At 37.1% G+C, this 137,162-nt stretch overlaps 8 protein-coding genes across 9 annotated transcripts in view; 5 read left to right on the top strand and 3 right to left on the bottom strand.

Annotated features, from left to right (window-relative positions):
• Positions 1-8,380, top strand: part of LOC113226816 (condensin-2 complex subunit D3-like) — a 31,003-nt gene extending 22,623 nt beyond the window's left edge. The window contains exons 14-21 of the mRNA XM_026459582.1: positions 1,423-1,557; positions 1,677-1,851; positions 2,270-2,419; positions 2,662-2,798; positions 3,544-3,765; positions 4,974-5,050; positions 5,537-5,674; positions 8,146-8,380. Coding sequence (XP_026315367.1) covers positions 1,423-1,557; positions 1,677-1,851; positions 2,270-2,419; positions 2,662-2,798; positions 3,544-3,765; positions 4,974-5,050; positions 5,537-5,674; positions 8,146-8,352 — 1,241 coding nt within the window. The 3' untranslated portion in view covers positions 8,353-8,380. The remainder of the gene's footprint in view (positions 1-1,422; positions 1,558-1,676; positions 1,852-2,269; positions 2,420-2,661; positions 2,799-3,543; positions 3,766-4,973; positions 5,051-5,536; positions 5,675-8,145) is intronic.
• Positions 8,381-15,497: 7,117 nt separating this feature from the next.
• Positions 15,498-28,886, bottom strand: LOC113226912 (ATP-dependent DNA helicase Q5). 2 transcript variants are annotated; one of them, XM_026459717.1, is made up of 11 exons: positions 28,756-28,886; positions 27,708-28,354; positions 27,527-27,632; positions 27,122-27,282; positions 25,572-25,762; positions 24,943-25,152; positions 18,875-19,076; positions 17,935-18,144; positions 17,675-17,843; positions 15,876-17,588; positions 15,498-15,805 (listed from the first exon to the last, which is right to left on the bottom strand). In XM_026459717.1, the coding sequence occupies exons 1-11, from the start codon at positions 28,847-28,849 to the stop codon at positions 15,699-15,701; spliced, it is 3,810 nt and encodes a 1,269-aa protein (XP_026315502.1). In that variant the 5' UTR covers positions 28,850-28,886; the 3' UTR covers positions 15,498-15,698. The 2 variants fall into 2 exon arrangements, with proteins under 2 accessions (XP_026315502.1, XP_026315503.1); XM_026459718.1 differs by lacking the exon at positions 15,498-15,805 and having other exon boundaries at positions 15,893-16,011; positions 17,075-17,588.
• LOC113226913 (DNA polymerase beta-like) lies at positions 28,854-33,554 on the top strand. The gene is made up of 6 exons (XM_026459719.1): positions 28,854-28,884; positions 29,150-29,771; positions 30,299-30,421; positions 30,645-30,816; positions 32,006-32,195; positions 33,414-33,554. Exons 2-6 carry the CDS (start codon positions 29,344-29,346, stop codon positions 33,506-33,508), a joined length of 1,008 nt encoding a protein of 335 aa, XP_026315504.1. The 5' UTR covers positions 28,854-28,884; positions 29,150-29,343; the 3' UTR covers positions 33,509-33,554.
• A 2,314-nt stretch (positions 33,555-35,868) lies between these two features.
• LOC113226948 (multidrug resistance-associated protein 7) lies at positions 35,869-61,145 on the bottom strand. The gene is made up of 22 exons (XM_026459765.1): positions 60,281-61,145; positions 59,235-59,352; positions 58,236-58,394; positions 57,136-57,385; positions 56,311-56,575; positions 54,435-54,672; positions 53,428-53,576; positions 52,735-52,854; positions 51,467-51,848; positions 50,023-50,145; positions 49,802-49,915; positions 49,493-49,672; positions 48,408-48,547; positions 47,034-47,510; positions 45,219-45,351; positions 44,559-44,732; positions 42,618-42,824; positions 42,165-42,292; positions 39,924-40,015; positions 38,878-39,075; positions 37,163-37,394; positions 35,869-36,185 (listed from the first exon to the last, which is right to left on the bottom strand). The coding sequence occupies exons 1-22, from the start codon at positions 60,890-60,892 to the stop codon at positions 35,928-35,930; spliced, it is 4,749 nt and encodes a 1,582-aa protein (XP_026315550.1). The 5' UTR covers positions 60,893-61,145; the 3' UTR covers positions 35,869-35,927.
• Positions 61,146-73,238: 12,093 nt separating this feature from the next.
• LOC113227000 (coiled-coil domain-containing protein 97) lies at positions 73,239-74,663 on the top strand. The gene has a single exon (XM_026459853.1). It carries the CDS (start codon positions 73,465-73,467, stop codon positions 74,500-74,502), a length of 1,038 nt encoding a protein of 345 aa, XP_026315638.1. The 5' UTR covers positions 73,239-73,464; the 3' UTR covers positions 74,503-74,663.
• Positions 74,664-80,683: 6,020 nt separating this feature from the next.
• Positions 80,684-89,573, top strand: LOC113226893. The gene is made up of 3 exons (XM_026459690.1): positions 80,684-80,828; positions 87,130-87,238; positions 87,323-89,573. Exons 1-3 carry the CDS (start codon positions 80,820-80,822, stop codon positions 89,272-89,274), a joined length of 2,070 nt encoding a protein of 689 aa, XP_026315475.1. The 5' UTR covers positions 80,684-80,819; the 3' UTR covers positions 89,275-89,573.
• Positions 89,574-90,322: 749 nt separating this feature from the next.
• Positions 90,323-97,091, bottom strand: LOC113226943 (mitochondrial import receptor subunit TOM70). The gene is made up of 4 exons (XM_026459759.1): positions 95,569-97,091; positions 92,685-95,056; positions 91,046-91,193; positions 90,323-90,441 (listed from the first exon to the last, which is right to left on the bottom strand). The coding sequence occupies exons 1-2, from the start codon at positions 97,056-97,058 to the stop codon at positions 94,903-94,905; spliced, it is 1,644 nt and encodes a 547-aa protein (XP_026315544.1). The 5' UTR covers positions 97,059-97,091; the 3' UTR covers positions 90,323-90,441; positions 91,046-91,193; positions 92,685-94,902.
• Positions 97,092-103,650: 6,559 nt separating this feature from the next.
• On the top strand, positions 103,651-112,384 carry LOC113226995. Its single transcript, XM_026459846.1, has 5 exons — positions 103,651-103,754; positions 103,837-103,953; positions 105,650-105,783; positions 108,831-108,933; positions 110,538-112,384. Exons 1-5 carry the CDS (start codon positions 103,728-103,730, stop codon positions 110,742-110,744), a joined length of 588 nt encoding a protein of 195 aa, XP_026315631.1. The 5' UTR covers positions 103,651-103,727; the 3' UTR covers positions 110,745-112,384.
• The last annotated feature ends 24,778 nt before the right edge of the window (positions 112,385-137,162 follow it).

Raw genomic sequence — 137,162 nt, 5'->3', positions numbered from 1 at the left:
GTACAAATCGGCAATTTCATACTTTAACCCCTATTATTTAACTAATTGGAAACTAAACAATTTAAAAACTAAATCAAGCGTATATTTGTTTTTTCAAATAATCCAACGTTTGGGGCCCTTGCATTGGTCAGGTACTGTGTAACGTGGTTATTCCGTTTACGGAAAGCCAAATTTTGACCACGACCTGCCTAAACGGTTTCCACTCTCATGAACCCCATTAACATCTCATTATACAAATCGGTTCGAGCCGTTTTGAGTGCGAGAATTTGCACTGTATATATATGGTTTAATATATTTTTTTCCTAAATTTTTTTCGTTCTCGTTTCATTAATTCTTGTTTTAAAAAAGGAGTGATAATCAAAACCCTCGCGCTCTGTTCTCATGCTAGCGACTGGCTGACACAAAAGCTCGAAATACGATTTTTGCTTTCAAGTTCTGTTTACACGGAGACGTTCAATATTCAAAGGCGAGGCGATTATCGCTTACGTGGAAGGGTGATTGCGAATGTTCAGACGAGGAAAGTTTTTTATAATCTTTCGATAATCATATCTTCGAGACAGGGAAACTCTCTCCATCTAACTGGGCCTTTACCTAACCACTGACTTTCATAGTTTTATTGTAAACTAGTACTAGTTTAGTAACACTACATGATCTGTACAATGCTTAAATAATAGTACGTTATGTATTAAGGGCGGTAAATAAGAAATTATTACGGGAGTTTGTTAGGAGCCCGAAGCTGAACGTTGAGGTGGCTTTAATAACTCGAGTTTTGTATTTTTTTAGCGCCCGTGATACATGCAATGTTTTTCATATTCACATTCACATTTGCGAGGACATAAATACAATGTTTATGAATAAATATGGTTCATAACACAACAATTATGGATTTTGCATATGGCGGAGTTTTGTTTTTTTTTATCAACAGATGGCCAGCTAGCTAATTATTCTTCCATAGATAATTTAACTCAACAAAACAACTCGAACTAAAATGTTGCTAAAAGGAAAGACGCATACAGCATTGATGAATTGTAAAAAAATTGATAAATTTGTATATACAAAATAATTAAAATCAATTATAAGAAATTCTTAATAATAGTATTAAAGTACTATGTGGCTGAATTGCAAATAAATTTCTGTTTGGATAACATTTTAAGCGAGTATTTTAGTTTTGAACGTATGTAACCTCTTTGCTTGAACTTGAACCTGACCTATGTAAGGAAGTATGTCGTGTACAAATTAAGAAAAAACTCCTTACCGACCATGGCTGTAAAGAAAAAAGACGCGAGGGTTCTATTTTTATTTATGAGCAAGTGTGATGAAAATTATTATTATTATACAACCCCCTTTTTTTCGGATTGGATTTCTAGAGGTATAGGCCACTTTAATTTAGACTTAATTAAAACGAAGTGTTGTTATTGTCAGCCGAGCGCAGCGCGTTGAACAGCACGGCTGTGGAGGAATGGGTGCGAGCCGCGGACCTGTCGCTGGTAGCACCTGTGCCGCCGTCGCCGGCGTTGCTTCGCCTGTTCGTCGACGCGATCTCCGACCCGCCGCCTGGTACTACGACGCACTACGTACAAGCCTCTTAGCGATACACGACTAACGAGCTAAAACATTATAGCACACGGAAACACAAGAACGAACAATGTCTTAAAAGTTTTTTTGTGGAATGCTAGAATGGACAGACGCGTGTCGCGGCGCGGCTGTGGCGGGGTGCGGCCGGCTGTGCATCCGGTCCCGGTCGGCGGCGGCCGCGACGGCGCCGACGCTGGCGCAGCTGCTGCACGACGCCACGCAGCCGCTCTGCGCGCGCGTCAACGCGCTGCTCGTGCTCACAGACATCTGCACCAGGTCGGTGTCGGCTACTTCAATTAAATGTAAATAGTAGCAGTAGAGTTCCCTGTGAAAGAGTTAGTCCAGGAAAGTACTGCCACCTTACTTATTTTCGTCGCCAAGCAGATCACTGCTGCTGACATCAGTCAGCATTACTGCGTTCCGGTTTTGAAGAGTAAGGGTGCTGGTGAAATGACAGGCACGTGAGACTTACCAAGTTATGTCTCAGGGTAACACACGTAGTGGCAGTGCCCCTCAGATCTTTGCGATTACTATGGACAGGTATATCGCTGAACACCAGAGCCACGACTGGTTCCTCCGGTCACTTGGTATCATAAAAATAATTGCTACAAATGGGATGGCAAATTCCAACGAGCCAATGTCATTCCGTTATACACGCCGTGTATCGTCGGGATGAAATGATATTCCTCGATAGGTACACGTGTATCGTCGAGCCCCTGCTGTTCAGCGTATGCAACTGCCTGGCCTCGACGGCGGCGGTGCCGCTGCGCCGCACCGCGGCGCGCTCACTCACGAGGTTGCTGCTGGCTGGCTACCTGCGCCTACGCACCCCGCTCTACTACCGGTACATCAACATTAGTTATTTCTTACCCACTTAATCGATATTCGTACTTTTATTGTTTTTTCACCCAAACATATCTGAATATATAAAGCTTTTGTTATGATTAAACATGAACATGGTCTGTAATTCCCTGTCAACATATTACATTATTCGTGTGGTCCAGTTGTAAAAAGAATAACGATAAAAAAGTCGAGAGAATGAACGTTTCTTTGTTGAATTATTTCTAAATTTGTTATCCATGATAGGTACTGCGCATTGCTGGCAGACGAGGACCACGACGTACGTGAACCCGCCGAGTATTACGTCACGTGCTGCCTCACCACCGAAGCCATTTACCACCACTTCGTCGACTGCATCATGCATTACAACCAAGATCAGGAAGGTATACAGCCCCATATCCTTCTACATTAGTTTTCATTATAGTGACCCTCCCTACCGACCCTTAAGGCTATACGAGAAAGGCACTATAACCTGTGCGCGCACAGGAACCTTATAAGTTCATGTTCTGACCCCAGATCAGCCAGTGTACAGGGTTGTCACAAACCTCTGCCACTTGACTTCATCCTTTAGGAACTTACTGGGTGGTCCTATAACGTCAACGGTAACGTCTGCACTGTGTCCCTACAATCCGGTTCTTCGAGAGGCTAGTGCCTCGGGTGAGCCGGCCCGGGTGCGTGTACAGTACACTTCCTATTTTCCAGATACGTACCGGAGCTGTAGGCACGCTCACTTCCCGTTGTGCATTGCACAACTAGCGGTTGCCACCTCTAGTCAACTCTAAAGTCCACTACCAAATGTCCTCATTGATGGCGGAGCTGTAAGGCACGCTCACTTCCCGACGCCGAAAAACGACGTCTCTCCAGTTCCAAATAATCTAAGCGGCTGGAGGGACCAGAGAATATCTTACTTATCCTCTACTAGCTCTCCGGGCTAGTGCTGGAGATGCCAGTCTCAGTGTCCTGCGATAAAGTCCGGACATAGCTTAACATAGTACGAAGGTATACCGTATTGCTTCGTAATAGGCGCGGAATGAAGACGCTCAACAGTTATCCCTTTATAGTTAAGTTAAAACAGCCCAAATATAAGCCTGCCATTTGTCAATAATTTCCTCTGATTTATTTTTGCAGAGTGTACGCTATCTTTCGACTCCCGGCAGCTGATTTACGACGTGATGCTGCAGCGATTGTCCTTAGTTCAAAAGCTGAACCTGCAATGCCGCTTGGCGCGGGAAATTTTGGAACACGCGGCCGACGTTACCGATGAAGGCGACGGTGAACTACCAGCATCGCTTAGTGCCGCCTTGATGGACACTATCACTTTACTCTGCGGACCTAGGATGAAGCTGCCAAGTAAATTAACGCGTACTTTTTAAGTCTGACGCATCACACGCAATTTGAGCTTTGTCAACACATGTTTTTATAATAACACACTAGAGCAAAAACAGTTCGTATAATTGACTCAGTAAATTGTTTTTTTTTTTTTTTGGTAACGCTATTTCATAAAACAACAGCCTTTAGGGGTGGCTTCCGGTATCAGGCATCTAAATGCTGGAACAATCTGCCTCCTCCAATTAGGCAGTCAATCTCGATTCTCGCATTTAAAAAGGTTATGAAAAATCTGTTGATGGAAAACTAACTCATGCTCTGATGCCGCGGATGTTCCTGACTCGTTTTCTTACTTTTTTATGTTTATGTATATTTACTACAAGCTTTACGCCATTTTGCTTATATGTGCATCCTACGTGTATCATAAATTTGTAATGTGGCGTACAACAGATTCGATATCCTGAACCAATCACATTAGCCTTGCCGTACAATTATTCCAGATGTCCTATTTCTAAGATCTTGCATTGGTCCTTGTGTAAAACAAATGTAGGCTTTAATTCACCTATCAATAGAATATGTAGAAGCTACAATGATTTGAGAAAAACATATGATGCGGATATGTTTTCTGACCCTTTAACAGTATTTAGGCACAAGCTAACTTCACATATTAAAAAATAATAAAATTAACACTAGTAGTATTATAAAATATAGTATTGTACGAGTATTTAAATTTGTATTAATTAATTGTTTTTTTCGCTTTTGTTTTTAATTTTCAATTTATGTAAAAAATATATTATGAAAGTATTTTTTCTTTTTAAAGCATTGTGTAACTATGTCAGCGTTGTTGTCGTGAAATTGAATATATATAATCCAGTGTGTTTCGAATGTTTTGTACGTCTGTAATTGTCATTTGTATCAGTTCTAGCCTAATGTCTAATTTTTGTTTATTGTCAAATACATGTGATGTTGATATGCCTAATATAATAATAATAACAACAGAGGATGCACACAGCATGTACCATTTTCTTGAAACAGGAATGACTGAAAATCGACGTCTGTCTCGTCCGATTTTGCCAAGTCGTATCCTTATTCTCTTTGCTTTTAGTTTTTAAGTATTAGATTTAAGCGTGTATAGTGACTGAATTTATTGAACAAACGTTTTTTCTTTCTTTCTAAATGGCTAAAATAGACGTTTTTGTTCAGAATATTAATTAAAATACACCATCTTACAGGAAAACCACAACGCGACGGCGATGCGAATGACATAGATGATCTGCAAGAAAGGGTTACTACAAACATAGTATCTCATGTAAGTGATGAATATTGGATAGAAAGAGATAGATATATAGAACTATACTAAGGAATGAGGGAGATAAAATGTAGTGTTTTTATTTACATCATGATGTTCTGTAATGGTGTGCAAATAATCTGTATAGATTTATGCACATTGTTTTGTTAATTATGTTAATTACCAGTAGAGTTTCTTGTGATAGTAATAGTTCGTCCAGGGAAGTACTGCCACCTTACCTATTTCTGTCGCCAAGAAGTAATGTGAGCATTACTGTGTTCCAATTTTGATGGGTCAGGGTGCTGGCGAAATTACATTTAGCACATGGGGCTTGTCAACTTGCTCGTCCCGTCGTTTGATATTATAAAAAGTTCTTGCTTGGACATTGAACGAACGCTCCAAACTAGTTATTTTATTAACTTGAACTACTAGGGATTACTAGTATTATTATTTTATATTAAGAAAAGACTGACCTTGAAATGCTTATTTTACAATATTTCCGCTCAGAAAATGAAAAGCACAGTGGCAGAAGTGGTCGTGCCGGCGGTGCTACGGTTGTACTCACGTTTGGGTCCAAATGGCGGACAAGTCGCCGCCTATCTAGTGCGCATCGCTAACGACCTGCTCAATGACTATCGACAAGAGGTAACAAATACAACTCACGCCTTTACTAACTGCTAAGTTACGAAATAATATAATTATTGTTGGAATTATACTTCGTTTCAATCCATTTTGAACAAAATGTAAACAAACAAGCCACTGACCCGACCGTAGACGGTTTGGTGATAGCCAATTGTAATGCCTGAACTGCCTCCGTGGCCGAACGGTTACCATGCCGGACTGCCACGCAGAGGTCCTAGGTACGATTCCCGGGCGAAATATTTGTATGGCCTACATTTATTTCTCTCGTGAGTTTGGGTGTAATTTGTGTTTGTCTATGTATGTGTCCATGGCACCCGCAACTCAGGGTTTCCCTAGTGCGGGGCTATGTTGAGTGTGTGCGTTATTATTATAAAAAAAAAATGCCATCTACAAATCGATTAATTAATTGAAAGAATCGATTTGTTCAATTGAGTCATACTAGCAGTTTTTCTTACACAACTTATATAAGCATATTTAAAATTTCTGAAATCTTAATTTTAAATGCTCCTTCAAATCCTTACACTTGGATACTCATTCGATTGCGATTGAAATGTTCGATTTACTAATCAATTTCAAAAACTTTTAATTGAATGAATCGAATGTTTTTTTCGTACAGCAATATGCAACTATGATGTGAAAAATAACCAAATATTTAATATACACTTATGAATAGCATCATAAAATCTATTTGAAAAATGGTAGTAATGGTAATCGTATTTGAAAAATGGTAGTCCATTTTTCTAATACGATTTTACGATGCTCTTCAAATGAATATTGTTGGAAAAAGTGATGAGATATCAAATAGAAATCTTTGAAATATACGTGAGTGTTACTTATTCGATTTATTGAATGATTGCTTTAGAATTTTAACCAAACAGTTTTATTTACTTTTTGGTCAAAATGGATTGGAACAGACTAGTATAAATCAAATGTTCTTACTAAGTAGTTCGTTGATGGGAACTCCATCAACGAATTTTCGGTGCACGGGTAAACGTACTATCTTTTTTGCATGTTTTTGTCGCGCTGCCATATTTAAATTAACACGTATTCTTTTTTGTAAAATATTCTTTTTTAAAGTATTCGTTCATAGCTTTCAGCGTCTCTTGTAGCATTCACTCCTTTCCATTACTTCCAACAATTTTATAAAGGAATATAAATAGAAAGCTGATATAGTACATTGTGTATTAAGGGCGGTAAATAAGGAATTATGAACGAGACTCTATTAGAAGCTCAAAGTCGAAGACTGAGGGCTTTCGGAGTCGAGATTTGTAATTCCCATACCGCCCGTGTTTGACATTGTCCTTGTCAACATTTATTTTATCATTTATTTTTCATTAAAGAGGCCACAAGCCCAGAAATTTACTTGTTAAAACTAAGGTCGTTGATTCAACCGTTTAAGTGGGGACATCAATACTTTAAAATCCTACTGGACCCACTAGTGGAGCCTAGAGTGGAACCAACAATCCGAAAGGATGTTACATACAATGGTTTTCATCACTTTTGCGGAGAAATAAATACAAAGATAAATGCAGGAAAAATAAATATCGCTCCACAACCAACGATATCTATGAACAATATATATAACACAACAATTACGGATGTTGCAAATGGCGGGTTTTTGTTTTTTTTTTCTTACAAACAAATAGGCAGCTTTTCTTTCACACAACTCGAACTAAAATGTTGTAAGAGGCAAAAACGCATGCAGACATGATGTATTATATTAGATATAAAATATTTAATTTCAAAATACTAAAAATACTGCAGAATTGAAATTTATAAAATTAACTTAGTAAAATATAATTAAATTGCAAATGTTTACTTTTTTTTCTATACTGTTTCGAGTATATGCGACATATATTCAGATTTTTCAAGCGTAAAAACTTTTTGCTTAATCTTCTTGACTTTGAGAAGTACAATGCTGTTGGATCCCGGCTGAGTCCGTCATGAATTAAACTCGTAATCTTCCGTTTATTGAAGCTTCTTATTCTTAAGAGGACTGTATACATTTCTATTCTTACGAACACCTTATCCTAACAATCGTGATTTATGTCTATCTGACTTAGTTCCGTTATCTCACAAATATGAATGAACTCGAATCAACATATTATTACAAAATTCACTTATATATGTACCGATACGTTGCCTCCCACACCGTACAGGTCCTATCAAGTGCCGCGGACGCCATCCGGCCAATCTGAGCCCCTGAATTATTTACGTAATTCTACTCATATTTGCTCTGACCGACCAGACACGTACGGCCGTCCATAGCAAGTGCAATTAAATAATAAATCCATTATTACCATAAAGGGGTTATGTAATGATATAGCCCGTGGGCGTAATTTAGGATATTACGGTCGACTTTGCCTGCATGTTATGACACTGCTTACGAGCAATTGTGATGAACAAAACACTTACCCACCCTCCAGCGCAGGATATACGTCTGTAAAGCGTGTATAATATGATTGTGTTTACAGATCGAAGAGTTAATAGAAAACGACGAAGAGTTAGTGCAACGCGTGCGTCAGTTCCAAGAGACGATCGGAAAGGAGCCGTCGTTCGGGAACACGCGTAACCTCGTGACTACGTCGACGACGCATGAACCCGAGACGCCGCGAGCACCTCGCCGCCGCGCCACGAGGAACGCGCGATCACCGCCACGCAAGCGGACGCTGCGCATTTGATCCGGGCTCACTAAAGCCACAGGAGCTACACGAGCAGTCGCAAACGCTCCGCCACCGAATACGACACCGGCTACTGCCGGTGCACCAAAACAGCCACATATCAATAAGTCGCGAGTCCGTGTTCTCTCAAACGTTAAAGTACCGTCGAAGGTCAATAGTGTTAGAGTAAGACAGGCTGCACGTGTTACGGGTACACCTCCAAGTGTACTGCTAATCAATTCGAGTGCCAGCAGAGCTTCCAATTCAGAACGTACTGAAACCAACATTGCTGTACAAACGTCCAAGTCTTCAACTAAACCCAATAGAGACATCTTAGTAAACAGTCGAAACGGCGTTGTACTTAATAATAAAAATCAGTCAAATAAAGAGTCCAGTACCGTAAATGAAACCTTTGAAAACATTGCTGTACAAACGCGCAGGTCGCCCACTGCACCCAATATTGACGCATTAGTAGACGTTACACGTACTAACAATGCACTAAATAAGAAGTCCAATTCCATAAATAAAACCAAGAAAACTAAACAAGCGCGCATGACATCAACTGATTCCAATGTTGATTTAGTAGTAAACCATCCAAATGCTATTACAGTTACTAGTAATGAATCAACTAAGAAGTCCAATTCCACAAATGAAAACAACAATACTGAACAAGCGCGCAAGGAATCAACTGAAACCAATATTGATTTACTAATAAACCATCCAAATGAAGTTATAGTTACTAATAATCAATTAACTAAGGAGTTCAATTCCGTGAATGTACCATCTACAATGAAAGAAAATACATTGGTAAGTACCTATTCAACATTGAATTACGATGGACCGTCCACGAGTACTGGATATTATTCGACCATACATAATATACGTTTTATGGCTTATAGGACAAACACTGCATCGAATGGGAGCTCCACAGACAGCGACTAATTTTCCGCATTGTTTTATTATTATAGTTTATTTTTTACGTGTTAGAGGTAATTACATTATTATGAAAGATACTCTTATCTAGCCGTCTAAAAGCAGACTCTGTATATTCGGTGCAGCCTGTATGTAATCTAATTAGTCTCCGCAGACTTCATTTTTACACTACGGCTTGGGTTGGCTGGAAGAGATCTCTTCTAGAGATAAGCTCACCTTTGTATATGTAATTTGTGTTTCAGGCATTGACCTACCAACAAAAGAACATCGAGTCTAATACAAAAACCACAAAAAAATGTCCGAGGTTAACCTATACAAACGTAGTGACATGTAACGAAATATAAGAAACTAAAACATTTAATTTAAATTGCAACGTCATAGCAGTACTGACTAAATTTGCTTACAACAATTTAAGGGTCCAAAAACACCATATTCAGCTTCTACTGGAAACTTAACAAAATGCACCATATTTAGCTTCGACTGAAAATTACTGGAACACAAGAGTAATGGAATAGCCTTCCTCGTAAATATTAATTAATTAATTTTTTTTTATATATTATTATGTCGAATTTTGTACAAATTCACTTAAAGGTATAATAAAGAGTTGGGCAGATACATACATACAATTATTACTACAAATATGAAAATAAGTGTGTACTATAAGAAATGTACCGAAATTCTAACTAAACGTAAACTCAAATATCCGTAATTCCAATTTATAACAAAACCGTTACGCTTTCGAGTAATTTTGATGCTTTTTACATAGACAAAATTAGCTTTTGTTTTGTAATCTTCGTAAAAACACATGAAAATTCGAGGTAATGTTATTTCGGGCAAATGTATTTTCTGACTTCTGATAGGTAATCCCATGCCGTAAAACGAGTACAACAATATTTTGTTAGTTATAGCTAACGTTTAATTATAAAATCATTTTGAAAATAGGATTAAAATCAAAGCAACTCTACAGTTTCTTTATTCTAAATATCTCAATCGCTTGTGGTTCGTACAATTGAAAATGACCAAGAAGTTTATATGAGCTTCTTGAAACTGACGTAATAGGTGTCTTTCCATCTTTTGCGCATGCAATGAGTAGAAAAAGGACAGTTAGCTATTTCACCATTTCGTGTGCTTTTGTAATTTATATTTACGATGCAGTTATATATAAAATAAAAACTATAAAACTGTACAAAATAACACTTTTAAATGACAACTATGATAACACAATATATTTGTTTAATGAAAATATGATACAAAATCCTGTTTTCACACTTTACTGCAGTAATTTTAACAAGTTATTATTTGTACTGCATATATTGGTACTGCATGATTGACAATCGCGCTGTCACTCGAACAAACGAAGACTATTGCGCGATTGACGCTCTGTATGCGATTTTAACGCCCTACAGTTGCGGACACTTTTTAGCGCGAACCCGACGTCCATTTATTGGTAGGTCAATGGTTTCAGGAGTCGTTGTGCAATAATCATAGTAATTTTAAAATAGATTAACCTGGTTACAGGGTATTCAGTTGATAGTTTGTAATAAAATATCATCCATACTGCTTTGACCTAAAAGTTTAGACCGTTAATATAAAAGTTAAAAGCGTGGCTTAAGGGACTTTTCCACAGGCGAGGTGAGACGAGGAATAAAATTGGTATGGCAAAACTTCAACTCTCCTAGCGCATCTTCGGTAGAAATGGTCTGATTTTACCCATTTCCACCCAAAATATACAATACGGAATTTGGCATAATTCCATACTTATTACAAATTTCGATGTAAAAAATCTTTTTTAGACGAAAAAGAGGCAACTCCATACAATAAACCTTGCAATGCTGTGGATTCTCATCACTAAGGATGTACATTATGATTCGATTTTTATGAAGATTGATTCAAGTGCATACAATCAAGATAAAATCTAACGATTTTTTGCATCGATTTATTTCAATGCCATTTTAAAGCGAATCGATTCGTTAGAGAGGCAAATCGAATCGTGTAGAGCAAAAGCAATAAACATTTTGTAATAATAACGTTCCATTTGAACTAAACTCATTTTACAAGAAATATTTAGTAAATAGTTTTTATCTTCGATTTTGGGTTTTAACTCAATTTAAACCGGCGGTAACAAGACGCCGGTTTAAAACCCGGGCGCTTGCCCATCTAAGGCTACATCTGATTCTTCTTTCGTTAACATACGTAATAATAATAATTTACGGGAGATGTTAATTATTAAATGTGTGTATTATTAAATACGAGGATGAGGGAGGCGAGAATTGAAATATTAGTTGATGTAATATTCAACGGTATTGCTGGCTACATAGAATATTACACTGCAATGGAAATGTCTCGGGTCGCGCGAGCTATTAATGGTAATTTTTGGTGGATATAGGCTATTCTCGTCTCGCCTCGCCGGTGGAAAACCACCTTTATTCCAGTGGGACCATGGTTGAGATTTTGAAATTTGACTAGTCAGGTAAAACTCGACTTTTATCGGTTCTAGTTTCAAAAAAACTAGATTGTCATTCCCCCGTTCAAAAGTTTGTTACTGTCTGTGTTTTACTGTCTATGCTGGAATAAGCTTATTTCCTACCTAGCTTAGATCTGATTACACCACAAAAAAGTCGTGATGTAGTCGGTTCTACGCCATATTAAAGTTATTAAGGTGTTTTACTGTCCAATCTGGAATAAGCTCATTCCAGAGACACCATTTTTATGAATTTAAACAAGTAGCTTCATTGTTTAAAGGATTTCTAAAGTTTATTTAAAATTGCGATTCTAAAATTTCTAAACAGAAGATACTACTGATTTATTATTTCACGGCTATACCTGTGTTAGTCCCGGAGATCATATACATATTATGCATAATATACACATACAGCCTTTGTTTTTTTTAAATGCTGGCAATGGTATTCGAAGGTTTTAATGGTATTTAGTTTTCAGTACAAGCAAATTAGCAAAAAATATTCAGTTACTTCTCCATAATGATATTAGGATTTATCGATTTCACATAATTCGAGCCACCTTGCATTTTTATTCTTATAGGACTTGAATAAACATATTACTGTCATCGAAGACAGTTTTCTCCGGATTTACAAATTCAAATTTTCAACAAGGACACATTAAAATGACGTTTATAATAGTATACCAGTTTCAAAATAGCATAACGGCTTTTAATCATAGAAACGTTTTTAAACTTAGAACATTTAGTACTGAAAATGCAAAGTGGCTCGAATTGTGTCCCGGAGTGTATTAGTGTATGGGTGCGGTTCGTAAGATATACCAATAAATGACTTATTTTTGATCGATATAACGCTCAACGGATATTATTAATTTATGGTATACAGACATTTGACATATTATTACATAATATAAAGGTCATTGGGTATAATAATGGTATAAAAGACATTCAATAATTAGGATCGAAAACACATATCGACTCATCCGTAGAACAAAGATCTATGTGCAAGACTAATTCTTCTCAGGACATAGTACATTTCGTTCGTTCTTCTTCGCTGTGGATGTCAGATCGACTGTTGCTCGATTTTATATTTCCGAAATGCAATAAGGTATATAAATTCTCAAAACACCTTTACGTAGGCCTTAGTTTGAATAACGAAATTATTCTCGTAACGTACTTATTCTCTTTTCGCTATATAATCACATCGGACTCTGTTCTTCGGATGAGTCGATATAATAATCTTTTCAAATTCAAATTCAAAATAATCTTTATTTCATAGGTAAGCATTATTACATTTGAAATCGTCACAATAGTTAAACTCTACCGCTCATTTGTAAGGCAGATTCCCTTAAGAAGAATGAGCAAGAAACTCTAGGGGTTACTCTTTGTAAATAACATTTACAATATTTTTTTATTTTATTTGAAACATCAGAGATCGAGATTACCTCCATGAGCTAAACGGGTACTACCACGGATTTTTGACATCCAAGTACGCAGAAGTTTTAGTATAAAGTTTTTGTTTCACTATAGTTTTAAACCTCGTGAAAGGCAAATTTTGTATATCAACCGGAATCTTGTTATAGAAGCGTATACATTGCCCCTTAAATGATTTTTTGACTTTGTGAAGACGACTATCAAGAAAAGCTAGTTTATTTTTATTCCTCGTTATGTCTGTCACTATTTTTCATAAAGAAATTACTGTTTCGTTTTAATATAAATTACATTTTCATAAATGTACTGTGAGGCTAGTGTAAGAATGTTAATTTCCTTAAACTTATCTCTCAAAGATACTTTTTTTAGAAGTGATACTTCCCCTAGGTTAGGTTAAGTTAGAACTGCGACCATAACGATGCGCGAGCCGAGCGAGTGTGTAGCGGCAGCGGCCAGCGAAGCGCCAATACTAAGTTTCGATGCGAAATCAGTAGGTATTTAGATGAGAAATCCTATTTTTTGTATGAAAACGTTATTTTTGATGGACATAAGTTGATGTGTATTTATTGAGACTTTTTGTGAAATAACTCCACTAGTTTTGTTTTATGATTGACGTGTATTGTTTTTTGATATGACATTAAACATTCTTCCATTTGCTAATTTATTCACTAAGGCGCTTCAACTATTTGTAAAATGTAATGTGTTATATTATAGCATGCCATAGTGCCTGACCATAGTCGAGTTTTTGAAATTTAACTAGGCAGAGAAAGGGTCTCTATTTAGTGGGTTCTAGTTGCAAAAAACTAAATTTAGTCGGTCCGCCTGTCAAAAGTTATAAGGGTATTTTCCTGTCCACTCTGGATTAAACTTATTCCAGCGGCACCATTTCTCAATGTCAAGAACCACAACACCTTGCTTAGATCTGATTACACTAAAAAAGTCGTGATTTAGTCGGTTCTAGTTGTAAAAAACTAGATTTAGTCGTTACGCCGTTTTGAAGTTATTAAGGTGTTTTACTGTCCACACTGGTATAAAATTTTTCTGGCGGAACCATTTTTGAATCTTGAGAACCACAGCTCTTAGCTTAGAGATATGATTCCAACAAGAAAAAGTCGTGAATTAGTCGGTTCTACTAGCTAAATTTTAGAATTAGATCGCCCCTTTGTTTAGAAGATACAACCGATTTGTTATTTCAAGATTATACCTATGTTAGGGAGATGCCACACGGGCGTTGCGTCGTCGCAACTGCGTTGATTTCAACGGACTTTCAAATCTAGTTTTTTGCGACTAGAACCGACTAAATAGTAACTTTTTGTCTGGCTAGTCAAATTTCAGAAATTCTTCCATGGTCACGCTGAAATAAGACACGCGCTATATTATTTGATACATTGTACTGGTAATACTTATACCATTACTTCATTATGTTACCTAATCATTATTTATCTAATGTTTGTTATACTGAATGTTTATTATTGCACATTGAAATTATGGCTTCTGTTGTTATATTTCTTATTGATTATATTCAGTGAGTGATTATATCCTTTAAATAAATTAATCAAATTATAAATTAAAATAAATTATATCAAATGTTGTTATACCAAGTGAAAATAGATTATTTGTTGTTATATCTTTCATTACACACCCATTAGTGTATGTATGTCGTGTTGGGCTCCTGGCTTACACGAGCCGAACGACACGCGTGGAACACAGTGGCGTATGGCGTACGACTATTGATTAGAATTCATTGAATAATGAATGAATGACTAAATTGAATAAACGATGACTATTACCTATATAGGATAAAAAAAACAATTTTCGGATCTAAACTCCAAGCCTGACTAGTCAATTTTAAAAAACTCTACCATGGTCACGCTGCGTGGGAATAAGCCACGCGCAATAATCAATAGACACGCTGCAATTATATCGAAATAAACATAGATAATGTAAAAGACACCCCCGTTGGCATAACCGCTCAATGTAGGAAATGGTGCTACGGTGGTGCTAAATACGTTCTATTGTGGTGAAAATCTTTGATAGGTAACCGTTTACGGTTATAAATGAACGAATATTTTGTATACTAATGTGTAATTGTGATTGAATTGTTATTCATGTGATTATTAACAATTAAATATGAAAATATTGTTTTTATACCTCGTATGTATTTGGCGATTACATTTTATATTTTTCTAAATTGCGATTGCTCAGCGATCCTATTTCTTATATTAATTATTATAATAAATTTTACTGTTAATCAAACTTATGGAATCGTAATAACTTTAAACAAATAATAAATGTGAAATCATAAGGTAGTTTTATTAAAACAACTCTTCCAAAAATTAGAGATTTATTGAATTGTATACTTACAACAATAAGTAACAGACATTTAAACTTGCTAAACAATAAATAGGTATTTATTGATGTTATAATAAATATTCTTATTAATTAACACAAACAATTATTATTAAGAAATAATGATAAATCGCAACTTTTTCCTTACCCATTGAGTGATAGAAAAAAATATTGTTGCCATCTTTACAAATGGGATGAGTCAAGCAACATTACTCAGATTCAATTTTACAAGTAAGTCGCTTTCATTTTCTATTTTCAATTCTTTATTGAATGCTTTCTTGAGTAAAACATCGATGGCTGCTTCTTCTGAAATAATAATTTATAGCGAGTCATCATCATTGTCGGCATTAATCGAATGTAATATATGAAATCTTACCTGTGACTTGAATTGCGAGTAATTGGTGAACAATGTGCCTTGCGGTAATCTTGAACAGGTCTCTACTACTAATCTTCTTTTTCTTATAATACGGCATGAGTAACTTTACAACAAGGGACGCAACATCTAACTTTTCCGATTTTTTTGAAGGGTCTTCTTTATCTTGCCTCTTCTCATTGAAATGTTCGTCAGACTTAAGATGTTTTTCTTTTCGGTCCTCTATTTTACTATGTCGTTTATCTTTTCGCTCCTTTACACAGTGTTTATCTTTAGTCTTACTACTTAAGCTTAATTTATGTCTTTTAGATTCTTGTGACTTATGTTTACTTGTCGAATGCGAAATATCCTCCTCTGTCGATTTCACTTTCTGTTCAACTTTTTTCTCCTGTACAATGTCAGGTTCAGGCGGCATTTCAGAGAATTGTTTCAATTCTTGTAAAACTTTGTCAGCTTCTATGCTTAACTTGTGTGCTTTATCGAGCTTATTGTCATCAAGTTCTGTGATTGAGCGGTTTAACTCTTCAGAAATGTTTATTTGTTGTTGTGGCAAATTATTCTCTAAAGTCATAGTGGTACTCGTTCCAGAAGTCTCTTTTTCAAAAACTTCGGTATCCTTAGAATTTGTAGGCTGTTTGTCTTGTGCCTCTTCTTCGTTGTTAATTAGCTGTTCTAAACCTTCATCAATGATTAATTCTTTTTCAGAATCACTACCAGATAAATCACCAATAATGGATGTTACGTCTTTTGAATTTGAAGCATTTTCAGTTTTATGTTTGTCGGGCGTTCTTTTATGGGACTTCTTTCCATCCTTTTCCTTGAGTTTGTTATGTTTACTTTCGCTAGATTTGGCTTTAATTTCATGCTCCCTTTTGTATTTTTTGGAATCTCGATACTCTTCGTTATCTCTCCTTAATTCTTTTCTTGGGGATTTTGTTTCGCCTGACTCACTTTTTATACGTTTGCCTTGTTCTGATGCAAGGTTGTTTTGTTTATTTTCACAGTGGTCTGTTTTTGTCGATTTTGATTTATGTTTTTCTATTTTACCTTTATTATCACGGCCGATTTTTGAAGATTTTGAATTATGTTGCTGCTCTTTAATTGGTTCCGAAAATTTTGGTTCTATTTTTACCTTTTTGTCATCTTTTGATTCTGAATCGCTGCCTGAAGAGTCGCCAAAGAGAGCTTTGATCTTTCTTTTCGCAGTTGGCTTTACTTTTTTGGGAGATGGGGATTCTTTGACTTTGGAGACATTGTCGTTGTGGGGACGTTTGTTACTTTCATGTTTAGTGTTATTATTCTTACTATCGTCAAATCCTTTAGAATCGGAAGGTACTCCTTTGAGGGTTATGTTTATAACAAAAGTTTTTGTTATATTGTTTTGTCCGTCTTCTTTATCGTCATTATCAGATTGTTCTAATTCGTCAATTTTAAGTGTAGTATCTTCATGAATATTTCTTTGTTGATTATCTAAATTTTCTGTTTCTTCTAATTTAAGGGTGGTGTCTTCAGGGTTCACATCTCTTTCATGTGTAACAAGATTATCCCCTGCACTTTCATCAGGCGACGAGCGCGGAGTTTTAACTGAAGCTTTTTGAAAAAAATTTGAAAGTCTTGTTTGTGTCATTGGATCTTTTTTAAATGAATTTCCTTTTCGTTTGGTTTCTTTGTCAGCTTTTGATAGGTGTCGTTCTTCGTGCTTAGACACAGTTTCTCCTAAAAAACGATGACAATGGTTTAAAGTCATACATTCTTCACAAAAAAAACATTCATACACAAACAAAAATAAATATAAAAAAAACCTCGTTCCAATTCAGACGCAGTAATAAAACTGTGATGTTTTTCCGAATTTTCTTGCTGTCTTCGTTCCTCAAATTCTTTGGCAAATTCTCCGAGGGTGTTCCGCTTTTTTGGTTCAAAATTCTTTAACTGCGAATACAAACTGTCCTTGCAGGCTTTTACTGATGATATCTGAAATTGTAGCAATAAATTTATATTCTATTTACTAACAACTTTTGCAACTACGGAGTAAGAAAAAGTAGTACTAGTGAGTGATTTTTACCAATTTGATCATTGCTCGCCTATAAAGGCTGACAACAGTACTTTTAGAGAATTCTTCGTATTCCATTTGTATGGCGCACTGTTCCACGCCATGTACAGAGAGTTGCCGATGAGGTCTGTCAATGTCCTTCATGGCGGCGAGGTTGTTATTAAGAGCGTCTTTCAAGAGAGTTAAGTACCCTTCACGACTGGCTACTGTTAGCCCGTTTACCTGAAAATTGTTTATCCGTAATGACAATCAATAAGTCAAATTATAGAGAGATGATTCCGACTCATCGTGGTGTGCTTTCTTCCAGCGTGACCATCGAGTATTTGAAATTTGACCAGTTAAAAGTCGTCAGTTAGTCGGTTGTAGCCGCAAAAAAACAATATTGGATCAGCATGCTGTTTCAAAGTTATAAGGGTCTTTTATTGTCTACACTGGAATAAGTTTATTTCGGCGGTAACATTTTTCAATGTCGTAAACCACAGCATCTAGCCATTGACTTACAATTATATGGACGTCGGGTCCGCGCTAAAAAGTGTCCGAACTTATAGGGCGTTAAAATCGTATACAGAGCGTCATTCACGCTTTAGTCTTCGTTTGTTCGACTGACAGCGAAACAAGCAAAATTAGACAGTACTGCGATGACATTACAATTTAAATTCAAGGTTTTAGCTTTTTCATATTCCTTTACATGTCACTACGTTTAAATAGGTAGACTTGGGACATTGTTTTCGTGGTTTTTGTATTAGACCCGTCGTCCATTTATTTGTAAGTCAATGCATCTAGCTTAGATTTTCTCGTGTGTATGCGAAATCGGGATGTTTACAAAGTCAATTTTAAATAAACTCGTTACTAAATGTTAAAAGGAAAGTTTGTATATGAGTGTAATAAAGAAAATTATCAGTTGATCAATTTGAGTTGAGAAATTTAACTTTTTTCTACTTTTTTAAGGTACCTTTTTCCCTGTACTTTCAGCTGCTATACACAGCGAGTATTTAGCAGACTCTGAGCTATTGTGTTTTTGTTCCTTCTCAATGACTTTCTTCCTGTTTGCAAATTCTTTGAGAATCAGTGACCTGGTTTCTTGAGCAACTTTTCGCCTGCTATCTTCGCCATCAAACTCACTGCTGTCGTCGTTGTAGTATGGTGCCGACTCCCTGGAGATATTGGACATTGGATTACTTCACTTGTTCTACAATTTTTACTTTAACTAATAATAAAATAAAGTTGATAGTTTAAAAGTTGATATTTAAAACTGCTTCTTGTTCATTTCTATAGCGTAGGCTTCACTTATGCGTCAAGAGGACGAGAGTCCTCATTTATAGTATTCGGTTGGTCTCGTTGTTTCTTGGCGTGTGGTGCCCAGAAGCTGGCAAAGGATTTTTTTTAACTCATAACCCCGCACAAGGAAATCGGCGCGCAGCCGCCGACGCCGCAAATGCAATCGGCGCGCCGTTCAATTTAGTTTATTCAGTATGTTGAGTGTGTGCGTTGTTATTATTATTATTAGTTTGATCAGGCGCTCCGATCTTATACATGCGCACGCTTCTGTATGCGAAAGAAATTGATATTTCTAAGAAAAAACTTAGTGACTTTATGTTATTTATTTTAGTAGCAATAGAGCTCCCTGTGAAAGAGTTCGTCCAGGGAAGTACTGCCACCTCATCTATTTCTGCCGCCAAGCAGTAATGTCAGCATTACTATGTTCCGAGATTGAAGGGTAAGGGTGCTGGTGAAATTACAGGCACATGGGACTTGTCAACTTACGTCTCAGGGTGACGGGCGCAGTGGCAGTGCGCCTCAGATCTTTGGGATTTAAAGAGCTGAGTGGCACTGCAAGTGTTATGGACAGGTGTGTAGCTTACCATCAGGCGCACGAGTTATTCGTCCCGTCACTTGATATTATAAAAAAATAGTCTAAAATGTTTTTGTTTAAAATTTTCATTACGCATACATAATATGGAAGCGTGCGCGTTTCATAAAAACATCTCACAAGTGTTTAAATGCCTAATTATGTACAGTTACATACACTGCTGTATCTACACACATATTATTATTATAACCTCTCTGTGATGTGTTCAGGAACCGCATGTTACGACTGGCGAAATGGCGGCAAATAAATTTTTTTTAACACAATAGCACAAAACGTATTTTTCGTACTACAAATCATGCCGAAAGTTGTATTTTTCGCACTAGTGCTTTTTACTTTTCCATTTTTTATTTAATTTAATGTTTCAAGTCTTAAACATAGAACCAAAGAGGTTATATATTTATTTAATATTTATGTGCTTTTTGACGTAAGTCATTCGTCATTAAAACTCATATTTACTTACAAACATCTTATTTCTTTCAGTTGCATAGGTGTTTTATAAAACAACGGGTTACATTTAAAAATACCAAAACATTTTACATAAAGATGACTGATTGAGTATTAACAATGACCGGAGGTGAATATTACGCGAGACCGCTGCGCGCCGCGGCACTAAAATAGTAATTTTAATGTGGCTGAATACTGGCAACAATTGCCATATTGAAAATAGTCGGCCAAAAAAGTACTAACTTTTTTTCATCTAAATTTCCGCCTTTTTCACTTACTTTTTTTTTAAATAAGGTCAGGTGGGATTAGAGGAACACCGGGGGAAGAGGGACTAAAGTCCATAATATCTAAAGTAAAGCGTTTAGCACTATAGTCTCTCAGTTGTTAAAACAGACAAACAAATTAGTTTTAACGATTGAAAAGAGATGTCTGTACGACGTTCCAAATTTGAGAGAGAGAAAAAAAAATCGACAATTCGGTAGTCTGAAAACACGAGATGGGCGCGTTTTTCTTTGCTAGATCTTGGTGAAAAAAATGGAGATTATTTTTATAGAAAAACACGCAGAGTTTTACTTTCTATTAGTTATTTCAGACCAAAAACAACAAATAATACGAGTTTCATTGGAATCAAAATTCTAACCGCCAAAAACATTGTTCGGGTAAGAGGGTCTAGTATGGGGTAGAGAAACATATGTTCCTCTTCCCCCGTGTCAGGGGTGACAAACTTTTTGATGAATTGTCATATTGGAATATTGTCATATTCGAACAAACACAACTTTATACCCGTATATATTATATATTATTATTTTATACCTAGACATATATACTTTTAAGAAATTAAGTTACATTTGTTCAAATAACGTTTTTGATAGTAATTGTAAATTTTGGTAAAATTTTAGTGACTTCGTCCACATGTTGTTAATTTCTGATGATGTTACAATAATTACACCACTACAATTTTATGTGTAAACACAACTTAAGATGTGTATCTTAAGATAGTTTTTAAAGCCAGCAACAAAATTCTGGTAGTAGATTTTTCCCGTCAGGAATTTTTAGAAAATGTAATATTTTAGTGGAAAACTAAAAAAAAATTACATAAGCTCTAAAATAATGACGTAATCTAAGAACAAACCCAAAAATGCACGCTCATTGCACGTTAGCTACGTGGTCACACTACTTCTATACCAAATTTCAATTGATTTAGTGCAGCAGCATGGAGTACTGTTCGCACCTTTGGGACGGCTCTGCCAAGTACTTGCTCGATGCCCTAGATGGACTGCAGCGCTACGCCTTCCGTGTTGTCAACGATCCTCATGTAACTGAGCATGCGGAGTCGTTACAGCTTCGCAGAGATATAGCGTCTCTTAGCGTATTCTATCGCCTGTACCACGGTGAGTGCTCTGAAGAGTTATTCAACCTTATCCCTTCCTCTCCTTTCCATCAGCGGACCACCCGTGCCGGACTGCGTTGCCACAGTTGGACGGTCAGTTCAATACCGTCCCGCACTAAAAAGTTTGGCAATTCGTTTTTATGCCGAACCATCAAATTGTGGAACCAACTCCCGGCGCATGTATTCCCTCCCCTCTCTAACATCGGGTCCTTCAAACGTAGTGTGAAGAAGCATTTGGCCAGACCGGCAAAATGATAGTGACGGAGTGAAGATATTTGTGTTTTCCATCCGTTACTCTCATCTTTGGACTGTATTCGCACTTTCCATCAGGCGCGGTGCAGTCATTTTGCCGAGTCACAATAAAAAAAAATAAAAAAAAACGGTTTACAAAGTAGAGTGGTTTTGGTGACTAGAGAAGAATAAATTTTGTTAGAAGTATAAATTAATTTTTGGACCAAACGTTGTTTTTCTAGTATGATAATGTTTAAAAAGTACTTAAGTTACGTTATGTGTTTGATTGGTAGATGATTTGTAAACGAGTGGTCTAAAACGTGGCTTTATTATGCTTTGTACATACTAAAAAAATTATAACAGATTAACTTTTTTTTTAATTTGTCACCCCTGACCCTTAACCTGTATGTTCCTTTTGCTCCAAAATTAATTTTTCACCTTTTTTTTTTTATAAGTAAGTAGTAAGTGCGTTATTTCAATGGTTTTAAGATCAAATACGATTGATATAGTTTTACTTAGGAATTAACTACGGATATATTTAAATATACATTGCATTTATATGAAATATGATGACAGTTCCTCGTACCCCATTTTTTGGGGGAAGAGAAACGTTAACACAACCTGAACGTTTTTGTCAGATACATCGTAAGTATTAATTTTAGCGTAATGATTGTTAAAACATGGAAAGCTGATAAACCAGGGCAAGATTGGAGCATTTCAAGATTCGTATAAGACATTATTTATTGCTCCTAGAGCTCATAACATTTGTCTCGAATTAAAATATGTTCCTCTTACCCCACCTGACCTTACCGTTTTATTTTACTTTCAATGTAGTTTTTTCGCAAATGTTTTAAAAAACGTCGTTTGATACACGTGCGGGTTTGTCATTTTCACCTGTGTCGAGTCTTTGAAGCCTCGAGACTCGTGAATAATGACTAACTTTCCGCACTTGTATCAAAAATAACTATTCCTCACGCGTGTCACACAACCATAGATTTAGTATATCACACAACAGTAGTTTTTATTGATTTTATTTATTGATAATTCATAGACAAACTAGAATCGGCCCCAACTATCATATAGTTCGATATCAAGCATAGATTTAGTGTATAGGTAACCATAGATTGGCAATGCAAGTGAAAGATCTTCATTATACGCTATGAGCCTGTATGAACCTAGGGTCACTGATCACACACATCGCTGACAACGAAACAAATTTCGTTTATTTTTGAAAAATAATTTGTTTTAAAATGTGAAATAGTGTTAAACGGACGTTTATTAGTCATGGTAATGTGTGCCCGGATGTAACTCATCTAAAAAGGAATACTCGCAGAATTGTACATTTCACATGTAAGTACTATTTAAATTTTTAGCTGTCTAAAAGCACTACCACAAAAGTTTTTTACATAAAAATATCTGTAATTCAAGTGCATTAATAACCCAAATGTATACGAATTTCTGAAATTCATAACCTCACTTTCATAGAGATTGACGCAATCGATAATATGTTATCGAGATGTCATTAACTGAAAAAAAGAAAGGCAAAGGCGTGGCTTGCATACAGCCGAAATCATCTTCATACTTAATATTATTGAATCAGAAATTTCTGGTTTTAGTACTTTATATTTAATTAATATTGCATTAGTGCATTATTTTTTGTCTACATTAAAACGAAAATTTCTTTTATTAGCGAAGTTGAGGCGCCCATTTTTCTTATGTTAATTATTGTTGTTGAAACAGATTTCCTCAAAACATTGAAGTAGAAATGGCTTATAATGCTAAAGAAAGAAGACTGGTTTCCCAAAAAGTTTTCAAAAATATGCAGCAAACACTTTGAGGAAAAATGCTTTTCCTTTAGAGGCAAGCAAAGAGTAAAGCTACGTTCTGGTTCTGTACCCATATTATTCATGCCGGTATGTATTAAAATTAATGGATTTTTGTGCAGTACTACTCTCAACAAATCAACGATTTGTTGTTGTTAGAGTTCTGTTCTGTTCCGAAATACGATACTCATATAGGATCACTTGTGTGTCCATCTGTCCGCCTGTCAAAGTCAATTTACTTTAAACCTACTGGATTAATTATTTTGAATTTTGGTACACATATGCATTTGTGTGACCAAAACGTGTAACGTAAATATATTAATTCAGAAATTGAAGTCACTATTGGGAGGGACAGTTCTCAAGTATATATTTTTTGTAATTTGTATAGAATCATTAATTAATTAGTTAATTAACGTTTCGGTAAGACATTTTGGTGAACACGACGAAGTGAAATGCCGGTGTAATATGTTAATCGATATTAAAGTTAAATCAGTGGATGGCGCAACACTATTTATCTTACACACATGCACATTATACGCACACAGATGTATTTTAGTTTTGGTCTCGTCTCCAATACTTCAGGGCCAATCTATGTATATACTAAATCTATGATACCAAGTAACGTGTGAAATTGCCTAAATGATTTGCTACTGACATTTCATTTTGAATAAAACTTCATCTCGACTAATATTAGAATTAAGGGTCCAATCAAATTGTTTTGCTTTCAGAGATGTTCGGAATTTGAATGTAATAATAACATCGAATTCAATGCTATTATGAAGCAATAATAATATTTTCACAGATAAATTTGTTCTAACAAAACAGTTTATCTTTATGCTGGTCGTAATTTGCAGTTTTTGAACACATTATAGAGAGTTTATGATATGTGTGTAGATAAAATATGTTATTTTATTTTTTCCTTTGAAAAAGTATTTGTATAACGGTTTTTGTAAAAACAAACACCGTTATACAAATTCGTTCCATAGTCGCGCTCGCGCCGCCGACACTTTATCGTCGGTGCGCCGCCGCCGGTTGGTATATTATCGGCGCTCACATCTAATGGACACATAGACAACCACAAATTACATCCGAATTTACGAGAGAAATAAATGTAAGCCGTACAAACATTTCTTCCGGCCCGGGAATCGAACCCCGGACCTCTACGTGGCAGACCAGCATAGTAACCGTTCGGCTACGGAGGCAGTAATATTTGTTTTGTTTTATAATTGAATCACTCCAGCATGCACACAGCACTAACACACCTTTTCTGCCCATATCGTCCTTCACCATACAAGTCTGAGGGGTCTTCAATGGAGATGAACCCAGCTCGCTCGAGACGGGCGCTCATAGCGCGTCGCATGTGTTGCTCGAGCGCCCGACGCACTGCTCGCTCGTCGGCGCATGCGTCGCAACGATTCGTACATTTCGGGGCTTCGTCACCGAAGTAGTCCGCGAACACTTTGTGACGACACCTGTAAGTAAAGCAGCTTTATAACATTTATTATGTTTCTGTGTAACCCACTTACAAGCGGATTAGTAGCAGTAGAGCTTCTTGTGTAAGAGTTCATCCAGAGAAGTACTGCGACCTTATTTATTTCTGCCGCCAAGCAGTAATGTCAGCATTATTGTGTTCCGGTTTTGAGGGGCAAGGTGAAATTACAGGCACATGGGCCTTGTCAACTTATGCCTCAGGGTGACAGGCACAGTGGCAGTGTAGTTTATTTGGAGAACATTCTAACAGAATCGCTAACAAACAAGAAACGGAGCGGCGCAGATGTTTGCGATTTAAAGCTCTAAGTGGCACTGCAACTGCTATGGGCAGGCGTGTCGAAGCGCACGACTTGTCCTGAAACATGGTATCATAAGAACAAAGAAACATTCAAACACTCACTTGACTTCCTCACAGTATTTAACCATAATTTCAAAGCTCTTATATGCATTTTTGCAGCGCTGTTTCTGCTCGGGAGTGCGCGCAGTTGCGAGTTCTTTCTTGAGAAGGAAGTCGACAGCGTTGCGTTCGTTGCGGCAGTAATAAATACGACAGAATGCCGGCTTGCCATCGCGTCCAGCTCTGCCAGATTCCTGGAAATTTAAACAATAATACATAGTAATTATTTGTTCAGTAAGTTTCCAAGTAGTCCATAGCAGGCTTTACACAGACGCTCTATCGCACATGGATTACGCGTGCAGGCTTTCCCGCGCTTAATCCTGTACATTCCTGATCACGCGCGATAGAATCTGTGTGAAGGGGACTATTGTTTTAATAGTGTAACATGTGACTGTAAAAAATTACTATTTTCTTCTTTTTTATAGATTTTTTGCCTGATTACACACGTTAAGCAGTTATTAACAAGTATTGTACTCTTTTTCTACTTTAGCCATTCTCAACATCTAAGTTGTAGGCCTCCTCCAGTTTATGCCATTCCGGTCTTAAGCAGTTTCTAACCACTTTGTATTGGACTCATACTAATTTATTTTCGTCGTTCCTTTATAATACCACCCTTCTTATCATAAGTAACGTAATCGAAGAAATTGAGTTACTGTGAACTGCCAACTGGTACTACCTCAAATTTGACAACTTTACAAGTGAAGAAAAATCTTGTTTGCGTCATTTATATTTATATAGCATCTGGTTTATAAATAAAAATGCGTAGTTTTTAAACATTTTTATTACTATGCTATTAAAAACAATGGAATTTCTTGAAACGCTGCGGAGTATGAAATAGTATAAAATGGTATTAAAATGTGAAATTTTTTAGAAAAATTATAGTACCGGTTGCCAGTTCACAGTCGATATCTGGGATCAACAATGAGGTCTGCAACACCGTCTAATCGGTTTTTTTATATCTTATTTAGTTTCAGTTTTAATGGTAAGTAAATCAGCGTAATTGACATTTTCTACTAGCAAAAGAACTAGGTGCCAATATAAAAAAATGCTCCGGCCATGTGTTACGCACAGTGCGTAATACCTTGGAGTGCCTAGGTCGCTCCCGAAATCTTCGAGATTGGGTGGTACGAATAGGACCCTGCACCCACCACACGCAAAAAGTGCCTGGACGTCGACAACAGCCCATTACACCATAGGTTCCCAAACCTTTTTTTATCTTGCCCACTTGGCATGATAAAAAAATTTAAACACCCACCACCATAAAAAAATATATATATGTAGGGTAGTTTATATAGCTATACCAGGTTTTTTTTTTCAAATGTGGTAGTACCCCCTAACAGCATCAACACCCCTTGATTGCTTCCATGGGGCTTCCGCCCCCCAAGGACTCTTCAGCGCACACTGCTAGGGACTATTTTACGAACCTATGCATTACACCATATCATACCATCTCAAAATTACTGAACCGCACATGTGCTAGGTACAACAAAGGGCAGAATAGCTACATTTTTTATTTCTCTCTGCTGGATCAGGTGTCATGTTTTAAATTATACCTGGTAATAAGCGGCGACGTTCTGCGGCAGGCCCCAGTGCGCGACGGCGCGTACGCTGGCCTTGTCCACGCCCATGCCGAAAGACACGGTGGCGCACACGCAAGGGCACTCGCCCTGTGACCACTTCTCTTGCGCCTCTATACGTTCTGATGTTTTTAATCCTAAACAATTAAGAATCTGCGTATAGTAGAGGTAAGTGGTAAACGCATTAAGAATAAAATGTGTTTGATGCAACCCAACCGTAATTTTTTGGGATTGTAATGATTTCGTTACCTAGAATAAATAGTTCTATAATTTTAGTTACTACATCCAGATGAGAATAGAGATTTCACCATGAGATAATTTCATATTTGCTGTTAAATTATATTACAGAATTTTAAAGTTCTTTTGTAACATTAGAATTACCTCCATGATATGCCAACGATTTTAAACCTTTTTTGCTGAGCAAGTTTGCAATATCTTCTGTTTGATCCCTGGTACGACAATACACTATAACCACATTTTTATCTTTCTGAAACAGTAAAACATATAAGTAATTATCCTGATACTGATGTTCAAGAATCAATAATAAAATAGAAATACGGACTGGTTTCACATTCTCATCATCCTTCATACTTTTTTGTAAAAACTCCATTAGATGCCCTACTTCATCCTCTATACAGTTTTGATAAGCAACATCATAAAATAAATTCCTTCTGAAACTTGGTGTCTTAAATTGTGCTACCGGCTGTCTCAATTTAAGATTATCCAGAATGTCCTTAGCTACTTCAGCACTGGCTGTGGCAGTTAGAGCTACCCAAGTTATGTTTCTATATTTTTCTCTCAGGTCCCCCAGCTTCAGGTAATCCGGTCGAAAGTCATGCCCCCATTCACTGACACAATGAGCTTCATCAACAACTATGTACGAGATTTTTTTATATTTATCAAGGTGCTCAATAAGTGACCTAAAAGTGCCAGTAGCAGCCTGCTCCGGCGTGACATAAAGGAATCGAGTATTAGGCTTTATACTTTTGATGTCGTTTAACACTCTCTCTCTATCTTTAGAAGACATTTTAGAGTTTATAGACTCTGCTGGTATCTTCAGCTTTGTTAAATGATCAATCTGGTCTTTTATTAGTGCTAGCAATGGTGAGAAAACAATGGCCAATTTATTATCAGCAAGCATAGCTGGCAATTGGAAACACAGCGACTTCCCTGAACCAGTGGGCATTGATACATAAACATCATGGACACCTGAAAAAAATAACTCATTTACATCTTCAACAGCATAATAAGACCTACTGAAAAAATATTTTTAAACAAAATATGGCAAGTTAATTAAGTAATTTATTCTTCACCATTGTCTACACATGAATATAACAACAGGTAAAAATAAGTTCAATGAAAACAATCCTATTTAATTAATTTAGCTACCTAAAGCATGAAATGGATAATAAATACATTTATTTACAAAGTGGGTGAAAGTTATTATCATTATTTTGGCAGCCCTGGGTTAAACGACTATTTTTATTGGACCTCCTGTTGACGTATCATATCGTTTATTCCGTGTCGTCTAAATTTAGTAGCATTAAGTTATTGCGTGTAATTTTTAAGTGCATTTTGCGACAAATTATCTAAAAGAACTGAAAATTTACCTCTGGCTATAGCTCTAACTGCACGTTCTTGCAGTTCACTTTTAAACTTTCGATGACCAAAGCACTCCAACAGTTTTTCTGTTACGTTATCCATATCGGAGGCCTATTTCAAACGCACAAACACAGCAGGTATAGCACTTGTATTGTAGCACAATATCACGTTGAATATATTCAATTTGAAGCTCATATTATAATAATGAAGTGAATAATCTAAAGAAATTCTATCGAAAACAACCTCTAAACATAAATACTCGAATGACAGTTCGCGAATTCATTGTGTTTCAATCAACGCAGAATTTTTATTTATGTTGCCGATTTTACACAGATTTTGTAATTTTATCAGTTTCCTTAACAATAGAGGGTATTTATTCTCCTCATTTGAACATTATTTCAGAAAAATCACAACGATTGAGAAACACTTTCAAATTTAACATGTAAATAAGGTGTAAATGGGAATTGGTCGCTTAAGACAGGGGCACCAATATTAGAAACGAAAGCGCGCCAATTTCGAACTTCGACTCGTCAGTCGTCGATTCGTGGGAATATAGAATTCTGTATTTTACAGATTATTATAATAATAAATTTACAATGAGCAAACGCAAGAATCCTTCAGACACCGATAATCTAAATGGTGATTTCTGTGATTTTCTTATGGAGCTTGCGGAATATGAGAAAAATGTAAGTCGCAACATTCATAAATATAATGCGTATAAAAAAGCGGCTAGCGTTCTAGCTTCGCACCATAAGAGAATTGAATCTGGCGAGGAAGCGAAAAAATTGAATGGCATTGGAGAAAAAATTGCAAAGAAAATTGAGGAGTTTCTCCAGACGGGGAAGCTAAAGAAATTGGAGAACATTCATGAAGATGAAGAAGCTCAAGCTATAAACTTGCTTACGAGAATATCGGGAATTGGTCCGGTGAAAGCAGCAGAACTGGTGAGAGAAGGTATAAAAACCATTGAAGATTTACGCAAGAACCATGAAAAACTGACTCATCATCAAATGGTTGGATTAAAGTAAGTGATCATGTAATTCTATGAAAAAGATCTTGTGCGAGGTGCAGATTGATTAAATGTGGATTAGATACGTCGAAAACCCATTTAAAAAAAATATATTTCAAGACCTTGGATTCAAGTCTTATCAGCGTAGTGCCTCCAACTGAATGGTTTAACCAGAGTATGGACAGTTTTTGAAACACCACCAAGCCAATAAATTCATTACTGAAGGATTATTTTATTTTACGTGCAATATTATTTTTGGAAATGAAATAAATTCTTGTTGATAGGAATATTATTGTGAGGTTTTAGATTTAAAATATTATTATAAGATTTAAAAGTAACCCTATATCAACAGGGTGTGTCAAGCTCAAAAGTTAAAATACCCAGAGCTGTATAATCTATTAATTAAAAAATATTTAATACTGCTATACCTCTCTCTCTCGCTCTATTTAAGCAGTGTACTCTTTGGAGCAGTGTAATTGCGTACCTGCACATGTAGATTATACGCGAATATTCTTTGTTAAGTTGTCAACCTTAATTTTCAGATATTTTGAAGATTTTGAGGCGAAAATTCCCCGAACGGAAATTGAGGAAATCGAAAAGAAGTTGAAAGGGCTGATTAACAAACTGGATCCTGAATTCACTGTTACAATTTGTGGTAGCTACAGGTATGCCTGTAATTAGAGAACGACATGAAAATAAATGTTCAAAAAATTGTGCCATCGTAAATTAACTCGAGAAGGAAATTAAAGGGTCAGAAATAAAAGACAAGCGCCTTAAACATGAAAGTAATTCTACTAAGACTACGTGCTTCTGCTTATATGTATTATTATTTTTTTATTGTTTGGATTAGCAGAGTACCTTGTCGTGATTTTAAACGTTTGTTAACAGACGTGGCAAGAAAGAAAGCGGTGATATTGACGCTCTGATAACTCATCCATCCGTGAAAACGAGTGATGGGAAAAAGAAGAATAAGGAACACGAGAAGTTGTTAAAAAAATTGGTGGACGGGCTTAAAGGACTCGTGACTGATACTATCTCCTTGGGAGACACTAAATTCATGGTAAACTAAGCATGACAGCGAATTTATTAATTATTACTATTTAGGCTAGGCAAACAATATAATTTATGAACGAATAGTTGGTTTTATAAAACCTAATTAAAGCTTCCTGATATATTTACCTATACTCTAGCCAATTTCGACGTAGAATGTTTAATACTAAAACGTTGCTTGGCAACTAATGATGGCTGGTGTAAAGAACATTTTTGTCAATGCTTATTATTTAGAGTGACATGCTTTGCTCACGTAATTGGAATTAAATAGGTAAAGAGATAAATTGAGTTATGTAGAAGTAATATTACTTGGCCAACTATTATGAAGTTAGGAAAGTACCTACTGATACGTATATTTATGATTAAAATATATTTTTGATACGTCTAATCTACTTACTGCTAGGTAGTAGGTAATGTAATAATATGATAGATAAAAAAACTAAATTGTACGATTTTATTTCATGGTAATCTCATCTCATCTCTAATCATTAATCTTATCTCATCCAGCATATTATATTTCCGATTCTGAACTTGAATTACTCGAAATCAAACGTTTGCATCTCTCCCTTCAAATAAAAAAAAAACCATTAGGGACGACACAGTTTTACAAATAATGATTACTGGTAATTTTTGTTAGTTTCAAATTGTGTGATTTACAATTACTATTGAACAAAATTCATCACAGACATGATATCAATATTAATACTATCAATTAGCCTAATTGAATTTCGGGGAAAAATATTAAAATTGTGGTAACTGTAAAATAGCCTGAGGTGAAAACCCTAAAAATCATATGTTTTGGTTGTTACGCCGTATGCACAGACTCAAGGTATAATATTAATAATAATTTAACTTATTATTATTCGTAATAGTCAATTATTATTAGTGCCGATTTATATTTTGTTGGTTTATTTTATGATAAGCTATGGCAGAATATCAGCGAGGGTTATATAAATATTTGCATAGTTCTCAAATGCTGACTCATAGACCCTTATGATATGCTTTTTTGCTTTGTATTACATTATTACAATTATTAATATTTGGCTCTGATGTTCTGTAATTGTTTGTGGTTATTTTAATTTTATTTATTAACGAACATTCTCAAAATAAAAAAAACAACACACTTAACTTTAATTCTATATTTTTTTCTAAAAATAATCAAAGGATAGGGTAGGAAAGATAATAGACGTTATTTTCAGGGTGTTTGTCGTCTCTCAGAAGACCTCCCGGCCCGTCGTTTGGACATTCGCCTGATACCTTGCGAGCAATACTATTGCGCCATTTTGTACTTTACTGGCAGTGACGTATTCAACAAAAGCATGCGCGCGCACGCATTGGAACACGGATTCACACTTAACGAATATTCTTTGAGACCTATTGGATCGACCGGTAGGTAAAAAGTAGCCAAAAAATTACCTAGTGATGAAAGAGACTGGGTCTAATAATGCAATGTAATAGGAAATGAAACTATTTTTCCGGATTTAAATCGCGTATATTTGTTTTTTCAAACAAACCGACGTTTCGGGCCCTTTACAGGTCAGTCAACCGTGACCATGGGACCTGTAAAGGGCCCGAAACGTCGGTTTGTTTGAAAAAACAAATATACGCGATTTAAATCCGGAAAAATAGTTTCATTTCCTATGTGTCACAATCGCGAAAACCTAAGAACTCGAAATGCAAAGTAAATTAAAAAATACTCGACTAAATTTTAATCCCAGGAAGTAAAGCCTGTCGTTACTTAAAAGTCCTAAGCGCCCCGTAAACGACCAAATAACTTGTCAAATGTTACGTGTTTGTCAAACTTTTGCGGACGTATTTCATGCGTTTGTCAAAAATAATGTACGTGTTTGATGGAAATTTAGATTGACGGCGTAATTGACAAACATGTTTGAAGGTTTGTTTGTCAAACCAAACTTCTATTATCGCTTATGCGTTCACCTAGATTCCATATAGTTGTCTGGTTCTGTGCGCAATATTTCTTGTAACAAATTTTCGTGGATATGTTTTTCTCTTGATTTCAACCATATCTATACCAACGTATATTTATTTTTTCTTAATACGTAGAGCTAATGTTAATGCCACAAATGCGTTAACTATTATTCTTACTCATTGCACAAATTACAAAGAGATATGACTTATTGTATTAACCATTGTACAGCACGTATGACTGTAGTGAACTATAGTCAAGTTTGTCAAACTTGATTGATGGTTATTTGATCGTTTACTACATTGTTTGAAGAAAACTTAAAGTTTGAAGGATAAATTGAGACTAATTATTTCATCGTTTATGGGGCGCTTTATTGGTCTAAAACGACTGGTGCTTTATTGTCTCGACCCTCTTAGGTCGCGAGTCATGAGTCGTGTGGCGTGTCGGGACTTCTATATAATTTACATTTATTAGGAAAACTTAAATATACATTAAATTGTATCAATCACAGTATGATGGTTCCTAGGCAACAAATTACTCACGTAAAAGCCAACGTTCGATTATAATTTAAAATGTGCTGTTAACGATTCAAATGACTCACCAAAAAAAAAACAAAACCTGGTCATTTATTATGTTCTAGGGCCACATAATTCTATATTTTTATTATGTTTTGTTTCCAGGAGTCCCTGGTGAACCAGTACCATTATCATCGGAAGAAGAAATATTTGAATACATTGACTACCCATTTAAGAAACCGGAGGAACGTAGCGTATAATAATATAATATAATATAATATAAGAAAGTAATAAAATCTTCACTCGTTAAAATTTTGTTACTATTTATTTACTTCATCATAGAAACTTCATTATATCACATCGTTTCATTAAAAACAAACATTTGGGTCCATTAGCAACAATGTTCATTATTTATTTATATACAATGGAATAATACAAAAACAAAACTGCGTGGCCGCGTGTCATTTGTTAATGCCTCTATCGGAAAGTTAAGGCGAAATTATTTATTATTGCTTATAATATTACCTTTGATGCTTGTTCAAGAAAAATGGATTTGGATAAAACCTTATAGTGAATTCATTGTTTCATAGGGTGTAAAATTGTCTTGAAAATAGAGCATAAGTTGGATTATTTTACATTAAAAACTGCGAACCTCTCAGCTCGTAATGTTTTGTAACTAGTAATACAATTTAGTATTTAATCAAGACTTTACACATTAATCTCTACATCATGTCTACAAAACTTCACTAACTTTGATTAGTTTGTATCCAAAATAGAAGCAAAATGTTAGCATGAAGCCCACTAAATTGCCTTAAGATTATAGTTTACAATGTCATTTGAAGTCAAATTTTAATCTAAAGATAATAATACAAAATGTAATCAAATTATTTTGACTAATTAAATTGACTGTCACATCACCATATCCTATCACTAATAGCTCCAATAACTTTCTTTTAGCTTTAGACTGTATGTTGATATGCAACTACATAAGTACTATAAAAATATATTCAATCGCTGACAGCTAAGTAAATTACTGGTTTGTTGTAACAAAAGTTAAATAAAACCATACAATATATAAAACTCATGTGTAAACATCTAGATTATGCAAAATCACATACTAAGTAAAATGAAATATTTTTCAAACAAACCTTTACAGGCTCTTTACGGGTTCCATGGTCACGGCTGACTGAGATGTCATTGGTCATCAAATAGTTGTCTAATATTAATGCAAATCACACTATTCTATAGTTACTAAAATAATTTAACTACCTTTGACCACCTCAGTGGTCGACTAGGTTGCACATCGGTTTTCATGGTGTCACCATCTCTGAGGTCCCAAGTTCAATCACAGACCGGGTCAATGTAGAAACTAACTTTTCTATATAGTCTAGGATCTGAGTGTTTGTGGTACCGTCGTTGTTTCCGATTTACATAGTATGTGATGTTGTCTAATATTAATTTATTATTACTTTACTAAATAAAATACAATGGTTTAAAAATGGAAATAAAAAATAGTTTCATTTCCAATGTATAGCAATCGCGAAAACCGAGGGACTTGATACACATACTTGGGCACACGCTTTTCAGTCTACAATCTCAACAATTATTGCTTATAAAATTTGATTTAATTATAACAAAATAAGTCTTTAGTTAATGAATAAAATACAATGCAGTACAATTATCGTTTATAATCTTTGAAGCAAGAAAAAGATAGCTAGAAAACATGGCTTGTGCCTTTTAAAAATTTTGAGATCAACTTAATTATAAATATCTATAGTAACTGCCGTAACAAGATACATCTATAATTTAAGTCAGGAAAAAGACATTAACGACGAAAAAAATGAAGATCGTAATTAGAGAAAATCAAGAGAGGGATAGCGCGTCAAATATACTTTGGTTTCTTACTCAACATCATGCAGATAAAATACCTTGAATACTTAAAAATAACATCAGACCTTCCCCGCACTAACTGCCGTAACTCACATTTTTTTTAGAACATAGAATTATCTTCACATAATACCTCTATAATAAGACAAATAGTGTAATTTCATTCAAATGTAGCAGCGCGCCGTGTATAAAGGGTGGTTTAGCATTTCATCAATTCATTCAGTGTAGGTATTTATACGCCAAGCAGGCGCGAGTTGCAATACTTGTCATATTATACTATGACTATACGTCCTAGGTCTACCTATTTATATATAAATATAGTTCATTGGCAGAACGAGTTTCACTAGAGGTATGCAGTTCAAAATGTGATAGGCTAAAAAACCACGGTGTCCTGTAAAACTAGCCCAATACTAATTACGACAGTTAGTCTGAAGACTAACGACGAAACATAATAAGACAGGTATGATAAATATGGTATGGTTCGTATAATAATTTAAGCCTCGTGGGACAATCAGTGCTGCGCAACGCGAATGTATCGTGAGATTATGCGAATCAGTGCGTCCATACAGAGTACGCGGCGCACGTGCACACATGCAAGCTACGCTGATACGTTTATATAGTTACAATACTTGTCTTATTATACTATGCTAACGATCTTAGGTAAAAGATTGATGAGTTACTTTACGTACGTTACATCAGCGTTTGTTTTGTCGGAATAACAAATTAGTTCTTCAAATTTGGCAACACCGAGAGGTTACAACTTGTCAGTGTTAAAATAAAGTACGTCATCATTTAGCTGTCATAATGTCCATCGGGGTGTACCAGTTTATAGAGTTGTGACGTAGGGTCCGATAAAGCGTCATCGGGAGTGCGCAACTCTAACATTTTCCCCGCCCCCATCACTAGAACGCGGGAACATTCTAGAACGCCCGCGACGCGATGCGCGATGAACAAAACAGTTGATCCAGCAAATGAACTTTTTATGGTGTCGAGTATAAGCCGCTCTGTCCCTTGGTCTAAGTTCGCTGTTGCTTCGTCAACTAGTAGAATCTGTGGAGTTAAAATTTAATTATTACTACAGCACCATACAACAAGTAAACGTGTAACTTGGGGGCGAATGTTTCTTAGAGCAGACCAGACATTTCTCTCACTCATCACTTCGCTTTATTATGTGAATCAACAAATATTATTTTTTAGGTGTTCTAGCTCTATCGTTGCTCAAGTTAATGAAGGCACACATTATTTAATCAGAATTTGACCGGAGACTACAAAGTACAACACAAACATTTATAAATTTACTTCGTTTGGGGCACAAATTAGCCAAAGTATGGGAAGGAGGATTAATTTAATAAGTTATGAGGAGGAGGAAGGAGGCTTAATTTTCATTATCCATACAAAACAAGGCGAAAATGGGGCCCATCGTATTCCTTTGTCGACAGCCCTAATCGACTAATATACCACATGGAACATAAGGAAAATGTTTCTGATTTCATTAACTCAATAATAATTATAATTGATACAAAGCTCGAACAATACAAAGAAAAAATCCTTTGATCTAAATTGATTAGAACCAGCGTGTTTGCCAAACCAGGGCTACCGCTCTTACCAACTCAGCTACAGATCGAGTCAAGTCAGTTGTGTTTGTTCTTTGTATAGACTCAGATTTTATAAAAATAATTTAATTGTATCGGAAGAAGAGAATCGGGACAGCAGAACTTGGTCAAATTTAATAAAATGTTATTCTTTTGTACGAAAAAACACTTTTTATTAAATTTTACCAACTTTTGCCGTTCCGATTTTTTCTTCCAATACAATAAAATGATTCTTTCATGAAACTGAGTCGATCAGTACAAAAAAAAAACTAATCAGTTTTATTCATTTTTATGGACAATTCACGCTTGACCAAAAATTGTACCTTGTCAAAACTGTTTTCACAAAAGTCTTAACAAAGTATGAATATCGTTGTAGTAAAACATCATGATAATCAATAAATATTAATTAAGTTAAGCAATTTGATTTCCAAATACTTTTGCTCTCTGGAGTACGGCTCTGGCAAGGCATATCAACTGCGCTCGGCCCCGGGACAAGTCTCCAGCAGGTGCCACCAGCCCCCCGTGGCTCACCACCGCGTCCCGCAGCCCGCACGCTTCCAAAGCGCGCCAAATTTCCGCGTCCAAGTACTGCTTCAGCGGGTCCACGTTCTCTCGAATGGAGCCCGAGAATATGAACGGCTCTTGAGGTATCATGCCGATGCGCGATCTATAAATTTTGAAAGAATAAACGTAAGCAAGCAAGCACTAGGCACTGTAAGCGAGTTTACGCACTGCATCTTATTCGTATTCGTTCCGAATCCGAGACTATGCAAATCTAGGAAACTGGGACCCACTTCGGGTGTCGCTTGTGCACCAAGTCCGATTAAATTCCGAGAAAATACGAATATTGCTTGTACACCTAGAGATAAAATGATTCCTGTGACATTTCGCGTGCTTACGCGTATTCCATTATGTTTACACATATTCAACCAATCGACTTGGAGCGGCAGGAGGTTTCCCATCACTAAATAGTTCTTGTGACGTCATAGTGGGTACAAAAAAATGTGGCACGCTTGGTTTTTATACAAATTGCTGTACTTGCAGCGTTTATCTAGATATGTCTGTGACAACACCCGCATAGAACGTCAATCTGTCGTATCCGAAACCGAACCCAAATGACGTCACACTTGTACGATTACTCGAACTTCTCGACCGGCACGCGTTACCGACCGGTTTGTGGCCTTAAACGTTATTCAGAACACAGTTATAGAATGAAAATTACCGAACGCCCAAAGCAAGAATGTAATATGGAAATCTCTTATTATTATAAATAAAGTCTAGATTTTGTTCAATTTTATTAATTTATTTCAATGCATTCATATATTTTAAGCCTTTAAAGTCTTGAAAATGCATATAACAGTATTTTTAATTTTCGTATAATCTATTTCACCGACTAACTCCGTAAACGCTGTTGGATAACGATATCGTATCCGAATCCGAATGCGAATCAAACGTTTAACTCGGAATGTTCTGAATAGCTCGGAAAGCGCCCTTCAATTCGAGAACGATATCCAATTGAACGATTCGGTTGAAATATCGAAGAGTTCTGAATCGGGGTGCCGATACGAATCGGACGTTAGTGCGCAAACGTTGGTTCCTGAGGTAGTTGCGGGGTGTAGGAGGAGTGACAGTTTACGTAACAGTTATGTCGTGCTGCACACGGGATAATTAAAAAAAAAATTCTGACGCTATTCTATAACTTCACCAGCTCCCTTTACTTTACCTTTCAAAACCGGAACGCAGTAATGCTCATATTACTGCTTGGTGGCAGAAATAGTAGGTAAGGTGGCAGTACTTAACTGGACGAACTTTTAAACGCCCTTGTGAAACAGTTCGTCGAGGGAAGTATTGCCACCTTACCAATTTCTGCCGCCAAGCAGTAATGTCAGCATTACTGTGTTCCGGTTTTGAAGGGTGCTGGTAAAATTACAGGCAATTGGGACTTGTCAACTTATGTCTCAAGGGGATGGCAGCAGTGACAGTGCGTCTCAGACCGTTGCGATTTAAACCTGTGAGTGGCACTGCAACTGTTATGGACAGGCGTGTAGCGTACCATCAGACGCACGACTTGTACCTCCCGACACTTGATATTATAAATAAAACTTTCATAAGGAGCTCTACTGCTACTAAAATTCCAAAATTGAACTCACCTCAGAGCCCGCAAATGTATAGCGGCGAGATCGACGCCGTCGACTAAAACGCGTCCCCTGGTGGGCGGGACTAGCCGCAGCACGGCGTGCAGCAGCGAGCTCTTGCCCGCGCCTGTTCGCCCCACTACACCTAGCTTCTCGCCGGGAAAGCTCGAGAATGTCACGCCTTGCAACGCCATAGAGCCGTTTTCGCGACCGCTGCACACGTCATATTGCATATGATATATCAATAGATAGATTTTAATATAGCGGCTTATCTCAAAAAAAGTATGCCACTATACGCACACAAGACGCGCACACACTCAGCCGAGCATTAGGAAAACCCCGTATCGCGGGTGCCATGCACTCACACATAGACAACCACACATTACACCCAAACTCACGAGAAAAATAAATGTAGGCTATACAAATACTTATCCCGGCCCGGGAGAAATATTTGTAAGGCCTACATTTATTTCTCTCGTGAGTTTCAGTGTAATTTGTGGTTGTTTATTTATGGGCATCCGCGAGACGGGGTTTCCTTGGTGCGGGGCTATGTAGAGAGTTTCCTTAAAAAAAAAAAATATATGTAAGCAGTCTATTCATTAAATGATCACAAAGAACATAGGAGATGAAATTCGCATTGTGTAGTAACAAAGTTTCCATACAAAACTGGATTAGTTGGACACGGGCGGCGTCAGTTATATACCACTTACAGAAATGGTTTATTTTTCTTGTTTCGTGTCTTGTTATTTAATAACTTTTTTAATGCACGCTTTTTTGTAGGTCAGGATTGCACTCTTCACATCGCTTACCTTTTTTGTTATGCTTATTACTGTAGATACTTTTGTTTTTTGTTCTTTTTGAGGTGTTAACTTTTATCTTACTATTATCATAAGTTAGATATTTGAAAATTAATGTGGACAACTGTAATTGGCGCTAACTAGCGTTACATAAATACATTCAATGTAAATCGTTATTAATAGCTGTTGTTGTTCCGAATAAAATAAAATAAAATAAAAAGTACTTATTTTGTGTACTTCTTGTCGAAAACTTGGAAATCTTACCTATATTTGAGGTAAACGTCTTCAAATGTTATAACGCCCTGTGAAGGCCATCCATACGGCGGAGTTTCGCCATCTATTTTTTCACTTTCAACCTGTTATAGAAATTTGCGTTATGAAACTCTCTTCATTATACTTACTATTTAACAAAAATTTTAAAACCTAAAGGGACACTTAGAAAAAATTCCTTCGAACAGGCTGGATTCCAATAGCTGTAAAGGGACCTGGCTGAGTGAAGAAATAGGTTTCTCACAGATGGCGCTACGGCAAAAAAGTCGTTAAAAACTAAAACAAAGATCTGCAACAAACACATAGAAAAATTCGTGAGGTCCGCTGGTTCATTCCGTGACTTAGTTGGGATAGCGTCTGACACGATTTGCTAGAAGACGTTGGTACGAATCCAGCTGGATCGAAGGAATTTTTCGTAAATGTTCGATCTTTGTATTAATAATTATAACAAATTGGTGGAGTAATTTTACAAAAACACAATTGAATACCATGGTGGTGAAACATCTTGACATTCGATAAACTTAATAACCTAATGGGTCGAATGATCGAAACGACAAATCGATAGCGTATGTTTATGCCGTTAACGATTAACTTGAACTTACCTTGACGATCTAACGAAACGAGGAATCGTCTGTGTATGAGGGCCTTTAGTCTCGTGTTAATTTTAAGCGCAATACAGGGTATTAAAATCTTACATAAATCAACTGTCTTTATAATAATAAATATCATTTAACGCACACCAAAGATCGACCTCGGTAGTCCAACGGTTTGCACTGCAGGCGCTGGATGAGAAGGTCCCGGGTTCGATTCCTGGTAGGACCAATTTCCCAAGTTGTTTCTGCTCTGGGCAGCACCTTGGAGCAAATTTCGTTGCTTTTGTACTCATAATATGTTGGTGATGAGTCACACAGGGATAATAACCCTAGTACTGACTCTCACAATGTGTATAACAGTAACAAAAGTCTGTATTTTTGTCATAAGTAAGCCTTAAAGGGGCATTCATTATCCTGCATTGCAGTCCGCCTTACCGTCCGCTGCGTCATGCAGGATTATGAGGGTAGTCGCAGCATGCAAGCCGTCCTGCAATCCTGCAATGCATCCTACGAGACTCCATACGTGGGCCATACGCAGGATAGAGTATGAACAGTTTCCAGCCTGCGCTGCGGACTGCCATGCAGATAGCGATCATTTTATGAGAGTAAAAAACTTATCATTCATTCAATATCCCTAGTTTGAGTCCAGGTTATTGGTGCGGTTGAATAGCACAATATTCTTCTTCTTCTTTTAAATGTTATGGCTCCATCGAAATAATCAATGATTTTGCCAATGTCAAGTAAAAATAACTATGTACGGTAGTTTAATATTATTATAAAAATTATACAAAAAAATGGCGATTTCGCCAATGTCCTGTGAGCACAATATCATTATGAGATCTTTGATAGGTTTGATTGCATAAAACTGTTATTTTACAATATTTATAATATTGAATATTATGATATGTTTACTATCATGATATTCATATATTTTTTGTGAAAATACTCCACTAGTGTTGGCGACAGTTCTTACAGAATTTGTTTGTTTTTCTCACAGTATTTGATTTTCTCGCAGTTATGTGTTTTATACTTATATAAATGTGTGCAAAATTAATAATGAATGTTCTATGTGCTTTTATATTATACTCTGTGGAGTGATCGTAAATGTTTTGTTTCTGTTTGTATTTGTGCTGAATAAACGTGTTAGCTATCTATCTATTAGCATCATGCGTCTATTGATTTGATCGAGTATTGCTTGTTTGACAGTAATTGTTTCGGACGGATGTCGAACGGAGGACAGGAGTAGTCCCCCAGGGTTTATTGCCTCATCGCGACTACCGCTGTCACCAATTGAACTACAGACCGAGTCAGTAGATCTTACGAATTTCTCTTATGAGCTCGTTGCAGATCTTAGTATAGTATCGAGTTTAATCGGCTTTATTGCCGTAGCGCCACCTATGAGAAACTTATGAAAGTTTCTTCACTCAGCCAGGTAATTTTCTAGCTACCAAAGACTGACAAGAGATGTAGTTTTTTTCATTGAAATGTTTATTCAATTGAACATCATTATATTTTTACTACAATGATATTTATATATTTTTTTGTAAAAAATATATTCACATATTTTTTTGTAAAAAATTTTCAACAGTCTGTTATTATTATTAATACATAAATTGTTATTTTGATAAATAGCGTATGTTACCTGCGTGATGTATTCGCCGACGCGCTCGACGGCGATCATTTCGCGCTCGGTCTCCGTGAACGAGTTGAGGACGTTGCCCAGCATCGACGTCATCGACAGAGCGTATGAGATCGCCAAACCGACCAGACCTGGAAACAAGCGAAGGCTAAATACACTGGATAATTAACTACATTCCAGTTTGCATATTATAACACGCAACAAAATGATCCGACACGATCTTATTAACCAAATGTCTCCAAATGACGATATAGTCATTTCAAAGTGAAAATTTCGGTCACGCATTTTTACAGTTTGTCTATACTGATTTTTGATGAAGCAAAACCTATAAACCTATAAATTATAAATTATATATACTATAAACTATAAAGTGTTTAAGGTAGTTCTGCTTTTTTGTACCATTGATATTAACCACCTAATATAAAAAAACAATAACATCAGACAAAGTGACTATACCTGGATCAGCAGCATGCAATTCTCGCTGAAGCACCGCTAGCAACGCAGCTGCAGCGACTACGATGCTCGAGCTGGCCTGCAGCCGCAGCGATAGCCAGCACGAGGCTGCGGACGCGCACAGTGCCGCACGCTGCCACGCTTCGACCAACTCCGACCCGCGGTCACCCCAACTGCTAGCGGCACCCATCGCGCGCACTGTCGTCAGACCTGCGCATACGCATTTTGAAACAAGAATTAATATAAAATCTTTATGAATGAAAAGGTCTTGTCGCAAATTCGGAGGGGTGGTGTGTTCAAGGTTTATACGTTTATACGTGTTGGATACTAATGGATCGAATCATTTGACCCGATCACATCACGCATATATAACCCGGTTCATGATCGACCCGGGTTATCAAAATTTTTATCGATCGACCCAGGTCTAGTCGCTTGTGCACTAAGTCCGATTCGAATTCGAGGAAATACGAATATTGCTTGTACATCTAGAAATAAAATGGTCCCTGTGACATTTCGGACCGTCATTTCTTGGATTCGGAACTGGGGGGCTACTCTCGATCTCCGTCTGACATCCGTCCGAAACAATTACTGTCAAATAAGTAATATTCGTCAAAATTAAAAGACAAGTGTCCAGTATGAAGCTTCATTCGCATCACGCGTCTTTTCATTTGGTCAAGTATTGTTTATTTGGCAGTAATTGTTTCGGACGGATGTCAGTCGGAGATCGAGGGTAGACCCCCTGATACGAATCGGACGTATTGCGCAAACGCTCCTAAGCTCTCGAATGTCCGTGATATTGTTAAGGTAGTCATAATAACCGAAACCGTAGGAACATCGACAGAATCTTCAAATTATCATTTGGAAGTCCTCTCCCTGTGAACCCTTGCAAGACTAGCGGTTGTGCATTGTTACTTATTGTACAAAGGCCGCGTCGTATCTTTTAACTGGCGCGAGACGAAAGAGCTAATCACCCGGACGCTGTGAACGTACTTGAAAACTGGTCTGCGGACAGAATGACAGTGATCCGGCTCGAAGGACCAAATGTTTTGATCTTTGATCTTTGAAGGTCAGGTAAGGTCAGTAGTGCTAGCACAACAGGGCGCGACGACATAAAGCGCGATATACTGCTATTCTCGCGTAGAGAACATATCTCGCGCGCTCTGTTGTGCTAGCCTTACAGGTTCAAGTAATAGTTAAGTAGAGTAGGATGAAGTATGTTGAGTTGACGTAAACCAAAATGTCCGTAATAAGTAAATGAATTGAGTAAAAATTGTACAATACGGACTTGAACGCTTAGATAAGTATGTGGCCGATTGCTAGTACCGCAAGTTGTCAACTGCAATTATGGTCATAACGCGTGCAATACGTACGTTGGTAAGTTAACAAAAATACTGCATGGTGCAAAAATAGTACGAATATAACACGTCACATTCAGGGTTAATGAGAGGTTTTACACCCACACTACAACGACAACTAACCTTCAAGTGTGTCATTAAAATGAGCGTTGACCGGGTACTTTAAAACTTACATCACAACGACAACTAACCTTCAAGTGTGTCATTAAAATGAGCGTAGAGCGGGTTGTTTCAAATCCATATCACAACGACAACTAACCTTGAAGTGTCATTAAAATGAGCGTAGAGCGGGTTGTTTTAAACCCACGCTACAACGACGAACCTTGCAAGTGTGTCATTAAAACCGATCGTAACGTGGGTTGTTTCAAATCCACATCACAACGACAACTAACCTTGAAGTGTCATTAAAAGGAGCGTAGAGTGGGTTGTTTTAAACCCACACTACAACAACGAACCTTCCAGCGTGTCATTAAAACCGATCGTAACGCGAGTTGTTTTATACCCACACCACAACAAGAACTAACCTTCAAGTGTGTCTTAAACTGTGCGTAGAGGGTTGTTTTAAACCCACATCAGAACGACAACTTACCTTCAAGTGTGTCATTAAAATGAGCGTAGACAGGCGACAAAGTGACGCTCTGCAGACGTTTGAGCTGTCGCGATGTAACGCGGTACAATTGCTGCAACCTGTAGTATATCACTGCTAGAGGCAGCACTGCGACTAACAGCCACGGTAGGCCATACACAGACACTGCTACTGCGCCTGTTATTGGAACAGTTTTAAAAGGTTACATGACGACTTAAATTACTAAAAATATACAGGGTTTCCGGTAATTAACAGGTAAGCCTGAAATGCCTTACAACTTAATAAGTTACGTTTTAGTTTATGTCTGTTAATAAAACACAAAGTAAAATATATTATAAGTAGTACCTAAGATATGCATTTTTTTCTATAAAATAAATTATTTTTAACTTATTTTACTTATTCAACCACAAATGAATGAATTCATTGGGTTCAATATTGATGGGTCCTATAAGTTAAAAAATAAGAAAAAACGTAGGTATTTTAGGTACTACTTGGAATATATATTTCTTTGTATTTTTTAAATAGTCATAAGCTATACAGTATGGCATTTTAGGCTTATCCACTCATTAGCGGATATCCTGTATATCAATATTATATGGGATTACTTTCGTACAAAATTATATTTTTATACCCCTGATTTTATATTACTATTATACATCTTACCAATCAACGCGAAGAACTGAGCCAGTAATATATTCATAATAAACGGCAGGGAGTCGTCAACCGTGTACGTGTCTGACGAGAATCTGTTGATAATCCTTCCGGTTGGTGTGACGTCGAAGAATTTCACTTTGGCCTAAAAACAATCATACGTTAAATTAATAACAAAATACATTAAACTACAAAAGACATTGAGTTAGCTATGCTGAGCCGTAATAGTGACGAACTCTACGGACCTAGGGCCCTACTTTCGAAGCACGAAATCCGTAGTTACGACCTTTTTCCCACTATGGATGACCTACGGAACTACTCTCGAAGTCCGTCAACGAAAACACGGGCGCGTTCAAAACTGTCAAATCGCGTTGTCATACATTCTTAGTTAGAAGCCCAAATACATCGTAAGGAATTCGTGCTTCGAGAGTAGGGCCCCAGGCGTGGCGCGTAAACGCTTCTATTACAGAGGACAAATATACACCTTTTAAAAACAAGTTAAGTTGGTTATTCGTATCTAAATGTGACTACTCCATAGAAGAGTTCTTGTTAGATAGGGAGCTATAAGCAATATGGACAAATGTTCTGTCTCTCACGAACCACATACTTCCAATATACGTACAAATTTAGTAATTTTTAAGTGAGAATGCATATTTGAATTTCTATTAGAGTAGTTAATAGAGTTCATTAAAGTATAAAATTGTTATTGAGTATACATACATAAAATTAATAATTAGATTGCAATACCCTAACAGTGTTTATATGAAATACCATTCTCTGTACTCATGATGCAATAAATAAATATTATAAGATTCCGATTAATATTCAAAATTGGACATTTATAATTTGACATTTTATATATTTCATTATAAAAATATAGTGAAATAAAAATTTTATATTAATGGTTCCTCTGCGTGGATGTTAAAAATCCTTGGCAGTCACCCGTTGCACTCTTGAAGGCTGTTTCTATCTATAACTTTTGAAATAAATATTGTAAAAGAAAATTTTTTACAAATGTTTATTTACAAAGAGCAACCCAAGAGAGCAAGAGTTTCTTACTCATTCTGGTGTAGGGAATCTGTCTCATGAATAATTTTAATCAATGAAAAACAAAGATATATTTAAGATAAAATTTGAAATCGTATCTCGCAAATTTGACACTAGATGTGTCGAGTTCGTTAAATGTAAAATAAATAATAAACGCCCTTAAATTGAAGGCTTCAAAACGCGACTTAAATTCGGTATCCCTTATTGGGAATAATGTGATTATTTTAGTTTATAAACGAGTATGTAATATTGGTTCCACTCAGTATATATATTTTTTTAATTTTCAAATCGTGTTTTCTCTATTCCACAATATTTTTGAGTTATATATTTCATGTAATGTGCGATATATAAAAATAAATACGACAATGTCGTAAATATATGAAGCTAATAAGTACAAATACTATTATAATAGTAATTGGTTAAATAGTGACAAAATTAATAACCAGCAATTATCTGAGATAAAATAAAATAAATATAAACTAATAATTTGTTTAAATTATAATATATATTGTGTATTTATGGATGTAAAGTTTACGTACATGTATATACATCAATCATATTTATATTGTCATCATTTATATTTGCAAAATTTTAATTTTAATACATTTATTGTACATTAATTAGACCCGCAGAGTTTGTTTCTTCGCCATGGCTAGAGTCGGTTGGAAGAGATCTTTTCCAGAGATAATCTCACCCCTGTATAAGTCTTTTATAACGTGTTTTAATGTAGTTTCTTTGTGCATTAAATAATATATCAATTATCCAAAAAAATCAACATACCTTAACGATAACTTTCAGCAATGTCCTGTGAACTTTGGCAGCCGCCTTGACACCACCGTAAGCGAAGAGAAAGGCTCTTATGATCGTAAATACTAAATTCAAACCAGCTAGCCCAAAGTACATTTCTAGATAGAAATTGTCATTGTAAACGGTCACGTTAATTGGTGCTTGCAGAGGAGACACTGCATTACTTGTATCAGTTGATGCGTTCAGAATTGTATGTATAACATTATCTATGACGTTGAACCCATGGTCCATTAGAGTGGTATTTTCGTGAAGATCTTCCAGAGGTGTGTCAACTGAAGTGGAGTTTTTCCCTCTGCTTTTCACCCAGAAAGTAAGCCAGAGAAATGTGAAGTTCTGGGAGAGTTGCATGATGATTAGGGATAGTACAATAGAGATTGTAAGGAATATGCCCACAGCGCGGAGGTATAGTTTGATCACCCACCATCCCACTGTGCCTTGGGACATTGCTTCCTGAAAACGGAAATCAAATATTAGACATACTTAAAATTATGGGCATTCTCTGTGTTTTATTTTGACGTTATTGTAAAATCTACGGGCAAAGAACTGTTAAAATTTCTATTAGAAGTAAAATCTTACGGCGTACACAATATTTTTCCAATATCGAGGAAATCACACATTAGACTTTTAAATTAGAGATGAAACGGACATCCGGCAACTATCCGGTATCCGGCCTAATTTTATTATCCCATCGGATACCAGATAGTAGAGCAATATCCGGCCAGATACCGGATGTTTAAAACTGAGAAAAATTAACAATCAGTACGCCAAATAATTTATTTATTGATTAAAGAGAATAGTAACAATAAATAGCAAGTAAACGATCGGTGACAATCTGTTTGTTACGGGTACTGAAAGAACTATCAAGTTAGATGACGTAAATTTAGTAGGTACTCAAATTTCAATAAAGGCAAATTATGGCGGATTGAGACCGGTTTTTCTGCATTAAGTGCTAAAGTCGGTTTTGGTAGCGCTTTACGTTGTCGCTCAAAATCGGCAAGATCTTTGAGGTCCTCGGAAACATAATGCCCCAGATATTTAAAAACTTTAATTCATTTAAGAGGGGTATTATTTAGTTTTGATGAAAGGTTCATGGTTGATATGACTTCCTCGGGGCTCAAAGATCATATACTAGCTATTCTTCACGTTATTAGTCAAGGCATGATCACAGTACTACGCGCTAATGTCAAGCAGGTGTCGGATAGAGAGATATCCGGTATCCTGCCAAATCACTATATGTACGTTTCATCTCGAATTTAAATAATTAAATTAGTTTGTAGTGCTGAACTAAGAGACAAGAAAAACACAAGTGAAACCGTTAATGTGATTCGGTATTCGGAAAACACGTACTTCATCCTCTAAACTGTTTCGGCTGATAGTATCCTGATTGTCTTTTGGTTTCTCGATAGGCCGCGCGGGTTCTTCGCCTATCGACTCAGTTTCGCTCGGCAGATATTCTTCATTGTCGTTCAGTACCACCTCTGGAGGACCTGCGATACCACAAATCAGATTTGACTACATGTACATTCACATATCGACGAATTCGGTGGTCTGTTTGAGAAATGAACTTTTCTAAATCGGTTCTGATGTGTGCACGCTCCAAGCGACGTGTAGGCATTGAAGCGCTGAACAGGCGGGAGTTGCACTACTTGACTTATTATACTATTTGTATGCGAAGGAGGTATGAAATAGACTTGTGCCTGATCGGCCCCTTAAAAAAACGACCCTAGTTACTTCAATCGGTCAACTGAACTAGGTCGGCCTTCTATTTCATTTAGTTAATCTAGTTCCTTAGCTTGTCTTGTCCCTAGCGGCAGTTTTTTTAGGGGCAGCTCCATTTCTTTCTACATTAGTTTTGGTTATAGTGACCCTCCCTACCGACCCATACGAGAAGGGCACTATAACCTGTGCGTGCACAGGAAACTTATAAGTTCAGGTTCTGACCACAGGTCAGCCAGAATTGTCACAGACCTCTTTTACTTGACTTCATCCGGTCCTCGAAAGGCTAGTGCAGTAGTTTTTTATAACATCAAGTGACGGGACGAATTAGTTGTGCGCCTGATGGCAAGCTACTCGCCTGCCCATAACAGTTGCAGTGCCACTTATAGCTTTAAATCGCAAACGTCTGAGGGGCACTGCCATTGCGCTCGACACCCTGACATAAGTTGACAAGTCCTATGTGCCTGTAATTTCACCAGCGCTCTTACCCCTCAAAACTTACCTGGACGAACTTGTTCACAAGGAGCTCTGCTGCTACAAAAATTTATTATTAACTGTTTTACCAACGGAAACTCACAACGAAACTAACGACTTTGATTTAGTAAATTAATCTATATAATTATTATAATAGCTAACCATAAATCTTTACTTGAACACTCATGGTACAGATAATATAGATGAGGTTGTGATCGTCTGAGCGTATACCGGTAACTTACCCTGTGTAATGACTTCTCCATCCCGTAATAACATAACGGTACTAGCCCGAGCGAGATGTCGAGACGAATGCGAGACCAACACTCTAGTAGTATGCCTCAGCAAACCGAATATGCATTTTTGCATTATATGTTGAGCTACGACGCCATCCAATCCGGAGAAAATGTCATCTAGTAGATAAACTAAAACAAAATTTGATAAATAACCATTTAACAATTCTTCCAAAAGATTTGACAACTTAAGGGAATAGGCGCTGTTAAATTGTCAAGTTGTTTGAAGGCAATGACTTTTAAAGTTTAGACATTACCTACCTTGCTTTTCTTGATAGACAGCACGAGCGAGAGCAATGCGCACGCGCTGTCCACCGCTCAACGTACAGCCTCCTTCGCCCAAGTACGCGTTCCATCCCACCACGTTTAAGTCCTCTGAAAAAAGAAAATGTATGTTCAGATTGAGATTGCTGCGATTAATTACTTTCTCTGGGTGCGGATTCAGAACATTAGTGAATAATAATGGATTAATAAATAATTACCAGTGAGAGCACAAGCTTCGACAACATTGTGGAACTTCACTTCTTCGTATGGTTTCCCAAACAAAATATTATCGCGGATGGTGCCACGGACAAGCCACGGCTTTTGCGACACGTATCCAAACCCTAAAAAAAAACAACTTATTAAAAACAACACACAACACAAAAACAAATTAAAAACAAAGTAATTATTGACGCGTGAAGGGTAATCAGGGCATCCTAAGATCATTAGGGTATCATCAGTACAACAAACGTTCTTCTAATTCGCTCTTGTAACCTGATCTGTTTTATAAACATTTGAAATATTATAATTATTAATGCTAAGACCGAACACAAAGAAATATTCCTTATATTTGACAGAATCCGCAACGGACAGGTGCTGATGAAATGACAGACACATGGAACTTGTCAACTTATGTCTCAGGGTGTCGAGCGCAGTAGCACTGCCCCTTAGATCTGCGGTTTAAAGCTCTGAGTGACACTCACTGCAGCTGTTATGGACAGGCGTGTAGCTTACCATTAGGTGCACGACTTGTTCGTCCTGTCACCTATTATAATAAAAAAAGCGAATCTGCGTTTGTATGCCAATCAAGGGCATAGCTGCTACTTAACCTACAGATCGAACGAGCAGACTGTAAAAATTTTTCAGTTTTAACGACTTTTTTGCAGTAACGCTACCTGTAAGAAATCTATGAAAGTTTTTCTTCAACTACATCCGTGGCCGAACGGTTACCATGCTGGTCTGCCACGTAGAGGTCCCGGGTCGGGAGAAATATTTGTATGGCCCACTTTTATTTTTCTCGCGGTTTGGGTGAAATTTGTGGTTGTCTATGTGTCCATGGCACCCGCGACACAGGGTTTCCCTAGTGCGAGGCTATGAGTGTGTGCGTTATTTATTATTTATTTTTTGTATTTATATTTATTAATTGTCACATGTACATAGTCAGGTGTTACAAATGTGTTACATTACGATTAGAGTGTAGTATATGACCCTGAATAGGGCACTGCAAGTCAAGATAATAAATAGAATATAAGAAAATATAATGAAACAAAAAAAAAAAAAAAATTTGAATAGGAATTGAGAGGCGTAAATAAAAAATGTCAAAATTTAAAATTGACGTCAAAACGATTTTTAGAACTTTTTCACTTCAAGTTTCCTGACATTGGCATACAGACGCAGGTTTGAGTCCCGTTACTTCGAAGGCATTTTTCTTTATATTCGACCTTTGTGTTAATAGTTATAACAAACTAGAATATTAATTGACCCGTGACACAGGTTTTCCCTAGTGCGGGGCTATGTTGAGTGTGTGCGTTATTGTGCGTTAATTTCACAAAAAATACCATAATACTTAACAAAGTCAATATCACATTTCAATATTGATGTTGGTGAAGGCTTTTTTAAAATACACAGTAAGTTAAAGAACATGGAAATATTTGCAATACTAACCGTTTAAGTTCTCAGGTATTTCAATATCACCACTTTTCTTTACCATATCACCAATGATAGCGAGGAGCAATGATGTTTTTCCGCTTCCAACACTGCCAGTAATTCCTATCAGCTCACCTTTACCGATTTCTAGACTAATATCTTTCAAGGTAAAAGGCTCATCCTGCACAAGAACTTCAGCTGAGGACGCGGAATCTCTTCGCTGGATGGACAGTCTCTTTTTAGACTTTCCTTTGTTTTTTCTTGTCTTCTGCTGCTGTGGTTTTTTTCGCACAGACGGGTTGGCCCATGCGAACGAGGCGTTCTTGAATATAATGATTTTGTCCTCGTCGTGATTTGTATTGACCCTGTCATAATATTCTTCCGGGTCCATATCTGGAAGCTAAATTAATGTTGTAAATTTTGTTGGACAGCACTTTACGAACTGTATGTATTTCGATATTTAATCAAAATCGGTGTAGGTATTAAAATTAAAAAGATAAAACTATAGAAAGATTAGTAACTTGTTGCCTAAGAACGATGGAACACAGAATATTAGGTGTAAAGAGCATGGATAGAATCCGGAACAGCATAATCGATGTTGGGAAAAGGATTGCCAGGCTGAAATGGGACTGGGCTGGACACGTCTGTCGCATGCACTCACAGAAATGGGTTCATACAGCCACTTGGTGGCTGCCGGGGAACGGCCAGCCACGACGAGGCAGACCAAGGAGATGGCGGAACGACTTGGACGCATATGTAAGGGATGGGTCTAACATTGCGTCAAATAAGGAACTGTGGAAGACAAGAGGAGAAGCCTTTGCGCAGTCGTGGGATACAGTAGGCTAATAAAAAATAAAAGTAACTTGTAGCGTGTTGTACAGCCTAAAGATACATAGCTTTATATATAATTTAAAATAATGATAGTTTCTACAGCTATGTAGTTAAATGTACTATTAGGGTCAATTTATATTGCCACCGAAATGAATGGAAGCGAATTTTTGTAACAATATTGTACATTGTGGTCAATTGTGTAACGTAAATACGAGTCAAAATCTTCCGCGGAATTCTCGAGATTTTGACTCGTAACTAGTTTGTACGTTACACAATTTACCATAAGGTTCATTATGCTATGTAAAATGTCGTTACAAAAATTCGCTTCGATTCCGTTCCGCCGCAATATAAATTGAGCCTAAGGGATAAAAAAACTAACGACTCTGTACAAAAAAAAAAATTGCCTGGTGTATTAAGTGAGATAAATCAGCTGACGTTGTTTGATTAATACTCACATCCAATAGTTTCTGAATGCGTTTGACAGAAACCCATGCCTCCGTCAATCCATTCAAAACCCAAGGAAACGCGTTGAGGGGCGCTATCAACATATTGATCAATGCCACAGTGGTGAATACCTAGAAAATAATAAAATCATGTGACTGGTTATTTAGCAAAGTTTTTCTAAACCATTACACATTCCCTGACGATTTTGTTATTGTAGCATCCTATAGCCACACGGTATCACTACCGTGCAGCTGTTTACATCCACCTATTTAAAAAATTGTAGGCGCTGTGCGGCGACAGTAACCGTCTACGTATAAGCCCGTTAAAGGGATTTTTTTTACGACACCAAGTGACAGGCCGGACAAGTCGTGGACTTAGTGGTACCCGACATGCCTGTCCATAACTGTTGCAGTGCCACTCAAATCGCAAGGATCTGAGGGGCAGTGCCACTGCGCCCGTCACCCTGAGGCATAAGTTGACAAGTCCCATGTGCCTGTAATTTTACCAGAACCCTTACCCTTCTAAACCGGAACGTTTTTGAGAGGTAAGGATTCCTTGCGGTAGAAATAGGTAAGGTGGGAGTACTTTCCTGGACGAACTCTTTCACAAGGTCTACTGCTACTAAATTAATTAAATAGGTTACATTTAAGAACCACTATTAAATGTTTTATTTTGGATAAAAATGAAAAAGGGGATTAACGTACTGTGGGAGCATCGAGCGGTTCTCCACGTAACGCGTGCGTGCCGAGTGTAAGTGCGGCCACTAGGACTGGTGTCGTTGCCCACAAAACCACACATATCGCGTCCAGATACTTTCTACCGCGTAGATATCGCAGCTCCAGACCGCGAGCCTCTGTAATACAAAGTTCGTGTTTTCGATTTTGCTTTAAGTTGAGCCCATTGCAACAATCTATAATAAACTACGCCTTGGTGCAAACTCTTGTACATTGGTAATGTATATTAACAATTAAAAAGCGGTTCTTTGTCATTATAAATCTTTGCCTTATTTCCACTTGCATATCAATCGTAACAAAGATTTTTTGACATAGGCTGTCAGCGCTAGTACCACCTATAATGTAGGTATATAATAGAGGTATATATTCTTTTTTTTTATTAGACCTAGTGACTGGACGAACAAGTGACTGATGGTAAGGTCAGTCTATAGCAGTTGCAGTGCCACTCAGATCTTTAAATCACAAGGATCTGAGAGGCCCTGCCACAGCACCCGTCACCTTGAGACAAGTTAACAAGTCTCATGAGCTTCTAATTTCACCAGCACCTTTATCCTTTAAAACTGGAACGCAATAACGCTGCTTGGCGGCAGAAATAGCTAAAGTGGCAGTACTTCCCTGGACGAACTCTGTGACAGAGAGCACTACTGATAGTACATTATTCGTGAACCTAAATTCGCGTGACAGACAAAGAACTCTAAAGCAAATGATAATAATGTAAGATTACATACTTTATGCGAAAACAATTTAGATAAACTGTATATGATTCGGAATGAGTCATATGTACACCCATCTGTACATATGTACCATATCGAATCATATGCACGAAAGATAAAATTACTTAATTATATGTATAATAATAATAATTACATTTTGTTTGCAATTCACGCGTGTTTAAGGCAGCGCTGCAGTGTACAAATGTGGTACTATTTTACCTAAATTCAGTCCCTATTCGTATAAGTAAATAAGCTCAAACTCACCTGAAATTTTATTAATAAAATAATCTTCCCACACGTGTACTTTGACAGTTCTGATGCCTTTCAACATATCACTAATCAAGCTGACACGCGTGTCTTTATGCCTCATCAATTCTGTGCTGAGCTGGCCGATTTTGTTTGCTATTACTCTGTTAATAGGAATCAATATGACTGAGAATGCAACACCGGCTAGGAATGAAATGCCCACTTGTTGGTATAGCAAAAACAAGGTGATTAATAACTGAAATTAACAGCGAAATTACACAATGTTAGCTTTTATGAATTACATTATTATTTTAGTGAAAATTAGTATCTAAAAACGCATATCGCCTCTACGCGTATTAGACCCTTCTACTTCCCTGTTCTATAATAGATAGAGTCACATAAAATATGAGATAATAAATAATGAATAAATATTAAACAACACAACATACATTGCTTTTTTTATAATACTAAGCGACGGGACGAACAAGTCGTATGCCTGGTGGCAAGCGACAGGCCAGTTCCTAACAATTGCAATGCCACTCAGAGCTTTAAATCACAAAGAGATGAGGGGCACTGCCACTGCGCCCGACACCTCTGAGACGCAAGTTGACTACTTCCATGTGTCTGTAATTTCACCAGCACCCTTACTCTGCTTGGCGGCAGAAATAGGTAAGATGGCAGTACGTCCCCGGACAACTCTTTCACGAGGACCTCTACAGCTGCACTGATGTCAAAGTAAGTAACTAAAGCACTTGTGTTACGGAAGTCGGAAACAGCGACGGTTTCACAAACATCTAGGCCCAAGACAATACAGAAATGCTAGTTTTGTACCTTGATCGAACACGGGACCTCTGTGATGGCGACACCATGAATACCGGTGTGCATGCCACTCGACCACGGAGGTCGTATATAACCAGAAATAGAGACGAAATGTCATTTAATTTGTTTGAAAACTATCTGCGCTCCGATTGGCTAGCCCGAGTTCGAAACAATTGACGGGTGTCATCATTGACCTTTTAGTAGGTCAATGGGTGTCGTCAACTGTTTCACTTCAAATCGACCAGTTAACTTGAGCTTTGCTATAATGGACGAAAATTGCAAAATTACATATTTAATATTTAATTACCGATGAAATGTGATTCAGTTTGTTTTGTAATTAGATGTTTTGCTGTTTTTCCTACACCACCGAATAGAACAGCACGCCATTGTTAGAGATATTATCTTTATTACAATAAATACAGAATATTTTTTGGAATATACGGAGACGTACACAGAGGTCAGTAGTTGGCATGTCTATATTTCAGTGCAAACGAGAGTTGATATTTATAAGAGCTGTATCGCTAATGTGTTACCAGGAATATATGACCCTTATTTCGTCTCTATTTCTGGTTATATATTCGATGCGAACACCAAATGTCACACCATAGAAACCTCAATTTCAAAGTGGTTGTAGTGAAAAAATAAATTTCTAAACAAGCACTCAGAAAAAAATCGTAAGGTCCGCTGGTTCGTTCCGTAGCTTAGTTGGCATAAGGTCTAGCACGGTTTGCTAGAAGAGTCGGTTCGATCCAGCCGGATTGAAGGAATTTTTTGTAAGTGTTCGATCTTTGATGCTTTGTTATTAATAATTATAATAGTGAAGTAATTTCACAAAAAATAATTGAATATCATGGTTCACACACATATATACATACATTCAATAAAAACTTGTATCTAGTTTAATTTTCTACTTATGAATTTTAATTTATTGTTGGTAATCTTAATTTTCATTGTATTATACTAACCTTGTTTCTAAGGTTTTTTACTAACAAATGTGGATATTTGTTATTTATCCGATATAAATTATTAATATTATTATAAAATCTATCTATCTCTATATGGTGTTGTCACATACCTGAAGTGGAATACTCCAAAGTGCATGAAAACTTGGACACGAATTCACAATTCTATCCGTATCAGTAGACATGAAATTCGTTATCTCGCCGACTGAAAAGGCCTTAGTAAGTTCGGTGGATGTGACACTGAGAGTTTTCCTTAATATCGTGGCGACAATGGCTCCTCTCATCTTGAGACCAATGAGCGACATGAGCCAGTTGAAATGGACATTGAATAACGTAGATATTAACGTGGCAGCTAGGAGACCTGCTGCGTAGGAATACCTAAAAATGTTCATTCCTTAAAGACCAAAAATAATAAAGACAAAATTTTTTTTCTCGGATCTAAATAGCGTATATTGTTATTTTCAAACAAACTTATGTTTCAGGTTATTTACAGGTACCACTCAACCACAACCGTGGAACCTATAAACAGCCTGAAACTTGAAAATTGGTTTCTTTAAAGAAAGTATACGCGATTTAGATCCGAAAAATAAATATATAATAATAATTAATATATACAATAATAATAAAAACAAAAAGTAAAACATGGTGATATTCAATAAACTTAAGTTGCAATTATTAAAGCGACATCTCTACTCAGCTGTCGGTACCTGCAAAGGTACCTGGTTGAGTGAAAAAATAGATTTCTCACAGATGGTGCTAAAACCAAAACAAAGTTTCGCAACAAGCACATAGAAAAATTCGTATGTTCTGGTAGTTTGATGCGAAGCTCAATTAAATTATCCTATCAGTAATTTTTCAAAAATGCTCCTAAGTTTCTGGATTTTTCTCAAAAACTGTCTTTATACATGACACAGTACAGTACAGTAACAGATACTCACCCTAAATGGAGATCAATAGTGGTATCTTCAACAAAAGCAACTAGTCTATTCAGCAACATAGGGCCAGCAAACCCAGCCATATCGGAAACAAGTTTCAGCAAACCAATGCTGTAGAATTGTACAGCAAAACAGCTGTGCAGAGCTCTAAGTAGAGATACATTTTGTCTCCGCGGGGGCCGTACTAGAATACGTGATGTTGGTGTTACGGGCGTCGAGGCTTGAGGAATTGATTCACCAACTGCGCCGTATCCTGTGGTAATAGTAGTTCAAGTTCGACACGGAATCACATTATGGCGGCCAGAAAAATCTTTATGTCAATGTAATAAGAGCGAAATGACGTTATTCAATTCGCGTCGGCGGCGGTCCCAGCAGAAGCGAAACGCACAACGTCTTTTTCTCTCTTATTGTATGGTTTAAAGCTGGTTCTGACCGGCTCAAGCCGATACCCGGTTAATAACTGTGCTGACTCCTTTATTATGCCAAGCATATTTAGACACTCAAATTATATAAAAGGAAGATCGTCAACATTGATATTTATCGAATCGTGTGAAGTTTTGCCAAAGTCACAAAAGTTTTTTATTCTTTTCAAGATAATGGAGACTCACTTATCTTTAAAGAAGAACAATTGATTTTTTCGTAACATATGTTTATACAATATTACGTTATATTATAAATAGTAAATGTAGAATAATAGTGCATGCATCAACATTTTTATTGCTTTATTGTTTTTGTAATTAACTTATGATGATAAGTTATTCATCATCGTTAACCCATAATAAATCCCACTGCTGAGCACGGGGTTCTTTAAGAAAAGAACTTAGTGCACAGTCTACCAGCTGGCCCGTTGTGGTTAGGGGACTTCACACGTTATCCAAGTGTCGTGAACCTTATTCGGTGTGCAGGTTTTATCACTATGTTTCCCGTCACCGTTAATAAAGTAAATATTTACAAATGCATGTAATTTAGAAATTAAAGCAGCAACCGTGCTCCCCCTAGGGTACCAACGCTAATAAAATTAAAGTTATTTATTGGATAAAAGTATACAAACATTGAAATAAAATAGACCTGTACAAAAGAATGCATTTGTAGGTAAAATTTACCTGTTGTGATGAATGGCTCATGAGGCACTTCAGTAAATTGCTGGTAGTGATCAATGTTGCCAATCAATGCTCTGTCCATCCGAGCTGCTACATAGGAGCAGCGGTACCTTCCAGGAATGTCAAATAGCTCCTCTAGATCAGTTAGCTTGTTTGCTAAACCTGAAAATGGTAGAGATGGTTTTTTGTTTTCAATTTTTATTTTTTTTAATAGATTTGGTACAGCAACCATACAGTGCTAAGAACAAAAACAAATATTGCTTTTTAAAGTTCATAAGTTCATCTCATATGTGAATGAATATAAAAAGTGTCAAACTCTGAGAGAAAATAAAATTTAATAGATTTGTACCCTGAGGGCGCATTTATTCGACTTGAATCATCGCGCTCGCCCCGCGCGGAGACCGCGTTGCCACAGCGCGGAGAATGCGTTGCCGCCGCGCAGTGACCGCGTGAATCTAACTGTCATTGCAAAATACGCTCTATTCATTTAACATTTGCGTTTTAATTTAAATGAGCGTCACGGGCGCGCGAGCGAGGCCGGCATGAATTTGGTCTACGCCCGGTGACTGCGTAGCGACCGAGTGGCAGCCGGGCTGCGGTTGTATTATTCAGAGTAATTTAAATATTGTTAGTAAACAGAATTTAAATTCGCCATTAATCTACATGAAAGCGTGGTCACTGGGCGGTCGCCGCGCGAAAACTTTCGCGTCATGTAACTGAGCGTTTAGGGCGGCATCAAATTAGACACTCCTCAACTGCGCCACTACTAATTCTCATATAATATTTAGAAGTGCAGCTGAAGCGTCAGAGTCGCGACAATTTTGCAGTCTAGACATTGCATGAAAATTAGTGGCGCGGTAACAGCGCCATTGCAGCGCTTCCACGAGTGTCTAATTTGAAGTCGCCCTTTGATTTATTGGTGATATTAACTTATATTAACATGATACATTCTTTGCATGGAATACTATTGCGAAAATCAAATACTTTACAATTGTAAAATACCTTTCTCAAGTAGTGGATTGACCCATGAAAATATTAGTTTGTTGAAACACCCTACGCCTTGCATTGCAGTTCCTAGCACTCCTTCATCCACATGTGGGAGAAGTGGAGTGTATTCACTCTGAAAGACATTTATCATTTTTGAGTCATGATTATTATGTCCGCTTTAAGGCTGGCTCTAACTGCCGTACTGGAAAGCACAGGACATTAAATTTATCAACATATTTTATACTAATATTTATAATAATTAAGGTATTAATGCTCTGAAACCGACTCAGTTTTAATGCTCGAGAGACTCTGCGTCTCTCGAGCATTAAAATTTATAAGGAGAGGTATTGTTCATAGATTGTCATACTACAAGATTTCAAACAATGTCAAAAAGTTTCGTGAACCTTTCCAGACATGCAGTATTCACCACAATGCCATGACAGCAGCTATAATTAGAAAACTACATTTAACTGCACTGATGCAACATGACTCAGTGATGCAGACCTCTACAAAGAATCAAATTAAATGTTTATTCATCATATAGTCTTTATTGCAAATATTCAAAAGACTTCACCATTATGTCACACACCAACTTCAAAAAAGTCACAAGAAAAAAATTATAATATTTTGGGTTTTGTTAAAGGCATGTAAAGAATTTTTTCTGCTTTGCAACAGTCAATTTCCAGTTAGCTAAAGTCATTTTAAACAACTGATCAGTAAATATTTTAAAATATAACTGTTACATTTTTACTTAGACAGTAACACCTAGGTTCATGAGAGCCTGGTAGGTTGGTCGCAAATTTAAAATTTTGCGCTTATGTGCCTAGACATGATTAGTTACACTGTTATGTAGGCAAACATGATATGTGATTGCAAGACATGATTTTGGTTGCGGGAATTCTCATTGGAAAACTAACCATTCTGTAAAAGAACAGATAATTACCAGTCCTTTCTTTTGGTTTGACTCAATTTGGCTTGATCTTAGTGATGATGTTGATGTTATTTTACTGATATTAATATTCTATTCTTTACAATAAATATACTTTATTCGAAGTACTCACATGTGTGTGCTGAGACCCGACCAGGCAAGGAGAATAAAAGGTTGGCCTAGAGTGACTTGAAGGGATGAGAGTGAAGAGATACACTCCATGGCAGCAGAGTGTGGCAATGTCAAAGCCAATAATTGATCCATTTCTAATATTAGTGCGCAGTGCCACTGAAGTGAGCAATGCTGATATAAACCACAGGACTAACTGAATGAACGGGCCTCGCGAACTAGCGCCAAGTCGATGCTTCAGTGCTAACACATACCCAAAGTGCACAACCCAAGCTAAACTTGCAGAACCTGCTGTAAAGTAATCAACTGGGTACAAAATGAAATCTTTTTTCGTAATGAATATGTATAACTCTATGATTGGTATAAAGACCAGTGCTAATGTAACAAAACTACGAATAACTATCACATGCTCCTGCGCCTTCTCCCTGATCACCCAGTCCTTTCTGTATCCAACAAAGAAACCTGACACTATAGCTATGATAAAATAGACTGGTATTTGTAGGAATAACTCCTGGAAGCACCCGCCAAAGTCTTTGTCCACATCGTTCCATGGTTGCAGGCCTGCCGGCCCGCACATATCCTCCCATTTCCATTGTATGTCCATAAACCGCGCCATATCCAATTGACACTGTCTAACGGTCACAAAACATCACTGTTGTGTCACTGCATGAATGAGTTTGTCACTGATTAGATATTTTTCTTTGTCAATCTATTACAATCGATTACTTTACGCCAGTGCAATGTAACTAAGATAGGCAAGTCAATAGTCAACATAACACTATGATTTCTGTAGGTATGTCTTGGGTGTGGAATTTGTTACCTCAGTTTTATTGTAAGTTGAAGTCAACATTGACCCACTGTTTTTTGCCTAGTCCACATACGCATAAAGAGGGTACAAAGTATCTCTTATTTTGTGATCCACATCTTCCAAGCAATTCCGCGAAACCGCAACACGTCAGGTCAAATTGACATTTGACAGTTACATAGACAGTTTTTTTTTTGGCCTTTCGCGGTCAGCGTTGAAGCCAATTACAAGATAAATTAACTTCATTTAAAAACAGGGAAACCTTTTCGTATGTTAAGGAATTTTGGAAACGGATTTAGGAAAAAAACGGGTCGGGAGAGGAATTTCATGTTAGGAAATTTGTAGAACAGACAATAAATAATATTATATTAATGATATAGGAACCGTCTAAATTTTTATATTGTTTTCCACAATAAAGTTACATAAATACTTATAAATATGTGAATCATTACATGATAACAGTACCGAAATGGACGTAGAAAGAGGTATACCTGATTGGATAAGATTTTGGAAGAGTAAGGAATAATCATATTTAGGGCAGTTTGAAAATATGTGGTCCAAATCTCTAACTTGGCCACATTCGCATAAATCACTATTAACGATGTTCAATTTCGCAAGGTGTGCAGGAGTACAAAAATTTTGAGAGCCGGGGTTATGTGGGACTGGTAGCAGCCCGACCGCACTAAGCCCCCGGAGTGTTCCTCCTCTCCGCTGTAGGTGGGGATACGGGTACGCTGTTGCACTCTTCCGCGCCCCCACCAGCGGCTGGCCGCGCTCTGCGCAGCCCCTCCCCGAGAAGGGAGACACATCGGACCCCCGACTACGAATGTAAGGCTCGCCGAACACCCGACGAGCCTTCCATCCCGGGCCCCTTTATGCTGGGCAACGAACCCCCCGAGTCCGCTACCCAGGGGCCATGGGGGGCCAGGACAGCATCAACTCAACTGTGAAGTTCAGTGGCTGCTCCCCCAGCCCCCGCGGTGGATCTGATGACAGGCTCCGCCGCAACACCTAACGCGCTTCCACGCGGACTCTCCGGAGAGAGTCCCTTGGAGCGCCCACCACGGGCCAACCGCCCACATTCGGCCGCGGAGGATAGGACGAGCGGCAACGACACACCGACACGTCTCTTCCCTCGCGGCCCCGCCGCCACTACATCGTCGAAAGCGCTGCAGCCCCGCCAGAGTCGCGGAGGACAGGACGAGCGGCAACGATACACCGACACGTCTCTCCCCCCGCGACCCTCCTCCTCGCGCATCCACGCGGTCCCGCTGGCCAAACGAGCCCTGCGCGGAACGCCCTCCTCCTCGGGACAGCCTACCACCATCGGCCGGCCCCGTGGGTTCCTCTTAGCTTCACCGTGGGATGAAATCGACCACGGCTACTAGAGCCCCACCGCCACGACAAGGCGGGAACCCCTTCCGGGGGGAGGAGTACAAACATGACCCAACCGCATTCGAATCAAAACAGATGTAGTCAATCTATTAAAAAGTGACGAAAACCATGGTTTTACAGGAATAGAAGGTTGAATGTAAGCATAAGATTTACCTTTTAATTTACTGCTTTCAGACCACATCACACCCCAATAATGTCTAAGGAAATGTATAGGAAGGGTTGCCAAATCGTGATTATAATTTTTATAGTACGCCGTGTCCCCGTCAACAGCAGCATCATTTACGAGCTGATCAGCACGATCATTTCCATGAATACCGGAATGACTCGGTATCCAGGAGAAAACTACAGACAAGCCTTTCGAAGAGCAAGCTAACAACAAATTTCTAATTTTGAGTATTACCTATTGGGCAAAGCATTCGCGTTTTAAACGGAAATCTAGACAGTGCCTGAAGTGCACTTATAGAGTCGGAAAAAAATACAGTATTTCTTAGCTTAGCTAAGAGAACGTACTCGACTGACTTGTATAAACCGAAACACTCTCCAGTAAAAACAGAAGTTTCTGGAGGCAATTTAATTTTTTGAACAATGTTATATTGTTGATGATACACACCAACGCTAACAACGCTGTCGCTGCCATGCTTAGAAGCATCACTAAAAATGCAGTACCACGATTGGAAGTCCCTGTGTCTAATGAAATTGAAAGTATGGGAGTTTTCAATAGAATTCTTATTGATACCTAAAGACAAACGGATGTCCAGAGATAAAACTAAAGCTTCGTATTTAGTAGAGAAAAGAGGCAAACAAAGGGAGTTATGAATTGGAGTTTGCAAAGACAAACACTTACGGAAACTAATAATCAGACAAGGAAGAGACTTTTGAGTCCAATAAGGAGATGTTGATGCGTCAGTTGAGAGGCGTCGAAGTCGTAACAAAAAAGAATGTTTTGTAAATTGCACGCAACGGAGCAGATATTTATCGGATAAGTATTGACGTCTCAATTGAAGAGGAGGTTCCACACACTCCACTTGCAACGCATTGATGGGACTCGACTTCATTGCTTCCAGAATAATTCTTAAAGCTTTAGATTGCACTCTATCAAATTTTTTAAATGCCGATGAGTAACATGTGTCAAGAATAAAAGATGCATAATCAAAAAGACTCCTAATAAGTGAATTATATAATAATTTTAAACAAAAAGAATGTGCTCCCCACCAAACACCCGTTAAACATTTGATAATATTCGGGTTTTTGGTTTTTCTCACATTTAGCTACGATGTAATCTAAGTGTGGAATACCAGTAAGCTTGGAATCTAAAATAACCCCCAAAAATTTACTTTGAGGTACAAAGGAAAGAGGAATATTATTATAAACCACTTTAGGTATTGGTGGATTATGCTTTATTTATTTATTTTACTTTAATTATAACGGACACGCCAATTACAATAATTAAAGATACATTACTAACATAAGAACTTAATAAACACAACAAGATTAAGTACCATTCAAGCATCGCCTTCACAATAGCGTAGGCATCTTAACAACAGTGACCATCCATCCGCAAACAAGTCGCATTCAGGGTTGGTGGCGAGGAGAGAGTTGAGCGTGCACAGGGAGCGCGGTATGGGTGATTTAGCGCGCGCTACGGTTCGGCACCACGCGGTGGCCATCAACTGGTGTCTTCTAATGCGATGGTAGTTGACGGGGGCAAAGAGTCGACACAGCTCATTATGCAAATCAGGGGAATCTATATTGCCGCGGAGAATTTTGCACATAACCACAAGTTGGTGTTTCATTCGCCTAACCTCCAGCGAGATGTATCCTAGACAACCCAGTAGAAAAGCAGTAGGATACATAAATATCTAAGAAACGCTTTCTGTACTTTCTCTAACATAATACTATATGTGCTTTCATGTGGGTTCCACACACACATGGAGCTCTCCAATTTACTTCGCACTAATGCATTGAAAAGAAGTTTGATCACGGAGACACTTTCAAAATCCTTACAGTTTCTAAGGATGAACCCTAAACGCCGAAAAGATTCCTTGGCAAGCGCTTCGATGTGGTCATGAAACGTTAACCTCCGATCGAAAACTACACCCAAATCTTTTATGGTGGTCAATTGAGTTACGCTATCTCCACCTATATTGTAGGCATAAGTTATCGGATGCCTTACCCGAGCGAAAGTCATCACATGACACTTGTCAGTGTTAAATTCCATAGCGTTCTCTAAACTCCATTGGTGTACCGAATCGACGTCGCGCTGGAGAGCTATGCAATCCTCCACCGATTTGATCTCCAGGACGAGCTTCAGGTCATCAGCGTAGAGCAAACATTGTGCGAGGCTGAGAACATTAGGGAGATCGTTCACCATGAGCAAAAACAGGAGAGGGCCAAGTATACAACCTTGGCTTACGCCGGAACGCGTATGATATGGACTAGATTCATACAAACCCAGCCTGACATATTGTTGACGATCGCGAAGATAATCTGCGAGTAGGCGAATTAGGCGCGGAGAAAAGCCTATTTTCCCAAGTTTTTCCAGCAGAATGTCGTTATTGACCCTATCAAACGCCTTCCGAAAGTCAAAATACAGAACGTCCACTTGTGACCCACGATCTAAAACCTTCGAGATAAAGTCTACCACGGTTAATAAGTTGGTCTCAACTGATCTTTTGGGTCTGAAGCCATGCTGCTCGTTGCAAAGAAACCTATTCACCTGAGCATAGATTTGATGGTGGATTACTCTCTCCAATACCTTTGCCGGAGCTGATAGAACTGCGATGGGGCGATAATTCCCCACTCTGGACTTATCCGAGGTCTTGGGTATTGGACTAACCCTCGACAATTTCCACTGAGGCGGATATTTACCGGCCATCAATGCCAAATTAAATATGTGGCAGAGGGGAATGCATAAATCTTTCTTCGCCTGTGTTACGATTATGGAAGGAACGTTATCTGGCCCAACAGCGCTCTTTGGCATCAGCCTGTTAATGCCATACAGAACGTTCTTCGCCATAAACGGACAGATGTTTATATAATTACTGTCGCAGCTAATATCTGCATTATAATCATTGTTGGCATCAAGTAATGGGACATCCGGTAAAAACACACTAGCAAAAAAGGTGGCGAAAGCATTTGCTGCTTCAACCCCCGAACAGGTCTTACCTTCGAATGTTATGTTGGAATCGAAACCACCCCTAGTTCGCAATGCGGAGATGTGACGCCAAAATTCGTTAGGATTGCACTGTATATTTTGCTCGATATGTTTCTTAAAAGAAATGTAAGCTAATGAAGTACGTGTTTTAAGATCGGCTCGTAATGCAGAGAAAAGTTGGTAAGTAACTTCACAGTTTGATCGTTTCCAAGAAGAATGCAATTTCAATTTCCGATTTGTGTCAAGAACAATGTCATACGTAAACCAAACGGGGTAGCGTCTACCACCACGTTGTTTGCGTCTCTTTTTGGGCATACATTCTTCAAAACAACTGTATATAACATTGTAAAAATTGTTTGTTGCAGTAACAACATCCATCGCACTCAATACTGAATTCCAAGAACTCTCCGAAAGTAACGCTAATAACCGATTGTAATCGCACTTGTTAAAATTCCAATCCTTTGAAGGGTTAATGTTAGTCGGATCTAGAGAGTTCGCGTAATAATCAGTTTTTACTCCTACCTCAATATCTAGTGGTGGGTGATATTTATCAGGGGGGGGGACCATTCCGTCAGTCGCACAAACACATACACCGCATATGTCTCTCTCCTTCACCAACACAACATCTAACATGCCTCCATTCGCATTTTCCACAACATTTTTGTCAGCCAGACTACAAAAAGATAAAAAATAACAATAGTAATTACGAATATTGACTGATGCACTATTTAAATTGATATCACCAAGGATCAACAGTGGTGATTTTATGTTTACAATAAAGCTTTCTAATTTACAAAAGAATGTCATATAATCACTATCATTAGCGCTAGACTTGATGTAACAACACACATATAGCAAGTATGACCATGCCATGAGAAACTAACCCAAAGATCTTCACCAGTATCAGTTTCCAAATCGCGCTGGCGACGCAGTACAATGGGAGCCCTCGCAGCAAGTGCAACGCCACCACACGGCGTGTCTCTGTCTCGACGTAGTACACTCCAGTCAACAAGCTCCAGTTCGGAATTCTCCACAGAATTATCAAGAAATGTTTCTGTCACAGCTACCATGTGGTGTTCGGCTAAAGCCAAATTATTTCGCCATGTTCGTAATTTTGTCTTCAAACCACGTACATTCTAATAAAATAGTTTGAGCTTTGTAATTTTGTATTTGTTTTTAAGTGTAGAAAATAAGACAATAGTGCTTTTGGGAATGGATAGTTCAAGGCCATTTGTATCTAGCCAACGCCTCAAATGTTGAAGAGACTGTGTCATTGAGTAAGATGCTTTTTGAACACAACCGTTTACATTGTACAGCAAAAGATCGTCAGCGTATTGAAGAATTTTAATAGAATTATTAAGTGAGGACTCTAAGTCATATGCCTTGGGGAAGACCCTTCCATACATAACGAGTTAACTTAGCGCCATCCTGAAGATGTAAATTGATATGTCTTTCAGACAACATATTTATGGTAAAAGAAGATAACATTACGGGAATTCGTAAATTATATAATTTCTTTTGAAGCAGAGACATTAAGACATTATCATATGCTGCACTGATATCCAAAAAAGCCGATAAAACAGATTCATTATTTGTAAAAAGCCAAACGGATATCCATCACAAATATACTAATATTATCAAATGTGCTTTTACCTTTTCTAAATCCAAATTGGCTTGACGCCAACAAACCATTGCTTACAACAAACCATTACAAATGGTTTTTAACCAAGTGTTCAGCTAACTTTAAAAATACGGATGAAAGAGCTATAGGACGAAAAGAGGAAGCATCCGACGCTAACTTGCCAAGTTTTAAGATTGGTATTATAGATTGATATTTCCCTGATTTAGGGATATTACCTAGCAACATACTGAGTTTACCATATCCAAAAAGTATTTAAGGGTCCTGTCGCTACAATTTATGAAAAATGAATATGGGTTGCCGTCTTCACCTGGAGATGAATCCTTAACGAGAGAAAGTACACCTTTCAATTCGTTTAGAGAAAAGGGAGAATTAAGGACAGGGTGGTCTCCAGAGGAAAAAGAAGGAACAGAGCAAGTCATTAAATTAGGAGCTGAAGCTGGAGCCAACTTATCCAAAAATTGATTTGCTAATTCAGATGGAAAATTGGGAGATGATGAAGAATTAAATGCGCCTCGAAACCTAATTTTTTCCCAGACAAAGACGGGACTAACGTCAGGAGATATAGATTCACAGAACTTCTTCCATCCATCAAATTTCTTTTTTTTTTTAAGCTTACGGGTGTTACGTGCGACTTGTGAATAAATTTCAAAATTTTCAGAAGTCATGCACTGACCATAAGTTCTTTCAGCTTCCTTCCTTCTCTTGATAGCCTCAGTGCATTCACAATCCCACCAAGGAGTCAATGGAAGTCTATCTGGATAACCATTTTTAATGGGAAACAATTCATCTGCAACTTCAAGAAGCAGTTTAACAAGAGAATCTGAACAATGAGATTCCTCATGAGTAGAAACAGATGGAAGTGAAGAAGTTCTAATTTCAACTCGCTGAGAAAATACAGTCCAGGCATGAGGTAATCTATACTTTATACGGGGACTGGGTTTTTGTGTAGGCATATGGCGAATAAAAGGAAATGAAATTATAATAGGAATGTGGTCACTATCACAGGAAGAAGTATGAATATGCCATGAGAGCGAGGATGCTAAATCAGGCGTAGATATAGAGAGATCAGGCGCACTTAATCCTTCACCTGGACCTGTGAGACGCGTAGGAGCGCCATTATTCAAAATACAGAGATTTTGAGAGTACAGTATATCTAACATTAAGTCTCCAAAACTATTACATGAAGAGCTTCCCCATGATTGATGATGACAGTTAAAATCGCCTAATGCTAAAAAAGGTTTTGGTAAAACTGAAAATAAATTGTTGACTTCATTAAATAAAGCCGTTGAAGGATGTGGAATGTAAATAGATACGAAACATATACTATTTACAATTATTGCTATAGCACCTATGCCATCACTTAAAGTGGGTAATTGTAAGAGTTGGTAAGTTAGAGAATTTTTAATGATTATGGTGACACCGCCATACCCATCAGATCTGTCTTTTCTAAGGGTGGAATAACCAGTTACTTTGAAAGGATAGCCAGGTTTCAGCCATGTTTCTGAAAGACAAAGCATAAAGGGATGAAGTGCATTTATTAAATAAAAAATGTCAGATTTTTTACTGGAGGCACTTCTATAGTTCCACTGTAGAATTACTGGGTTCATATTGAGGACGAATTAAAACAGAATTTTCAATAACATTGGCAACGTAGAACGGTTCAAATTTAGTCTGAATCACATTTGATTTAGTCAAGAAATTTACAATGGCTATAATAATGTCCGAGATAGATGTCTGTGAACAAGTATCAGAAGAGGCTTTAAGTGCTGAACCATTAGGGAAAGCTAAAGGTATGTTGTAATCCTTTGCAAATGAATCATGTGCAGCACGATCATACCCACCCGCTACTTTAGGAGGGGACCGTGGTTGAACAAACACTGTTTTTTTATAAGATTTATTAGTTGAATGAGCCTCTGCTGAAACTGTGTAGTTATATTTCAGCCTACTATCATTAGATTTTTGTTGAGAGGAGCGAACTGCATCAGCAAAAGATCTTGAAATTGGAGGGTGATGTTTTGATGCTTCGGAATATGATATACTACTTTGTGCCATGGATACTTTAATTTCTTTTTGACGGGCAAATTCAGGACAGGATTTGCTATTTGCAAAATGGAATCCAGAACATAGGCAACAAGCCGCATAATCTACATGTACTGAGCAGGTTTCAGCAGTATGGTCTTCACATTTTAGGCAACGGGATTTGGATCTACACTGCATTTTGGTATGTCCATAACGGCAACAACGGTAACATTGTATTGTAGGATATATATACAGTTCAACAGATAAAGCAGTATAGCACATATAAATGCGCTTTGGTGAAACTTGTCCATCAAAGGTGAAAATTACAGTTTCCGAGTTATTAAATATCGCAGTCCCACTTACAATAGTTTACCGCTTGATACGTCTAACTTTAATAATTTTACCGCACCCAATAGGCACTGAAACATTTTCAAGAACTTCATCATCTGTCCAATCGGCAGGGACACCACGCACTACTCCCATACGAGTCACATTGAAAATAGGAATAAAAGCTTTAAATTTGTGACTGGCAAGTCTGGGGTCATCAACAAAGTTATTCGCATCAGCAACACTAGAGAAAGCCAAACTAAGCCTGTTGCGACCTATTCTTTTCAAACTTCCGTTTACAATGTTTTTAAAAGAGTTCTTTTTTAAAAAGTTTCCAAACTGCACAGGATGGAGCATAACATGATCATCAGCTGTACTTTGTTCTTTCTGGACATGTACTACGTATGGGGCTAAATCAGTCACTTCATACTTCCTACCACCCTGCGGCCTTGAATTTGAAACAGTATCACCAACATTTGTTACAACATTGTTAGTACTATTATTAGCACCAACAATGCTAGCATTGGCATCAGCAACAATGGGTAATTTAAATTTCTTGGAACATTCTTCATCAGATTCAGAACATTGACAATAGTGTAGAGACTGGTTTGCCATCTCTTTTACTACGTTTTTTATTACAATGACGGCAGATTTTCCGGGGTTTAACTCTTTTACGGTCAGGAATAGGAAGGCTGCCTTCGGTGTCCATTGATGAGTCGTCAATAACAACATTATAGGCTACTGGAGGCCCAGAGCCTCCTCCTGGGTCGTCAGGAGGATCGACCCCCATAATAAAGAAAGACTCACTTATTGTACATACCACTAAAATCTATTCTATTACCGACTTCAAAAAAGGAGGAGGTTCTCAATTCGACTGCATGTTTTTTTTTTACTTTTTTTGTATGTACATGCGTATATTACGCTATAACTCCGTCATTTGTGAACCGATTTTGATGATTCTTTTTTTTATTGGAAAGAGGGTACCACCGTAATGGTCCCATTTAATGTTGAAGAAAATCATCCACCTCTAAGGGTGTCTGTTCACGCACGAAGACTAATTTTTATAAGTAGTACCTAAATTTTATTATAAGGAGCAATTATTTTAATGGCTGATTTTGTTATTCTCCAATTCAAGGCGTTTTTCTCTCTCAATATGTACGTACATACTTTAAGCAGTGAGAACCGGTTTTTAATATCTCCCGTGTTAAATCCCGTACATGGTCCTAGACCGAAGCCGGGTTTTGTCTACCTGGATTCAAGGACATACAACCTTCAAATCAAGATAATAAGTGAACTTAACTGCTAGTCGTCAAGGTCGTGGATGTAGGCTGGTGAAGATGTACTTAGCTATTTTTATATGTTTTACGACAAAGACTATCCACATTGAACTGATTGGTGACTGACAAGCAAGAATTATTTATCACCATTGCGCAGATTCATTTCGCGCAGGGGGAAACCCAAAACCATATTTTCCGACAGTGGTCTATCATTTGTTGGCGCTTACAACGACCTTTCAACATTTTTAAAAGTAATTGTGATTAGCTTTCATCTGAGGTCGCCAATGAAGAAATAAATTTTTGTTTTATTCCAGCTTATTCGCCACATTTCGGAGGTCTATGGGAGGCTGGTGTAAAGTCGACCAAATATCATTTACAAAGAGTGTTGGGCAATTGTAACTTAACTTTTGAAGAGCTTTATACAACACTTGTCCAAATTAGCATGTAATAACGCATACATTCAACATAACCCCGCACCAGGGAAACTCTGTATCACGGGTGCCATGGACACTCACATAGACAACCACAAATTACACCTAAACTCACGAGAGAAATAAATATAGGCCATACAAAGCTTTCTCCCGGCCCGGGAATGGAACCTGGGATCTCTGCGTGGCAGTCCGGCCTGGTAACCGTTCGGCCACGGAGGCAATTGAAGCAATCCTCAATTCACGACCACTTACCCCTCTCTCGAGCGATCCAGAAGACCTAATGCCATTGATACCAGGACATTTCATCATCGGTAGACTGCTCACTTCCTTGCCAAGACAGGATTATCAAGATGTGTCAAACAATCGCTTCAATCGTTTTCAGCAAACTCAAAAACTTCGACAACATTTTTGGTGCAGATGGAGCAAAGAATATGTTTCAGAGCCTCAAGTGAGGACTAAATGGAGTACTTGTAAAGACGCATTGAAGATGAATGCTTTAGCTGTTCTAAAGGAGGACAATCTACCACCGTTAAAATGGAAATTGGGTCGAGCTACAACTCGTGTTTCCTGGCACTGATGGCGTCAATAGAGTAGCGGATATCAAAACTTTTTTAGAATTCAAATTTTGATATAAAAATCTAATTGAATTTGAAGAAAATTCTAAAATTTTTTAAGGAATTGTAATATCCTTTTCAAAAATTTGTTCACTTCCTGAAGTAAGTATCACTGGTTGAAAGGCAAGTTTTCAACGGCTGGCGGAATGTTCACGCATGAAGACTTGTGTTTATAAATAGCGCCCAAATTTTATAAGGAGCAATTATTTTAATGGTTGATTTTGCTAAGTTCCAATTTAAGGGTTTTTCTCGCAATATATTATAAGCAGTGAGCACCGATTTTTATTATCTCCTATGTCAAGTCCCGTACAGTGGCGAACTAGGGGATGAATCCGGGTTTGTGCACTTTCCGATTACCGATAACCGATTTCAATAAAACTTGGCAAATAGATGTCATTCCACGAACTTTTGAAGACGGTTTTTTTATTAGACCCTGTACTGAGAATATTAATAATTGTATGCACGTATTAATACTACGAAGCATTTACAAGAGTATTATTTTCCTTTTCATTATTTTCCTTGAATATATTTACATAGTTTGATTTAAACTTAAGTCATAGTTCCCTGATCCTATCTTTTATATAATTTTCTTGGTTTAGGGCGCGTTCAAATTAGACACTGTTAGCCGCGCTGCAGCGCGCGGCGGTCGCGCTGCAACCGCGCGGCGGCCGCCAAGTTTTTAGTGATGTTTCCATCTTTCGACTCAGGTACACGATGGATTCTGATGAAGAAACGTTACTTTCACTTATTTTGTTAAAACTGAATAAAAAAATAATTAAAAAGAATACCCTGAACGTATTAATATAATCGACATTGTCGATCGACAATGAGAATTATAGACGTTTTCGAGTTGTTTGTGAGTGCTTATTGAGAATGTGGCGTTAATTTCTAAATCCAAGATGTTTGCCAAGAATTTTCAAAAATTTATTATTTGTAATCCTTATGGGAATGGCATTTATATCTGAATACATGATGGCTAACACGACTTGGCGGGCACGATTTCTCAGATAATGGCAAGTTGGGTATCGTTTTCGAGGTATTTGGGGATGCTTAATACGAATATGGCACTCATTTCTAAATCCAAGATGGCGGGCACGATTTTTCAAAAAAAACGCAATATGATTATCCTTTTATAAAATTTGGTCGCGCTTCAGCAGCGCGATTAATTTGAACGCGCCCTAATTTACCCTTTTTTATCTACTTTTTTTACAGTCGCATAAATGCAAACCGCGAAGTGCCAGAAACAAATAAAGAAAGAGAATTGATAAACATTTACATAAAATTCAAGGGCACTGCCCTATAATTACAAAAAAATAAGGAGAAAAATTTGCTAGATTACGACGAAGGTTTGTTTCTATTGTGAAAAGTACATTACACAGCAATTTTCTAGTGGTTCGAGCCAGTGCACTTTTATAGTGTAACTCCCAACCATCTAACCTAAAAATCTCAGATCTTTGAAATTTTTCATAATGTTTTAACATATTAGATGTTACAATATCGGCACTGGCACAAAAAATATTGGAAATGAGCAAAGGCGAAACACTAAATGACGTCGAGCAAGAACATGAAGAGGTGGATCCGATTAACGACATCATAGATTACTTAGTGCGCTGCGCCAAGATATCTTTTAAAAACGCGCATGTTGATGAGAATGAAGTAAAAACATCAGATAAAATCCGTATTGCTTGTGAACTATACAATCGTTCGCCCACGGATTTTCTAATGCAATTTGGAAAATACTTGGCTCCATATCATTTACAGTATTTTGCTTATTTAGAACCTAAAGATCAAGAAAAGGAAAGATATCAGGAATGTATCACTCACCTGAAAAGGTACCATTCTGATGACATCAGACACAAGAGAGTCAGAAACAGGCGCTACAAAGCTTTGCAAAAATTCCAAGAAGAAACTGATCACTTTAGTGAAAAGCAAATGATGTATAGAAATCCTCTGCTGTATGAGCAACTTGTGGGACAGTACCTTACTGAAGAAGAAATAAAGGAAAGAGATGGAGTGGACAGGGAGAACTTAACATTTCTGAATTTGATTTTAGACACTGTTGATAGAAACGAGATGAGCGAAATAAAAAATGAACAAATGCTTGAAGAAGATGAAGACAGCAATAGTTTACAAGAAATGCCTAGTAAAGAAGTGGGCTTAAATAGTCAACAAAAGAAATGTGAGACTAAACATTGGGGTGAGTTACCAGGTTTTACTCCTAAGGTTCGAAAACAGACTTTGATTAGTGCCCCAGAAAGGAGATTACTCCGTGAAGAATTTCTTCAAGAAATGTACAGTAGTTTCATGGAAGGAAGGGATACAGAAATCGATTATGATAGTATCGACAATGATGAGCAATATGATGACTTACAACAAGCATCTCAAGACGCTGAAGATCAATACTTTGACTCTGAGACAAATGAAGTAGAAAACCTTGAAGACCATATGAAGCTTGTAGAAGAGTATGGAAGAAAGAAGTCTACTGGCAACATTTCTGTAGCTGAAGATCCTTTGGATGAATTTATGAGACACATTGCAATAAAGCAACATAGCAGCTGCTAATAATTTACCTAGTATTTACCAAGCCTCAGAAACAAAATAAACCCAAAAATCAGAAATGACACTTAATTTTTTAATTTATTTTTTATATATTAACATGGACAAAACACGATGGTGGGAGGTGTCCTATGGGTCAGCGTTGACCGGCGGATGGGAAGATATAACTCATTACATTTATTATATTATATTATTACATATTTTGTGCTATAACAATTTGAAATAAGGTTTAAATTTCAATGCTCTGAGCCCAATCTCGGAGTATCACAGCGCATTTTTCTTTGTAGTATTGAAGGAAGAGTACGCTAAGATACCGCGGCGGGAGGTGTCGGTATGCGCCGGAATCCGAAGTCTGTTTGAATGCGCCGAGGACTTGGAAGAGACAATTCAAAGCTAAGCGTGCAGTGGCATGTCGGCGGATGCTGCGGCATTTAAGCGTACTTCTACTAGATTGTACTAATAACTAAATAAATATAATAGTCTATCGCATTGACTTACAAATAAATGGGCGACGGGTCTAATACAAAAACTACGAAAAAAAGTCCCAAGTCAACCTATTTAAACGTAGTGACATGTAAAGGAATATGAAAAAGCTAAAACGTTGAATTTAAATTGCAATGTCATCGCAGTACTGTCTAATTTTGCTTGCTTCGCTGTCAGACGAACAAATGAAGACTAAAGCGTGAATGACGCTCTGTATACGATTTTAACGCCCTATAAGTTCGGACACTTTTTAGCGCGGACCCGACGTCCATATAATTGTAAGTCAATGGTCTATCGTCTGAAATCCGACATTCTAAGTCGCTCCCTGTTTTCAGAACTGGATTGCGTAAATATCTTCTAACACGGTCCTCAACGTGTATATCAACTGTATTGTATACATTTATTAGTAAATATAAGTTTATTTAAGTATATAATATACATATATATGTGTATAGTCCGTCTTTTTTGATGACGTAAAATGATATTTGCGGGGTTGACAGTTTTCGTAAAATTTTAAATACTCATGTAGTTGTTGCCGACAGTTTTATCGATGAATTGTTAAAGACCTCAAATAACCTATGCCCAGCAGTTGGGCGAATAATGGGCCGATGATGATATTATAGTATAACCAGTTCGGTACTTATTTGCATATGCAAGCGTGACCAACATTCCGTCGATAGTTGATTGAATATTTGTCGACTGCAATCACTAACTGCTTGTAGGCGGGCAACACTTTAGCGCAAAGAACTGTCATTTTACTCCATCTTCAAAAAGACAGACTGTAGGTATAATTTAGCTTTATTTATTATTTGTTAAGTTGAAATGCATTTTTTTATTTACACAATCTATTTGTATTTACAGCTTGACACACGACGTCTCCCGCACCGATTAGCTTTCCTCTACCTCAAAGGTTGTCTGGAAGAGATCGATCTTAGCGATAAGACCGCCTTTGTTCACATTAGTTTTAAGTGGTTTATGTACTGTTGTTCTTGTGTGTGAGCAATAAAATGTATATCTAGTTATCTATATGATAAAGAATGCTAAATTTCCAATCCAGTTTTCCTGCTCCAAACAAACGCCAGCCGTTTTGTTACACGCATTACATCATATTATTACATAAAATTGCATTAATCAAATAAGCAGGAAGTTGCATAACTTAATTAGCTGTCTTCTACACTCTATATTGTCATTAGGCATCTAATATACGATATGTATACAGACTGCGTTTCACAGTATCATTGTTGTTGTGCTGGTATCCTTAAAAGTCCGGTTGATACGTGGTATGCATGCCGTAATGGAACGAAATTTCACATAACCGCATAACTATCCTCGGAATCATGATGCATACCTATTCTTACCTAAATATGGTTCTATGAAATTAATTTTATATATTTTTAAAAGAGGTCGTCCTCCGCCACAAACAAAAAGCAAATACATTTTTTAAAGTATATGTAGGTACCCTTTTGAACCAGTTTGATTTGTACACTCACAAGAGCATTATCGGCGTTCAGTCAAAACCAGAATTAAATTAATGTCAGCAAAGCCGTCGTGTCTGGCGGAGGCGAACGGGTTCTACCTTAGAGGATGGAAAAAAATAAAAGAATAGTCTAAGGGTTCTACATACATTTCGCAGCTGGTTAGTTGTTATCTGCCGTTGACAGAGACAACACGGGTCACAATCAGAAATTAATGAATAATATGGATTCTGTTCGGCCCCCGTCTCGTTACATTTACATACAATAGGTACCTAGTTACATGCTAAAGTAGTAGTCCGGAAAATTTAAAAGACAAAATGTAATTTAAAAAATCTACATGTAGGTAAAACTGAAAAGAATGTACATGTAGGTCTTATTTTTCCATCCTCTAAGATGTACATAGATAGCAAAAGTAGAACGTAAGTCTACGGCGTAAAAAATAAATTAAAATTTCTCAATATGCGAGCTTCAAAAATGCATAGGTACTAATAATGAAATGAGAAATTAATGATGACCTACAAAGTAGACGTTATGTACTTGGTACATATCACACTCGAAAACAAAATGGTGACATGTCTCCAAAAATTACGTTTTTTTTTTCTTTCACAGAGCTTCTTAAAGATTTCCCATAAATGTCCAGTTCTATTTGGATTATAATGAAATTCCCGCGAAAAGATGTCAGAAATATGGAAGGAAACTTAAAATATTGAAGAAAACTGCTAATTTAAAACTATGTGTATAGACATTGTTTAGATTTATAACGTAGTGTCTTTTGTCTTCATAAAATTCATATTCACGATACAATTTCGCAGACCAATTTCACATAAACATTAATTTCTAATGATAAGAGAGCCTGGCAGTGGCAAAACTGAATTATGTTAATCGGACTTAATTAATAAATACTCAGTTACAAGTCAATTCCTTACATTCCTACAAGGAAACGGCCGCGCTTATCCTACTACAATGCTCCGGGGTGGCCCATACAGGGTGAAATACCTCGCAGAACAGCAGACCCAGGGGGATGCTGAGATTCCTGGAGGAGCTCGAGCTACACCCACTTATACGCAAAATAGGCGCTAGACTAGTTGCGGATACCAGCACGTCGCACTATACCATACCATATCATTACTCCTACAAATTGCCGAAAGTTTAGTATTACTTCATATCACGTCTTCGAATCGATTGCTAAAAGTATGCTATGTTTGTCGAAAGGCATTTCGTATTCTACTCCCGAATTATTGTTTTATTTCATATGCTACGCAATCTGGGACAAATCCTTTTCACTTTCCCGTGAAACGACTACAGCAATAAGCCTGACAGATTAATACTGCACTAACTCGGAGTTTTTTTCAGAACGCTCTTTCTCGACTTCCTATAATGTCTGAAATCTGTCTGCTTATCTTTGTGGTCACAGGAAACTTACTTGATCGACTGGGATAGAAAGCATCATTGTGTGGTAAAATTTAACCGCGGATTGTTTACACATAGGGCGCACTATAAGTTTCCGGAACTGGCCACTTACATAAACAATATTTAAAAAGTAATTACAACATTTGTAAATGGAACTCTTTGGCTGTAGAATTTTAAAATATTCCTTTATTTTTTTCCATCCTCTAACTGTAGAATACAGTTTGTTTCGTCAACTGTCACTTGTTTTTACATTGTGGCGTTATTTAGAAATTGGTTGTCTACATCACCATGGATTTAACTCGTGAAAATATCGTAGTATGATTTTCTACGACTTTAAGTGTAATGTAACAGCTCAGCGTAGCTTCGCTCGACTTCATACTGCTTTTGGCGATAAAGCACCATCCAAGACGACTATTTTTAGCTAGATGCAAAATTCAAACGCGGTCGTGTGAATCTCAGTGACGAATTTTGTGATGGTCGCACGTCCACTGCTGTGAATAACAAAAACATCGATGCTGTGCGCCGTATGATCAAAACAGACAGGCATGTGACATACTATGAGATTCGGGCATCTTTAGGCATGAGTCAAATACAATCAATACTACACAAACATTTGGGTGTGAAAAAGCTGTGCTCTCAGTGGATCCCGCGCAATTTTACTGAGGCTCAAAAAACAGATTGTTCAGATGTTTCAGAGATTGTCACGGAGGAGTGGCATAAATGTTTTCCAAATTGAAATTCATTCGTATGATGAAATTCATTCGTATGAAAAAGTGCATTAACGCTAACGGAGAATATTTTGAGAAACAATAAATTCATTTTTGACCATTTATAGTATTTTTTCTTATTCATTCCGGAAACTACAATGCGCCTCACGTATGTCGAATTTGAATCGAATTGATTAGTCCTATTTTATACGTGAAAGTGAATCAAACGTTTTACATTTTTAAAAATATTACATAGGATAATAACTAAACTTTTAATAAGTAATTAATTATTTCATACGTAATTATAATTAATGACTTTCGAGACAGAAACTTAAAATACTTAATTTGGCGATTATATTCCTTCTTAAGGCAAACATAAAAAATTTCTAATTTTTTTCTGAAATATACATGACTTTTTAGAATATAATATAGCTTTTTTATTTTAAAAAAATACCTCAGAAGTTTGTGGAATTACATCTATTTGCCAAGTTTTATTGAAATCAGTTACCGGAAAGTGCGCCAAACCGGATTCATCCCCAAGTTTGCCACCCTTAGAGGTGGAATATTTTCGTCAAATTTAAACGGGACCAATACTGAGGTACCCTCTTTCCAGCAAATAAAAATCATCAAAATCGGTTCACAAATGCTGGAGTAATCGCGTAACATACTTACAAAAAAATTTGTCGAATTGAGAACCTCCTTTTTTGAAATCGGTTAAAAATCATGTTCTAAATATAATATATTTTTTGTTTTCACTACGATTTAGTTACGTATCGTGTGAGTTAATTAATTTATAATAATGTCAGGCAGCCAGGTTAGATAGGTAGTCATCATTAGTCAAATATATTTTGTGAAGTATTTTTTAGAGTCATCTTCTTAATGAAGTGCGCCTTATCACCCTCTAGCAAGTATTACGCCACCATACGTGTGTTGGGATGTAGCATGCTCTGCGGAAAAGCTTAAACATGAGAGTGACAGTCGACGTCCTTTATATGGCTACCAAATTTCCCTTAGAGGATGGGAAAAAATAAAGGAAATTCCCCAAGCTCTCTCAAAAGCCGTAAAAGTTTCCTGCGCACCACAAAAGCTAGTGACCATCCAAGTGTCACTAGGTGTATACTGTGGAAACGGAAAAACCCCCCACCACCTGGTTTCATCATACCTCAAGAGCAACTACCACCAGGTTGCGATCTGCGGTGGCCCGTGTGGTTGACCATAAATCGATTTCGTACTCAGGTAGGACGCTGCACGATGCTAACTCAATGTGACTGCGGTGCCCCAACGCAGTCCATGCAGCACTTAGTGTTGTGCCTCTTGTGTAATAATGTACCTAATACCTGTAGGAGGGAACATCTCTACTCGGCTATGGACAGCGCAGTCAAGTCAAGGTAGCGACGTACTATTCAGGGTATATACGTATATAAGTATCGGAAAAGAAGAAACAACAGTCTTAACCACGATTTTACGAAAAATCAGTGAAGTCTCTAGTTGCGTTCATATTTTATGTGTTAACATTTTATTTCATTTTGTATTTATTGAGGAATGACCAACAGTTGTGCTACACTTGAAGACTTCTTACTTTAAAAAAAATATATTTGAAGACATACAAAAATAATAATTATCGTATTATCTGAAATAATTTCATGCATCATCGTATAGGTAATGTGTGCAATAATTAATAGTTGTAATGTGGCCAATGACATTTTCATGCTGTATGCATGTATTATATTCTATTATCATTATACTCATTGGAAGTTAGCGCTGTTATTTTGAATATACCCAAGTCACAACAAATTAAGACGTAACAAAATATAGTTGAATAAATTGAATGTTATGCCATAAGTCTAAATATTCATCTAATCTATTCAGTTCGAGCCTAAATCGAAGAGACCGCGTTTATCTTTTCTATTCGTAAATCGTATTTTTACAATTTCATAACATTGCTCTTTGACCAATGACAAATATTTTAATGATTGACTGTTACAAACGAACTGGTAGAAATGTAGAGATCGTAATAAATAGCGGCGTCTTAGCATAGCTACTACACAAGGGCACAGTGATTGATAAGTCTGCGGCGCGTGCGCGGATGTGCGGTGCGGTATGGGGCGGCCGGCATGCACGCATCTTGACTGGTCAGCAGGACAGGCAGACGCGGCACAGACACGGCGCGCGATACGCGTTCCGCATCGGTGCACGCTGCGCAGTGATATATCGTGATAGTGCTTTTGAACCTAGGCATCACAAAGCGATGGCTTGGGTAAGTTCCCTGTTAAATTTCCCCATAATTGTGATGGATCTTCAGTCTAGTAATTTTAGATGTTTGTGTACAAGTAGGAAATAAATCGGTAATGTTAATTTCTACGTGATGGAAGTCGAAGAATATCAAAAATTGAAGTTTGTAATTTCGTCTTATTTTTACATATAGCCGTAATACATTTATATAGTTATATTGATACCGTCAAGAAAAATAAAACTTTTGGTTTGATATAATGTATGTACTTCAGTGAATTTTGTAGAATAAACGTGACAAAGTAAAAGTTTTTATCTTACTAGTAATTAAAGAAATTAATTGCCAGCTAATTGTAAAATATTCTATTTCACTGAGGCGTTATTAAAATAAATATTATGATGAACATAATTAATTGTGTAAATTACTTGAAGAATACAGATTTGTCATACAAATGACATCAACGAATGCGGAACCTCGAAGGTACATTATAATGGTTGAGTTTATAACATGTTTTAAATTTAATGCATATCAATCATAAAGAGAAAAAAGGGATAAAAATGATTATTATTGGTACCTTTCCCACACATATTCATTTTCTAAGTTGGTAGGAAAGTCCCTATTGAGGTAAACAGGTACTTACTTATATTTAAAATGTTTGCGATTCCTGCCTGTTGGGTTAGATTGAATAAAGCAAAATGTAGGGTACTTAATTAGTAACTATATAAATAGAAAGTCAGTTACTGAGTAATTACAAGTGAAACATGTATTATATCTAAGTACTCGTTACTTATATAAAAGTGTACGGAACAAACACAAAAGTTTTATCAAACAAGTTGTATCATTTCGGTAATGTAGTTGCGTCTAACATAGTCAAGAGCGGTGGTGTCAAATGCAGGCAAACTGTAGACATGTTGTTTTATTGTGGATAGTGGGGGACAACCAGACAGTGGACAGCAATGCCTGCGGCAGCGGGACGGCCATATCGCGTGGGCCAATCCTCAGCTCGCTCATAAACCACACATGGGTCATCGACACACTGTGTGAAAGTGTTAATATTTCTTCATTTACACCCACACTTTACTGGAAACTACTATACCTGACTTGGGTGATGGAGTCTATAATGTCATTGTCGCAAGTGATTAATAACAGTAGCAATCAATTTATTTCAGAAATTTGATTACACTTCGACGACATGACTGACGAGACAATGTAGACTTATGTAGTCGACGACCAATAAGTATTGTTGAAAATTTTATAACAGCATACTAGTCTGTGTCATCAAACTAGTCGCCTATAATATCAATATTAATATGAGATCAATTGGACCGACCGAAGCTCAAAAGGCAAAGAAACGATAGAGCCAGTTACATTTGACACTTATTGTAGCGGGCAGCAACAAGCGGCGTGGGCGGCGCAGAAACCGCCCGTGGCGCCACTCGGTCTGCGTGCGAGTCGTTCCCACGCCTCGGCGTGCAACCCGCGCCCGCCGCGCGCCCCTCGCTCCTATCAACATGAACTTTTATAAATAAATGCCCAAAAAACTTTCACTGCCAAATAAATACGAGTTTTTCGGAAGTTCGTGAATAATTCATACGTGCAAAAAACCAGTATCCGAAGATAAATCTAAGATTGAGCCGTACCAACTCCGACGTTGGCTTTACTGCTTTACACGTGCTGTTTATTTACTTATACGTGTTGTATATTTGCCCTAGGCACCGCTAAAGTTGACCAGTGACAGAGTCGAATGATAACTGTAGCTTTTTGTACCTAACTACGTAAAACTAGCAGTATAACTAAACAACTTTCATAATGCAACTTACTTGCTTACGGTTCTGCGTGCCGAGCGGTACATACCATTACATTTCTAAACAGTCTATTTAAAACTTATTTTCGTTTATTTCTTCAGAAAAAACCGATGAAACGCTTTCATGTCATTCATGTAAACCGATTGCCATAACTCCAAGTTGCTTTACATTTAAGTAAGTTGCCTAGTTAAAGAAATATATCATCGTAATAGACGCTTTAAATACAAAGCGTAGTGTAGAGTAGGTAGATCCGTATCTTTTAAGAAATGTTTGGTGGATGGTAGGTACACAAGGTAAGACATTCCGGTAATAAACGTGAATCTGTGAAGCGGTGTTTCTTTGTGCTTCCCTGAATTATTAATACCCCACGGGTTTGTTCAGGATATAACGCGTAGCAGTCCTTCTCTATAAAGTTACCAAACCCGTTTCCTCCAATTCATTCTGCCTCCGTGGCCGAACGGTTACCATACCGGACTGCCACGCAGAGGTCCCCGGGTTCGATTCCCGGGCCGGGAGAAATATTTGTATGGCCTACATTTATTTCTCTCGTGAGTTTGGGTGTAATTTGTCGTTGTCTATGTGTGTGTCCATGGCACCCGCGACACAGGGTTTCCCTAGTGCGGGGCTATGTTGAGTGTGTGCGTTATTATTATTCAAGAAGGTATAAAATGTTGCAAAACAACATCAAGTAGAAGAACATGTATAAAAGTCAATATTAACGATTCTTTAACAGAGATTCCATTCAAATATGATATTTCTATGGTGACCGCAGGGTTGATTTCTCACCGAAAATTGAGCTCATCCGCAGCGTGCGGTTGTTGCTTGCAAAGTGTTATGGCTAATAGGTTTGTTATTGAAAAATAATAAAAAGTAAACACGTCTCAATTTCCTTTAAATTTTCATGTTCTTACTATTCATAAGAAAATTCAAAACATTATCGAAGAATAGATGCCTACTGAGTTCTTAAATTACATATAAGCAAATACCTGCTTCATTCATTGTTCAATTTTCATTTGAGTTCTAACAATTCGCTTACATTATCGAGGTATTTGCATTCGAGTGTCTCATTTTTGTACCCTGCTAGAGGATATAGAAGAAATATTAATGCAGAATAATTATACGTATGTCGAATGTACAATACGTTGGGCCGCTAAAGTAGGTATACCATCCATCAAATATTCTTTCTTGAAAATTGTACTTTGCGTCATTGACATACCTACATAGCGTTCAAATTTGGAGTTTAAAAAGAGGTATTTATTGATTTAACAAGTGACTGAGGACGTTTCACGAACGCGCGTTTACACGCCGCAGACGCGCTGTAAAGAATCGATTCAAACGCGCGCAGACATCGCGTTGCAAGCAAAGAAGCTTATATATACTCCACTGGAGTTTATACTTAGAATTCCATGTAGTCGCTTCATTTTAAAAACGAACTGAAACCAATAAACAAAACTAAAATCAAAACGCGCGATATAGACGCGCGTTTAAGACGCGTACACGCGCATCGTCGGCGCGTATAAAATACGTCGTGAGAATAGGCTCTAAATCAGAAAAATAAGATTTTCAACAATTTATTTTAGAAGATATAATTATGTTGTTGCGATGCCAATTGCGACAAGTCGAATATCCATAAGTAGGTACTTTTCATCGTTCGTTACTTTCATTGACTTTTTAGTTAGCCGTTCTTTTACGTAGAGCTTTATACCTATAGACAAAGATAGAAAGTCTCGGTGGTAAATGCAAGTACTAGGTAACAAACTAAGGACATACGGCCTCCTTAATAGGCCTTTGTTTAAAATACAGACAGTGGCAAGCAATATCAAATTACGCACTATTGTCTATGTGCTCACATTGTAGTGTTTCACAAGCGACCATTTTCACTGGTGGCCACGGCACGTGGTCGACGTATTAATTTCTTCAGTTAGTAGAACTAGAGGATTGGGTTTACCACAATGACTGATAAAATTAGAAATGGAAAGTTGGCACGTCCGGACAAATGTTTGCCGAACGTGCCGTTGCTATGATATGCCGGGACCATTCGGCTTGCACCTGCTGCATCTTCTGCATGCCGTACACTCGATCCGAGGCGTTTATATTAAACATGTATAGGGCTAATAACCCATCGTGGATGTCTAAATCATATTGTGTAACGAATACGAGTACCAACAACCTAATATGGCAAAGGGATTTTTCTCAACGTTATGTGATATTCTGTTCAAATGTACGCCAACTTTACATTTAAAAAAAATTGTAGTCAGGACCCAGTCCCAGCCCTATAACTGGAACAGTAGATACACTTTAAAACGTGCTCGTAATACAATTATTCCATAATGACACAAACAGCGTGCAGCTAAAGTTTAACTGTGTTTTCTACGGATTTATGATCTATGTAGGCTGCTTAATCCATCGTTTATGATTGGATAACACGCCAAAAAGTTAGATAATTGTTAATATGAAGCAGTCGAAAGCGAAAACCAATAGGTCCAAAACCGGTATAAGTCGAGTTTGGTGCATTATCTTTTGTAAATACCGTATTATTTATAAGAGAGTGAAAGGACAACATAAAAAGGACAAATCAGATGCAAAACACCTTAGTCCGATTCCCGTCATGTAACAGTAGAGTTAGCGATTCGGCGCACGCGCCGCTTTCACTGCGGCATCCACCGTATCCTGGTGCTGATCTAGGTACCCACCCAGTGGCGTATTAGTGGAACTCACTGCGCGAACTTTAATCACGTATTCACAAATAGAGATATATAATCTTTCCCACATATACCTATAACATAACCGTTCCCACTCTATCTTCAATGTTCAATTATGTAAACGTGCATGTAAAATGGAGTTAACTGTACCAGTTAGTAAGAATTAAGTAGCATTTAAATTTGTGATTATTCGTATCACTTTCAAAATGTGTTATAAAAATTGCGATTCATATTAAAGTGCCAATTTTATATCACCGTAATATGAATTTTTCATAAAAAGTTTCGCAAATCCGTCAGCGGTCATTATCAAAAGTGGACTTGACGATTTATTTTTTTCGATAAAGCATACTTTTAGAAATACGACGGGGCGGCGCGGCTTGCAGCTTATACGACTACCTGTTAGATTTCATGCGAAACTACATAATTTGCTAAAATAAAATACAGGCGAGAGTGAAAAGCAAAATAATCCAGCATAAAAACATTAGTAAAATAATAGAAAATCACATTTCAATAAGTTTTTTCAAGACAACACGATCACTACCTTCTTTACTATTTAAGGAAACAGCTATATACAGTCGAACTATAGTTCCTCCAACAACCTCCTTCTCACTTCCTCAAACCCATCTATTGTAAGGTCTTTAATGGGCCTCCATGTACAACGCCACAATTGTCTTCCCTTCAGAAGAATCTATGACCAATCCTCGATATACCCATATTCAATTTCCTTTGTTCTTACGTTTTATGATGTTTTAAATAAAAAGATTGTGTTGCACAGGGTGGTACACATGTTCGTAACAAGTTCTTATCCGTCATACATGTCATATTAAAAGGTGAATTTAGCGTAGCCAATAAAAGCAGCAAGTTTCTTTGTTCCAAGTACTTCGTAGACCTGTCCCACAGTAATAAATTCCTAACTTTACACCCGGATTGGTATTTAGCACGTTCTCTATATCTGCCCTTATACAACAACGCACAAGTCACTCAAGTCGCAAAGGGACAATAATGCGAATACACAACAATACGGACAGGAATATTCAATTCACATTTGAATGGAAATGGCTAGTCGACAGGCTGGACTTTCAAGCTTTTCTACCGCAATGTAATACGTAGGTGCCTAATCTTAATTTAGCTCACAACAAATTAAGAAGATTTGTACAGTTGCAACAGCAATTTCAAGAGGCACACTTCTGTTCAATTTATCAGTAAGTAGCTATAGAGTTGTCACAGATACCTAAGTGTACAAAGTTAATAACGATGGTTAATAACAACTGCACGAAAACATCTGCATTTTTCCATAACGAGCGATTGAGGACAGAATTTCGCGGTGGCTACATAAATAAGGAGGCTGGTTAAATATTAAATTAGCTTGACTCTCTTCCCGCGAGCAGACAGGCATTTTAACGAGCTGCACTCGCGCAGAAACCCGCCCAAAAATCTGACAATCCACACCAACTACTGGTTTGTATGAAAAACGCCAGACACCGCGGATAGGTTAACATGTACTTATTTTACTACTCTATAGACAACTTAGACTTAATTGGTTTGTGATTACATAATGCTGTGAAAAAAATTTTACTTGGTAGCTGACCAACTCAATTTATTAAAAATAAACTTATAATAAATTTAAATAAATATAAAATATAACTTATATAATAAATTTACAGCAAATACAAAACTGGTATCTTTATGACCAATCACACATAAATAAAAAACTACTTGAGAACGGAATCTATTTATAACTTGATAAACCGACGATATATCAGTAATTATATTTGATGTATGGGAGCCTACATATCATAAAACGATATCTATTGTTTACAGAAGCAAATCAGCACCGCCCTGGTAACGTTGACCTGGCTGCTCGCATCAGTCAACCCTGAGCCTGGGTTCATCAATGCTGAATCTCTAAAAAACATCGCTAATGTCACTTGTAAGTGCAAATCTATTTACGAAGTGTGTCCGATGGAAAACAAAATTATACAAGAAGTCCTAGTTTCACTTAAATTATTTTCAGATGCGGGAGAAAAGTCTGTACCGCCCGGGTTAGCGTCTAAATTTTCACCACGTATGGATTTTGAGCAATGGAAGCCATTAACTGGACGAGGCGATCCCCTCCGTAACGACCCCACTTATGATTACGAACCCCCTGTGCTGGAACGTGTTCACTATTGGGCTGACGACACGCGACTCGAGCGAGAGCATTATCCCGAGAGGAAGTCTGAAATCCTGATGCTTGGCGTGTCTTCCCGTAAGCCCAGTGTTGGTTCACGACCACAACCACCGCCATCGCCTCCACGTAGGCATCATCGACCTCCGCCCCCTAGGTACGAAGACTACTCATACAAACTTAGCGATCACTATCATATGACAATACTTGTGCCTCCACCGCTACCGCCTCCGGGTCATAAACCTTCGCTCTATATTTTAGAGGATAATTTGCCACCGCAGCCAATTTCACATATAAAAATTACCGATCCTCCCAAATTGGTGAAACCTACAACTGTGGCCCCAGAACATTTTACCAAGTCATATTCTCTGCAAGAAGCTAATTTGATTTATCAATCTTCAACTACGAGCCAAAGTTGGATTTACAATTCCAATCAAACAAATGCGTTGCCTAATAGAGCTGTAAGCAGCGACTACGCTGGATGGGGACCAACGACCCCCTTGGATGATACTGAAATCATAAATGACGCTCATAACCTGATATCTAACGACGCTTATTCATTTTATAAACCTATGTTATCAGAAGCGCCACCTCCGCCACGCGTGACGAAAAATCCATTGCTTCTACCCATATTTATACCTACCGCTCTACCACCTTTACAGGCGCCTTCAACTACGACCAGCATAACACAACAAACTTGGCCTACAGAGCCTACCACCACCACTTCTCCGACATTTACAGTAGATTATAATGAACAAACCACAACTGACAAAGATTTTACCACGATGATGTTCCAGTCTAATACAGTTGCTAATTCACAAACAAAACCGGGTGAAACTGTTTTGGATATGCTAACTCCCATGATGACCATGCCGATGGTAGAATCAGAACGTTTTGAAGATAGTCTCTACGCACACGCTTCAGAAAACTATCATGTTTTTAAAGAAAATAAGCCCGAAGATATTGCCCAACTAGAAACAATGCAGACTATGCTGCCACCACCGTTAGTTAAACAAAGGGAAAATACTACACCACCTAAAGAACTTTTCCATGTTAATCCTCAAAAGCATACGTTCGCTCATAAAAAGCCATCAATGCACACACATGACCCTTATTTACATATGCGTCACACTACACCAATGCCAACTATAGCATCATCAGTCGATTCCGGTGAAAATACAAAATCTACCACGGAAGTACCGACTGTGTCAACATACCTAATAATTCAAGGACACTCTAAAGTTAAGACTTATAGTTCTAAGATCAAATCTGATAATAATGATACTATCAATAACGAAATCCCAAAGCCAAATGAAACCAATGAAGTAAAGCATTTGCACCCTATCAAAGAAAAATATTTACAAAAACCTGATAAGAGCGATCGTATTAGACGCAGCAAAGCTCAGAATTTGAAGTCTCTAATCGACGATGGTCGCGGATCGATAGAAATTCAGGAAACTGATATCGGAATCAAGTACGATATAAGTGACGGCAGCGACGTGCCAGTGGAGATTTACAGAAAAGGAATAGTGGATAACGATGAATTTAACTACTCTAAAAATAAAGGGAAAAATGAAAAGCGTACGAAAAGACAGGCAAGCTTGAGCGATTTATTACCGGACGAGGATACAGTGGAGGAGTTCGTATACAATTTCTTGAAGAGGAAAAGGAACGAGACCGGGTTTACAGGTCTGATAGCGAAAGTCGTAACGGGCAAAGAGGGTGCCGTGCTTGATGAACTCGACGACGATGAGAATGACGAGGACGATGAAGACGAAGACGACAACGAATACAGATGAATCACCTTCAAATGTCGTTGGGGACATTAGAGTAAATTGTGTAGCAGATTACCAAATACCGGTTTTTATTTTGGATTCTCGAAGTTACCGGAAATGCGCCCAAGTTGGAAAACTACAATTTTGTGCTTTAAAAACGGTGTTTAATGTCGATCATGTTTATTGATTACAGACAACTATGTACTTAAATGTAGCCTAATTATATTCAACCATATTGGGGAAAATTGTATTTACTTGCCTGTAATGTTTTCAGAGTTACAGTGTATAATACTAAGACTAGATCATGCTCTAGGGGTCAAACCAATATCGTAATTTTTTGACTAGAGTTATACGTTTAGACAATTAAGTATTAGTTAATTTATTGTTCATTTAATTATTTAAAATAAAATATTAATGTTTTGAATGGTTTTGAGTTTGGCTTATCTTAGCTCAGTTATAAAAGGTATTGTCAACGAAAATGTTGAACTGTTTATAATTAAATACATAATAATTTCTTTCTATGTGCCCTTATACCGCTGGCTTCGTATAGCTGCTTTAAAAGCAGTCTAAGGTAACAAAACTAATGCAAGTATTTCCGTCTGTTTGAACGTTTGTTCAATGGGATATCTGTTTTCCAATTCTAGTAGATATCTTTATTTCGTCGAAGTGAAGGGTGTGCAATGGAAAAATTTTCAACGATGCGCAGCGCCGGAGAGTAGACACAATTTATGGCGCAGGAATCCATTATTCTAATTAAGTATGTAGGTTTAGATAGACACTGTATCAACAAAAAAGAGGCGTACGGCAGCGGACGCGGCCCACTGACACACACATTTCTTACCGTCCTTTTCGTAGAAATAGACACAGGCACCTTAGTAAAGTGAAAGTTGTTTATAAACCGATAAGTAACATTTATTGCGATCCACTACACAGCTTACAGGGTAACATCTATGATCAAGTGTTGGCGTGAATCCTCGACACCGCGATGCTTCCAAACAAATTATATTGGAAATAAATAAAATTGCTAGAAAATGCAAATGCTTAAATTATATATATAAGCAAGCGCTCCTAGACTCCAACACAACAGGTAAAATTCTTTCGGTTTGAAATTTGTAGGCGTAGTGTTGCACCAGTCCGATTGGCAAAGACATACTTTGTATTCTGCATCGACGAGCCTAAAAAAAGAGATTCCTGAAAATGGATTCGTACGATATATGTGCTTACACATCTTTATAATAAAATAATTATGTACAGGTTTATTTGTAAAACATTAACAACCTCACAGGGTTATATTATTAATATCATAAACAACAAATTTTGCACCATGACTTTTTAGAAAACATAATAACTTTTCGAGTTCTTAGGTTTTCGCGATTGTTACACATAGGAAATGAACTTTTTCTGTCAACCGTGACCATGGGACCTGTAAAGGGCCCGAAACGTCGGTTTGTTTGAAAAAACAAATATACGCGATTTAAATCCGGAAAAATAGTTTCATTTCCATAATAACTTTATCAAATATAAACTTTTAAGATTTTGTTGTACTATCTGACACTTTTTAGATGCTTACTTAGTTGTACGATAGTAAGTTCAAACGCGCAAACGTCCTCTCTGTCGACCCCCATCCCAGCTCTTGCGTTTTGCATCGGACTAGTATTTTTGTGCTACCGCACAGTGTTATCATCGTTTAGACGGGGTAATAAAATGTAATGAATTATTAAATGTCATGAAACAAAAGTTGTTTATGTTAGTAATATAGTGCTTTTGCAAATAGCCCTGTGTACACGCTATGTACCTTCTCCGCATGCAGGTCATCGATCTGGTGGGTTCGGACATGGCTTTGGGCAAGGGATCCGCCTTGTTCGACAAGTAGCACCCGCGCTGCACTATCCACGCGTGCCGCGAACGAGCACGCCACGATCGCACGAAACACATTGGGTTCTCTGGAATGCATTAAATTATAATGTGCATATAAGGCAAAATAAGTGTTTGATAGAAGTGGTGCCTATCTATCAAGTAACATGACAAAGAAGTGTTGGCGTGATGCAGCTAGCTTTCAACACTATTATAACAACAATAATGTGCCAAACAATAACACGAATTGCCTGGTATCAAACTAGGTAATTCCTTGTTCACCGAGTGCCAGAGCAATGGAATTCACTTTGAAGCACTTCCCAGAACACCCAAACCAGAACCAATTTTGAAAAAATCATCTTCCTTATTTGTCCCACCGGGAATTGAACCCAAGACTCGGGACATACGATGCAAAATCAAACCGTTGCGCCATCGAAGTCGTCAAAATAAGTAGGTACCAACCTATGTAGAATCAATAAATACTTAGCCTCAATTTACATTGCGGCGGAATGGAATGGATCGGAAGCGTCAATTTCGTCTCGCTGCATGAGAATGCGCGCGCTTCGCTGGAATGCTCGAGCATTCGCGAGCTTTCTCGCGACTGTGCTTTGAGGCTGTAGTATTTCGTAGATGTTTGACGTCACACTGCGCCTGCCTTCGCGCCTGTTCCCACGGATTCGCAGGCGTCGCCGACAGCAGCTGCGGGATTTTCGCCAACTCGCGCGCATTCTCGAGCATGCGCGAGAATTACGCAGAAGACGCACGTCGTGATTTTTGGCTCGTATCTAGTTTGTACGTTACACAACTGATATCATAAAGTTCATTACGCTATGTCCAATATCATTTCAAAAATTCGTTTCCATTCCGTCCCGTCGCAATATAAATTGAGCCTTAATGTTATCTTGGAATACGGCACTTCCATATTACGCCCAATTTGTATACAATTTTATAACACTACCTAATTATACACAGTAAGAGATATGTATTTACGTAATAATATTAAATATAAGTTTCTCTGGTAAACACAAAGTTCTGAAATACGATAAACTCAGTACGGGTTGTAGAGACCTCCGGTGCAATTTTTTAGGTATTTGCGGCTACTGTTGAAGGGCAGGAAAGGCGGGGCGAATTCCCCGGCACATTGGCTCCATGAATGGTGGGTGGATGAGCAGTTGAAGCACAGCAACCCCAGTGTAGAGTTAAAACAACATGCCAGGACCACCCACAACAGTACTTTCGACATTTGGGCACATTCTGCGACGCCTTAATATATTCTACTATCCCAAATAATTATTGTCAGTTTTTCCACAGTATTTCAAACTTTATTTGAATTTTAGATCTCAAGAAGTAAATGTACAAATAGGTCTAGTCTACAATGTTGTGACAGTGACGATCTCTGAAGACGACGCTATGTCACTTGTCACCATATCAAGGTTTTAGAAACTCATATGACGGGCGCCTCTTTTTGTCAAGTAGAGGAAAAAAGTAGGTATCCGTGACCTACTATAAAAATCTTCGTCGAAAAACCTTTAGTCCGAAAAATGTACTAAAAAAACTTGAATCTTAAAATTCATACTTACCATCACCACCACCTCCCATGCAGGGTATCGTTAACCAGCACCGCAATCTTGTTATTTGTTTCTGACTTGGCTCTGATAAGCCTTTGAAGGTGACGAGGTCATTTCCGTGGGTCTTGTAAGAAAAGGTGCCATTATAGCACAACAGAGCGTCGCTTTTGCATGCGATACACAGCAGCAATAAAACAGCGTTTATGGACAACATGTCACAGTGACTTCGGCGTGACCTACTCGACGGCCCAATAAGGTCATTAAACACAAAACTTTCGCCTAACGTAAAACATACATTGTTAGCCGTTTCAAGTAACACAATGTTAGATTATTTTTCTACCCATACATAACAAAACCTTTACATAGGACTGTCTTATTTAACAATGAAAACTATTAAAAATGTTTCAATAATGTATTTTGTAGTTTTCATAAACTGATAACTATCCACTATCGGTGAGGTAACAACTCTTGTAGAACCATTTCTTCAAGTTATAATTCTAATTCACAATCTAACTGATAATTTGGGGTGCATCCAAAACATCGTTAATTATTGGATAATTATTATATTCGAAGTTATAAAATGCTAATAACTATAATGCCATAGCGGAAAGTCTGGTATGTTGGAGGCAGTATGTGTTGAATGCACCCAGCGCATTTTCAAGCGCCGCCGCACAAACTCAGGCGCACTTCACTTCACGACATAAGCAACGATATCTACATTGTAAAATCACAAAGTTCAGCAATTCAAGTTACTAGTGGTTGCACACTTGGACCCAAAATAAAATACTAAACATAAATATCTCAGCAGACAATTTAAAATGTCATGAAGTCGAGTAACAAAACATGTATTGAAAGAGGTTGTATATATGGCCATATTTGCACTTTTAAGGCACGCAGTGTGCCGTGAGAGCTTTCTAACCTTTACGAATACTATACAATGTGCTTGGAGACCATATTAATTTATCACCACGTTCCATTTCACTAAGTACATACAAGAGCATTTCGCCCACATACATTTCAACATTGGATTTATTAGTGTAACCAGCGCCGTTAACAAATAAATGTCTACCACCTACGAAGAGGACAGATAATAAAATATTATCAATATCACAATGTCAACATTATTTCGACAGTGACCTAATTGTATAGCTGTTACATACTGAGCGATTAAAGTTTTGAGTAGATAGTTATGTAGTGAATAAACAATTGCAAGGATTAGACGTATATCTAGTGTACATAATTTCCCACTAAAAAGATTTTGCATGTTTGAACATTAAGCAAGATAAAATGGCAGTGTTCAAAACATACTATGAAATATAATAAAAAGTAAATGCAATTATTTAGTGTTTTATGAGAATTGAAAAGTTGCAAAAAAAGTGGGTTAGTGGTAGTTAAATAAGACTAGAGGCATTATGATTTTGCTATTCAAAAATATTTTGCTGTCCCCGGCATTGTCATTAAATTTTCGACTATATATTTTTTTTGTTATTTTGAAATGTACATAACAACAATCACTTCGTTCAATATGTATAAATGCAAAAATACAATTATGATTCTATACTAAGAATTTTTACAAGAATCAGTGAAGCCACAACTTCAATATGAAGTAGATTCCTACACAAATGAATTACTTAATGTGCACATAATTGAACAAACATTTTACATTTGATAAAATAGTGACACAGTTTTCAGGAAGATTTAGAATACTACCAAATTGAATGAGAATTATTTACAACAGATACAATTTGGACAAATGTTCCCACTGGTACTTTACATGTTTCCTACCATAAGTAAACATAAACAACAGAGAATGTCTCATTATACAATCTAATATGTATGTGTGTGATGTATCAGGACTGAGATTTATGTACATGATGCACCTAGTAATGGCAAAAAAGTGGTATGCAGTAAGCTGGCTTCTAACGTAAACTAACGTTAAACTTCGTCGCTACGCGATTGGAGTCGGCGGCGGCTAGGTACAATTCATCCACAACGAGAATAGTATCTGGGGTAAAATATCCAAAAATGTCAACTAAAGTAAGACACCTAAAACTATAAAATAACAACAAACACATTGAACAAACAATTACTGAATTTTGAAAGTAGTGTATAATAATTGTATAAAATAAAATCCTAGATGGTGTGGACATGTTAACATGTTGCCAGGTGTTATTCTCGTTGCGTGGAGGGCGGGCGAGTAAGGCGCCCCGGGGTCGTGCCCACGGGCTTTCTAGCTGACAGCCCAGTCTAGCCCCCAGCGCTCGGACACCTTGAGTTGCGCCGCCGCCGCGTCCTTCAGCGAGAACAAGTGAGTCATTTCCAGCTCTGTCTTTGCGAGCATGATTGCCTTCTCGAACAGCTCTAACGAACGCCTTAGATTACCCCTGGAAATTATGAAACAATAATACATATAATAACTGTGTTATTAACATTTTATTTGCAAATGTTAAATTTAAGCATGTCTAATTGGTTGATTAATAATTCAACTGAATCATATATTATTTATTTATAATACATAACCTTGATTGTGGTTGAGAAATAAAATAAGATTCTAAAGATAAGAAAATCCTGCATCAAAAATTCTTAACGCTATATTGATATCAATAGGTGTAACATAAAATGATAAGAGTATCTGCCTAATGATAATGCAGTGTACTCAAAGCCAATAATAAAAATCAAAAGATGAACTAAACTTATAGTTTAGGCAGTAACTGTTTTAAATTAAGATTGGCACAGAGCCATTGACTGTAGCACAGATTGACTGTAGTTCTGAAGTGGTCAAGTTCAAATGGGTGACTGCTCAATCAAATAGTAATACATAACATTTGTCACTATTAACTAGATCAAATGTTGGACAACAGCAGACAATACCTGAAAAGAAATAGCAATGTCTCACCTTTGTACTTCAATAGTGCCTAGTGTTTCATAGGCAAAGTCACATTTGTCATCCATTTCAATGGCTTTGTTTATCAATTTCACAGCTTTATCAAAGTCTGTGCTCTTTTGTAGTTGAACCAAACCTTTGTGTACATATAATGTAGCATTGTTGGGGTCCACAGACAAGGCTTGATTAAAAAGAGACTCGGCACGGCCCCACTCTTGTTGGTCTGACAGAACTTGCGCATACAGAATGTATGCTTCAGGACACCTAGGGAACCGTTCTAATGCACCCTCAAAGTCAGCTCGAACTTGAGCCAGTGCTCCTACATTTTTATTGATCTGAGCATGTCTATAATCAGCATAGCATTTTTGAATGTAAGCAATGGAGAAGTCAGGATTCAATTTTACAGCTTTTGCAAACTCAGCAGTGGCTTCATCCATACGTTCCAACAACAAATACACTTGCCCACGGTGATGGTAGATGTCAGAATTATTGGGATCCAACTGAGCAGCACGGGCAAAGTCCTCCAAACAGCGCTCTGTGTTTTCTAGTTGTGTGAAAAGAGAGGCACGTTTAATTAAAGCATTGACTTTGACTTTAGTAGAAGCATCACTTTCAATAACTTTTCCAAGATCTTCCTGTGCTTCTTCATGTCTTCCTAGGAGTAGGTAGAATGTAGCACGAAGAAGCAGAGCTTCATTTTTGTATTTGCCATTAGCATTAAGTTCCTCAGTGCAAGCATCAACAATTGTATCATAGTCCTGAGCATCAAGTGCCTGTTTTGCTTTAGCAAAGCCACCTGAAGCACTGTCATCCAGTTGTATCTTAGAGATGGGGTCTTCTGAGAATGCAGAGAAATATGTTCTGATGAAATGCTTAGATGGCATCACTGGGCGGCGCTTGGCGAGTGCTTCCCGCGCGTGTTGCCTGCCGAGTGCTTTTAGAATACGATCAGCATTGACTAGGGAGCTTTGAACCTGAAATCTTTCAAGGATGCAGGCTGAGGTGACATCTTCAAGTGCCAACACAAGGTCACCGCTTTTTTCGGCAGCGCGTGACCTGCGTAGGAAAGCTTTGACATATTTCTCATTCAATTTCAGAGCGAAAGTACAATCTTCCTTTACTTGCTCCCACATCTCACGCTTCTCGTAGCAGGCGGAACGATTTTGGTAGAATGTGGCAAGATCAACGGGACGGTCAGGGGGGCAGGCTTCGATTGCCTCGTTGTACAGAGATATTGCTTTATCGTAGTCGCCTGCATGGAAGGCTCTATTTCCGGCTCCCTTTAATTTCATGGCGCGGTCGATCGCACTCTCAGCTTTTGTATTGTTTTCCTCATTGTCCAGAGATATGGTTGTCTTCGCTTTTAATTCCGCGACTTTTTTCTTCTCGGGATCTTCTAATCTATTTCTCAGATAAAGATAACCTAAACCGATGGCCAAGGGTGCACCGAGAAGTATGGCTAGCTGCCATTTGGGAAAAGGAGTGCTGCCCGTTGATGCCATGTCCTTCGAGGGTGTGTATTATGAAATGTGTACACAGCATAAACGATGCACCATTTATTTCACCTCAAAAAGATAGGTAAAATTACTATGTTATATTATTTTATGCCGCTTCATCCATTGAAAACTCACTTTCGGCAAAAGTCACACAATCCATAGACAAAATTTTGACATTTCGTACTTTTATTGCCAAAGCAAAGACAGACATTTTGAATGGATGGAAAAATAAATTGTGAGCATCACGTGAACATAGATCATATTTACGACTCCGTAGGTTAATTCTTTTCCGAAAAATCCCGAAAAATTGGAAGATTTTGAATACTATAATTTCGAAGGCTCATATTATGTTCTACGTTTAGAATTATCTTTTGAAGTTTTATTTAGCGTGAATTATAAAATAAACTTGTTCTAAAAGCTATAAGTACACAAATACAAGATTAAAATGATTTCACAACAGCGAAAAAAACCTTTTCATTAGAGATGAAACGGAAATCCGGTAACTATCCGGTTTTTTATTATCCAGCCGAATACCGAATAGTAGACCAATATCCGACTGTATACAGGATGTTTAAGACTGAGAAAAAATCGTATTCAGTACGCCAAATAAACTGATTTATTGATTAAAGTTAATAGTAATAGGATAAACAGCAACTACAAGGTCGTTGACAATGTGTTTATTACTTGCAACTGAAAAAATATCAAGTTAGATAACGTTATATGTTTAGCTAGTACTCAAATTTCAATGAAGGCAAATTATGGTGGATGAAGACCCGTTTTTCTGCATTAAGGCTCAACTCACACTGGCGAAGATTCGAAGCGTCACGAAGCGTCATTTTTTTCATATTCATCTCTATTTTCCCATTATTAAGGTACAAATTTGTGTCATGCAAATATAAAAGTCGCGTGCAGGTGCGCGTCGGCACGTGTCGCCGCACTTCGCCGCGCGTTACTTGGGCGCAATGAGGCGTCAGACGCCGACCACACTGTGATCCGGGCGCACTAAGGCTCAATTCATACTGGCGCAGAGTCGAAGCGTCGCGTCGCGTCCTGTTTTTCAACTACAACGCCTGGCGACGCGCGACGTCGCACGCATTGATAAGAAAAAAAAATGTCATGCCATTTAACAAATACTGACACAATGTTCATTGGGCTACTCTGTGAAACGGCTCCGGTAAGAAATTGAACTCCCGCGGCGTGCTGCGGGCGCGTATCAATCCTTCCTACCTAAAGAGTACTACTGAATACTATTGAATAATAATAACAATGAATAAATAAATCATTTATTTGGCATCCAAGGCCCATTTGTTATTACATACAATTTTAACTTAGGTACGCCTTACTAAAAGAACAATTCAATTTTCCTTAAATACTTTGATCCTAGCTTAGGACAGATAAAATTGAGTTCTAACATGAATGTGTAGGATGAAGCTCGCCGACTAAGGAACATTTCTCGGTACAGATCCCTAGCACGACTAACAACATAATTTGCGTACTATACCCTAACATAGCACCGCATCATGTCCCAATATTTCTCATGTGTGTTGTGATATGGCATCGTTACGAACGTTATTGCACTACAGTGCAATGACGTTCTGCTGTGTAGACCGACGACGAACGACGTAGAACGACGTTCGCTGTGTAGTCTATGTAGATCAGTGTACTGATCTACATAGGCTACACAGCGAATACACCGACATACCACGCAAAATTAATACGCGATGACGTCCCGTCTAACACAAGAGCGCAAGCGAACTAACCAACCGGGCTGTAGCGGGTGGCCGGCTGCAAAACCATGAGCAGAGGCCGGTAAGGGTTTGATTTGACCATGCAAGGCACTCGCTACGTTTTCGATGTGTATCTCGCGCAGAGTATTACAAAATGTTAGAAGCAGTATTTTCCTCGGAGAAAAATATTTGTAGGCAGTGTTTTTTTTACATATTCGGTATTGGTATCTGCTACTCAGTCTTTAAATATTTATCTCGTTCAACCTGTCACCCTGTATATGGTTATCTTAAACCGTCCCGTGAATTTATTTTTTTATTTATTACGCAATTTGAATACGAGGCAGTATGATCTTTAATCCTGACTTGTCACTTTTAGATGATAGAAAGAAAATTCAAGAAAAAAATTACTCTCAGTCTTGGCTGTATGGCGCATTAGTGCCTTTGCATTTCCAATAGAAAAAACAATAAGAAGCAGGAAAGAAAAGTTTGTGATTAGACGGGTCGTATTCCAGAACTCTGATGGTCGTATTCCAGAACTCTACTCAATGCTCAAGTTAGGACTTGAGTATGATTTCAAGCAGAGGAAATCAGACTCAAGTCCTTGCCATTAGGGTCGTATTTCCAGTGCTTAAAATCATACTCAAGTCCTGACTTGAGCATTGAGTAGAGTTCTGGAATACGACCCTAATCAATGCTCAAGTCAGGACCACAAAGTACTTTGCAAGTCAGGACTTGAGTATGATTTCAAGCACTGGAAATACGACCCTAATGGCAAGCACTTGAGTATAATTTCAAGCATTAGGGGTCGTTTAGAACTCTACTCAATGCTCAAGTTAGCAATTGAGTATGGTTTAAAGCACTCGAAATCATACTCAAGTCCCTGCCAATGCCATTAGGGTCGTATTTCCAGTGCTTGTCATACTCAGATCCTGACTTGAGCATTGAGTAGAGTTCTGGAATACGACCCTAAAAAAGATACTCGTCCTGACTTGAATATTGAGTAGAGTTCTGGAATACGACCCTTCATTGGTGCCAGATTAGGCGATTTTTGGCTACTTAGGCTACTTCGAGGGGTCGAGCGGGGATTAAAAAAGTGAACGGCGAATCGACGATATTTAGGCTTTTTTTGAAAAAGGAAAAGGCTATTTTAGGGTAATAGTCTGGGGAATTACAAACGTGATTGGGGATTTTGTGGTGAATGGAGTTACAAAACAAAAAAGTTGAGTATTTCTACGTACGAGGAATTAGGGGCATAAGAGAATTTGTATTCCCACAGCAAACAAATTTGCTTTTTTTGATTATTAGGCATTTTATGGCTTGGGCGAATACTAATTTCGCAGTCTGGCAACACGGTTCCAAATCCAAATGTTGTCGTAGACCAGTGATTCCCAAAGTGGTCCAGGTGGACCCCCAGGGGTCCACGGGAGACTTGCTGGGGGTCTACGTAGGCGTGAACAAAAAATGGGGGTCCATAAGATGTTAATGGGGGTCCACGAAAAATTATCTGCTTTTGATAGTAAAGAGCAAAAATGTAAGCATAGTTTTATAAGGGCCTACCTACATTGTTTTAAGTACATAACTAAGCAGATAATATTTTAATAAGGCAAGCGACTTTTACTTGTCCAAACTTGCGTATTCGATATTACGTACAATTTCGTGTACGTACATGTACAGACTTGCAAAGCGCTCTCCGCCCGACAATGCTTAATGCTTGTTCAGACATGAACTTGATCACCACTATAAATACTTGATGCCAAAGGCAAACTCATTCATTTGTTTCCGGAATTTCGAAAAAAAGGTTTGAGATAATTTATATCAGTGTTTGTTAGTGCCGGAGAAAAGTAAGTAAATACCTTTTTTTTTGTTATAGTACTTATGTATTTTGTTTACGTGTACTAGTCGGTTGATCACAACTGCTTGTATAGATAGGTAACTTAGGAACTTACAGATATTTTAATTGTCCTCTTTCGATTTGAAGACAAACACAGCACGTTTTATTCAATTGTTTTTTCGCGAGAGAAGCACTGCCTCTCTAAAAAGGCCGAATAAGCAATAGCAATTAATTTTTCAATTTTTCTTGCAAATAACTACTAATTTTATAAAACAGTATAAAAAAGTCACGTTTTAACAATGAAGGCGCAGACAAAAAATACGAAAATACATCATTGATTTGATGAAATGTTAGTTATCGTTTTTATGGACAATTTTGGGATTTCGACTTTTATTTTTTCCTACACAAATATGATCAGTATTCGATACTGAGTACACCCATTTTTATTTGTACTATTAAAAATTAGTGGTAATTTAGGTACCTACTTTAAAATTGATACCGTTTTGTGAAAACGTCTGTATTTGTCTTAGCGGTTATTAGTTGGCCCCTTAACAAGCCGTAATTCTATTTCTGCGTGCTGACAAAGGCTGCGGTGTGATACCTATATTCAGAAAAAAACTTGGTTACTAAAACATTCTTTTTTACAGGTAAGGTAACTGACACGAAACATGGCTACAGCAAAGAAAAAATGTCGACAATATAGTGTCGATTATTTGAAATATGGTTTTGTTCCATCAGAGGCAGACAAACAATTGCCCATGTGCCTATTATACAACAAAGTTTTGAGCAATGACTCTATGAAACCATCAAAGCTCGAAGATCATCTAAAAAGGTGTCATACTGACAAAACAGGTAAAGATTTAAAATATTTTCAAACATTGAAGGAAAAATATGAAAAGAGACCCACCATGCACAGTATGTTCGCTTCAACATCTCAAAGTAACGATGACGGCTTGCGGGCATCTTACAATATCTCATTACTTATAGCAAAATCTGGAAAACCGCTCACTATCGGAGAACAATTAATTTTACCCGCTGTTGAAGAGGTTTTAAAAACTGTTTAGCACAAATCTCCATTTGACGTACTAAAAAGAATTCCATTAAGTAACAATACTGTTCAAAGACGCATTGATGAAATGAGCTCTGATATCGAAAGTTTTTTGTGCGATCATCTGCAAAAAACTCATTTTTCTATACAACTGGACGAGTCAACGTTACCCGGTAATGAAGCATTATTATTGGCATATGTCCGATTTATTATGGAGGAAGAAATTCACGAAGAATTGCTATTTGCCAGAACTTTAGAGACTGACACTAAAGGCGAATCAATATTTAATGTTCTGAGTAATTTTTTTACGGAAAAATCGATTTCATTTACAAACATTATTTCAGTGGCAACAGACGGAGCTCCTGCAATGGTCGGGCGATATCGTGGGTTTATAAGTCATCTCAAAAGAATTATACCAGGACTTACAGCTATTCATTGCGTAATCCACCGACAACATCTTGTGGCAAAGCATTTAAGTGACAGGTTGAACCGATCTCTTCATTTTGTAATAAAAGCTGTCAACAAAATCAGAAGCAATGCATTGAATACGCGTTTATTTGCTCAATTGTGCGATGAAAATGATGAAGACTTCCAACGACTGCTCTTACATACTGAAGTACGCTGGTTGTCGAAAGGCGCATGCTTAACGAGATTTTACTCTGTTTTCGATTCCGTATTAGAGTTCCTAGAAAGTAGAGATCCAGATTTAAAAGAAAACTTGATCAAATTCAAAGCAGACATTGCGTATTTGACAGATTTGTTTAAAAAATTTAATGATATCAACTTGCAGTTACAAGGGGATAGCCTGAATTTAATAAAAACAAAGGGGATAATTTCGGCTTTTCTTGGGAAATTGAAATTTATGAAGCAAAACATTAGTCGGCGCGAATTCTCTCAATTTCCAAACTTGTCGCAGGTAGAATGTATTGATGAGGATATCCATACCTACAGTCAACATTTAAGTGCCCTGCATGATGACTTTAAAACCAGGTTTGAAGATATGCTGACGATGGATATACCACCATGGATCATAAATCCATTTGAATTTGATGAAACGGAAGTGGCCAATGTTGTATTACAAGAGGAGCTGCTCGAGATAAGCACCAATGAGGAGCTGAAGGTGAAATTTAGAAAAGGCTACCAAACATTTTGGCTGCAAGCAGAAATACCCGAAAAATATCCTGGACTGTGGGAAATCGCAAAGAAATTTTTAATAGCTTTTCCCTCGTCATACCTTGTCGAAAGGAGTTTTAGTGCCGTTACAAACCTCTTAACAAAAAAAAGGAGCAAATTAAACATCACAGAGCGGGGGGATTTGCGATTATTGCTCACAAAAATAAAGCCAAACATTGATCGTTTGCTGACACTTCGTCAAATACATCCTTCCCATTAATTAAAATTATAACCTGAACCTTACCTTATTATTATTTTTTTCTTGTAATTCTATTCTTTTAATAAATAAAATGTTATAAAATGTACCATTTTTCGTTTTTATTTTACCTATCGGAATATAGGGACAGAACTCAAAAAGACACAATTTTTATTTTTTGGCGACTTTAAGAATGTGGTAGAAATGTAGCAGCAGGGGGTCCACCGACACCAGTAAAATTTTGAAAGTGGTCCACGAGAAAAATAAGTTTGGGAACTACTGTCGTAGACAGGCTAGACAGTATTGTGAGTAGTGTTCTGTGGTATAGAGTCTCTATACTCTGTCTATGCCAAATGTCGATTTGACGTTCAATTTAGGTTTTATAGGTTAATGCTTTAGCAACTAATAGTCTGTGATAGGTTATATTATGGAAATGCATTAGGTTATTGGTTAATTATCAGTTATTTATTCTAGAATCTGTAGTCATTGAATATTTAATTAGCAAAGAACATAAATTAGAATAAAGAAGAATCTATACAGAAAATCAGAGGACCAAATACATTTTTTTTACATTTGACTCTTAATATTATTATTATAATATTTTTGAATACTTTCGTTTCCAGATAAACAAAATAATTAGCCAGTTTCTCTCAAGTATACATTGTAGTTTATACTGAAAAACAGAACATTGTTGAGAAAAATGTTTTCAGCCAAGTTAAGAAAACTAGTGAGTACCACATTTATTTTGCAATGAAATCTGCCCCAACACTATTTAAATAATATATTATTTTTTTCTTAATGCTTTTCAGATACATATCAACACTATTTTAATAAATAGAGTTACCAGCCAGGCAGCACCGATCACTACTTTGCAATGCCAACAGAAGAGATTTAAAAGTGATTTATATGAACCTGATTACCTAATTGTATGTGTACCAAATCATAGTTACCTGATATTTCTTCCAATAGACTGTTAGTTTATGATAATGTAATATTGTATACATGCATATACTTCATGCTATTTGCCATCAGAAAAAGCTGAGAACACAGCCTTTCACTTGCTACAATCCTAACACATCTTTTACCTCATCAACATCCAATGCTTTTCTACACATTCACCAATAAAGCTGTCGACTTTCAGGGTACTATTCAACTGACCTTTCTATAACCTCCTAAGGCCCAACAAAATGTAAATACTACATGAAATGATTCAGACCCAGACTATATTATTCCTATGATCACATAAACGCCTACGGTACATTATAATGAAAATATCACATACGGATTCAGTGCTATGTATTCTACACATACCAATGTATCTACAAAAATATGTTCTTCATACAAAACGAGGGCTTAGACCTAAAGCATGTAATTATATTTAGTACATTCTAATGTACATTGGGCGTTTAGTGCTTTTCCCATTGTAGTTTGCTGGGTCTTAAGAGGACAAGACATCCTGAACTGTATACAATTAAATTATGATATTTATTTTGTTCAAATCCAAAATTCTGTTTAACCCAATACAAAGCTCTGCAACAAGCACATTAGACAGGTTCATAAGATCTGCTGACTTGCTCTGTAGTTCACTTGGAAAGAGCAGTGGCTCTGAGCACCAGATGCTGGTTCTAGTTCCGATAAATTGAAGAAATTTTTCTTTGTGTTGTAAAATGGTATGTAACGGGCTGTTACACCAAACCATACCATATTGTTGTACTGCAACTCAATGTCCAAGCGCCTATTTTGCGTGTAGTGGGTGCAGAATCCTACTCGTGCCACCCAAGCTCCTCCAAAAATCACAGCACCCTTGTGGGTTTTTGAAGACTTTGGGGAGCAACCTCAGCACTCCAAGTTATTTCGACGCCGGAGCATTACAGTATAATGTGCGCGGCGGTTTCCTCCCTTGTGTTGTATCTTTGTACCTATAATAAATTGAATGGTACTCAATTAAAGTAAATTAAGCAAAATTTATAACAACATACATACAAATTCATTGAAACACAAAAACAGTAGTAGACTAAGGCTCAATGTACACTAGAAATAAATACAAGTGCAAAAATATAAAAATAAAGTACTGAATATAACTATATACGCCAGTGTCTTGAATTGGTTACAGTAAAATAGAAAATACTATACACTAACTTTTCAACTTTGTTTCACAGGTGGGCAAATGCCTTTGAGAAGACTGTTTTTGTAGATGATATTTTTTTTTAATGTTCCTAAATAGTACAATTGCATACAAAATAAATAAGCTGATAGTAAATCATAATTAACAGAAAAAAAATATTCACCAGAGCAGGGACGAGGTCAGTTATGATAATACAAGAAATATAATATTGTTATTTTTACTAAGTAGCAGGTTGTCAAAATAAAGAATGGCTGTGTGTATTAACTATAATATTTTTAAAACATTTCTCGTCTCAAATTTGGTGAATAATATGGGTTGGGTTGGCTTGGGTTTGGTATACAAAAAATACTATTTCATACTTATGTACAGCCAACAGCACATCAAGCTACACATTGATGATTTTCGAACAAAAATGTGTAGTCTGATGCGCTGTTGTCCATACATTCACTATGTTAGCATTGTGATTAATTTATCATAACTTAACCATTTACTTACAGAGCATGGAGCCAGATGAGCCTGTGTACGACTGTCTGAACTTACAGCTGAAAGGCTATGACTTTGCTCTCTTAGAATCGGCGCAGAGTCAAATCCACAGATATGCTGATGTCATGGGCATACAAGTTGAAGAATGGTATATATTTTAGAATATTTATATAGAAAATGGTTGTACAGGGTCAAGAGCACGTCAAGTTTGACACTTAAGATTGAAATCCAACTCTATGCTGCTTACGATAAGAACGGTCCAAACGTTACGTGCTCTTGACTGTACAATCCCGCTCTTGTGGCGGAATTGTTTTGGTAGCATATATAAGGCTTTTAATCTCGCTGTATCTCCGCGTCACGAAAAATATATCGCGACATGGTGCGGTCTCGAAAAACGAGACTCGAGACTATTTCAAGAATTTGAAACCTACTTCCATACTTATGAGCGCATCAAAACATGATATTTTTTAAATTTAAAAAATATTATGAAAGTTATTTTTTCACTTTTATATAGTGGGCACAGGGTCAAGAACACGTCAAGCTTGACACTTAAGACTTATGTCCAACTCTGTGCCGCTTGCGATAAGAACGGTCCAAAGTACAAAATGTCAAGCTTGATGTGCTCTTGACTGTACGTAAGAAAAGTACGTTTAGCAAAGTTTTAGATAGAGACTCCACAGATTATACTAAGCTCTACTTAACGTGTAGCCAGCCGTAAGCATGTCCATGTAAGCGGAATAAAAATTGACTGTTATTTTAGTAGATGTTTAATACTTTTTAAATTTTGTGTCTTAAGTCTCAAACAGCGCCGGAGCTAGCCCATGTAGCGCTCGGGTACAATTAACACTCTGGCGCCCTCTAGTAGGCACGCCATCAAAATAGAATACTTACACTTATATCCCAGTGGATCGGAAATTCAACTATAAATGATGTTGAGAAACAATAGCCCATTTACTTGGCGCCTCCAAAGACATTGCGCCTGTGTGCGCCGCACAGCCTGCACCATAAGTAAAGCTGATCTCAAATGTTTCGATATTGTAGTGTCTGAAAATATCCGTCTCGAACACAGACATACTGGTCTCGAATCTCAAAAATCCTAAAAAATTATAGACTCGAAATTTTCGAGGCCGAGATTCCCGGTCCCGGAACGAAAGCCCTAATAGCATAACAACATATTTATGTCACATAAAAACTATTACGAACAGCATGTTGCGTGAAATATTATATTACGAACACTCATTCATTCATTATAATCATTGTTAATTGCGGTTAATCACTCGTTTATCGCGTATCTACAATTAACAATTAATCAATTTTCAATCTTTTCAATGGTTTTGATTAACAATTAACTATTAAAACTGACAATTATGATAAATTTATAGGGCATATGGATAAGTGAGTGGATGAGTGAGTGGGTGAGCGAGTGGGTGAGTAAGTAAGTGAGTGAGTGCGTGGGTGAGTGAGTGGGTGGGTGAGTGAGCGGGTGAGTGAGTGAGTGTGTGAATGAGTGGGTGGGATAGTAAGTGATTGGGTGAGTGCGTGTGTGAAAGGGTGAGAGCGTGAGTGGGTGTCTGGGTGAGTGTGTGGGTGATTGGGTGAGTGTGTGGGTAAGTGAGTGAGTGGTTGGTTGTGTGAGTGGGTGGGTGAGTGGGTGTGTGAGAGGGTGGGTGAGTCAGCGAATGAGTGAGTAGGTGAGTGAGTGATAGAGAGAGCATGTGAGTGAGTGGGAGAGTGTTGAGTGCGAGGGTGAGGGAGTGGGTGGTTGAATGAGTGGGCGAGTGAGTGGGTGCGTGAGTGGATGAGTGAGTGGGTGTGTGTGGGAGAGTGAGTGGGTGAGGGCTTGCGCGAGTGGGTGAGTGTGTGGGTGGGTAAGTGAGCGAGTGAGTGATTCAATTGAAATCAATTACAATTAAATCAATTGCAATTAAAATCAATTCAATTTAAATCAATTGCAATTGAAATTAATTGCAATTAAAATTAATTGCGACGTTAATATTGACTTTAATTGCAATTGATTTTAATTGCAATTGATTTCAATTGAATTGATTTTTTAGTTTGATTGATTTTCTGATTGAAATTTAATTAATTAACGCCCAACACTGATTATGAAATATTGGAGACAAATTATTAACATAACGCAATTTGGAGATAAAATAAAAAATAACGGAATTTTTGAGATAATACTATCTGTAATGTTAGTTGTCAAGATTTGAGATCTCTAGACTAACTGGAAGAAGAACTGATTGATATTTAAATGGTCGAGTATGGTCGAGAATATTTATCAAAACGTAGCTAAGAACCATCCCGTTTTCAAATAACAAAAACCACTTTGAGACCAGTCCATCTGTTTGGGAGCTACAATGCGACAGACATTTATAGACACAAAGGGTTCACACTTATAACTCCACTCGTTTTGCGCCGGGAGCTAAAAACACAGGGTTTTTCAATTTTCAATTCATAAGTCAAAGATGAAATGTTATTAACATGTTTTATATTTGGATGCAAGCACTTTAGCCATATGGCTAATCCATATGGGTTATGGGGTTGCTGGGACAGTCTAGACAGGTTATTTCTAAAATACTAAGAACCAAGACTGTAAAGAACAACCTTTGGTCGCTGACTTTTTACAAAAGATAATTTTATCAAAAACAAACTTGTGGGTACCGTTTGACTACATTAGGTCTGTTTTTGACAGTACGGTAGTAAGTTCAAACGTGCAAGTGTTCTACTTTTGATTTTTACCGCATTGAATTATCACATCACCGTTAGTAGAGCAGGGTTTCTTAACCTGTGGTCCACGGACTCCTAAGGGACCCGTGTAATGAATGCCGGGGGTCCGTGGCGAGCCTACCTAACATAATGGGACAGTAACTATCACACTTACTATTCATATGTAATTACTAACTAAAGTTTGATCGCAAACAATATCAGCTAGTAAAAACTAAACCTAGTTTTTTTTGTTCAGAAAGGGTCCGTGGGCTCTTTGACAATTTGAGAGGGGTCCGTGAAGTCATGAATGAAAAAAGAGTTGTTGTTTATGATGTTAGTGAACTTAGTCCTGAAAGGTTGTTAGTTTACTAATAACTCTGTAAAGTCGTTTAGTTCCCCATGAGAAACTGAGTCATGTGTCAATCCTGTCGCACATCTTTGGTATTTTACATTGCTCACTTTGCCATTATTATTCTTACTATGCAGTTGGGCGACGCCGGCACAAAAGTTAAAAGTCCAGAGATTCAAGCCCGGCGGGACAGCTGTTGATGCAGAATATCACCTCAACATTTATGAAAGAAATGTTCAGGTAAAATTACACTACATACTGATTTATTATCAAAGCCATTTTCAGCAAAAATGGCCAAAATTGTAACGGTCTTTCTAAATTAATCCATGACTTCGCAATTTAGTAACCTAAGTAAATATATATAACGACCTCCGCGGTCGCACACCGGTTTTCTCGGTGTCGCCATCTCTGAGGTAAATGTAGAAAAACTTTTGTATATTGTCTCGGGGTCTGGATGTTTCTGGTACCTAATGTTGGGTACCTTTCCGAACAATTTTCTGAAAAATTGGAGAATATTGGAAAAATATAATTCGAAGGCTCATAATTATATTCTTCGTTTAGAGATATCTTTTGAAGTTGTATTTAACGTGAATTATAAAATAAAATATAGCTAAAAGCAAGTTACAGAAAAACGAAATTTAAAATGACTGGGCAACAGCGAAAAAAGCTTTTAGCTCCATGGTTTTCGCTCAGTAGTTTCAACTTCAACGTCAAATGTGGAAAAATATCCGGAAAAATATTCATTTTTCAAAATTAAAATTTTTCCATGACCCAACACGTGGTACCATCGTTGTTTCCGTTTTCTATAACACATGCACTTAACTTTCGTTACTTACTTTGGGATCGGAGCAACGTATGTGATGTTGGATATTGGCTGCGTGGCCGAACGGTTATCATGCTGCACTGCCACGCAGAGGTCCCGGGTTCGATTCCCGGACCGGGAGAAATATTTGTATGGCCCAAATTTATTTCTCTCGTGAGCTTGGGTGTAATTTGTGGTTGTCTATGTGTGTGTCCTTGGTACCCGTGATACAGGGTTTCTCTAGTGCGAGGCCATAAAAAAATATAATAAAAACCACAACATTAGAAAGTTTTTTATTATGTTTTCTGTATACTAGTTGCAACAACTACCTACCATTGGGTACAATCCAACTGTTACTGTGACTTGGATTTGGTTCTGTTGTACGCTACAAACCTAGTAAAAGAAGTGAAATTTACTCTGAGCTTTTTGGCGAGTTTAGTGGGGCTTGCCGCGAATGTAATTCCATGATGGTTAATCTCTCCGCGTCACGTTAACTTTAATGTTTACACGTTTTTCGCAATGTCTCAATTAGTACACATTCGCCCTTTCTTTTTGTAAAAATTTCACACCTTTTGTAAATTGGAAGTAGATGAAGGTAGTGAAAAAATCCTACATTTTTATTGTACCTGTGTATTAACCCCTCCATCACTCTGCCATCATTTGGTTTGATGCGTATATACTGCCCTTCCATATCGCGCCATGTCAGTAACAAAGGATTCAGAGCTTTGTAATCTGTTATCAAATAAGTACTAACTTACTTACGGCAAAAAAGTCTTTAAAAAACAAAGATCTGCAAAAAAGAAAAATTTGTAAGGTCCGCTGGTTCGTTTCGTAGCTTGGTTGTGAGAGGCACGGTAAGCTGAAGGCGCTGGTTCGAATCCAGCCGGATCGAAGTAATTTTTCTTAGTGTTCGATCTTTGTATTAATAATTCTAACAAACTAGTGGAATAATTTCACAAAAAATAATTGAATATCATGGTAGTAAAACATTGTGATATTTAACTTAATATTACAAATAATTACTTATTGTTATTTTATTCAGGTAGTAGATGTCCCTGGGTGGGCGTTAGGCTCGCTTCTTCGTGTTTCCCGCGCCATACTTCCCGAAGGTTGTATTCTAAACGTACACGAGCATACACCTGACCACGAAGAAATCCGATACGTACCCGACAACCAACTCATTGAACTCCAACAGCAACTTGAAGATATGGGAGGTAGTCGTGCTAGCGTAAAGAAGAAGAGAAAATAAAGCATGCCATGTAGTTTTGTATTTGATGATAATAGGGTGCACTTCAAGAAGAAAACTGCTCATCTAACTAGCTAGAAATTGACTGTTCATGAATAAAAATTAACTGTTAAGAGAGTCTAATCTAGTGTAAATAACAGCCAAAAATCTTTTTTCTATTATTAAATAACTCGTCTCATAAGACAACAAACCCGTATAATATTGGTCGCCGGATGGCGAAACTGAACTACATGCTAGTGAGGTAACTCTTCCAACTGACAAGAAATGGAACAAATGGATGGGTATGCTAAGCTAACTCTGTAGTGCGGAGGCCACGCTTGCGTCTATAGTCACGAATCCCAGGCCACACCGTGAACGAAGCTAGGTAACTTAGCTTAGCTCACGTAGTTGCATGCAACCAACTATGCCAGCTAAACTAAATTAACTCACGTAGTTTCATGCAAAGCTAGGCTAAGAAAATACGTAGTAAGTAGTGACTATGGTTTCGTGTGGGGGTGAAGGGCGGCAGAAGGGCGACATATAGTTTAGTGAGCTCGGTTAGCTTAATTTACGGTGTGAACCGAAGTATGAAAAGATGCCCCGGCTACTTGAGCTAAGCTAAGTTAGCTTAGTTTTGTTCGCGGTGTGGCCTGCGCATGCGTGCCATGCATATGTTTTTGCTCGCTAAAAAGTTATCACGGTAACGTGGTGGTCACGCTAAAGGCTTCGTAATTGTAAACGAATTATTGTGCAATAATACAAGATGTCCGCAATACAATTTCCAGACCAATTGACTGAGGACAACAACTTTCTCTACTACTACAAGTATGTTAGCAGTAAGTTTTTTATGCTGACATTCTTTGGAGCTAATATAAGGGGCTCAGCTTCAAAATTGTGTAAATACTCCGACACCAATTCTTCGTTCCACACCGTTAGGTATGTAGACAGACAGACGTCTAACCATTCCGAGAATAAGGGTCGAAATAAACAACGCTAGTCCGACTACGCTGCACGATGTTTAGCGGCTTTGGCGCGCTAAAACCCTATTGAAACCGTTACCCGAGCGATAACTTGGTATAGTTGACGAAATATTATTTGTACCGATTCGTCTTATCGCTTCAACTTTAGAGTACAATAGGACAAAAGCCTGAACCATCTTGGTAACGCACGTGCCACTTGCATAGTGCAAACAACTAGTTTAAACACTTTTACACATTGGCATTTAACTCTAAACTTGCTAATCTTTATGCGGAACACTAATTTTATTGAATTAGTAAGAAAAAGTTGGCTGTCGTTATTTTACGAAGTAAATAATTCAAAACTAGAATTCAGAAAAAGCATTAAGCGCACCCATGACTCATACGATGGACCAAGATCATTAAGTCCATGCACGCTTTGAGTAAAATAAGTGTTAATGGTTTTTTACTGTATTGTAATATAAAGGATAAGGCGTTCCAAGAGATAACATTCATCAGTGCGATTTATATTTCTTCAACTATACGCAGCCCGAAAATTCGCAAGTCGACGATAGCCATTAATGGTTGCTTATACCTGCGTGTATCGTATCATTGTGCGAAGCTTCGTGACGATGCAGACGCAAGTGCGGCTCCAGCATTAAAGGAAATTATTTAAGTAATCGCTGTACTTTTATTCCTTAATCGAACTTAATATTTTTTTCTTGTTGTTGATATAATATGTCACACTAATAAAATGTAGTTCATGGATTCGTCTTTGAAGTACATCCTAGTACCTACTTTGTAGTAATTTTTGTATTTATGTTATACAAAAATTCCCGCGCCTGGAACGCTTCCGCGGCGGAGTCATCTGTTAATTCAACTGAAATGTAGTGACGGTTTATTTACGTTTTTGAGTCAATTTGCATACTTACTCGCCTACAGCGACTTGATTGTTAAATGTATATAGATGAATAAAATTGTTTTATTAAAATGGTGATGTCATTAGTTTTATTATAAACAATTCCTAAATGTTGACTTGGAATTTTCCGAACGATTGGGCAATTGCAATCCTTCGTAATTTTATGCATTTATAATTCCAAATCCATAATATGGTAATTTATAAATAATAGCTGAATAAGTTTTATAAACGACGCGCAAATCGAATAATTTATGTTAGCAATAAATTTTAACTTGAGAACCATTCACTAATTTAAACAACAAAATAAATATAGCCATAAGATGAGTATTAGTTATTTATTTGTTGTTGTACCATGAAACAAAAGACTATCTAACTCTAACTTTTGCTGAGGTTAACAATAAGTACCAGTTTCTAAACTCTGACGATAAGTTTTATGAAAATACAAACGGAGTATATTTAATCCAAGTAACTCGTAAAAATGCAAGAAGCTAACTCCCACCGGATAACAATGACAACATAGTAAGTTATGTTCCAAGGTCAACTCCATCACCAATAATTTGCGTTTGCGGGAGGATCTGTTGCGCAAGCGCAACTGTAGCGCGATAATATCGAACCGCGGTCGGACAAAGCCAGGCAAGCGCAAACCGACAATCACCGCTGAAGGATATTTAGTTACTCTTCTTATTTACGTGTACAAGTATAATTATTTGGTAGAACGTCATCTTGCGTAATTTGTGAGAATTTTATCAAGTCATATAGCGGACACTACGCGTATGACCTTCACTCGCCTCTCTCAAGTAATTATTATTATTCTAACGTACACCGGTTAAGCGAGATACGTGGGTAATATTAGGTATTCATCAATATACCTATGTTTAATCGTAGCTGCATTATTTAAACGTGTATTTCGAAATTATTTTAAAGTAAAAATAAAGTTAAACTTTTAGTGTTTATGGGTGTAGTTTTTAGACAAATGACATCAAAATTATTTATTTTCATAATAATATTAGCAAAGTAGAGTAAAATACCTAGGTAGTTGCTGGTGGCAAGTTTAACTATTACCTAGCGTTACATTTTTATGCTTTGACCTAGCTATTATGTTGTACCAAAGATTACAAAAAACTAATTCATAATTATTAGGTTTTTGCTATAGTTAACATTAGTATTGAAACAATTTTTACGGATCTAAATATGTGAATACAGGAGTCTTCTATCCCACAAAATAAAAATAACACTAGATGCCGATATGAGGAAAACAATGTTTTTTCTTTGTAAGTCGCCGTGATAAGGAACATTAAAAACTTAAATCAAAAATACATTACAAAACAAAATTACAATTACATATGTATAAGGTCTGTCAGCAAAAAGATTTTCCAAAAAAATGGCGTATGTTTGTTTTTTCAAACAAATCAACGTTTCGGTCCCCTTTATTAGGTATCTTGGGCACAGCTGACGTGTGTGAAAATTTATTTTTTATTTATAAAGCATTTGCTTCAGAGCCATCAGCTTAAAGGTAACAAATAATCAAGAAACGCACAACGTAAACTAAAAATTAGTTCGTGTAAAAAATGTAACTATTAAAACCCGCCATTTTTTCATTAGTCACGTGTGTGCAAACAAATATACGCGACTTAAGGCTGTATTCCAGAACTTTGCTCAATGCTCAAGTCATGACTTGAGTATGATTCCAAGCACTGGAAATACGACCCTAATCGAAAAGACTTGAGTGTGATTTCTAGTGCTTTAAATCATACTCAAGTCAAGATTGCACTGGAAACACAAGCACTGGAAATACGACCCTAATGGCAGGGACTTGAGTATTTTTTTATTTATTTTTTTTTTTTTTTATGACATTAAGTAACGGGACGAACAAGTCGTGTGCCTGATGGTAAGCTACACGCCTGCCCATAACAGTTGCAGTGCCACCAAGAGCTTTAAATTACAAAGATCTTGGGGGCACTGCCACTGCGCCCGTCACCCTGAGACATAAGTTGACAAGTCTCATGTGCCTGTAATTTCACCAGCACCCTTACCCTTCACAACCGGAACACAGTAATGTGACCATTACTGCTTGGCGGCAGAAATAGGTAAGGTGGCAGTACTTCCCTGGACGAGCTCTTTCACAAGGAGCTCTACTGCTACTAAATAATAAATATATATCATAATAAAGTATGATTTCAAGTGCTTTGAATCATACACAAATCCTAACTTGAGCATTGAGTAGATTTCTGGAATACGACTCTCAGGGTCGTATTCTAGAACTCTACTCAATGCTCAAGTCAGGATTGCACTGGCAACACAAGCACTGGAAATAAGACCCTAATGGCAGGGACTTAACTATGATTTCGAGTGCTTTAAACCATACTCAAGTCCTGATTTGAGCATAGAGTAGAGTTCTGGAATATGACCCTTAGAGTCGCATTCCAGAACAGGACTTGTGTATGATTTCAAGCACTGGAAATACGACCTTAATGGCAAGGGTTTGAGTATGATTTCTAGTGGTTTAAATCATACTGAAGTCGTGACTTGAGTATTGAGTAGCGTTCTGGAATACGACCCTTAGATTCGATTTCTAATTCATAATTATTATTATCTAATCGATGAGCGTGGTGTACAAATTTAGAATTTTGACTGTACACAAATATTGCGAAAAATATTGTTGTGTTAATATTCAGTGACGGTCTCAGGTGCGCACCGTTTCCTTTTGTATCTCGGAGATCTAATCAAGTTAATCTGTATCTAACACTTATTGTTCAGCTATTTATTACTAAACTTATTTGCCATCAAGCATGGCAATCGAATTTGAGTTCGTGCAATGCCGGTAATATTATACCGGCTACCATTAAACAGCTATTTGATATGTAAATGATCGCAGAATTGCAACATTCTAGGATTGTTTAAAGCGGCATTTTTAATTAAATTATTGTAGTAGAAGACAATTATTTCTCGAAACAGAATACATACAAACACTCGCTTACAATGAGAAATACTAGATAAAAACGCTTACAAAAATGAATGAGGATCGGTACATAGTTTATCCAATATACATATTATATATTTACACCAGGGTTTGGTAACATATCCAGATATAAACAAATTAGCCACACTATCCCCTTAGTTTAGTTTTATAATTATGTATTGTAATAATTATGCTAAGTAGATAAAGGTCAAGGAGTTTTTTTTTTGAATGCATGTAGTCAAGGAATTATTAATTAATAAAATTAATTATTAGTAGGTAGGTATATACAGGGACTATGCGGAGAGTTCATATTCAGAAAGCCAAGGAAGAGCTTACATAACTTATGGAATGTTAAAGGTGGAGTTGATGATAGCCTATTTCGGCACATAAAACACACAATATGTAAGTATATATAATATAGTAAGGGCGTAGCGCTGAAGCGCAGGGTTCAATCCTAAAAAATACGTTACTTAAACTGTCGCGCAAGTAATAAAACAACACCTTTGATTTATGTAATTTGCTTTCGTAACATTAATTATAAATTATATTTATGAACTACAAAATTATCTTTAGAAGTGAAGTAATTAATGTTTGAAAATAGGTTTATGTCTTCAAATAAAGCTCTCAATTCACGAATAGCTTATTGCGCAATCACGACTTTGTTCGGTTTACTTAAGGTACGTACTTAATTAAGAAACTGATTTTAATTTGAGTCAAAGTATTCACCTCTTTGTTTTACTGTTATCAATGAATAAGCATTGATAACAGTAAAACAAAGAGGTGAATATTCAAGGACTGTGTAACAATAAAGCAAAAATAATAAGGTGTTTCTAGTCCGAATGGTTCCCGCGGTTGTGAAACATTATGAACTGGCCATCACATTTGGGTACGCCGCGAAAGGCACGTGAGCGAAATAAAGTCTGCGTTAGAGATCGGATCTAAATACATATGTGTAATTTTTTAAGCCGTTTACTTACAGTTCTACTTTACACATTTTTATTAGGTACTTTATTACTTAGCTACTAGACTTCCGAGAGCCACGGAAGAAAAGTTGCTGCAAAGAAATCGGCAGGAACATTTTATAAATTGATCTCTACTGGCCATAAAGCAGCAGCAGGTGTATTACCATAAATTGTTTTTTTTTTATCCCACCGCCTTTAGTCACGCATAATTATTTTTAGTTATGTATAAAAGTGACGTATTATAGTATTTTATTAAATAAATGTATTTAAAAAAATATAATAATATTAACGCACACACTCAACATAGCCCCTCACTAGGGAAATCCTGTGTTGCGGGTGCCATGGACACACACAAAGACAATTACAAATTACACCCAAACTCACGAGAGCAATCAATGTAGGCCATACAAATATTTCTCCTGGCCCGGGAATCGAACCTGGGACCTCTGCGTGGCAGTCCGGCATGGTAACCGTTATTAGGCACTTATTAAATGTCGCAGTTTGTATTTTTATTTGTACTTAATTGAAATGAATGACGCTGCATTGGAAATAGAATCCTCTATGTGTCTATCCTCGGTGGCTCAGCGGTTTGCACTGTGGGCGCGGGATGAGGAGATCCCGGGTTCGATTCCCGGTAGAATGGTAGAAATGAAATTTTCTAAATTGGTTCCAGATGGAGTATTCTGAGAAGTGCCCCAGAGTGAATTCCGTTGCTCTGGTACTCATAGTACTCCCTAGTTTGAGACTAGGCAATTGGTGTGGATACAGGACATATTATTATTATTATTATTATTATTATTATTATTATTATAGAGGTCTGCCGATTTCAAGAAATCCATTGAAAGTATACGCAGGTACCTTAAAATAAACTCATGTTTAACAAAATCAGCTCATTAAGGATCTTATTATTACAAGAAAGATCGGATAGAATATTGGCGCTATTGCAAGTTGGCGTATAGGTCCTCGTTACTGAGAAACGTCGAATATATAATTAGAAATAGAGACGACATGTCATTTAATTTGTTAGAAAACTATTCTGCCAAATCATTACGGTGACGACTACGCTCCGATTGGCCAGCGCAAGTTCGAAACAATTGAAAACAATTGACGGGTGTCGTCAATTGTTTCACTTCAAATCGTCCAGTTTAACTTGAGTTTTGCTATAATGGATGAAAATTGAAAAATTCCATATTTAATATTTAATTACCGATCAAATGTAATTCCGTTTGTTTTGTAATTAGATATTTTGCTGTTTTTCCCACACCATCGAATGGAACTGCCCTCCATTGTTAGAGATATTGTCTGTATTACAATAAATACAGATATTTTTGGAAAATACGGAGACGTACACACAGGTCAGTTGTTGGCGCTGTGCTATTTCAGCTTTCTAATTTATGATTACAGTGCAAACGAGAGCTGATTTTAAAAGTGATATAACACCCATTTGCCTGATGAGTTGCCAGGGATATGTCTATTTCTGGTTAATACTCGATACTGATAAAGCACAGAATTCTCGAAATGTTGTACGTACGAATATTTATATTAAGGGCCATAGAGAAAAATAATATACTTATTTACAACAGACACGTAGCAACGGACAGGTTTTTTGTCGTACCTGGAGGTGATGGCCGGAGCTATGAAAAGCTGTTTCACGAACCTATGTATTATTTCTATGATTTGACTTCTCAACTCTTAGTTCAAATAATGAAACACGTCTCTAACACACAGAGTCAAAGTAATATTGTCTTTATTTCATAGGTAAGCAAATTCATATTGAAATCGTCGCTTTGATTAAACTCTACTAGTTATTCGTAACAGCAGATTCCCCTGGGAAGAATGAGCAAAAAACTTTATCATTTACAATATTTATTTCAAATATCATAGATCGAGACCACATGTAAAAGCTAAACGTGTTTACCACAGATTTTTGTCATCCAAGTGCGCAGAAGCTCTATATATAAAATTTTTGTTTCGCTATTGTTTTAAATCTCGTGAATATTATTTTTGGTGAAATTACAGGCACATGGGACTTGTCAACTTATGTCTCAGGGTGACGAGCGCAGTGGCAGTGCCCCTCAGATCTTTGCGATTTGGAGCTCTGAGTGGCACTGCAACTGTATTATGTACCTTGCCAACAGGCGCACGACTTGTTCGTCCCGTCACTTGACATTATAAAAAAAAAGAATATCACAGCTTCTACGCTTCGTGTTGATAGACAAAGGACTTAAATTTTGATCGGTCAGTTGTTAGGAAATGGTTCGGCTAACACGAAGAGTACATAAATCAGATTAGTTAGTTTGCAGAGTCTAGACTTTTAAGAGCGCTCAGTATAATTGCGTGTTGCGTAGAGCTACCGACATTGATTGCTTTTAATAACATAGTAAGGTAATGATAGTTACAAATAGCTGAGCATTCTTTGGTATATCGACGCGCCCCTTGAATAAACGTGCAAAAGTTTTCAAATGATTTTTTTATCGCATTTAAAAAGATAATAGTCTTTTATAAATGTATTTTTGTTATAATACCAAGTGACAGGACGTGGTAAGCGACATGCCTGTCCATTGCAGTATTTCACGCACAAAAAACAATTACGTTAGAAGAAAATAAAAAAATGTTTAGTCAAAATACTGCCGACATAAAATTACAAAACTGAGTTTGAGACCAAGTAACTCAAATGTTTTTTTCCTAGAGAAGACACAAATATTATTACGGAAGTATAAAATACTATTTTTATTTTTCCTGTCAAGTTCGTGGTTTGATATAACACGTTTACTCGGTGGGACCGTCGATATTTGAAAATTCTGGTGTCAATAATCTTTTCACCTCACTAGCTCGAAAAGGCTTTTTTTCTCATTAGAAATCTACGCGCAAAAGCGTTTTTTTGGACGCTAGCGTGGAAAAGGTTTTTGAAATTCGAACTTGGCGATGGACTGTGGTGCACCCTTTATTTTATTCCATCCTCTAAGTGTGCTCCTAACTTTTTCTTTGCATGAAAAAAAAAAAGATAATGGCACGGCCAATTAAGACATTAAATAGACAATGATAACTAATTGTGTTTATTAAATTATTTTAATTCGTCGAAGAACTAAAATAATTTCAATCAACAAGCAAGAATAAAAATTTATGAGGTGTAAATTCAGAAAGCATACGAAGATAAACTTTTTCATTTCATTAAAAAAGGTTTTTTATTTCAACTGTTTTTCGTTCATCTACCATTTCCCTCGCTATAGTGAGGTGAAAAGTTGTGTGTTTCGCTCGGCAGCAAAGTTGTTTCAGGCATCTATATTTGAACCACTGCACTCGTTTCGCCATAGATATAGGAAAAAAGGGGAGATATGTAATTACGCTGTATAAAATCGGGTACCGATGTCGCCACTTTTTAGCTAGCATTTTTTAACTACCATAACTTAAAGATTTGAATTGGCTACTGCTTAAAACGTTAAAACGACGTAACACAATTTTAAAATTTAACAAAATTAAACTTACATTCACTTGAGTAAGAGTTATATTACAATATTTCAGTATTTTTTTCATCCTGGTTCAGCCATTCACCATCAGGTGGCATTTTAGTAAAAGTGCTTAGTAGCACTATAGTTATTATTATATTATATTACACGTTAGATGGCGCTGAAACTCATTTTTCGTTATACTAAGAACTCACGGAGCGGTTTTCACCCGTCTGCCGCGGGACCGCGGCATCTGTAGAAAGTAATAGTTAAGTATGCAAAATTAGTAGTAGTAGTTAGTAGTAGCACATTTCACGGCGCGTTTTACGCCTATAGTGGTGACGGCCGTCGTCGCCCGCGCACTTTGGCTGTCAGTTCAGGCGCAATGTAGTGCAAGTGCACGCGGGGTGAGTTCTCTACTAACCGCGCGACTTGCGGTTAACTCCCACTAACTTCGCGGTCCGTTCCACAAGCAACGGATTCGTGCCCGCAACCGCGGCGGCTACGTGCCCGCACAAACTTGCAGGGTCGTGAGTATTGAAATAAAACCGCTATCTAGCATAACCGGCGGGCGCGGATGGAAACCGCTGCGTAAATTCAGTCAGTTTAAGGTTAACCTTAATAACCTTAAACTGACGCTACTCAACGAGGGATGTGGTCCTACATAATCGATAGTTAGAAACCATGAGGCCAAGTGGCATTTAATATTAAAAAAAATCCCACTATTTCATTTTATAACTACACTGGTACTGGTGTATTATTAAATTAATATATTAATATAAATTATTATTATTTTCTTAATGGCGACCAGTAGGCTTGGGCCAGTGTCAGTTTTATAAGAATAATATAAAAAATATGGCGATCGTCGCCAGTGTCAGTTTTCCATTATACGTTACCACCATAGATTGCGTTTCACTCGTGGTTCAATCTTCGCTGCCTTCGCTTGCTCAGGTTTCATTATAAGCACTCGCGGCAAACAACAACTTTGCAGTTTTGCATAACAAATAATTATTTTTGGCTTTGATGTCAAATTATACATTCTATGTTTAACTAAATGTCCTCTGCGTATGGAAATGATGATAATAACTTTATTTCCAATTTTAGGTCAAGAAGAATAAGGTGCCCAGGCAGATACATAGTTGTATTCAACGTTGTGCACTGCAGTAAAAACTTAAAATATGTATTGCAATTTGCTAGCTAGTTGTGTAACGACCTCGGTCGCCCAGCGATTAACAGTATAAGTGCCAGATGAGGAGATCTCAGGTTCGATTCCCGGTACGACCAAATTGGGAAACGAACTTTTCTAAATTGGTCCTGGTCTGGATGCCCTGGATAATAAGCCGGAATTAATATCGTTGATTTGATAATCTAAGGCTGCATTTATAAAACGAACTTTTGATTTCGACTAAGTAAAAAGTGGCGGGCCAAGTTACTTTTTTATATTTTGCAAAACGAACCTTGCCTAAGTTTAAGCAAGAAATTACGAAATAAAGTTAAAGTTTAATTTCATTTCTTGCTTAAACTAAGGCTCAACTCACACTGGCGAAGAATCGACGTGTCGCGTCGCGTCCTGTTTTTCAATTACAACGCATGGCGACGCGCGTCGTGTGCCCATATCACAGTGTGGTCGGCGTCTGACGCGAAACCACTCGACGTTAACCAAGTGTCGCGCGCGTCGTCGCGAATTACGCGCGACTCCATATTTGCATAACACAAATTTGTACCTTAATTATGGAAAAATAGAGATGAATATGCTATAGCCACTACAGGTGAAAATTTGAAGTTGAGTTAAGCCCATGGTATATTATTAATTTACTATACCTACTTTCGATTGTAACGGAACGTTGTAAGAATAACCTTTTATGAGAGTGAATTACCTTCTTAATCTTATACTTAAGTAAGTATTAACAAAAAAAACCATTTCAGTGCATAATTTACGTTTTACTACAAAGGAAAGTTAGAATTATAATAAGAAAAAAAATCTGAACAATTTACAAATATGAGGAAAGGGATACCTTAGCAAAAATTTGTATAAATCTGATCCTTTTTATAAAAAAACAATTACCAAATGCAATCTCTTCATTTTTATAAATGTTTTCATTTAATCTTTTCAACATTTCCTCGTCAGGCTTAAAATTTACGCATACTTGCCTATACCCTTGGACAGACTGCTGCAGCAAAAGTTTCCTTAAAGGGGGCGGGTTATTATTAATTTAACCGCATACATCAATCTCGCACCTCCTTTACTACGCCTTACTACAAAAAAAAAATCCAGCTCCTGCAGATCACGATAAATTTTGTCACCGTTGTCATGTGTCGACAGTAGGTGGTAAATTTGTGCTGAGTACGGTGCATTTACCGTAATTATGGTGCACATGGCAACACTGGTTGAGCCTTAAGCAACGGTGGTTTTGTAAATAGGAAAAACTTGCTCAGCTTACTAGCTCTCATCACTATCATAAGCCTGTGTATACGTCCCATTGCAAGAATATTCTCAGTCCAGGGTTTTAGGCAAGTTCGTTTTATAATTTCATAATTTGAGACAAGGTAATTGCTGTAGTTGTCTGGCACTATTATTATTATTGTTATATTCGCAAAATCAATAAACTTTACAGTTAAACTAGTCACTATGTTCATGCATTAGTCAAACACTTGGTTTATCATAAAATCGACTTGTTGTAGGTTTAAGTACGTTAAGTCCGTCGCATTACGTTTCGGATACTACATACACTTAAAAGGTAAGGCGGTTGAATACTGTGCTCATAAGTGGGAAAAGGACGCTTTGCTTTATTTGTGTTTTAAGAAAACGCGATAGTTTTCTTAAAGTTCTCCAAAGAAACGCAGGTAATCCACACGTACTTATCTACCGTGAGGGTCACATTTGCGAATAGCAATGTCATGTTAGTCCAGGCAAATTATGGAGTCTGTATTGATAGTTGTATATTGATAGTGAGATATGGAAAAAATACTCATAAATTTAAAACGTTAAAACATTGTACTTTTTAAATAAACATGCTTATAAAAGTGCATTTCACACGAGTTTTATTTTATTAATAATGTTCACACTGACGAATTAATTTGTTTAGGAAATTTAGATAGAAGATTAGAAGTCCCACCAGGAACTTGATTGTTGAGTATTGAATTAAGTGACGTTTACAGCATAAAATTATAAGCTATAAATTATAAGTGTGCTTATATTAAAAAGTAAACTTTTAAAGTGCATTTCGTTTAAACGTCCACCTCTAAACAGTACCTAATAGCAAAGAAGCGAAAGAAAACGTGAATAGTTAAACTAAGGTATGTTTTCTAATATGGAGCCACTGGTGTTTATGAATTCAGGGCGCACCTGCCAAGGCATTTTAGCATGTCATCTTTTAGGCACGACTGTTGTTTGTATTTATGTCTATGTTTTGCTTGTCACTTTGTACAAGATATTGAGCAACTGAAATAAATGTGCTGTTTGGATTATTAATTTTGGTTTGAAATATCTCACAGTACCCGATTTGAATTTCGATGTCGTTCCACATGTTCTATGCCACACCCGCACGCACCCACGCTTGCACGCACATGAGAGTTGTCAACTTGTTTCATAGTGACGAGCGCAGTATTAGTGCGCAAAAATCTGTTGCGATTTAAAGCTCTGAGTAGCACTGCAATTGTTATGAACAGGTGTGTCGCTTACCACCAGGCGCACGTTTTGGTCGTCCCGTCACATGGTATCATAAAAAATGCATATTTCATTAGACACTAATTATTGGTATATAGTCTTTTTAGAATGTGCTTTTTAGAATGAACTTTTGTTTGCTAACTAATTATATTATAATAACTTTTGATTAATAACTTCTAGGTAAATATACAAAAAATTTTAGTTCTTGTTAATCATTGTTTAGTACATAGCACGTTAAACTAATCCTTAACAAACAAATGCAATAATGAACAATGAATATTGGTTAAAGTAACCGATCCTTACGCGAAAATGTTTGAAAATTGTAAACCAACTTCGACAAGCGGGCTTATCTCAGAGGAAGGTACTCAGACGCCTTTCCATCTAATGTGAACAATAAGTCTGGGAATACACATCAGAGTTGTGTGCCTGTGTCTGATGGTCGGGTCGATTACCTGATCGAATTCACTCAATGCACATCCGAGTCTTTCGTCAGATTCTTTCTGAATTCAGTAGTTTCAGAGCTATCGTCGCGAAGATATTGATCGCACACGGAGCAGAAAGAATAGATCGACGACGAATTACTGTTACTTATTGCATATTTGCTCGTTTTGTCGCTAAAGAAGAAAAATCGGACCGGCAACAAAATCGTAAACGCCTCGGCGCTATTTCCTATTTAGACGCCCGATCCGATTATCGGATCGCACGTGTATTGAGTGTTCAACAAAACAAAGAAATATATGGTACGAACGCCTTCCGATAGTCGGATCAGACTACTGGATACGAGTATCGTATGGAAAAATCGGACGTGTATTGCCAGGCTTAAGTAGACTATATTATGTTATTAGAATTGTGAATAACCATTTTATTATTAGTAAAAACTGTCCACATACAAATAGATATTTAAGTGTCTCTACTAGAATTAAAAACCATAATTAGTTCAAAATTTAAATATTTGAAAATGTAATTAATATTGTTTGGTTTTATTAGAGGTCACACGGTGACCCCGCGTGTTGTAGCGGTCATCGCTTAAGCGATCGTAATTTCTGTAGACCTACGATTGCGCAAATGCCTCTTACTAGTAATGTTCAGTTGCCTTCAAGCTTAAAAGTATACCTACAGTTTATCCCGTCGAATTTCTTAAAGTTGGTCTGACAATTATATATAGTTTAAATTTTTACATATATAAGATCATTGGTTTAAAATAAACTACAATTCTTGGTAGAGACTTGAAAAATTCGCAAGAATATTTACCTACTTCATAATAATAATGTGCCAGACAACCACACCAATTGCCTCGTCTTAAAGGGAATTCCCTGTACCATTGAGTACCAAAGTAACAGAACTTACTCAGGGGCAGGACATACCAACTTCCCAGGACATCCAGACCAGAGCCACTTTAGGAAAGTTGATTTCCCAAGTTGGTCCTACCGGGAATCCAACCCGAAACCTCCTCATCCACTTTTACATACAGTGCAAGCCGTTGAGCCACCGAAGTCGTCGTCGTAATGTTAAGCACGACTTGGGAGAGGCCTACATTCAGCAGTGGACGTCTTCAGATTGATATGATGATGATTTGACGAACTAAATATGTACGTAGGCACTTATCTAATTTGGCTGCTCCATTTTGCAATCGTACCATTGTTGAAAATAAGTTGCAGTTCTTTTAGCAGTAGGTACATACATACTTATAAAATTTGTCCGGCCCATTTTGCGAACGCTCACAAAATGATGCTAAATCATTTTGCAGTTCTTTTACCAGGCACCTACAACAAATTAAGTAAGAATAAAGGTCAAGTACATAGGTACTTATATAATTTGTCAGTCCCCATTTTGCGAACGTTCAGAAAATGACGCCAAAACAAATTGCAGTTCTTTTAAAGTATTATATTAATGATTAGACATTCCGGATACGTTCCTAAATCATATTTTATGTCATAGTCATTTGATCATTTGCCTTATTTATATTATATTGAAAAATCATTGCGGTCATCGAAATGCGGAACTCTTGAAATGATGAGAAGAGATATTTAAACATTTCCTTGAAGATCGTAACAATTTTATGTGAGTGGCAAGAACAAATACAGTTACTTCATACAAATGACATTTGGAGATAATAATGACCCATCCGATTACGTCACACGCCTTGAAGTATCGGATCCATGAAACTGAAATGGACATAGCCAGCTAAACCAAGTTCGTATCGAACGATTCTGTATAAATGTGTGATATCTGCAACTTAAATTGCGGGGAGTTTAAATCTATGGGATTAGATAGAGTTATGTTAGAGTAAATAGCAGTGATAGAATATACGTTATATGACCAACCAAAGAAAATAAAATTTAAAGCAAAAAGAATTAAAATACAATAGTAGTAGTGTCTATTCGCATAGAAGCAGGTCCAATCGGACATGGGTCTCATTTTTACGTTTCAGAACCTTGAGGGTATAAAACGAAGTTGCAAACATTTTATAATTTAATAAAAAACGCAGACCCTAATGGTACTACCCTAGTTATCTAGTGATAGTGAGAAATCTTTTCCTTTATTAATCATTTGCCTTTATTTTGCATTTATAGACAAATTATGAACATTCTATATAAATTTTCCAATAAACTTGCAAGCTTAATTCACACACAATGCATTATAAAATTAGAAAATAAATTAGAATTTTTTTAAGAAAATTATCAAAGCAAATTTGATTGCGCACTTTATTGATAAGCATTTGTAGTAAATTGCCTTTTCTTCGGAGAAAAGGAGGAGAACGGCAGTAAACAGCAGTTTACAAGTTGAAAAATGTCAAAACAATTAAGAACGATAGTGTTGTATATTTTACAGAAATGTAAACTCAAGTTCCGAACACTCATAGTTTTCAAGTAAAAGTTTAAGCAATGTATGTTCATGACGAAAAATCTCAAATAAAAATCATTATGTGACACAACACATTCACACAAGGTAATGAACCCTCGGTACATGAATTCTAATCCCACTAGACCGGATTTTTTGTTTAAATACACCATTCTCTTTCGACTACTTTTTGAAGTAAAAAGCTCTTTTACTTCAAAATGACGAAGACGTAGAGGTCATAATATTTTATGACCTCTACGATCAAGAATCGCTACAATTGCGGAGAAATCATACAGCTACCAAGGTTACTATGATATCAATATTGGATGTGATTGTGGTTCACCTTCATGACCCTCACGTTGCTTTCATGATCAAAGGCTATGACAATCATATCCAGATATTGCCAATGTTTGAGCAATTTTATTTAAATTTTTTTTACTACATTACATTACCACAAATTTATATGATTGTGCAACCCTAACGTAGTGGTTATATTCTCATTGTCCAACCCTATTAAAACTTCAACTTTATTACTTTTAGCTTTTCACGGTCAGCCATCTACAAGTTTTTTGACAAAGAAACAAAACGGGGAACGTTAAAAATTATTATTTATTTATTGAGCATTGGCCATAGAGCCATCAGCTTAAACAAGAACAAATAATAAAGAAACTCAAAACGTAATAATAAGTAAGCTAAAAATTTAACGCATCTTTCTTCACGTTATAATATCGACGGTGGAAATTTAAAATGACATACGATACATTTTCCCTTACGACAAATTGCCCCTTTTGACAAAATGTCCTCTAGTGTCGAGGTCATAATAATGAAATTTGGAAACAGGATCACGAAGATGGAGAAAGAGTGAAATTGGATTAGGCGAGGAATGATATACATAAACAATTTGTATAAATATGGGCGAAATATTATATTATTGTTATTATTACAGCAAAATGTTTATATTATTTTCTAAAATAAATCTAGATTGTACAATACTAATACCAGTAATAAACAGTTACGTTGTATTTGGCGTTTTAGTACCTAGTCAAAAAACCTGTGCCACATTATGTAACAATTACTACACTATTAATTAACACTTATTTCTTACGTCAAAAGAGCAGTTGACTGAAAACAATTTGACTATTACTTTTTCTTTTTTTACATCTAAATAATAGACAATGTTGTTTTACGGCTAAAATATTACATTGGTGTAGATAAAGATCTTTTTGTTTTATTTAACTTAGTGATTTTGGGTAATTGTAATCCTTGAGCTAGCAAGAGACTTATCAGATCGAGCTTGTGTAGCAATGTTCAGAAATTTCATGGTAAGAAGCACAAAGCCTTTTTTTAAGTAATGGTTTGCAACCTCGATGGCGGAGCGGATAGCACCGTGAGCGCTAGATGAGGTCTCAGATTCAATTCCTGGGGGGACGAATCTAGGAAACGAGCTTCTTAATATGGCGGGGATGTAATGATTAGAACATCACAGTTAATTATGATGTTTTGGAACTCATTATGAAAGGAATTGCCTACTTTAAACTTAAATTCAAATCATCTTTATTTCATAAGTAAGCAAATAAACAAACAAAAGCAAATACACTTGAAATCATCATATTGATTAAACCCGATAGCTCATTCGTAAGACAGATTATCCTGAGAAGAATAAGCAAGAAACTCTATGGGTTGGCTCTTTGTAAATATACATTTGAATACATTAATCATTTATTTCGAACATCTTAGATCGAGACTACCTGCAAGAGCTAAACGGGTCACTACTATGGTGAAATTACAGGTAAAGCAACTCTGTCTGTTACGTTTTTACGATTAACCGTTAAACCAATATTGACACATTTTGGTATAGGGATAGATGGTGAAGTTACAGGCGCATGGGACTTGTCAATTTGTGTCAGGGTGACAGACGCAGTGGCATTGCCCCTCAGAGCCTTTGCGATTTAAAGCTCTAAGTAGCACTGTAACTGTTATGGACAGGCGTGTAGCTTACCATCAGGCGCACGACTTGTTCATCCCGTCATTTGATATGAAAAAATGTACGGATTTTTGTCATCCTAGTACGCATAAGCTGTATAATAATCTTTAGTATACAATTTTTGTCTCATTATAGCTTTAAACCACGTAAATAACACATTTTGACTATTAACCAGAATCTTATTATAGGAGCGTAGGTATACATTGCCCCTTAAATTAATTTGTTAAATTGTGAAGACGAATGTCAAGGATAGCTAGTTTATTGTTATATCTCGTATTAATGTTATGTCTGTCACTATTTTTCATAAAAAGGTACTATTCTTCTTAACATAAATTACATTTTTATAAATGTACTGTGACCCTAGTGTACGTTTAAAACCGGAGAATTCGTGTGATGATCAAGCAATTACCAAAAGTTAAATAACGAAAGTAAACATGTTTTATCTTTCAATATATTAACACCCAAAATTTTTATAAGCAAAGTAGTCCTCAATGTTTGGCTAAAATTAGAAAGCAACATGAAGTGAACAATAAGTGAAAGGAAACGTCAATATGAGTATCATGCGTGATACAATGCAATAAGTCAGCGATTGACAAATTATCAATTAACTAAGCTAAGTACATTGCTATACTAGTGACAGGTCACAGAACTTGACAACTGTATCAAGAGACACACAGTTGCATAAATATAATTTCAAAACATTCCAATTTAATTCATAAAATTAAGACAAAAAATAAAAAAGTACGCATACATACAACACGTCGCAATAGGACGCAATGATGCCACTTAATACTCTGGCTACACAGAGGCGGCCGCGGAAACATTCCGGGCGCGGGAATTTTTGTAATGTACGAGCACAAAGGACTTAAAACACCTACATAAATACATAAATCTGTTAATGGTGTTTATTCGCTGTCATGTGTTCCTTTTTGTAAACTTTTTAATTGTGAATAAAAAATAAAAAAAACCTGTCCTTACTAATTAACAAAAATAACGAGTTCTTAGGTTTTCGCGATTGTTACACATAGGAAATGAAACTATTTTTCCGGATTTAAATTGCGTGACTACTGAGTGAAACTGAGTGACAGTCAACCGTGACCATGGGACCTGTAAAGGGCCCGAAACGTCGGTTTGTTTGAAAAAACAAATATACGCGATTTAAATCCGGAAAAATAGTTTCATTTCCTAACAAAAATAAATTTAAAAGCTTCGTCCCGCACTAGACTACCTACATCAAATACCTAAACTACCTAAAGCAACAGGCTGACGTTAACAAAATCATACTCTTTCATTTTCTAGTTCTTACATAACGATAACGGCGTATTTAAACTGTAATTTGTTAAAAGACCTATGGCCTACAACCCTTTCATAAAAGAGACCCATGCCGAGCAGTGGGTAACCTATCACAAACTCTAATTTCTTTTTCCAAATTTCATTACTCCGAACACGGTTCGATTTTTTTTCATTAGTGCGATGACAATTTTAACATAAATTTGCAACACAGAAATGTATTACAGCAGATCGTTCGTCCGACCGTTCTGCTGTAATACATTTCGATCGTTCGTTCGTTCGTATCGTTTGTCCGACCGAAAACTTATTATTAGAATAATTATTACGCATATTATGTATTCTTTGGGCAGAAGTTTGTTTTGTCGAATTATGTTTGGTATACTGTCTGTTTTCCACATAATTTAAATTGCTGAAAATTTGATTCGACAAAATTAATATTATAAAATTGTACCATCGCAGAACCGAATTTGTTCGTATTTCCTAGCGGGTACGACATCCTCCTGTAGGCTTAGGTTGGATTAGTATGTGAAAAAGCCTCGCGAGCCCAGCGAGGGAAGCGAGCTTCTACAACTCGATCAAATTAACTTGCACCTCGTTTACTATATTTTCCAAAGACGCGAGGTGCTATGGTAATTTTACGAATTGTATTGTGCGACACGTTCTAATACATTTCCGTTCAAATATCGGTAATAAGAAATAATATGAAAAAATAATGTATTATGGATATACCAAGCATCTAACACAGAACGAAGGAGTCCTTTCTTACTTTAAAAGCGGCACTAGGCCATTGATATCAGAGCCTGATCTACAAGATGCTAATTGTCTAACAGTACAGATTAACAGCGACACAATTATAGTTGCGATATATCGACCTGCAGCCTATAAAAATCCAATACCCTTTGTTGAATCTCTTAATGCATTTCTCTAGAGCTTACATTATCCTAATATTATCATTGATATTAACTCTTGTGCTTATCTAAATTTGCTAGCCTCCCATAGTACCAGCACACTCTCTCCTACACATGGAAAAACTTGCTTGGATCATGTTATGCTCAAGAGCAAACTCCCTGCATTCTGCTATGTTGCTGAAACTTCAGTTACGGATCGCTATTCTGTATTTTTCATTTTAAAACACAACATTCGTACAGACATTACATTGTCTAATGTTAAGAAGATTGACTATGGGAATTTGGATGAAGCCATGAAAACGCTTAGATAAAACCCTGTCTTTGAATGTTCTGATGCCAATCTGGCAACTTCTTTACTATTATCTGAAATTGAGTCAAAAATCCAACAAAATACCACACACAGTAACAGTAACAGTTTCCAATCGTAAAAATTCTTTTTTAGGCCTTTTTTATTCAAAAAAGGCCTGGATTACTTTGATTGATCTCTTAAAGTGTATGAAAAATCGAGATAAACTGCATAAAAAAACTTAAGAAACAGGTAAGGGTACAACGAAATATTTACTATAACATATAAACGGTACCGAAATTTTTGTGATTGGTTATTAAAATGGGAGTATGAAAAAAAAATTACTACAGGCTGCTAACACAAATATTAAAAAGCTTTGGGATACTATAAAAAAAGTAACTCGTTATAATAAAAAATCGAATTGATTGATTCGATTTCTCCTAAAGATCCTACTAAATCAGCGAATGATATAAATAGTTTCTTTGCCAACATAGGAAAAAATCTCGCAGAGAAAATTTCATCCGGTTGTTTACGTAAATATAGACATTCCTCGCCCTCTTGTCCTGGCTCTTTTGTTCTCACCCTGGTAGATGAGACTGAGGTTCGTAACTGCATATTAAACTCGAAGAAAGATAACAATTCTGGACGTGATAACATTTCAGGAGCCTTTCTCAAACGGTATCAAGAGATTTTAGTCCCTCCTTTAACTCATATATTTAATTTAATGTAGATAACATTAACAGGTGTTTTTCCATATGAATTTAAACTTGCTGAGATCATTCCAATTTACAAAAGTAGTGACAGAGACTGTGTCAACAACTATACACCCATCTCTATATTACCTACTATTTCTAAAATAATAGAAAAACTTTTAAGTAGACGTTTGGTTAACTATCTAGAATCTAAATCCCTTCTATCCCATTCCCAGTTTGGTTTTAGGTCCGGCATTTCGACAAATGATGCGCCTGATTAATCAAAATTAAAAAAAAAGTTAAAAAAGTTATCACAATATTTTTAGATCTAGCCAAGGCTTTCGATACAGTCTCTGTCCCACTCCTGCTCCAGAAGTTTAAAAATATGGGTATAAGGGATAATTAGCTTCGTTTCTTTAAATTACTCCATCACAGCTCACGCCTGTATTGACGATCAATCATGCTCGTGTCCCAGTCTTACGTTAGCCTCCCATATCAAATATCTTGGCGTAATGATAGATAATACTCTGAGCTTTAATCTGCACATAGATTTACTTTCAGCAAGGACACGTGAATTGATATTGATCTTTAAAAGTCTTCGTAACATTGCAGATAAACACATCATCAATATGGTCTACCTGTCTCTATGCCAATCTGTTTTGACATACTCCATCACTTCACGGATTGGAGTACCTAAATCTTCTTTATTAAAAGTTGAAAGAGCTCAAAGAGCTGACCTGAAAGTGAGTTGGTCTCTACCTTTTCTGTTCCCTACTGCAGACCTTTATACCCTTAGTGATGTTTTGTTTATTTATTCTTCACTCTTTGCTTAAGCAACAGTCTCTTCTAAACTATGATCCCTTGCCCCTTAAAAACAAACGCTTAAAACATAACGTCTGTCATTCCTCTACTTGGTGCACCACAGCTTTTTGACATAAATTTTTCGGTTTTCTGGGTGGGTACTTGTATAATAAAATAAATAGGACAAGTGAAATCCATCCACTCACAAAATTCAACTGCAAAAGAGTTATCATTAATTAATTTTCTTCATTCATTAATTCAATATTTATTCATTCATTAACCTTAAAAAAATCTACGATAAAACTGAAAATCTCTTAATTGTTCCAACTTAAAATTATTATTAGTATCAAATTAATATACTGTATTCTTTCTTTATGGCCAATTATAATCACACAAGTTTACACACACACACATACTCTCTCTCACTCACACACTCACTCACTCACTTACTCACTCACACACACACACACTCACACACACACACACACACACACACACACACACACTCACACACACACACACACACAAACACACACAAACACACACACTCACACACACACACACACACACACACACATGTGCACGTGCACACACACACACACACATTCACCTCACGCCTAAGTCTAGTACTGTTCACTAAGAATTATAGTTATCTAAGTTCAAGTGTCTTACCTTTGGTCCTTGGTCCGGAGTGTGGAGGGGCTGGTGATCTGTAATACAGGTCTCCTAGTACGGACGCCAGTCTCTCACACAGACTTAATGATGTAACATTATTTAGATAAGTCACTACTGTAATATATTCTAAGACTTTGTGAGAGAACAATAAAGATTATTATTATTATTATTATCATCATCGTTTTTTTACAAAAACAAAATATTCTGTTACATACATTGGTCAAACGGTGTATTGGGGAAATAAGAATCGGGAAACGAATAACTTGTCAGTATGTCAAAATAGTGTGTCAGAACTGCGTCTGTGGCTGAATGGTTACCATGACTACCACACAGAGGTCCCCGGTTCGATTCCCGGGCCGGGAGAAATATTTGTTTGGCCTACATTTATTTCTCTCGTGAGTTTGGGTGTAATTTGTGGTTGTCTATGTGTGTGTCCATGGCACCCGCGACACAGGGTTTCCCTAGTGGCTATGTTGAGTATGCGTTATTATTATGTTATTATTATATTATAGTGAAACATTAAATGGTGTAATGAAAAAAACCGTAAAATGTTTGAACAAATGAAACAAAATCTATTCAATAAAAGTCGAAAGGTTTTTGGAGAAACAAGATTCTGTAAGTCATGATTCTAGCTTGTGATAGGTAACACGAGCAGTGAACATGAGTTGATGATTATGAGTATAGTTTTTATCTGTACTAATTAAAAGAAGCTGCGTGATGAATGATGATTTAAAATGTTTCTAAAACAAGAAACTACACAAAATCCAATAAATAATTTCTTCAAAGACAAATTATTTAACATTATACGTTGTTCCACGTGTTATTACAACTTTTGAACAATCCATACAATCATTGTGTAACGATAACCGGTAGTCATCATAACTCTCTTTCAACATCGTCGTAGTCGGGTAAACAGGATACACTTTTAATCAAATTTTCGTAGAATCGCGGTTTGTATATATATCGTGAGGTAATATACATAAGTTATATAAGACAACATCACCTACGTTGCTCTGATTATAAAGGAAGTAGCCAAAGCACTTGTGTTATAGAATTCGGAAACAATTGGGGTGGGCGTTTAAACGAAAAGCACATTAAAAATTTTGCTTTTTAAAATAAGCATGTAAGCACGCTTTTCAATTTAAGCGTAAGCGTCTGTCAGTTCAATATTCAACAATTTCATTTTTACAATGTGCTTATTATGTTTCAAGTCCCGCCATCTATGTTTCCTAAACAAAGTAATTCGTCAATGTGAATAATAATTTTATAAATAAAAATAAAACTCGTGTTTTACAAATAAACTATCTTAAAACCTTTATTGGTCTACTCTTGCTTTTCGCTATCAACACAACGCTGCAAGCTTTTTTTAACATAAAAGTCTATGCGCTTAAACGTTTTTCTAAACGATTTTGTAAGATTCAACCTAAAAAGCGTTCATAAGAACGAATATAAAATAAATGTTTTTAACGTGTAAGAAAATTAGCAGTTTTTCCATCTCTAGAAACAACGAACAATTTAGAAACGTTCGTTTCTACATTTGTGTGGTCTGTGGTTTCTACAGTGACTCGGCCGAGGATCAAACCTGGAACCTCAAAGATGGCGAAATCATAAAAACTGGTGTGCAGCCACGATCACGGAGGCCGTCGAATTGTTTCTCATCGATTGTTTTTAACACTTCATCCATCTATTCAGCATCTGTTTAAAATGTTCACCTAAGAGATAAATATTGACTTTTTATAGAGATAGATATTATTCCTCGGTTAATATATGTAATAAAATAAAATAAAAAGTAATAAATTTGTAAGTCAAAACGAAAGTAACAGCGAAATTTAACATTATTGATTTTATTATATAAAGCGGAAAGGTTGCCACACGTATATGCGAATTGCAATTGTGTTAGGTAATTAATGTTTACACGATATATGGCCTTCTCTTGAAATCCATCACGGAGAGTATTTGCTAATGTTCAATACCGTTTCCGACAAATATCTAATAATAAACATTCACTATAGGAGTAATTATTATTATTAATTTATGGTATGTACCATAGGAGAATATATAGTATGTTGGAGGATTTAAAAGAGTAAAAAAGTGTTAACGGGTGCCTGTCGGGGCCTAATCATTAAAACGAATTACTTTCAACTTGTGTGTTGTAAGAGTTGTAAAACTAGCTCCTTTTGCTAAGGAAAATAGTTTAATTTCAGTTGCCAATACTTAAGAACAAGAAGTGCCAAAGCGACTTTAGATTTCTTAATCAAATTGCATAATAACGCGGTGTGTAATACGTCTAGGTAACTTTATACTAGCTAATGACCATATGTTATAAACGACTGTTCCAAAGTTTCGGTAAAGACAAGGTGACAAATTTATCTCCATTGAAGCATCTTATTATATTAACTGTGTTGCTCCATCCACATTATCTGTATGCTTACCGTTCTCGTGTATTAAAAATCGCTTTTTATGAGAATGAACTCAGTATGAATAGGCTGTCGGGCATGCCCTTCTTTTTAACTGCATCTTTTGACAGTATCGTCGCAATGTCTTGATTACGAATGTTTGCCAGCTAAGATTTTTGGCCAGCCGGCAATTACTTCACGCGTTCGAATTACAGTTTCACATTAAAGCGCAATATTCAGACAATCTTTTTATTGTACATACATACGCTCACCATGAAATAATTACAGGCCTCTACAATTTAAAGAAAAATTGCGTATGTTAGCCTAATTTTAGTGTTGGTTGGTTTTGTTGACATTTTGGGTAATTTTCAGGTTTGTTTTCATTGCCTAATTTCGGTAGCAAGTTTTATTATATAAATATTCAACAATATTTTCATGAAGTATAGAAAATAAGTACGCATTTGACCTCTATTTCATCTGATGGAAAGTGACGATGAATTCGACGATGGAACTTGCACACCCAAATAATGCCTATTCACTCTCGCCTTGAAAATATTTTACGGTAATCCGTTGTTTCTACTTTAACTTTTAAATTAATAAGTACCGAATGTAACGGCTTGTCTGAAAATTTATTCTCCAATTTAGTACTAGGTAAAACGGAAAATCACTTCCATTGCATCATTTGCTGCGTACCTCCTACATCGGCTTGTTTTCGTCGTACCTTGGACACTGATAGCTAGTTAACTATACTAAAGTATTCCGATTATTGATCGCCGCAAAATATTCACCAAAATTGTAAACCTAAATTTTAAACAAAGATAACATTATAACGTCTGATTATAAATTGTATGTAATATTAATTGAATCCTTGAGAAATTACACTTATGATGGCCGTTATTTGTTAGTATCATATTTGTTCTACACTAGAATTACTGATTTAAAAAAATTAGTAGGCTATTTATTTAAACTAACTAACAACGTTCCAAGTATGGAAAATAGATTTGACCTAGGCAACGATTTTAATATCGGGTTTTTACGGTTGCATTCGGGTGGAAATTGTGTAAATTTGTGTTTTCAAACAAACCAACGTTTCAGACTCTTTAGAGGATTTTAATAATGCAAAGGGCAACGGCAAATAAAAGTCGAAACAACCTTATTCAAGGCATGCTGTCAAACTTTCTACACGAGCAGCCTGTGGGGCAAGTGTACTAGCAGATCACTGGATGCCCTACGAATACAATATAATAATGGGTTTAGGATGCTGCTGGGGTTGCCCCGACTATGCAGCACATCAGTATGTTTGCCGAGGCGCTTGATTATTTCTAGTTGATAGTTTCCAGACTATCCAGCGCAAGCAGGTAGCTTCGGTGATGCAGCGCGTGCGGGATAGCACCAGCGGTCTCCTGAACACCATTATGTAGCGGGTAGATTGCCCGACAGTAAGGCACTGGAATACTGTACCTTCGTTCCAGAGTAGCCTTATACAAACTTTTTTCTTGTTCTTCATACAAACTCTCATTACCTTTAAGAGCGGTTACACATGGCGACTTTTAGCAGCGATGCAAACGCGATACAAACGCGATACAGTCGCTAATCGTCTATACACGCGCGCGATTTTAAGCCGCGATACAAGCGCACGAGTGCATCGATACAAACGCGC

Source organism: Hyposmocoma kahamanoa, unplaced genomic scaffold, assembly GCF_003589595.1.
Source record: "Hyposmocoma kahamanoa isolate Upper Pololo Valley unplaced genomic scaffold, ASM358959v1 202, whole genome shotgun sequence".
NCBI lineage: Eukaryota > Metazoa > Arthropoda > Insecta > Lepidoptera > Cosmopterigidae > Hyposmocoma > Hyposmocoma kahamanoa.
The sequence above is the reverse complement of the archived record's forward strand: the minus strand, read 5'-3'. Positions and strand labels throughout refer to the sequence as shown.

What these genes read in the sequence shown, in the direction of transcription:
- LOC113226913 (XM_026459719.1), top strand. Translation starts at nt 29,344, where the DNA reads ATGAGCAAACGCAAGAATCCTTCAGACACCGATAATCTAAATGGTGAT. An exon ending in TGGGAGACACTAAATTCATG is followed by an intron (nt 30,817 to 32,005) that starts GTAAACTAAGCA and finishes CGTTATTTTCAG; the next exon opens with GGTGTTTGTCGTCTCTCAGA. An exon ending in GAGACCTATTGGATCGACCG is followed by an intron (nt 32,196 to 33,413) that starts GTAGGTAAAAAG and finishes TTTTGTTTCCAG; the next exon opens with GAGTCCCTGGTGAACCAGTA.
- LOC113227000 (XM_026459853.1), top strand. Translation starts at nt 73,465, where the DNA reads ATGAGCAAAGGCGAAACACTAAATGACGTCGAGCAAGAACATGAAGAG.
- LOC113226912 (XM_026459717.1), bottom strand. Translation starts at nt 28,849, where the DNA reads ATGGATAACGTAACAGAAAAACTGTTGGAGTGCTTTGGTCATCGAAAG. An exon ending in GGCGAGCAATGATCAAATTG is followed by an intron (nt 17,844 to 17,934) that starts GTAAAAATCACT and finishes CTACAATTTCAG; the next exon opens with ATATCATCAGTAAAAGCCTG. An exon ending in ACTCGCAATTCAAGTCACAG is followed by an intron (nt 15,806 to 15,875) that starts GTAAGATTTCAT and finishes TTATTATTTCAG; the next exon opens with AAGAAGCAGCCATCGATGTT.
- LOC113226948 (XM_026459765.1), bottom strand. Translation starts at nt 60,892, where the DNA reads ATGGCGCGGTTTATGGACATACAATGGAAATGGGAGGATATGTGCGGG. An exon ending in TGAGCCATTCATCACAACAG is followed by an intron (nt 57,386 to 58,235) that starts GTAAATTTTACC and finishes CTATTACCACAG; the next exon opens with GATACGGCGCAGTTGGTGAA. An exon ending in TCAGTTCTTCGCGTTGATTG is followed by an intron (nt 44,733 to 45,218) that starts GTAAGATGTATA and finishes TTCCAATAACAG; the next exon opens with GCGCAGTAGCAGTGTCTGTG.
- LOC113226943 (XM_026459759.1), bottom strand. Translation starts at nt 97,058, where the DNA reads ATGGCATCAACGGGCAGCACTCCTTTTCCCAAATGGCAGCTAGCCATA. An exon ending in GGCACTATTGAAGTACAAAG is followed by an intron (nt 95,057 to 95,568) that starts GTGAGACATTGC and finishes CATAATTTCCAG; the next exon opens with GGGTAATCTAAGGCGTTCGT.
- LOC113226995 (XM_026459846.1), top strand. Translation starts at nt 103,728, where the DNA reads ATGTTTTCAGCCAAGTTAAGAAAACTA. An exon ending in CAGCCAAGTTAAGAAAACTA is followed by an intron (nt 103,755 to 103,836) that starts GTGAGTACCACA and finishes AATGCTTTTCAG; the next exon opens with ATACATATCAACACTATTTT. An exon ending in GGCATACAAGTTGAAGAATG is followed by an intron (nt 105,784 to 108,830) that starts GTATATATTTTA and finishes CTTACTATGCAG; the next exon opens with TTGGGCGACGCCGGCACAAA.
- LOC113226893 (XM_026459690.1), top strand. An exon ending in AAACATCGCTAATGTCACTT is followed by an intron (nt 87,239 to 87,322) that starts GTAAGTGCAAAT and finishes AATTATTTTCAG; the next exon opens with ATGCGGGAGAAAAGTCTGTA.